At 45.3% G+C, this 143,730-nt stretch overlaps 2 protein-coding genes across 3 annotated transcripts; one reads left to right on the top strand and one right to left on the bottom strand.

Moving 5' to 3' along the window:
• Positions 1–28,769: 28,769 nt before the first annotated feature.
• On the bottom strand, positions 28,770–62,998 carry Zc3hc1 (zinc finger C3HC-type containing 1). The gene is made up of 10 exons (XM_028866181.2): positions 62,806–62,998; positions 60,216–60,327; positions 53,403–53,553; positions 52,798–52,881; positions 41,603–41,730; positions 40,137–40,291; positions 38,229–38,469; positions 37,573–37,785; positions 34,436–34,642; positions 28,770–29,177 (listed from the first exon to the last, which is right to left on the bottom strand). The coding sequence occupies exons 1-10, from the start codon at positions 62,949–62,951 to the stop codon at positions 29,109–29,111; spliced, it is 1,506 nt and encodes a 501-aa protein (XP_028722014.1). The 5' UTR covers positions 62,952–62,998; the 3' UTR covers positions 28,770–29,108.
• Positions 62,999–73,547: 10,549 nt separating this feature from the next.
• Klhdc10 (kelch domain containing 10) lies at positions 73,548–128,937 on the top strand. 2 transcript variants are annotated; one of them, XM_028866179.2, is made up of 10 exons: positions 73,548–73,847; positions 96,592–96,678; positions 111,215–111,436; positions 113,449–113,603; positions 116,117–116,265; positions 119,650–119,734; positions 120,696–120,762; positions 121,333–121,380; positions 123,108–123,247; positions 124,235–128,937. In XM_028866179.2, the coding sequence occupies exons 1-10, from the start codon at positions 73,676–73,678 to the stop codon at positions 124,442–124,444; spliced, it is 1,335 nt and encodes a 444-aa protein (XP_028722012.1). In that variant the 5' UTR covers positions 73,548–73,675; the 3' UTR covers positions 124,445–128,937. The 2 variants fall into 2 exon arrangements, with proteins under 2 accessions (XP_028722012.1, XP_028722013.1); XM_028866180.2 differs by lacking the exon at positions 96,592–96,678 and having other exon boundaries at positions 73,549–73,847.
• Positions 128,938–143,730: the final 14,793 nt, after the last annotated feature.

Genomic DNA, 143,730 nt, shown 5'->3' with positions numbered 1-143,730 from the left:
AGGAGAAAGAAGTGCCCCGTGTTAGGTGTTTTGTTTTAGCAGTAGAGTGGATGAGAACAATTCTCTGTGTATCTTCCGTCCTGAGAGAGAACACAATAGCAAAACTTTTTATTTTTGACTCAGGGCCTGGAACGCTAATGTAGAAGGCTGACCTTGTCCTCACAGAAATCTGTCTGCCTCTGCATTAAATGTGTGTACCGCTGCACCCAGCCTATACCAGTACCTTTTGACATTCCTGGGTGCTCCTGAATCGGGTGCATTCTTTTTTCCTCACCTTGTGACCCCGTGGGAATGTCTTCCCTCCACTTTCCCAACTTCCTTCTCTTTTTGTGAGAAAGGGCCTCACAAGTTACCTAAGACTGACTTCAAATTCGCGGCAGTCTCCACCCTCCCAAAGTGCTGGTCCTCAAGCACACACCACCACTCCTGACTCCCATACTTTCTTTATACTTCCTACGTACGCACGTATTTGGGTACGTTCCTATGTGTGATGTTGGAGATTGAATCTAGAACCTTGTGCTTGCTCAGTAAGTGCTCCACCACTGATCTACATCCCCAGCCACCTTTACATGTTTATTTAGTTCATTAGGTAATCTGAGCCAGGTTTTGTTTCACTACACAGCCCTGGATGTCCCACAACTCACTTAGGTAAGCCAGTGCTGGTACTGAGCCTCCTGTTTCAGTGTCCCAAGTAATGGAATGACGGGCATATGTCACTACTTCTGGTTCGAGACCACCCCACCCCCATAATCGTACTACAGAACGCAGCCTGGGATTCTCTTGCCTTGGCTTCCTGGGGGCTGGGATTACAGGCACACATCACTGTGCAAGGCTAAAGCTCTATTTTCCAATAAGAGAGAAAAACAGCACTGCTGATGGAAGCTTAGTGGTGATGTTTGGCGAGCATGAGGCCCTTGGAGCTCAATCCGAAGCAGTACTATCCACCCCTCAAAGAAAGAAAAGAAAGCAATGGGGGAGAGAAGGAAAGAATAGAAGGCTGGAGAGATGGCTCAGAGGTTAAGAGCACTGGCTGCTCTTCCAGAGGTCCTGAGTTCAATTCCCAGCAACCACATGGTGGCTCACAACTGTCCGTAATGCCAGTTTCAGGGGACCCAACACCCATGGCAAAAACACAAATATACACAAAATAAATAAATTAAAAAGAAGGAGGAGGAGCAGGAGGAGGGAGGAAGGAAGGAAGGAAGGAAGGAAGGAAGGAAGGAAGGAAGGAAGGAAGGAAGGAAGGAAGGAAGGAAGGAAGGAAGGAAGGAAGGGGACAGACAAACAACTGCAGCCAGCACAGGCAGCCTGGCATCCAGGGAGGCCAAAGTTCTTCTCTGATGCCCTCAGTTGTACCAAGAGACTGGTGTCAGCTTCTCCCGTCTCCCTCTCTCCCTGGCCCGGCAGAAGTGCTGTGAGTGAGGTGGAAGAAGATGTAGACATCTGGCATGCTCAGTGTCCCTTCCTAGAGGGCCCAGGCACATGTGTCTCCGTGTTCCTGAGATACGGGTCTCTGAAGCTGTTTCAGCACCAGATGAATGAGAAATAAATAAATAAATAAATAAATAAATAAATAAATAAATAAGGGCACGGCGGCTCATAAGGGGTTGAGGTTTTTATTATAGATATAAGGGAGAAAACAGGCAGAGGCAGAGACATCTGGGAGAGTCCAGAGTGAACGCGACCTTGAGCTGGGCCATGTGTGGTGCACGGAGACAGGATTGAGAGCATCCTGGAGCAGCGGCCAAGAGGCCAAAGGGACCAAAACAGGGCCAGTGTAGCCAAACTGTCCGGATTATATAGGGAAGAGCAGCTGGGGGCAGGGGAGCCCAGCTCCTGGGCTGGAGAGTTCAGTGGGGGGGGGTATGACAGCCAGGAGGACCCTGTGATAGGTAGGGACCGAGGGAAGCTGGCAGAACCTGGCAGCCAGCATCCACTTTGGCATGCTAATAGGCACCTCAGTTCGCCAGTTTGTCCTGGGTTTGAGACCTAAATTCTTCCTCGAGCTCTGCAGGTTGTCTTTCATTGGAAAGCCCGATCCTCTGTGGTACGTGCTCACCAGGATACCTAGATGGCTTCATCTGGGGTTTCCCCATCGTTCATCGAAGAGAATGCCTGCTCCTTTGTTCCAGAATTTTCTGGACTTGTTGGCATGCTTATGACAGGAGCCAGAGTGACACCTACTTTGTTGCTGACTCAGATACACCAGGGTGAGGTATAATTATCCTTCAGCCCCATTTTTCAGATGGGCAAACTGAGGCAGAGGAGCGGGGGGGGGGAGGGAAGGTGTTGGTTACAGAGAGCTCAGAGCTACTTCCTCTCTTCTGAGGCTGACATCCCTACACCTGTTCCTACTTCAGGGTCTCTGTTGTCTGGGACACCTTGCTCCTCAATTTTGCCTGCTGACTCTTCAACTTGACTTGGGTAGCAGCCCAAGCGTCGCTTTCCCACCTCTCTCGCAACGCTGGCCCCTTGCGTCTCCCCCCACCCCGCCCCCCATGCTGTCACATCCGCCTGCCTTGGTTCTTGGCAGGGCACTTCGTGGCAGACACTGCTGGCTGCCTTCCCAGCAGCCACTTCCTTCCTCCAGCCCATGCCACTCGGAGTTTGTTTGGGTTACTTCGCCAGTCAGCCCCACTCACCCCGGGAGTAAATCCCGTTGGTGCTTGGCGACCTCTTTGCTAGCGGTTGAGCGCATACAAGGGTCTTACTTTGAGTGACATGTGAGTGGAATCTATTGGAGGGCTTCTGGGGAGATTTTTGATTTTTCTGAAAAGGAGATACAGAGCAACAAGATGCCCTCCTTGCCTTTTTTTTTTGGGGGGGGGGGTGTTTCGAGACAGAGTTCCTCTGTGTAGCTTTGGTGCCTGTCCTGGATCTCGCTCTGTAGACCAGGCTGGCCTTGAACCTGCACATCCATCTTGTTGGAGGTAGGGTCTCTTTGATTGTTTGCCACTGCACTTCCAAGCCCAGGCTAGCCGGCCTAGGCTTTGCTGCGACTCTCCTGTTACTGTCCCTGTCTTGCTTAGAAATGCTAGGACTACAGACACAAGCCACTTCATCTGGCTTTTATATGGGCTCTGGGGCCCACATTCAGGTTGCAGGCCTATGTGTCAAGCGTTTTTACCTGCTGAACCATCTCCCCAGCCTGCCTCCCCTCCCCTCCCCTCCCCTCTCCTTCCCCACCCTTCCCCTTTCCTTCTGTGCTTATGTATGTAGTTAGAGTTTTCCTGCCTTGCCCACAGTCAGGACAAATCTCTGTCACCCACCAGTCCCACAGTCGCTCAGACCCAACCAAGTAAACACAGAGACTTATATTGCTTACAAACTGTACGGCCGTGGCAGGCTTCTTGCTAACTGTGCTTATAGCTTCAATTAGTCCATTTCCACAAATCTATACCTTCCCACATGGCTGGTGGCTTACCAGCGTCTTCACATGCTGCTTGTCATGGCAGCGGCTGGCAGTGTCTCCCTGACTCAGCCTTCCGCTTCCCAGAATTCTCTTCTCTGCTTGTCCTGCCTATACTTCCTGCCTGGCCACTGGCCAATCAGTGTTTTATTGATACAGAACGCTATCCACAGCATATGTGGCCCACAGTGACCTTACACTTAATGGGTAGCTGGGGATTAGGAACGACCTTGAATTCCTGATTCTCCTGCCTCTGACGTCCAAGGGCTGGGGTCACAGGTGGGTAGCACCACACTTGGTTCAGGCCACGCGGGGGGTGGCTGGAATTCAGAGCTTCATGTGTGTGAGGTAAGCACCCTGCTCCAAGTGTGGCTCTGCCTTCCATCCTAGGAGTTAGAATTTCACCGTATGAATAGTGAAGGGACACAGCCATCCCACAACCGGGCAGAAAGATTGCTTTTGTAACTGCAGGCAGTGCACCTGTGATCTTGCTACTGGTGGTGAGGAACATCATCAATTCATTGATTCCGCTCCTGTCCGAAATGAGTTTATTTACTTATATATTCGCTTATTAACGATCTCTTTCATCAAGACATCAACTCCACGAGGCCAGGAACAGTCCGGCCTATTCCTTGCTGTAACCCCAATGCCTAAAAATAGACACTTTATTTACTGCCTCTGCCCCTGTTACTCTTGCTGATATTGATCACAATTTACATTGAAAAAGCAGAATGGGAAAATACAAGAACTTCTAGTCCCCGGGTAAATGGGAAGCCAGTTCTTCATCTTGAAGATCTGGAGTGCAGTGTGTGTGTGTTTGTGTGTGTGTGTGTGTGTGTGTGTGTGTGTGTGTGTGTGTGTGTTCTAGAGGCTGCTTTATAGAGCGGCACGCACTGTTGGCCCCAGCCCGAGCCGCTGGGGTTTCCAGTTTCAAACAAAGAAGTGTGGATCAAAGAGAGCACCACTGATTAGGACAGGACTCTAGAGTTTGGAGTGAATCAGAATCGCCTAGAACCCTGTTTAAAAAGTGCAGACGTCTGGCTCCACCCCACAGACTCTGATGTAATGGGTTTAAAGTGGACCCAGGCACTTGTGCATTTAATGAGCCACCAGGTGATGTCGAAAGCCACCAGGGCCTGCTAGAGGAAGAGTCTGACCTGAGGAAGGATGAGGGAGAGTAGGGTTGTTGTTCCTGGGTCTGTGTGGGGAGGACCGTGATCCCCTCTGCGTGGGCAGAGCTTCACTGTGGGGCTGTTTGGACCAGACCACCAGATCATGCATGGGCAGGCTGTTAGTGCAGGATGGGATAAGAGCTGTTTTGGGGTGTGTGTGTGTGTGTGTGTGTGTGTGTGTGTGTGTGTGTGTGTGTAGTGTATGTAGTATATGTGTAGTGTCTGGTGTGTATGTACCATGTGTATGTATAGTGAGTGCGTAGTGTGTGTATCATATGTACCTGTCCCAGTGAGGGTGTGTGCATGTGAGTGTACACATGTAGAAGCTAGCAACAGATGCATGTCTTCCTCTGCTGTCCTCCATCTCATTTTTAGAGACAGGATGTTTTTCTATTCTGTTAGGTTGGCAGGACAAGAAGCTCCAGGGATCCACCTGCCTCTGTCCTTCCCCTCCCTCCACACACTGGGATTACAGTCTGTGCAGTCATGTCTGGTTTTTAATTTTCTTTTTTTATGTCTGCAGGTGTTTGGCCTGAATGTATGTCTATGCGCAAGGCCAGAAGAGGGCATTGGGTCACCTGGTGCTGGGGTTAAAGATGGTTCTGACCACCATGGGGTGCTGGGGATTGAACCCGGGTCCTCTGGAGGAGCAGCCAGTGCTCTTAACTGCTGAGCCATCTCTCCAGCCCTGTTTTTCTTGTTTGTTTGTTTTGTGTTTTTTGTTTTTTGTTTTTAGTTTTTTGTTTCTGAGACAGGGTTTCTGTGTGTAGTCCTGACTGTTCTGGAACTTCTCTGTAGACCAGGCTGGCCTCCAACTCAAAGAGATCTGCCTGTCCCTGCTTCCCAAGTGCTGGGGTTAAAGGTGTGTGCCACCACTGGCCAGCTTCCCCTAGGTTTTTTTAAAAATATATTTGTTTGTTTGTTTATATTTATTTATTTGTTCATATTTATTTATATTTTATTTATTCTTTGTGTCTTTCACATCATGCCTTCCTCACCCATTCCACCCCCTCCCCAAATAAAACAAAATAAAATTTAAGAGAAAGAAAAGGCCGGGCGGTGGTGGTGGTGGTGGTGGTGCACTCCTTTAATCCCAGCACTCGGGAGGCAGAAGCAGGCGGATCTCTGTGAGTTCGAGGCAGCCTGGGCTACACAGTGAATTCCAGGACAGGCTCCAAAGCTACACAGTGAAACCCTGTGGAGAGAGAAAGAGGAGAGAAAGAAAAGAAAAAAGGAAGAAGGGGACAATCTTGTCATGGAGGCTGCAGTGTGACACAGAGTCACGCAGTAAGCCTCTTTATCCATACATTTTTATATGCTGGCGTTGAGCTCAAAGACTCATTGGTCTGGTTGGAGGCCCCTGGTCTCTACAGCACCATCGACACTGGGCTCTCCCTGGGACTCTTCCTGGACATCCCGTTGTTGCCCTGTGTCATGGAGATCTACAGCCTTGGCTCCACAGGACTGACACACACATTCTCCCCACCCCCTCCCTACCACCCCAGCCCCGTGTGCCAGCAGATCACAGATGGAGTGGATGGTGGGGTGGGCTAACACATCACCCTGGCTCTGGTCCTGGGTAATTGCAGGGTTGGTCAGCCCGCCAGTTCCCCCTTGTCTTGGTCACCAGGTCTCCGGCACTGCCCTGGCTAGTTCACCCCTTGTAGCCATGAGCAAGGGACGGGGGCAGTTCTCCACCTCAGGGCTGGCTCTCCCACACCTGCACTTTCAGGGCCAGCTCTACTGCGTTGCCCAGATGAGGTGCAGGGGCCGCTCTCCCGAACGCTGCAGCTGATGAGGGACAGGGACAGCTCTCCCGCTCTTATGACCCCAGTGCCTGCTCTTCCACCTGCCTCAGGCATTAATGGCTGTGTGTGTGTGTGTGTGTGTGTGTGTGTGTGTGTGTGTGTGTGTGTGTTGTGCGCCAGTGCATCTCTCCCGCCCATGCCACCACATGCAGATGAGTCACGTTCCCCTGGCTTTTATGTAGATGTTAGAGAGCAGAACTCAAGTCCTCCTCTCAGCAGGTACTTTACCAACTGAACTGTCCGCCCGAGTCAAGCTCTGCTCCTTTGAGAAGCAGCTTGGCCTGGGCCCCTTAACCTTTCTTGTGGCTTGTTTTCTGCTCTTCCAGCAGTCCTGAGGAGGAAACAGATATGGCTGTAAAGTCTTGAAAGTCTTGCCGGCAACTTGGGAGTATGTTGAGAACAGAAACAACTCAACCTACCGCAGGGCCTAAAAATAGGCCGAGCCAGCAAAAGCTAGCTGCCCAGGGTGTTGAGGTTCTCTCCAGTGATGGAGAGACCTCTGAGGTACTGCCCCGCTCAGGGAACCACAGTCCTTCTGAACACCACCCCTGGGGCTCCTACACTCAGGCAGCCCTACTGGTGACCCCCACAGCAAGGCCCCTCAGGGCTGGGCGTCCAGGCCCCTTGGGTTCGCTAGCTTGCCCTGGTCACCAGAAGGGATCCATCTATTTTAAATCCCTAGAGTACAGTTTTAAAAGAACAGCTGAAGCCAGTGCTTAAAATAGAGAGCCCTCTGTTCCCTACACTCACCCCACCCGTCTCTTACCCTGCTGCCTGCCTGCCAGGGAGCAGAGAACTGAGTCCCTGAGCTGTGAAGAGCCAAGGCAAAAGGGCAGACATCACTACAGGGAATGTACCCATAGGAAGAACTGGTGTGTGTGTGAAGTGTGACTTCCAACACATGTACTTTACTCACACATTGTGTGTTTTTAAAAGACAGTCTTGCTATGTAGCCCAGACTGGCCTTGAACTCACTATGTAGTCCCCTGCCTCAGTCAGGAATATGGCTCAGTGGGTAAAGGTGCTTGTCATACAAGCCTGACACATGTGCCCCCCCCACACTAATAAAAACAATAATATTAACAATAATTATAAAATGAGATAGATAGTACCAGAAGAACAGCACCCAAGACTGACTTCTGGTCTTCAGACATAGGTGAACCCCACACACCTGCATGCACAGAAACTAACTCACTCGTGTTTGGTTGACTACTGAGGGACAGAACTTGGATCTGGGTCCAGACATGGGCACCCAAAGCTGGACTGACCGATACCTTGGCACTACACCATCCTTAAATGTGGTTTGAATCTGCAGCCAGGAATTTACAGCCAAGGGCCTGTTTCTCCTCCTGGGAGTTCCCAGCTCCGAAGGATGAGACTGTGTTGTAGACAAAAATAGGATGATGCGCTCTTGGGTTTAAAGAGGTCCCTGGCTGTGGACGGTGACCGGGCGGCTAGGCCTCACAAGCCCTCCACACTTCTGTCTGCAGCTCTGGAGGCCGGTGTGCCTCCAAGCTCTTGGCTCTCCAGAGCTGCAGTTGCCCTCAGAAACAGTTTTTGCCCAGGACAATAATCAATCCCCAGAGAGGAGCGCTTACGTATTATTCATTTGTCCACAGTGTTACCGTCGAGCTTTATCACGCGGATTGTCTACCGGACTTTCACTGGGAACGCCTTTCGGCTGTGTCTGCAAGCCAGAGCCGAAGACAGTCCGTCAGCTCTGCCACCTCCCAGGGTACTCAGAAGACTGCGCCAGAGGCTCTCGAAGCGATTTCAGGAGCTTGGGGAGGGCTAGAGAAACAAAACCTGGGCACAGGGAGTCTTGCTAGGGGGGCGGGACGGGTTTTATCTCACGTCACTTTTCCTGTGTGTGAATGTATGTGTATGCGTTCTGTGGGGAGGAACACGTATGTCTGCAGGTGCATGTCTGTGTAGGAGTATGAAGGTCAAAGGCCGACCCAGGTGTTAGTCCTCAGGATTTATCCATCTTGTTTTCTGAGACAGAATCTCTTTTCTGGCCTGGAGCTCGGCCAGTAGGCAAGGCCGGCCAGCCAGTGAGCCGCAGAGATCCCCGGCCTCCACCTCCCCGGTGGCGGGACTGTCAATGTGCGCCGCTATGCCCAGCATTTTTAACGTAGGTTCTAAAGACCAAACTCAGGTCTTAAGCATTTTGCTGACTATCTTCCAGGCCTCCTCTAATATCAGGAGGCAAGTACTCCCTTGTAAGATCCGCTTCTTTTCTTTTAAAGACAGATTCTCACGTGGCCAAGACTGGCCTCAAACTTGCTCTGTAGCTGAGAAGGAAGCTTCTGAGCCCCCTGCCTCCATCTTTCAGTTGCTGGGAGTACAGGCATGTGCCACACCTGTTTATGCTGCCCGGGGCTCTGGGCTCAGGGCTTTGTGCATACTGAATTAATAAAAAAAAAAGAAAGAAGTAGGACTGGAGAGATGATGGCTCAGGGGTTAGGAGCACTGGCTGCTCTTCCAGAGGACCTGGGTTCAATTCCCAGCACCACATGGCAGCTCATAACTATCCGTAACTCTAGTTCCAAGAGATCTGACACCTTCCCCCCAATGCACATAAAATAAAGTTAAATAAATTTTTTTTTTAAAAAAAAAAAGGAAATAGAAAGGAAAGGACTTGACGGCTCCTAGGTACTGTGGAGGAGAAAGTTTATTATAGATATGTGGGAGAGTCCAGAGTGGACGTGATCAGACTGAGCTGTGCTGAGAGGAAGGGGAAGAAAGGTGATGGTGTGATGGGGCAGGGGGTGGGGGGAAGAACCAAGGGCAGCAACCAGGAGGCCCAAAGAGAGTAGATGAAAAATCCAGTAACTAAAACGGTTTGATTTATACAGGGAAGGGCAGCTGGGGGAAGGACAGCTTAGCCCCTGGGCTGGAGAAGTTTAGGGCAGGGATCAGGGTGTGCCAGCCAGGAGGACCCTCTAACAAGTAGGGGCTGAGGGGTGAGGAGACCCTGGCAGCCAGATGAGCTTTGTTACGTGAAGTAGGCACCTCAGCTGTTTGTCTGGGCTTGGAAACCTGACACACACTAGGCAAGCCAGGACAGCTGCACCCCGGCAGCGGTTCAGTTCCCTCCAGTCAGCCTTGTCCTCGCAGTCACACGCTGCACTCTGAAGACAGAACATCTGTTCCGTTCTCCGCTGCGCTCTCAACGCATGACTAACCCAGAGTAGCTGCTGAAATAACGTTTGTTGAGTGAATGAAGGACAGGACACAATGAGCGGTGATAGCATCTGTCAGCAGTCACGGGACACTGTAGCCAGCACTGACCCATAGGCTGTCCTCACAACTTGGACATGTTGCCTTCCTAGAGAAAGAAAGTAAAAGCCTGTAGGCACAGATTTCCACCCTGAAATCAGCTGATCACTGTGCTGCCGAAGAAGACTTGGAAAACCTTGAGTTCCAAGGAGGAGAGCTAGATCTCTAGATCTAGAGAGGGTTTAGATCTAGAGAGGGTTTAGAAGTGAATAGTAGTTGTAGGATTTGGTAATGTCCTAGCAAAGCATGTTGGTGCATGTCTGTAGTCCTAGCACTCGGGAAGCTGAGGCAGGAAGATTCTGAGTTCTTGGCTAGCCTGGGCTACAATGAGACCCTGTCTCAAAAACAAAACAACAAAAATTCAGAACGAATGGATGAATGTCTTACAAGGATAAAGGCATATGGGAGTTGGAGACCGGGACTGGCAGAGCATTTGGCTAGCATATGGAAGTCCCAGGGTTTGATTCCTAGGACTGGAAAAGTTTAAATAAATGGATAAGGGTTTGGGAAGGTCTACCTGCCACGTGGAAAGCCAATGCTAGTCAGCACAGATTCCAGGGTTAGAGCCTCTGGGGGTGGGACCCTGAACAGTACATACTCCTGCAAAAGCCATTCTTATAGAGGGCAAGGGAAGCCGGAGTTACAGCCCAGGGCTGCCCGTGGTCAGAGCTCCCTCCCTCCTGCCCTCTGCCACTCGAGGCCATCTTTAGACCACAGTTGTTTTCCACGAAGCTTTCCAAGAACGCACACATCTGGAGAAGCGGCTGACTACCGGGAGGGAACTGGACAGCCACTGTCAATTGGAAGTGTGAGTCACTTCCCCTGGGGCTGGTCCCCCAAGCTGCTCACACAGGAGCATGCCTCTGAATCTTGAGGTCCAGGCCTTGGATCAAGGTGACTCCATGTGTCATCAGCTGAGCTTGGGCCACGGCAGCAGTGTGAGAGAGGACACGTGGTCCCCGCCAACTGGTCACCTCTCACGGTACTGAGCCAGTTCTTCCTCGGGGAAGGGACTGTTAAATTGTGGTAGAATATACACACATAAATCTTGCCACTTTAACATCTTTACTTGTAAAAGTAAGTAGTATCAAATGTATACACGGTGTTGTTCAGCCTCTGTCGTCATCGTCATGCGATTTCTAGAAGTTTCACATCACCAACAGAAACTCTTTGTTCATTTTCCTTACTTCCTCTTCCCTACATCCCCAAGAGTTTCTGTTCTCTCTCTCTCTCTCCTCTCTCCCCTCTTCTCTTTCCGCCTATTTCAAATCAATGGAGTCCTAGTCCTCCATATTAATATTTGTTGGGGGCTGCCCATGGTGTCTCATACTTGGGAGGCAGAGACAGGCAGATCTCTGTAAGTTCCGGTAATAGCCACAGTGAGAATGTATATGTGCGTGCATATATATGAATATATGTATATATATATGTATATATATATACATGAATTTATACACACACACACACACACACACATATTCACACACACGGCTTATTTCACATGGCATGTTTCCCAGGTCTGCATCAGACTCTCATTTTGTTTCTTTTCTTTCTGGGTGGTTTCCAGCAGGTTTTCTCATCATACAGAATAGCCTCCTACTTGCTGAATAGCTGAAGATGATCTTGAACTGGTCCTTCTGCTTCCACCTCCTGAGTCTGAGAGTTGGTGAGGTGTGCCACCATGCTTGGGTGTTCCTAAGAGACAAGGTCTCTCTCCCTCTCTGGTCCAGGCTGGCCTGGAACTCTCCATGTAAGTCAGGCTGTCCTCAAATGTCCTGCAATCATTCTGACTCAGCCTCCTAAGAACTAGGATCACAGGCATCTGCCACCACACCCAGTCCTGCATTCAATTCTTTTGGGCACATACTTGGAAACAGAATTTCTGGGTCATGTGCTAGTGTATGCTTATAAGTACCTTGGTTTTAAAATCCTTTAATCATCACATCAAACTCAAAAAGATGAACAATATTAATCCTCACCTTATGGATAAGAGAATTTTAGTAAGGTCACAAAGTAACAAATAGCAAAGCCAGAATTTGATGTCAGGGACTCTGACATCAGAGCCCACTTTTTTAATTTTTTTAAAGGAAAGGTCTTGGCCAGCCTGATACTGTGTATCTCAGGCTGGCCCCGAGCTCATGGCAATCCTCTTGACCCAGCCTCCCGAGTACTGGTATCACAGACTTACACTAGAACGCCCAGCCGCAGAGCCCACACTTTTGACCATTGTGGTAGAACTGAATTGTCTGATGATTATGAGAGTGGAAAAAAACAACTGTGCATGAATCATTGACAGTAAACCCTGCAGAGTGCACAGCAGCGAGCTGGTTTGAACTCGGCGGTGGAGCCAAGGTAGAGAGCGGGACACAGGGGGGCATTTGAAAGGCACTAGCTCTGCTGAATGTGGCTGGTGTGGGGAGAACAGATGTGGATCTGCCGATCCGTCACCTCACAAAAGCCGTTCAAACCAGACAGGCAATCCCAGTACTAGGGAATGCTGAGGCAGGAGGATTGAGATTCCTGCCCCCCCCCCCATGGTGAGATCCTGCTGGGAAAATGGAAAGAGGGCTGGAGAGAAGGCTCAGTGGGTCTAACAATCTGTCCCTGAGGCTGCCGGCCTTTGTGGCTGGCCTAACTATGACACACTGACAGAAAATGGGATGTGACTTCTGCTAAGCTTGAGGTGACAACAGCGTGTCCAGGTGGACACATGCAGGAATCTGTGAGAAAGGGTGGTGAGCTGGACAAGTCTGGACAAGAAAAGGGAAAATGGACAGACGTCTTAGGAGGAAAACAAAGAACAGCTTGTCAGAGGGTGGCAGGGTCCCCAGAATCCCCACCCACACTGGGAAGATCCAGTGTGCTCTGGTCCTGTCTGCCAGCAGGTCCTGGGCCCTCGGCCAGCAGAAACCAGCAGCTAGTGCTGCCATCCAGGTGGAGGGCCAAGGCCTACCAAGCCAGACTTGAGATGCAAAAACTTCCTTTTAGCTCTGCTTTAAAAGGGCCAGGCTGCATATTTTTCATACCAAACACTTTATAAGGCATGGTGGTGTGAGAGCTTTGGGCCACAGGTAACAGTGGCAACAAAGACCCAACTTAGTACAGATTGATCCAGGCCAGTGATGCTGTCTCAGGGATGGGACATGGGTGAGGGATGGCACACTCGTGTGCTCTCAATCTATCCTGCCACAAATGATTCATTAATCACAAATGGGAGAAGAGATTAGACATCTTTTTCTGTTATTGTTGTTTTGAAACAGGGTCTCTCTGTGTAGACCTGGCTGTCCTGGAACTCACTCTGTAGACCTCTCTGGCCTCGAACTCAGAGATCCATCTGCCTCTGCCTTCCCTCGTGCTGGGATTAAAGGTATGCGCCACTACTGCCTGGCCATTTTGTTATTGTTTTTTGTTTTGTTTTGTTTTCAGATAAAGTCTTGCTATGTTATCCAGACTGGCCTCAAACTCCACTTCCAGCTGAGGATATTCCTGTTTTGGGAAGTAAGTACATTCGAATAAAAATAGAAAAATACATGAAAAATTGAGGAGAGTACAAAGTATAAAGAGGCATGAGACATTGAAGCTAACTTGTAAAATGGTTCCCAAAAGTGTGTGTTTTTGTAAATTTCTAGAGGTAAAACTGTTTCCCTTTTGATATGATTCCCTCATAATAAAGTTCCATAAAGGGGGCGGCACAGATGCTTGTTGGTTAAGAGTGCTTGCTGGGCAAGCATGAAAACCCGAGTTCTGATCCCAGCACCCAGAGTGGATGGAGACAGGAGAACCCTGGGGCTTGCTGGCTACCAGCTTAACCAAAATACATTAACTCTAGGTTCAGGGAGAGCTCCCGTCTCAAAGAAACAAAGCAGAAATGACGGAGGGAACATCTGATCCCTCCGCTGCCCTGGGTCCATGCACTGCATCTGATCATGCATACCTACACATATGCACACCCTTCCATTCTCCCACACACACTCACAAAACTCCATCAAGTTTAGTTACCCTTATTTTAAAAAGGAACCAAAGGATTTGCGTGTAGTTCTCTCTCCTTTTCCTACCCATGTTGAGAATATCAAGTGAGATGGAAAGGAGGTACAGAAATTCTTGTAAAATATTTTCTGCTAATGGCTGGAGAGATGGCTCTTGTTGCTTTTACAGAGGACCTGGAATCGATTCCCAGCACCCACATGGTGGCTCGCAACCATCCATAATGCCAGTTCCAGGGATCCAATGCCCTCTTCTTTTCTCTGCAGGTGTCAGGCATGCATGTGGTGCACAGACATATATGCAGGCAAAAAATATACACATAAAATAAAATTAGTAAGTCTAGAAGAAAAAAAAAACATCCTGTTAGTAAAGCTGGGCCACACACTTGCTGGGCACACAGCCTTCAGCTTTCATCAGTTCTCTGCCTAAAGTTAGCTCCAGATTGTCCCTTTGCAATCTCCTGCTTTCCCATTTGGCTTAGATTCTTCTTATCTACAGAGGGACAGTCTTCCAGACTACTCCCCCGGTTTTCATCTCCTCTTTTCTTTCTGTTTTCCCCCCACCAAATGATCTTGAGTTTATAATCCTCCTGCCTCAAGCCTTGAAGTACCAAGGTTACAGGTGAGAGGTTACAGGTGAGAGACATGTACCACCCACCATCCCTGGCATCCAGGCCCCTTTCAAAGGAGTTTGCTGTTGTTGTTTTGGTTGGGTTTGTGGGGGGGGGGTCTGGGGGATCAAACCCAGTACCTCCCACCTTGCACATGGTCAGTACTCAGTGTTCCTCCGGTCCCTCAAAGTAGTTTCTTCAAAAGAGCAGAATGGGGCCCCTCACCCCATGCCAGGGTTGTATCACAACTCAGCCTTGCAGGGAACTGTAAACATATATTTGTTCACATGATCAGCACACACTTTCTGAGGTCCCTCTCTGGGCCAGGCATGTGCTGAATGCTGGGTACCATCACGGGTAAAGATGAAGAGGACGGCCTCCAGGCAGCTGAGTTCTGAGAGGTCAAAGGTTATCATGCTCAAGCATTCACCTCTTTCCTCACTCGATTTGTCTTATTATTCCTTGTACCCTGATGGGACATTGTACCCTAAAGAAACTCTGGGGGCTGGAGAGATGGCTCAGCTGGTTAAAGAACATTGACTGCTCTTCTAGAGGATCTGGGTTCAAATCCCAGCACCCACATGGTAGCTCACACCTATCTGTAATTCCAAGATCTGACATCCTCACACAAACATACATACATGCAGGCAAAACACCAATGCACATAAAATAATAATAAAAATTAAAATTAAAAAAGAAAGAAAGAAAGAAACTCTGTCCTCAGATTCTCAATGTGCCCCAAAGAAGTACATCAAAAAGAAATCATCAGAATCCTGTTCCAGTACAAACTATCATTTACCTATAGGAAACCAAGTTCTTCTGTTTCAAGGGAAAAGCACTAAAACCGATGTTGCTGAGAAGCGAACATGAAGGAACAGTTTATAGGGATGGAGGAGGCAGCAGATAATGCCTGTCCTGGCTCCACAGAATAAAAACTGCCTTCAGGTGTGGTGACGTATTGTTTGTAATAAAGCTTACCTGAAGATCAGAGGACAGAGCCAGCCACAGAGTTAGTTAGCCACAGAGGTCAGGCAGTGGAGGCACACACCTTTAATCCTAGCACTCCGGAGGCAGAGGCAGAGATCCGTCTGGATTTCTGTGAATTCAAGGGCACACTGGTCTACACAGGATTAATCCAGTCTAAAAGAACCAGCCAGGCAGTGGGGGCACACACCTTTATTTCCAGCACTTGGGATCACACACCTTTAATCCCAACACTAGGAAGGTTGAAACAGGATGATATGGCTGGGCAGAGAAAGGAATATCAGGCAGGAAGAGACAGGAATTCGCTCTCTTGCAGAGGCTCTGTCAGGCTGAGGTGATCTTGACTGTGGCTTGTTCTGTTTTTCCGATCTTTCAGCTTTCACCCTGCTATCTGGCTCCAGGTTTTTATTATAAGACCGTTTAGGATTCGTGCAACATTCAGGTGCCAAAGGAAAGGGGCAGAAGGACTTGGGCAGAAAGAAGGAAAGCTGACTGGGTAGGTGTCCCCTCCTCTCCAGATTCTTGGTCTCAGTTCAGTGGACAGGCATCCCAGTGTTTTGACATTGTGACATGACATTGCCATCTACAGAGTTCATGTTCATGAATCAGAAAATTGAGTTGCCAATTTTAAAAAAAATCTCTTATAATGTTTTAAGTAACTTTACGATTCTGTGTTGGGTCTCATTCATAGCTGTCCTGCGGTCCATGAGACCCTTGCCTGTAGGTTGGACATACCTTGTAGGGTAAGGATCAGAAGTTAGCCCAACTGCTCACAGTGGCTTTGAGGCAATGGATGAGCTTGGCACCAAATTGAGGAGGGAGTCATCCCCGGATAGACAGGGAGCACTGCTTCTTGGATCCTCTGGAAACACGGCCAAGTGGCTTAGGGGTGTGCAAGGTCAGCCAGTAGGAGCTAAAATAAGAACTAGGGAGGCTGATGTAAGCTCCCCCACCATGACCAGCCCTGACAGATGGATCTGTTCAAGAACACATGGAAAACATTCGGTATTCCTCACAATAGCCAACAGCCCAGGCTAGGTCGGCACGGTGGCTCTTCTCAGCGCCTTCTAATGCTGAGGAGGAGGATCAGGAGTTTGAAACCAACCTGGGCTACATAGTGAGACCCCGTCTCAGGAGACGATTGTAGGCCATCCCCGCCCTCACCTCTAATGGCACTGCCCAGATTTGGAGGGGCACCACTCAGATTTCTCAAAGGCTTGCCTTTCTTGCTAGAATTGATGACCTGTTCAGCAGAGTTAATGACAGTTCTGGCATTTGTGACAATCTGCAGTCTCTCCTGGTTGCTGCTGGCTCAGTGGTCCAAAAATGGGGCACAGTCCCAAGAGCCTGGAGTTCCTGACCCCAGTGAAAAGGACGTCTACCTGCATCACCTCCTGCCCATGGCTTGCTTCTCAGCCAAATTTCTGGGGGCTTTCTCCTCTCTCTCTCTCTCTCTCTCTCTCTCTCTCTCTCTCTCTTCTCTTTTTTTCAAGTTCTCTGGAACTCACTCTGGAGACCAGGCTGGACTCAAACTCACAGAGATCTACCTGCCTCTGCCTCCCGAGTGCTGGGATTAAAGGCTTCTCAGGGCTTTCTTCCCGGGGTTGTTTTCCATGCTCCCCGTCTTCTGCCCTTGACCTAGTCTTTCATTTAGCTTTTGGTTTTGTTGCGACAGTGTGGTGGCTAATCTTGCTTGTCAACTTGACACAGCTGAACTCTCAACTGAGGAAGTGACTCCATCAGACTTGCCTGTGGGCACAGCTGCGGAGCTATTTTCTTGATTGCTAATTGATGGAGGAGGGCCCAGCCCACTGTGAATGGTGCCATCCCTGGACAGGTGGGCTTAGGTTGTACAATAAGAACAGCTGAGCACGTCAGTCAGCGGTGTTTGTCCTCAGTCTCCTTTGCTTCAGTTCCTGCCTCAAGTTCCTGCCTGACTTCCCTCGTCAGATGGAGCTGTAAGACGAAATAAACCCTTTCCTCCCCAAGTTTCTTTCACCAGAATGGCTCATCACAGAAACATCAAAAGGAGCTAGACTAAGGCTGAATGCTCTGTGATCCTTACTGTTTCCAGGATTGAACTCAGGTCTCCAGGCTTGCAAAGAACTCTTGATCATGTTGCCCCTGAGTGCTGGGATTACTAGTGTGGACCACCACAGCCTCCCTGCCAGTCCCATTTTGTTGTTGTTGTTGTGTTTTGTTTGTTTTGTTTTTCGAGACAGGGTTTCTCTGTGTAGCTTTGGTGCTTGCCCTGGATCTCACTTGTCCTGTAGACCAGGCTGGCCTTGAACTCACAGAGACCTGCCTGGCTCTGCCTCCTGAGTGCTGGGATTAGAGGTGTGTGCCACCACCACCACCGCCCAGCACCAGTCCCATTTTTAAATTGTCATATTGTCTTCATGTACACAGTCAAACTTGGACTCAGTGACCTGATTTTTCCCTTCAGACTGTATAGTGATAAAGTCTTCTTGAGTCACAGGTTCCGAGTTCTGTCCTGGGGAGTTCCACCCGGATGGAGCCCTGTTTAATGGAGTACTACTGAGGCTGGCACTTCTGACAGACACCTGCTACGGGGGCCTGGCTTCTCTCTGCCAACCAACACAACATCCTGTGTGAAGCCATCTTAAAGGCCAGGGCTGGGAGGCACCCCAGGTTGGCAGCTCAGCCAGAAAGCCAGTCATTAGGACTCTGAGGTCATCGTTTTAGTCAGCAGGGCCAGAAGTAGGCCTTCCTCCACCCTCCCGCTGCTCCCTCCCCCAGGGACAGTCTGTGGTCAGGCTCACTTCATGACAAAGTGGAAAGCGGGAGGCTCTGTGGGGGGCAACAGGCCTGCTGGGGCGTGGATGGCAGGGGTGTCGCCACCCTTTCTGATGACGTGGGAGCTGCAGGGAGAGGGACACCAGGGAAGGCAGGGTCCCCTTGGGTGCTGGCCCCCGCCCCGGCCCTCCACTCTTCTGGAGAGCAGAGAGCTTCGTTCCTAGGCCTTGTAGCATGATGGCTCCCTTCCAACACTGCCTCTGACAGGCGTGATGGCACACACCTGTAGTCCCAGCACTTGCCAGGGAGAGGCAGGAGGATCAAGAGTTGGAAGCTAACCTGGGCTACAAGAGAACTTGTCTCAAAAATCAAAACGCGAAGCAGGGTGTGGTGGCACAGGCCTTTAACTCCAGCAGTCAGGAGGTATAGCAGGCGGAATCTCTGTGAGTTTGAGTCTAGCCTGGTCTACACAGCAAGTTGCAGGCCAGCCAGGATTACCCTGCCTCATCCCCCCAAAAAAAAAATCCAAAAAACACGGTTAATGAGATGGCTCTCGCTGTGAAAGCCTGCCAACCTGACTTGATTCCTGGGACCCACCTAAAGGTGGAAGGGCAGAGTCAACTCCAAAGCTGTCCTGTCTCCACACCTGTACCACGATAGACCCCTCTAATCACATACAATAATAGGATATAAAAGTGTTTTTTTTTTTTTAAATTAATAATCAGGGCTGGAAAGATGACTTAGCAGTCAAGAACAAGTATAACTCTTCCAGAGGACCTGAGTTCAATTCCCGGCACCCACGTCAGACTTCTGCCTGTGACTTCTGCTCCAGGAGGCCCATGGCATCTGGGCTCCTCAGTGTGTGTGGCGAGTGGTGTGCGCGTGCGTGCATGTCGTGTGTCGTGCTGCGTTGTGTGTGTGTGTGCGCGCGCGTGTGTGTGCGCGCGCGTGTGTGTGTGCGTGCGTGTGTGCGTGTGCGCGTGCGTGCATGTGCGTGCTCGCGTGTGTGTGCGCGCGCGTGTGTGTGTGCGTGTGCGTGTGCGTGTGTGTGTGTGTGTATTTTAAAATAAAAACAGGCGGTGGCGTGGGATGGGCGCACGCCTTTAATCCCAGCACTTGGGAGGCAGAGGCAAGTGGATCTCTGTCAGTTCGAGGCTAGCCTGGTCTACAGAGTGAGTTCCAGGACAACCTGGACTGTTTGACAGAAAAACCCTGTCTTGAAAAACAAGATTAAATAATTAAAATAAAAACAGAAGCCAAACAAAACAGCATCCACATTGTTGCCTATATTTCTTGTCCTGCTGCACTCATGGACTCCCTTTGACTTACTTTTTTAGCAGGATCTCATGCAGCCCAGGCTGCCCTTAAACTCACCATGTAGCCAAAGCTGACCTTGAACCCCTGACCCCCCTGCCTCTGCCTCTGAAGTCTGGGGTTACAGCTTCCCATTTTGGCTTTCCGAGGTTCCCCTTGCCAGCAGCGTACAGATGGGTCTGCCTGCCATGGAAATCCCCTCGGGGTGCGTTCTCCTTGCAGACTCAGAGGGGGCCCCATCTTTTCTCCTGTCTTAGCCTTGCTTCCCTACCGCACTAAGTCAGAAGGAGCTGAGGACTTGTTATTCAGTCTCATTTTTAATGCCTTTTGAAAAAGTATTTTCTAACCCTCTTGTGATTTTAAGACTGAGTTTTGAAACACAGCACCCGAATTTGTCCTCCTTTTACTTTGGAAAGCCCCTGGGCTAAGCTGATGGGAACTGAGCCCAGATCACAGCTGACCATACAGAGTTTGGCAAGAGAGCCTGGGCCCCTTGAGGGCCTGTGAGCTTCAGGGAGTGGATGGGTAGTGTGGCGGCTGTGGTAGAGGAAGGAGTATCTATCGCCTTGTTCACTCTCCGCCTTTCGTCTGATCTGCCTCTGATCTTCCAGAGACTCTCGGCCCTCAGCTCTGGGGTTCAGCTCCCGGTGGGCCCTAGCCAGGCTCTTTGCTCCGTTGAAAGCTCCATCTGCAATGCTAATCTTCCTCAGCTGACGTTCTGAGAGGAAAACAGGCCGGAAGTGCTGCCACCAGGCAGGCTGAGCACACCGCAGAAGATGCTCCCGACTCCCTGTGGCCTGCTAGGCCAGCTCGAGGCTCAGGTGACCACAGGATAAGATGACTCAGGTAAGCTGTGCTGGCCAAACAAGCAGCATCCACAGCTCTGCGGGGCGAGCCTATAATTAGGCCTCTTGTCATCGGACCATCTCCTGAGGGTGGCCTTGCTGGGCCCGAGCCAGCGCTGGCGGAGGCTGGCAAGAATGTGGTTATCTCAGTCTGGGTTTTGTTGCCCAAGGTGCTTCCTGATGCGTCTAAAGCTGGGCGTGGCGCTGAAGGCCCGGCACCTCTGCGGAGGACGGCCGAGAGCTGCTGGGCTGAAAGAACTCTACCCAGAGCAAGAATGGACAAGGAGGAAATCCCGGGTGTTTTTCCCGAGTCCAACACCCGTTCCTTTCCCCAGCAGAACCAAAAGCCTAGACGGACTGGAGACACTGGACTGGAGAGATGCCTGTCCTCAGCCAACAGGGTGGCCAGCAGTAGCTAAGGAGTGCTGAGCAACCCATACCACACATCCGCTCCTCTAGTTCTCCAGCACCTCCGTGACATAGCCACTGACTGCTATTGTCCTTTTACGTATAAAGGAAGCGGCTCCGAGGAGCTGGCGCAGAAGCACAGACTGATGACGAGCGCGTCCAGCATGGGAGTCCAGATGGCCAGATCTAGAATGACTCCAGGCTGCCTGGCCACAACCTCTGTGTGATCTGGGCTGTCACTTCCCACTCTGGCCTTCAGATTCCTCAGTGTGGAATGCAGGAAACTAGGCCACAGTCTCTGCCGCTCTCTCTACTTCTGTGGCTCTACAGGTATGGGAATGGCACTGACCGGAGGGCCTTCCCTTCTGCCCCCGACAGCCCTGTTTACTTCTGATTGTCAAGGGCAGTTTAATAGGCATCTGACAGGGTGTTAATGAACGCACGACCTGCTACCACTGACTAATGGGACAAAGCCGCTTCCCCACTCCATCCCTCAGTTTCCCCACTCGATCAAGGGGCAATAACGACCTCCTTGTGTTCAGTGCAGCTGTGAATCAGAGTTAATGAGCATTAATCACGTGTTTGGGAATGCTCACAAGCAAAGGGTCATCTGCCGGGCCGAGATGCACTGGGGTGGTGATGACCCACTGCTCAGGCCTGTGCCCTTGGGGACATGTCCTCCAGGTTTGAGGGTTGGCCTTGGGGTGACTCAGCCCAAGGGTTGGTAACACCTTGGGAGGACTGACTTCAGTGCTGCCCTGTGTGCCAAGGCGGCTGCCAATGGCTTATTCCCTCTTGGGTTTTCTTCTTCAGGCTTCCCAGTCCAACTGGTTTTCATCCTTCTCTTCATGGCCTAATGCAGGACACAAGGGATTAACCCTGAGTTTAAGTTAAGGATCCTCCCCTTCTCTGGCTCTTCATTAAGTTAATTCTCTCTCTCTCTCTGACTACCCACATCAATGCTTTCTGTTTTTCTATCAGCTTCCAGCAGTAAACACTGAACTAGAAAAGCAAAGCCAGAAAGATGCCAAGAGGCTAGTATGGTGGTGCCTGCCTTTAATGCCAGCACTGGGGAGGCATATGGAGTGGACCCCTGAGAGTCTGAGGCCAACCACGTCTACATGGAGTAGTAGTTCTCAACCTGTGGTAGAGACCCCTTTGGTGGGCGCAGAATGACCCTTTCACGGGGGGTCACCTAAAACCATCAGAAAACACAGATATTTACATTACAATTCATAACAGTAGCAAAATTAAAGTTATAAAGTAGCAACAACATAATTTTTTGGTTGGGGGGGCGCGTGTTACCAGAACATGGGGAACTATATTAAAGGGTCACAGCATTAGGAAGGTTAAAAACCACTGACACAGTTTCAGACCAGTCAAGATTACAGAGTAAGACCCTGTCTCAAAACAAAAACAAAAACAAAAACCAACAAAAGAATGATACAGAAACGAGGGTGAGCCATTTGGAAAAGGGAGTGTGGCCCAGGACCTATCTGCCAGTGACTGGTAGAAAGGTGTGTGTGTGTGTGTGTGTGTGTGTGTGTTTTGAAAGTCACGCTGAGGGAGTCCAATGTGAAGCATTGGGTGTGTGTGTGTGTGTGTGTGTGTGTGTGTGTGTGTGTGTGTGTGTGTGTGGTTTGAAAGTCACGCTGAGGGAGTCCAATGTGAAGCATTGGTGACACCTAGTGGCTCTACTAGGTACTGCTAGCATTACTGCCTGGTCTACAGAACAAGATCCAGGATGGGCACCAAAACTACACGGAGAAACCCTGTCTCGAAAAACCAAGACAAAAATAAATAAATAAATACAAAAACAAAAACAAAACAAAACAACAACAACAAAAGAAAATAGGACTAGTCAGTGCCTGAAAAAGTATAGGAACATCAGTTTTCAGAGTTCTGCCCATTTCCCTCACACTGCCCGAGAGAGCAGACTCCAGCCACAGCCTCTGCGTCGTCATCAATCAACATGGCTCTGCACATGCCTTGAAGGTGGGGCTACTTTGCATTCTTCCTTCCTATTGGCTCTCACTGGGCTGGACAGGACTGGCCTGGAAGTGGACACAGCCTCTGAAAAACACGATTTTGTCTCATGTCTTCGCTTCTTCCTGAGGGCAGGGAAGACCTTCCTTGGAGGTAAATTTTTTGGTTGTTGTTTTTTGTTTTGAGACAAGGTTTCTCTGTGTAACAGCTCTGGCTGTCCTGGAACTCACTTTGTAGACCAGGCTGGCCTCAAACTCACAGAGATCCACCTGCCTCTGCCTCCTGAGTGTTGGGATTAAAGGAGTGTGCCACCACCACCTGTCGAGATAAATCTTGAGCCCTTCCTAGGCATTCCATTTTGGGGTCCCACTTATCCCCTAGTTAGTGCTGACCCACCACAGCGGACAGTCCACTTTCCTCTATATTTACCCAGGGAAACGCTGGCTAGATGGCGCATGGCAGTGAGTACAGGGAAGGCATTAATGATGCTGGAACGCTAGGACTCTTCAGCTCAACGACCCACCTCTCTGACCTAGCTGCCTCCCCAGCGGCCTGCGACGTTCTCCCGTCCCCTCTCCTGACTTCAGCCACGTGGATCAATTCAGCCAGGCAGCCACTGAAAAGAGTGCACAGGCTAAAGATGGAAAGGAGTCTCAGTGAAGGGCTCAAGCGTGGCATTCTCTTCTGAGGGCATGGGTCGGCCAACCCAGATGACAGCTATATAAAGCCAAAGAAAACCCAGAATAGGAGCAGAACTAAAATTAGGCAGGAAAACTTGAGGAGGAGGAGGAAGTGCCTGGCTTTGTTGCCAAGATGGAACTGGGTGGGAAAGATTCAAGAGTTGGTTCAGAAGTGGTCACAACTGTCTATGGCAGCAATGAGCAATGGACGACCCCCTCAAAACAACATCCCACCTTGTGAGTCTATTAAAGCAGACTAAAATCTACAAAGGGCTAGGAAAATAGTATTTTATGAACGGCTGCAACATGATCTTCCTGTCTACCAAGGGAGGCAAAGCTCCGTTCAGGGCTTGGGAAAGGAAAATTACAGAATCACGAGGCCCCAAAGCTATTCCCAGCTGCTCTGAATGGAAAGAACAGAAGGCCGGAGGGCTGGATTGGAGTGTCACTCTGCCACGCTCCAGCAATGATGGAGCTAGTTATTAAATGTCTTCGAGCTTCGAGCTTCCTCCTGTAAAAGCAAGTCGACTCCCCTGAGAAATCCCGCCTCTGTCAGAGAACCCTAGAGGTCCTGGTGACAAGTCATGAAAGGGCAAGGGACAGGCTGGGAGGACTGAGCAAATGACAGGGTCTGGAGAACCCTGACCGCTAGGACTATGGACTCGGGAGGCCAAGAGGAGGGTGCCGAGGGCTGTTTCCACGGAGAAAACAAAACAGAGTCAGACAGCATCCCATGCGATTACCCAGTATAATTAAATTAAAGTGGGAAATCTTATAGTGCTCTTTCATTTCTATTTTTGGTTTTTCAAGACAGGGTTTCTCTGTGTAGCCCTGGCTGTTCTGGAACTCACTCTGTAGAGCTCAAATTGCCTCTGCCTCCCGAGGGCTGGGATTAAAGGCGTGTGCCGCCGCCGCCGCCCAGCTCACAGTGCTGTTTTGTGGGTAACTGTTTTAGTCTGCTTTGTGTTGCTGTAACAAAGCACCCAAGACTGGGTGCTTAATAAAGAGCAAGACTTTTTAGCTCATGGTTCTGGAGTTTCAAGAGCAGAGTCAGCATCGGTTTCTGGTGGAGGTAACAGCCTGTGATGTGAGAGGCAGCAAGGGCAAGCCCAAAACATAACATTTTTTGTTTGGCTTTTCTTTGTTAAACATGATTTTATTTTGTGTACATGTGTGTGGGTGCACATACCTCAGTGCATGTGTGGAAGACAGAGAACAACTTGAAGAAGTCAGTTCTCTCCTTCTACCGTGTGGGGCCTGAGGACCGATCACAGGTCATCAGATTTGATAGGCATTTTTACTCTATAAGCCATCTCTCCAGCCTTTGGAGCCTGTTCTGGAGCTCGCTCTGTAGCCCAGGCTGGCCTCGAACTCACAGAGATCCGCCTACCTCTGCCTCTCGGGTGCTGGGATTGAAGGTGTGCACCACCCACCACTGCCTGGCTTTGTTTTGTTCTGTTGAGACAGGGTTTCATGTAGCCCAGGCCTGTGTGGAATTCTCTATGTAGCTGAGGATGGCCCTGATCCTCCTGCTGCCACTCTCAAGTGCTGGACTGGAGTCCCAAACTCAGGGCTTCGAGACTACTAAGTACTCTTCAGCTGAGCTACATCACCAGCCTCCCAAACTGACCTCTAAACCATGTACTTATATGGTAACCAGGCAAGTCCCAGAAAAGCTAGAATCACTCCTAGAAGGAAGCATTAGTTTCTGCTATAGGCCCCAACATCCATCAGTGGACTGTCTCCTAGTCTCAACATGTTTGGATGGGGGGAAAACATATTCAAACCACGGCAGTAAATTAATAAAATGCTGATTTAATTAATGATCCCTCTCTCTCTCTTTTTTTCAAGACAAGGTTTCTGGTAGCCCTGGCTGTCCTGAAACCAGCTCTGTAGACTAGGCTGGCCTCAAACTCACAGAGATTGGCCTGCCTCTGCCAACCAAGTGCTGGGATTAAAGGTGTGTGCCACCACTACCTGGCAACTATCTTCTTTAAATGGGACATTTAAAAAATTATTCAAGTCAGGTATGGTGGCTTATGTCTGTAATCCCAGCACTCAGAGGCAAAAGGATCTAGAAGTTAAAGTTAGTCTAGGTTGTAAGAGCAAGAGCCTGTTATCAAGAAAAGTGTAAGGATCTGAGGAAACAGATCAGACAGCAAAGTGTGTGTGTGATAAGCATAAGGAATTTAACTGGATCCTTAAAACCCACTGCTGGGTGCAGGGTGTGTGTTTGTAATCCTAGTCCTGGGGAGATGGGGCAGAGGATCCCTGGAGCTGGCTAGCAGCTAGCCTAGCCTCACTGGAAAGAGCCAGGCTCAAAGGAAGTGGACTGAGTTCCTGAAGGTAACATCCAGGGTTGTCCTATGTCCTCTACACATAAATACATATATGTGCAGCCACACACATGAACATGTACACACAAACTATAAAGAATCAAAATAGCCAGGTGTGGTGGCACATGCCTATAATCCTAGCACTTGGGAAGCTGAACTAAAAGGATCAGAAGTTCAAGGTCATCCTCGGCTACACAGTGAAACAGGCTGGGCTACATGAGACCCAATTTCAAACAAACAGACAGATGGACAGAGGGACAGAGGAAGGGATGGCTCAGTGGTTCTAGCACTCACATGGCAGCTCACAGTTCCAGGGTCTCAGGCGCCCTCTTCTGACCTCCACAGGTACTGCATGCATGTGGTACCTAGACATACATGCAGACAAAACACCCAAACAATTGGTGAAAACCCAGAAAAAGCTGGCGAGCAAACAAAAAAACAGGGCCAGTGAGATAGATGTGTCAGGAATAAAGGGGCTGTGAACCTGAGGTTGATTCCCAGAAGTCGCCTAAAAGTTGGAGGAGACGCCTGACTTCCCTGGGTGGACCGCACGACTTCGGGGGACACAACACACACACACACACACACACACACACACACACACACACACACACACACGGCACGTGCACACAGGGGCATATGTTTCACCCAGCACAGCTTTCCAGATCTGAGTGTGCAGACCCAGGACCCGATTCTTGCCCAGCACTGCATCCTCCACCCTGCACTCCAGAACACCAGAGGACAGAAGTCACTAAGTGACAGAAGTCACTAAGTGACAAGGCAGCAGTGTTAGGGGCTCAGGTCTGTCATTCCAACTCTTGAGAGGTGCTCGTAGAATTCAAATTGCAGCTGACCTGGGATACAGGGAAACCAATCAATGATTGCCATTCCTCACCACCTGAATTATCTTGGTTAGGCCGTATCCTCAAGGTCACCGCCCCCCCCCCCATCTCTCTGTGTAGCTTTGGTGCCTGTCCTGGATCTTGCTTTGTAGACCAGGCTGGCCTCGAACTCGGAGATCAGCCTGGCTCTGCCTCCTGGGGCTCAAGGTCATTTTTGATTTACGATAGACTCAGACTCTTCGTCTGTGTGCATTTTGTGTGTGTGTCACATGTCCATTTTGTTTTTCTGAAACCAGGTCTCTCACTGAACTTGGAGATCAATGGTGCAACTACAGCCAGCCAGCCAGCCCACCCCTGGGACCTTATCTCCACACCCCCAGCACCAACGCCCACACTTTTATGTCGGTGTTGGGAATCCTAACTCAGGTCCTTACGTTTTTGTGACAAGTTCTTTAATGACTTTGCCATCTCCCCAGTTTCTCACCACCCCCCTTTTCACATCCAAATTGATGATGTGACATTTCTATCAAATCATGTCCCACAGCTATGGCCTGTCCTTACCTTCCCTGACTCTGCCTTGTCCCCCCTAACGCAGTGTTTGAAGGCTCCAACATTCATTTCCTGGGCATGAAGGGCATCCCTCTGCTCAAAACTTCTCCCACACTCTTCCTTTCCCCACAGAATCAAGACCCAACTCTCCCCTAAGTCACAGAAGGCTCCAATCTAGCCCAATTTTGTCTCTTTCCTATCTTGATGCAAGGCTAGCCCAGGACACCTGCCCTTTCTGGAATGTGCCCAACACTGAGGTCGTTTGCTCAGTGTTCCTCGGCTCCCAAATGTCCTCTGTTGGCTTTGAGGTACTGGGACCGAACCTTAGGACATCAAGTGTACCAGGCGAGCACTCCATCACTGAGGCACACCCAGCTGATGGGTGTTCTTAGCTACTGCTACAGTCTCTTCCTTTTCGCCTCCTCCTACCTCTGCCTCTGGAGTAGCTATAGGTGTGTGCCATTACACTTGGTTCAAATATCCCCATCCCCTCCCCAAGATAGGGTCTCTCTACATAGCCCCGACTGTCCTGGAACTCACTCTGTAGACCAGGCTAGCTTTGAACTCAGAGATCTCCTGCCTCTGCCTTCCAAGTGCTGGGATTAAAGGCATGTGCCACCACCACCTGGCTCAAATATCATTTTTAAGAATTGAGTACCCATCATGTGCTATGGATTTTACTGTATGGGGCTAAAATCAAGAAAGGCAAGCTCTCTTTTTTTGTTCTGGAGTCCCAGCTCCTGCCCCAGTCTGTCCTGTGGGGAATGGAGGAAGCCTTGAGTGAACATATGAAGTCCTGAGTGAATGCAGCCATGTCAACGAATCCGCCAATGCCTCAGACTCATGGGAGTGACAAAGGCCTCCTCTGGTCTGAGTGCGAATGTTGGCAGTATGTGCAAAGCCAGCACCCACAGCTTCCTTCTCCCGCTGACTCTAAGCTGAGGCCGCTCTGTACAGAGTCCTTCCGGGCTGGCCGCTCCTCCTGTGCTGCGCACGATAGACGCACTGGGCTTTAAGTTGTGCTGCGGTTGGCGATGCTCCATCAGAGCGGAGCAGCCCCTGGGCCCCAGCTTTTCTGTGCAAACGTCTGTGTTTGCTCTTTCTTCATTCTCTCACTGACCCAGGCAAGTTTCCAGGCCCAAGCCATGTAGGACACAGCACTTCCCTTGAAATTCTCCAATTCCATCTGTGAGCACTATCCTTTCCCCTTCTTCTTCCCTTTTTTTTAAAGACAGGATTTCACACTGTAGTCCAGGCTAGCTTTAAACTCCCAATAATCCTCCTGCCTCTGCCTCCAAGTAACTGGAGAATAGGTGTGAGTGACTATGTTGGCTTAACTTATTTTGTTTCCTAGAGTTTTGAGAGTAGACAATCATATACAAAAAAAAAAAACAAAAACAAAAACAAACAAACAAACAAACAAACAAACCCATGTTTGGAACTATTAGAAATCTGGGGTCAGGGCAGACTGGGAATTATACCCAGAACTTTTGTCCAGAGACATGTTTAACCATCAAGTCATACCTCCATTACTCCTAATTACAAAGTTCAATATAGACTAGTAAGTAATATTCAGGGATTAGTTTATGCTGGACATAATCGACAATAAAGAAGTCATATTTTTTTGAGATATCAATAAAGCAAAGCATGGATGGAATATTATTATTGCAAGAGTTTTCTCCCTGGGGTACAACTAAGCGATATCTCCGTTGGTTCTTTCCAAGGTCGCAATGACAAACCAAAGTTGAATTCTATGAAAGCTCCCCCTGGGGAGTCAGGGAGGGAGAAAAGATTCTCTAGTGGTAAGAATCTTAGCAAACACTTTATTAACACACACCGGTACACTCCTGGACTACACTCTCAGAACACCGTGCCTGCAGCAAAGCTACTGGATGGGTATTCTGATCCCGGGTCTTGTGGCTGGTTTCAAAGCTCTACAGTCCTCTGATAGAACCGGGCATTGCTGTGTCTTGCCCTGTCCTCATCCCCACTTGGCAATGGGTCTCCTCTTCATCATGCAGATGGCAAGTCTTTGCACTTGCAATTAAACCAGAACAAAGAAAAGCAGCATCAGCTGACCAAAAAGAGAATTCAGACTAATTTTTTTAAAAGTCACCCTCATCAGTTCTGTCTGGAGCATTTTCAGGACGAGCATAAAGACTCCCACTGCCGGAATATTCGGAACACTTTCCTTGATTTTTCAGAGAGACTCTGTAGATAGACAAAAAGCTTATTGTCAGAATTACATTCCTTCATGGAGACAAAAGATAGGGTTAGTGTTAGGGCTGCCTTGGTAAATTTCTTCTTAGATATGATCAACGCATATCTAAGATTGACTAAAAACTGATTTTATGTTACATTAGATACATAATGCAGCACAGCTAAAGGGAAACAAAATCAACAAGTCTGTGTTCTACTGTCTGACCACTGCTAACGCTGAGTCCCCACACCTAGCCCGTAATACGGTCCCTCTATTGTCCCTCTGCGGATCTCCATCTGTCCTCATCTGCTGGTGACAACAGCACTCCTGTGCCCCCTGAGTGCTGCACACGGTCTGCACTGGCCTTGACTCAGGATCTTTAACTGGACCTAGTTATTTCCTACGAACAATGATTTTTGTGGCACCAAGCTGGGGTTAACTGTATCATCAAAGTTTGAATAATAAAACTGAATGACTTGCTGTAGGCCGCAGGAATATATCATAAGAGCTCAGCTGGTTATGGCAAAGTCACTACCTGGAGGGATCAGGGAATTCCTCCAGGGGAAGCCAAATTCCAAGGAGCTCTTGGTGTTATTTGGCTTGTTGTATATCAGCTGTCTTCTGTTATGAAAATCATGTGTACCTTCATAGCTTTCCCAATTGACTTTTCCCTCAGAAGGGCTAACAGTGTGTACTGATCACTCTCTGAAAATACACATTCCAGGTATTTGGAGAACAGCCTCAGGAAAGGCTTCCTCGGAATCAGATATCTCCCTTAGCCACTCTCAAGGACTAACAGTAATAACAAGTCTCCTGATTTAAGATAAATTCCACAAGGAGACACCGCCTAGGTCAGGTGGACGTTAAGTAATAGCTTTACACAATTTAGCTTGGACCCTCCTTTCTTACAGCCTTACTAACTTTATAGACCACTAACTCCTTACCTAACCACTTCTAGGAATATTTAGATAACCTTCTGCGCTGACAGCTATGCTCAGCCAGAACCCCAGTTCAAGCCTCCCTGTAATTATCACCATTAGCAGCATCCAGCCAGGTCCATCCCCAGATGGAGTAAAGTACCTTATCAGAGATACTTCTGTACTCTCTAAGAACAGACTTAAGCATCCAGGCTACCTGTTTGAGAAGGCCTGGCAGATGTGCCAATTAAGCTTTATTTCCTCCTTTCCCAAACCTTACCTCTAGTTCCAGATCTCCCTTTAACTATCACCAGAGGCATCTAGCTGTACACAGGTTGCCTAGCAACTGAGCACACTTTCCCCCACACTGCAGAAAAAACGGCAGATAGCTTGGACAGATAGGAGCCACAGGAAAAAAGAAGGCAGTTTTATTTTCTCCCATTGACCTAGCAACTTACAGATTCTTAACATTTTCTACTAACCATGTTTAAGATTATAGTTGAGCCCATAAGAGCCCTCTTCTTAGATATTACCTAAATCTAGCCTTTAGTTAATTTATTTCCCCATTGGTCACTTCCCTTTGGGGTTGCAAATGATAATTAACGGTTATTGCCTCTCAATGTGGTTCTTATCACCCCTCCGTTTGACCCTGGAAGCCTGGCTTTACATATCAGGACTTCCAGGGCACTCGAAGGGAGAAGAGAAAAGAAAATGGAAGAACAGGTAAGAACTTGCGAGGAACAAACTGAGATGGGGAACTAGATTGAAGGGATAAAAGAGAGGACTAGAGGAATAGATGGAAGATGAGAAGAGCCAGATGGGGAAGTACTAGCTGGGTAAGAACACGATAAAAAGGACCTAGATGAGGCAAAATTAAGATGAGAGAATTAAGATAGAACTTAGATCTAGAAAGGAGCTAGGCACAAGAACAGAACTGAAACTGTGTATAAAGGATGTTATGCCAGAAGAATTAAAGCAAGTGGACGATAGAGCTTGGTGTGCTGAGATTCTTTTTCCCGAAAATAGTCCTTGCTGTTAGTAGTTCTCTCTCCTGAGCCCCTGGGATGTATGATATTAAGGCTGGTCCCGCTAATATTATACAAGAATACCCATCCCCAAAGAGTTTAAACACGGAATTGGCTTTCTCAGCTTCATGTTTTAGTTAACAGAATTAAAAATAGAAAGGCTCTCATTGCTTTTTTTTTTTAAAAAAAATAAGATTTTTTTTAAAGATTTATTTATTATGTACACCGTGTTCTGCCTGTATGTGTTCCTGCATGCCAGAAGAGGGCACCACAGCTTTCATTACAGGTGATTGAGAGCCACCATTTGGTCATGGGAATTGAACTCAGGACCTCTGGAAGAGCAGCCAGTGCTCTTAACCTCTGAGCCATCTCTCCAGCCTCTCATTGCCTCTTGATCATACTTACGAGATGTTCAGAGATTTTCTGAGAATCGGTTACAGGGAGACAATAAAAGTTCTCAGCCTTTGACAGTAAGAGCAGACACTCTATCCGACAAGCATCTCAGAGACACTACAAAGGATATGTAGCAAGATGTCCCTCAATTTATGAAATGTGCCATTTCCACTGTCTCCTTATCCTCCTTAAATGTATTTATTTATTTAGTGTCCCCCTACCCCACAAAAAAGGGCCTCAGTATGTAGCTTTGGCTGTCCTGGAATTTACTATGTAGACCAGGCTGGCCTTGAACTCATGGAGATTCACCAGCTTAAAGGTGAGCCACCATGCGTGGCTCCTTTTTACATTTTTTTAAAATTACATTTACTTATTTTGTGTGTGTAAGCATGTACATGCCATGACGTATGGAAGTCAGAGGACAACTTGTAGAAGTTGGTTCTCTCCTTCTACCCTATGGATACTGGGACCAAACTCTGGTCATCAGGTTTGGTGGTAAGTGCCTTTACCAGCCTTAAAAAACAAAGAAACTTTTTTCTTACCTTTTTCTAAAAAAAGTAAAACAAAACAGAGGCTGAAGAGATGACTCAGTAGTTATGAGACTTAACTGCTCTCCCAGGACCAAGTTTGCTTCCCAGCACATATACCAGGTGATGTGACAACTTCTGTTCCAGGACTCATGTGCACATACCCACATGCACAACACACACACACACACACATATACAGAGAGAGAGAGAGAGAGAGAGAGAGAGAGAGAGAGAGAAGAGAGAGAGAGAGAGAGAGCGCCCTATGTGTCGTTAAAAATAAACCTTTAAAACAAAACAAAAAATGGGGCTGGAGAACTGGCTCAGTGGTTAGAGCACTGGTTGCTCTTGCAAAGACCTGAGTTCAATTCCCAGCCCCCAATCACTGTAATTCCCAGGCATATGCTGCACATCCATACACAGAAATCTTTTTTTTTGGAGTGGGGGCAGGATTTCTCTGTGTATTCCTGGCTGTCTGGAAATTACTCCATAGACCTGACTGGCCTTGAATTCAGAGATCGGCTTGCCTCTGCCTCCAAGTTTTAGAATTACAGGTGTGCCCAGCTAAAATAAATCTTAAACAACAAAACCCCCACAAAAAAAGTGTCTTTTTTTTTGTCATTTCAATAAAGTAAAGTTCCAGAAAAGAAGCTCATACTGGGACTCAGAGGACTGAGGAATTTACTTACTTTTCTGGCAAAGTTGAAACTAAGCTGGAAAAACAGTGTAAGCTCTTTGTTCTTTCTATGGCCCCATTAAGGCCCTTCCAGTAAGAGCAGCAAGGCTAAGAGACAGACTGCCTAAGAGGAACTTAAAAGGCCCAAACCCAGGGCCAATTATGAGTTAACTCTATATACTGCACTCCACATGACAAAACTCGGGGTTTCTTTTTAGTATTTAACATGACAGTGACAGATGGGAATCTTTTGTTGTTTTCTGAGTCAGTTCTCACTACGTCACTCTAGTTTGGAACTCACTCTGTAGACCAGGCTGGCCTCTGACTCAGAGATCCGCCTGCCTCTGCCTCCTGAGTGCTGGGATTAAAGGTGTGCGCCACCATGGCTGGCAATAGAGAAGCATCTTTAAAACAAAACAAAAATCAGCTAAAACATTGTTTCCTGGATTTGTGGACAGAAACAGGTTAACATTTCCAGTTTGAGTGGTGGGTCTAGCAGCTGTCTACCTATACTTTATATTCCCAATGCCTGCTCTGCTGTAGCTTTTTGGAGATTAGGTCCCCTATATAGGTCAGGCTGGCCTCCAACTTATGATCTTTCTTCTAAGCCTACTAAGTGCTGGCATTACTGGTATGTACTGCCACGTCTGACCGAACATTAACAATTTTTACTCCATTTATGTATTTATGCATTTATTTATTTATTTAGTGTGTGCACACGCACGCATACCAAGGTAGGCCATGTGGAGCCAGTTCTCTCCTACTACAAGGTTTCTGAGTATTGAACTCAGGCCTTCAGGCTTAGCAGCAAGCTCCCTTACTGAGCCATCTTGCTGGGCCCCTGACCTAAATATTTTTAAATTAAAAAAACAAAACAAAAAACAGACAGACAGATTTTGGAAACCCTTCTTCTAGTTACTTGTTGCGGGCACTAATGATGTACTTTGTTGGGCTTTTGTATTAATTCTAGCTCCCTCTGGTGGAAATCCTATGACCTGACCACCATGAATCTGGGAACCATGGCAGGCAAGTATTTTTTCACTTGATCCATGGAAGGTACAGACGTCAGAAACGGTTACATTTACGCCAGGCTATGAGGCAAATGTGGAACTAAGCCTGGAAAGAAGACAAACCAGTCCCTGGATTTCTTTATGTCTACCCTGTCACTTTCATTCTGGTTTTCCAGATGTCTCTGATGGCTTTGCACTTACTCAGGTCTGTAATGGCAGCAGTCCTGATCGTGAGAGCTAACGCTGGTCCAGAGCACGTGCCTGGGCTGTGTAAGAGCAAAGTAACATGATGACACGGGACATAAAACTATGGTTTGGCATCAGGGCCCAGAGCTCCAAACAGTTAACTGGCCAGACTCCAAACGCAAGGGATGGAGACTGACAGAAAGCAGCTGTGCCGAGCACGAGGCTGAGGCAGCTGCCCACCGTCTATTTCTGTGGCTGTATTCCTTTCCTACTTGGAGTCATTTCAGCTGGAGGAACAAAGAATTTACCAGAAAGTCAGGGAATGCCATACGCTAAGCGGTTCAGAAGGACTGAACCACCTCTGTGCTTCTGAAAGCAGAATGAGCTGAAGCTGACTTAAGAGAGCAGAAGCAGGCAGGCACTAACTACAGGGCCAGCCTCTGCTGCTCTCTGTCTGTCTGTCTGTCTGTCTGTCTGTCTGTCTCTCTCTCTCTCACACACGCACACGCGTCAGCGCCGGGCAGTGGCCATCTCACCATGGAGTCCATCTCGGCTGGCTGGTTGGAACGCTTGTGGGCCAGCAAGGTGGTCAGCACTGCCTTCCAGCCCGGCTCTGCTGGGGTGCTGGTTTCCTCCTCCGTTGTCTCAGGCTCCCTGGGTTCTTTGGCAAGTGTGAGATTCACCCAAGGGCACCAATCTCTATGCTGAGAGGTGGGATCAAAGAAGCTTCGGGGAGAGGTGTCCTGAGGGACAAAGAGGAGGCACAGTCTTATTAGGACAGATGCTGGGCCTGGTCAGGTCAGGGAGGCACTGCAGCCACTCAAGGTCAGAGTCACACAACTGCCTGCACTCCTAGTTCGGCTTTATTATTATCTTACCTCTGTTGTTTTGAGATAAAAGTCATGCTGTGTAGCCCAGGCTGGTCATCGTACTGTCTCAGCCTCCCAAGTATGCTCTTTAAACTGTCCTTTCATTTCCCTCTCATTCTTTAGATATCTAACCCTGGCCCCTTTCTGTTGAGATAGGGTTGGTGCCAGTGTGCAGCTCAGGATGGCCTCGAACTCGCCTCTATCCTCAGCCTCTGGAGCACTGGGATTACAGGTGTGACCACACTAGGCTACTCAACCTTTTTTTGTTTTTGTTTTTCTTTTGTTTTGTTTCATTTTTGAGACAGGGTTTCTCTGTGTAACAGCCCTGGTTGTCCTCAAACTCACAGAGGTCCACCTGCCTCTGCCTCCTGAGTGCTGGGCTTAAAGGCATGCACCACCACCATTTGGCTTATTGAACCTTCTTAAGCTTGGGTAACAATGGTCTGAAAAGCACTGTGATAGCCCAGGAAATAATCCTGAGAATTGATAGAATGGAACTACATCGAATCAAAAGCTGCTGCAGAATAAAGCAAAATATCAGAGTGAAGAGAGCCTAAGAACGGGAGAAAGTCTGTCTCGGCTATACTTCAGACAGAGGGTATACCTAGAATACATAAAGACTTCAGACAGAGGGTATACCTAGAATACATAAAGACTTCAGACAGAGGGTATACCTAGAATACATAAAGACTTCAGACAGAGGGTATACCTAGAATACATAAAGACTTCAGACAGAGGGTATACCTAGAATACATAAAGACTTCAGACAGGGGTATACTAGAAAATAAAAAAAAAAATACTAGAATACATAAAGACTTCAGACAGAGGGTATACTAGAATACATAAAAAAAAAAAAAAAAAAGAACTTCAGACAGAGGGTATACCTAGAATACATAAAGACTTCAGACAGGGGTATACCTAGAATACATAAAGACTTCAGACAGAGGGTATACTAGAATACATAAAGACTTCAGACAGAGGGTATACTAGAATACATAAAGACTTCAGACAGAGGAAGTATAAACACTAAGAATACATAAAGACTTCAGACAGGGGTATACTAGAATACATAAAGACTTCAGACAGAGGGTATACTAGAATACATAAAGACTTCAGACAGAGGGTATACCTAGAATACATAAAGACTTCAGACAGAGGGTATACCTAGAATACATAAAGACTTCAGACAGAGGGTATACTAGAATACATAAAGACTTCACACAGAGGGTATACCTAGAATACATAAAGACTAACAAGACTTCAGACAGAGGGTATACTAGAATACATAAAGACCTTCAGACAGAGAGGTATACTAGAATACATAAAAGACTTCAGACAGACAGAGGGTATACTAGAATACATAAAGACTTCAGACAGGGGGTATACCTAGAATACATAAAGACTTCAGACAGAGGGTATACCTAGAATACATAAAGACTTCAGACAGAGGGTATACTAGAATACATAAAGACTTCAGACAGAGGGTATACTAGAATACATAAAGACTTCAGACAGAGGGTATACCTAGAATACATAAAGACTTCAGACAGAGGGTAAAAAAAAAAAAAAAATATACTAGAATACATAAAGACTTCAGACAGAGGGTATACTAGAATACATAAAGACTTCAGACAGAGGGTATACTAGAATACATAAAGACTTCAGACAGGGGGTATACCTAGAATACATAAAGACTTCAGACAGGGGGTATACCTAGAATACATAAAGACTTCAGACAGAGGGTATACTAGAATACATAAAGACTTCAGACAGAGGGTATACCTAGAATACATAAAGACTTCAGACAGAGGGTATACTAGAATACATAAAGACCAGACAGGGGGTATACTAGAATACATAAAGAACTGTAAAAAAGCTGAGGCAGTGGTGGCACATAACTTTCATCTCAGCACTCAGGAGGCAGAGGCAGATGGATCTCTGTGAGTTTGAGGCCAGCCTGGTCTAGACAGAGACCCTGTCTCAAAAAAATAAAAACAAGGGCTGGAGAGATGGCTCAGAGATTAAGAGCACGGTCTGGTCTCCCAGAGGTCCTGAGTTCAATTCCTAGCACCACATGGTGGCTCACAACCATCTACAATATGATCTGGTGCCCTCTTCTGGTCTGCAGGCAGAACACTGTATATATAATAAATAAATAAAATCTTAAGAAACAAAAAACAAAAGAACCCCAGCAAAACAAACTACCTGCCAGGTGTGATGGGTCAGGCTTATGATCTCAGCGCAGAGACAAAAGGATTGATCTAAGTCCAAGGCCAGCCTAGGTACACAGTGAGTTCCAGGGCAGCCTGAGTTACGGTATGAGACTGGGTAGGGAGGGGGAGAATCCAAAGTCTCCTTCATCAGACCTGTTGCCCTAGTGCACTGCTGTCTTGTTAGTCTAAGTGGTCATGATCTCTCTTGATCAACTGTTTGATCCCTCCTCCGCCTCCTCCTCCTTTTAACCATTATTTTGTGTGTGTCTGTGTGTGAGAATGCACATCAGGCCTGGCAGCAAGCACCTTTACCCACTGAGCTCTCTCCAGCCTGTTTTTGTTTGAGACAAGGTCTCATGTAGCACACACTGGTCTTGAACTCAGAAGCAGTGGAGGATGGCCTCTGCACTTGTGATCCTGTCTCCACCTCTCCAGTGCTGGGGTTACAAGTTATGAACTGTCCCATCTTTACACTCACGAAATGTACTTTTGGACAGAATCCAGGGAGGGCTGTGCCTGCTTCTCCAACATGCACAAAGAGGCACCTTCTGCTATTTATGCGATCATGGCTACCTACAAAGGCAGACTCACCGAGCTGCCAGAAGAGCAGAGGCGAGCTCGCTTGGCTTTCCGGAGGGGGCTGGAGGGGACTTCCAAGGCAGCAGAATCTCCAGTTCCCATGCTCCGGGTCACTGGTCGGCTCCTGGTGGTGGGGCTGGCTGCCTCTGGCTCAGGCCGGTCAACGGGACTGGAAGAGTCCCAGCTCCGGGTTCGGGAGACAATGAGACCTGGACTTTTTTCAGACTGTAGAAAAAGAAAGGCAATGGAAGAATTTGAATGATGTTAATAGTTTTAGCCTGAGTATTCCTAGAAGCATGTGAAACACAGTATTTTAGAATTTGTTATATAAATTTAGTATTTCAACTGCCTACATAACTAAATTCTTCAAAGACTATTGTATTTCTATACTTAGCTTCTCCATCTGTGAAGGGAAACGTGGTAGGACAGTCTTACTGATAGGGTTCTTTTTTTCCTGAGACAGGGTTTCTCTGTGTAGCTCTGGCTGTCCTGGATCTCACTCTGTAGCTCAGGCTGGCCTTGAACTCACAGAGATCGGCCTTCTCTGCCTCCCGAGTGCTGGGATTAAAGGTGTGCACCACCACCGCCCAGCTCTGACAGGGTTTAAAGTGAAGCCTCCCATCAATGTCCAACCTGCTGTTACGACAGCATGCTGAGGAAGCTGATACCTGCTCGGAGCCGGGAGAAACTGCGGCATCTTGGCTTCGGGTCATCATCCGCCTAGGAGATTCAGGCACCAGAGGGCAGTGCTCAGGCCGACCCTCCACTCCTGGAATGGGGGAGCTAGTCAAGCCACGGGAAGCCTCCAGATCCGTCAGGGAAGACTCAATCTGCTGAAAGCCCCAGAGACCGACCTTCCTCGTACACTGGGAACATGATATCAGGGGAAGCTGTGTAGGTTCCAAAGAACTAGGAAGGAACGGGAAAGAAAGTGGGTATTTCTAAAGATGACATTTCCATGTGACTAAGTGTAATGATTGCTGTTTTATTTCAGCAAACAGTCTCTACAGTGGGCCAGTGGACTGAGAACCATGAACTCTTAGAGCCCTGATCTTAGGACCTGACATTCACCAACTTCCACATTACCTTCTCAAAGAGATCTTAGGGTCTTGGTATGTTTAAAGACATTGTGAAGTATGTTTTATAAACTCCTGTTCCTCTTAAAACCCTTTCCTTAATCTACCAGAAAAAGCACATTTATTTACTTGTTTTGTTTGTTTGAGATAAGAGTCTCATTCTGTAGCCCAGGCTGGCCTCAAATTCATAATAAATCCTCCCAAGCGCTGTCATGACAGGCACCCTCCGCCCCACTCAGTGATAAGAAAGCTTGTTAAAGTCAACAGTGGCGGTGGTAGCAGAAGGCCTGGAGAGACAAAGGTTAAAATCACTTGATACTCTTTCAGAGGACACGTTTGGATCCCAGCAGCCGCACAGGGCGGCTGGCAACCCTGTAACGCTGAAGCCCTCCTCTGGTCTTTGAGGCACTTGCACACAGGTGGCATGCACTTCACAGACACAGACGCATAGACATAAATAAAAACATTCTTTTTTCTTTTTGTTTTTTTGGGACAGGGTTTCTCTGTGTAGCCCTGGTTGTCCCGGAACTAGCTCTGTAGACCAGGCTGGCCTCGAACTCACAGATCTGCCTGCCCCTGACTTTCAAGTGCTGGGATTATAAGTGAGCGCCATCACTGCCTGGCCCTCTGTTTTTTTTTTTTTAAGTCAATCAAAGGCCAGCAAGATGGCTCAGCAGGTAAAGCAGCTTACCACCACGCCTGATAACTGGAGTTCAATCTCCAGAACCCAATGGCAAAAACAGAGAACTGACTTCTCAAAGACTTCCTCTGACCTTCCACTCACGCCATGGCACTTGCACAGTATGGCCACTCCATACACGCACACAAGAAACGTAAAAAGCAAATGTTTAAAGTAAAGCAGACTGGTCCTGGCAGTCTTCTTCCTGGGAGAGTCAACGTCAAACTAAGCTGGAACGGGAATGGCGGGGTGGGGGTGGGTGGGGTAGGGGGGTAGGGGCTCCAGATGGTGTATCCTTGGCAATTTGTCAATTAAACTTAATTTTCTTCCTTTCTAAAAATAGGACACTATGTTCCTTTGCTTTTAGAAAGAGCTGCACTGTTTATGGGAACATAGGTTCCTAGCTAGGAGGAGGCTGTCCAAGGAAAAAAACTCAGGTATGAACACCATGAATACCTTAGCATTGATTCAGTTTTTGCTGCTGATTCTTACCCACTTCTCTATCCCTCCCCAACTCCAAATTCTCTCTCTTTCTCTTCTAAGATTTGTTTACTCAAGTATTTTATGTATATGAGTGCCCTGTCTTCAGGCACATCAGAAGAGGGAATCAAATAATCCCATTAGAGATGGTTGTGAGTCACCATGAAGTTGCTGGGAATTGAACTCAGAACCTCTGGAAGAGCACTCCAGTGCTCTTATCTGCTGAGCCTTCTCTCCAGCCCCCCAATTTCTCTTTTTGTTCTCTCATAGGAAACATGTGGTTTCTAAATAGTGATAGTGACTGCTGTCCTGATTCATGTTCCTAGGCAACACTCACTAACCTACATGCCCAGCCACACAGAGAGAGCGCACAGGCAGTGACATGGACTTGCATGTCCCAGCCCAGTTTGCTTGCAGTTTTCCTGTCCTCAGTTTGGTGATCAAGCTCGTCCTCCAGCAGGTGCAGCAGAACACTCATCTTGTCTTCTGTCAAGCACTGCAAAGGAACCAAGGTTAAAAAGCAACTCCACAGGAAGAACACGCACTCACAATAACGCACCTGGACTGGGGAACGCCATGACTTGGAGACAGCGTCTTCACGGGAGACATGCTCTAGGGCAGGTCTAAGGGGTCATACAGAATTTAGCTACCTAAATTGCCGACTGAAAAAGGTAGCAGCTTTCCTTTTAAGTATTAAATGGCTCTCAACTTATCAATCATAGATGTTATCTAAAACTTGTGAACTTCGAAGCCAAATAATAAAAACATTACTATTTATGTCTTGACCTACCACTGAATTTACTTTTGACAGAACAAACTTGACAGCCTTGATTTTTGGCCTGTGGATAATAAGGCACCATGATAGGGGGTCGTGGTGGGATGGGGCTGCCTTGGTGAAGGTCAGGCTGACTTTTCTAAGAACAAACAGAGGTCAACTGCTTGGTGACAGAAGCCCTAACAGAGAGTCAACTTGAGCAAATGATCAGTTTTTACTGCCTACAATACAGGATGTCTTCACAGAAGACAAGGGTTGGTGAAATGCAACAGAGAAGAGAGTGTAACTACATTTCTAGTCACCAGAAGAGAATTTCTTGTCCTGTAGTGCTGTGGGATATCCTTTGTACGTTATGAATGTGTGTTGTTCTTATTGTTAATAATAAAGCTGACTGGCTGGTAGTCAGGCAGGAAGTATGGGGCGGGACAACTAAACTAAGGAAGAGAAGAGGGCTGTGGAGTCAGGCAGACACCAGCTAGCCGCTGAGGAAGCAAGATGTATAGAAAATGAGGTAACAAGTATCAAAGCACAGATAAGAAATATGGGTTAATTTAAATGTAAGAGCTAGCTAGTAATAAGCCTGAGCCATCGGCCAAACATTTATAATTAATATAAGCCTCTGAGTGATCATTTGGAAATGGATGCTGGTTGGGGCAGTACAGAGAAGCCTCCAACTACACTGCAGCGCTGGGAAACGATATGCAATAAGCAGTTAAGTAACAAATCAAGACAAACTGAACTGGTAGGGATGGATGTGGGGGCACAGGCATTTAATCCCAGCACTTACCCAAAGTAGAGTGGAGGTAGGTGGATCCTGGTCTACACAAGTTCCAGGCCCACTAGAGCTGCACAGTGAGATTCTGTCTCCAGGGGGAAAAGGCACTTAAAGATCCCCATCTAACTGCTTAAACAGAAATCACTTACTGCTGCCTTTCTTCCCAACCCTGCATCCTCTTGTCAATCAAATGAGGACTTACAGATAAAAGCTGTTGGCAACGGGAGGCCACTGCAAACTAGCCAAGAAAAACTCACCATAGTTTTCAAGTCCTCTGGCCTCAGGGAAGGAAGCTGGAGGTCTAAATGACAAAGGCTTTGAAACCGGTCCAGGAACTCACTGACAAGGACAGCAGGCTCACCCAGTGGCAACATCCCAAATCTATCTGTAGGAAAAATAAACGGAGAGATTAGATGGGAGTGAAAAATAAAGACCATGAACAGAGCAATTAGAGAAATGTAAATGAATAGTTGATGATATTAAACTATTGTCTTACATATGAGCCCAGAGACCTGCACAGGTTCAAGCCAGACAAAAATCCCAGGACAAAGAAGTGGACACAAAGTGGTACCCTAACCAAAAAGCTATCTGCAATTGATACCTGCCTGGGAAGGAAATTGGGGAAGGGAGAAAGAAATATTCAAAGTCCTGTAAGTAGGACTGAGCTCCTTTTTAAAAAAATTTTTTTTAAATTTATTTTTATGTATATGAGTGTACAACTTTATGCCAAAAGAGGGTATCAGATTCCACTAAAGATGGCTGTGAGCCATCATGTTGTTGCTGGGAATTGAAGCAGCCAGTACTCTTAACCACTGAGCCATCTCTCCAGCCCCCAGGACTGAACTTCTAAACAATGCAGACAGTGTTGAGGTTGTGAGAAACACTGAAAAAACAAGATTGTCTAGAAGATGGGGTTTAGAGTGTAGCTCGGTGGCAGAGCACTGGCCTTGTATGGGCAAGGTCCTGGGTTCCATTCCCAGCACTACAGGGGTGAGGGGTGGGGAGGGAAAAGATGGGCTAAAATTTTTTAATTAATGAAGATGGTGACAGGTGGGAAGCATTTAATTATGAACTACTCTTTGTACTCCTCTTTACGTATAAAATTGTTACTTTTAGAAAAATCAGGGAAGAATCAAAACAATCCCTGAGGCAGAAGATTGGAATCACCAAGACAGAAATTAAAAAAATATTTTATAACAATTATCAAACTGCAGATACCTCACCGCGAGTTGAAGTAGAAGGTAAATTCCTATTGCTGAAGGCACTTCAGACACAGGACCCAGAGAACCAAGCTGGAGCTGACCTGAAAGCCTCCCCACTGAGGACCAGCTTTCATGGTTCCAGAAAGTGCCTTGCAAATTCCGAAGGAGAGAAGAAACCAACAGTCCTATTCAGCTATGATGCCTATGAACCACAACAATGACCAGTATGGCACCATAACCCCGGGGTACAGCAGTAACACCCATACGTTGTCCATGGTCAACAGCTCTCTAATTGTACAAAAAGGAAATCAGGCCCGGTACAGGAAACCTAGCCAAGTACCCAGGATTGGTGGACAGACCTCGGAGGGGAGCAACCATCACTTTACAAAGCCACCACAATCCCTAACTGTACTCTAGCTATTTGTCCTAATACCCGCAGATAGGTGGCGTTCCCTCTGCACCAGAGACCAAACCAGAAAACCATAATCCATCAAAATGCAGGGTGTGGAGCCCAGTCCCTACTGATACATCTACAACACCACTCCAAAGGCTTGGGGATTTCTTCTACAGAGGGACTAGAAAGACTGCAAGAGAGAGAACAGACATTTGCTGTGGGGTTGTGTCTCTTAGAAATATCAGAAAAGGGGGCTGGAGAGATGGCTCAGAGGTTAAGAGCACTGACTGCTCTTCCAGAGGTCCTGAGTTCAATTTCCAGCAATCACATGGTGGCTCACAACCACCTGTAATGAGATCTGGTGCCCTCTTCTGGCATGCAGGCAGAACGCTGTATACATAATAAATAATAAATTAAAAAAAAAAAAAAGAAATATCAGAGAAATACCCCCATAAGTCTCACCAACATGGCTGCCTAGATAAGATCTAAACAAAGATGACCCAATAGACATGCTAACAAGGAAGGGGAGGATCAGGAGGCCTCAACTCTAGACAAAGGACTACAGGCAACTGAGAGCAGGAGAAATCATCTTCCCCAGTTCCAAATGGCCAGACCTGAAACACACATAGAAGTAACATTACAGGGCTGGAGAGGGCCCAGCAGTTAAGGGCACTGGCTGCTCTTCCAGAGGACTGGGTTCAATCCCAGCACCCACATGGTGGCTCACACCTGTCTGCAACTCCAAAATCTGACATCCTTGCACAGACAGACATGCAGGCAAAACACCAATGCACATAAAATATATGTCTTTTTTTTTTAAAGTAACATTATACAGACTGAGCAGGTTTTATTTATTTATTTAGGAATACACACATACACACATGCACATACCAACAATTGGAGAAAGAGGTCATAAATTTGAGAGACAGCAAGAAGTGTACACAGGAGGGGTTAGAGGGAGAATGGGAAAGAGCAAATGTTATATGCTCTCAAAACATTATCATAAAAACCTGTGGCCTAAGAAGACGGCTCAAAGTCGGGCGGTGGTGGCGCACGCCTTTAATCCTAGCACTCGGGAGGCAGAGGCAGGCGGATCCCGCCTGGGCTACAGAGTGAGTTCCAGGAAAGGAGCAAAGCCACACAGAGAAACCCTGTCTCAAAAAAAAAAAAAAAAAAACCACCCTAAAAAATAAACAAATCAAAACAAAACAACAACAAAAAGAAGACTGCTCAAGCAGTCAAGTCCTGCTGTGAGAGCTGAGGGCCTGATGTGGATGTCTATCGCCCAGGCACGGGGCTGGAGAGATGGCGCGGGAGTTAAGTGCATTTGTTCTTGCAGGGGACCTGGGTTTGGTGACTCGTAACTGTCTGTAACTCCAGTTCCAGAGGATCCACCGACCTCTTTTCGCCTCTTCAGGCACCAGACACACACATGGTACACAGACATGTATGCAGGCAAAACACCCACACCCATACAATTTCAAAACTTGATATAAAAAATGTAAAAAGAAAAGAACGAAAATACAAGCCAGGCAGAGTGGTGCACACTTGTACTCTGAGTGCTCAAGCAACTGAGGCAGGAGGATTGGCTCACACCTAAAGACAGCCTGAGCTACGTAAGACTTTCTTTCTCTCAAAAAAAGAATGAAAACACAGCTGGGCAGAGGGGTGCGTGCCTGCTGCAGCCCCCAAACTTGCACTGTGGCAAATTCGGAAAGACAGCCTGGTCTACATAGTAAGTTCTAGAACAACCATCAGAACTACATGTCAAGATGGTCTCTCAAAGACCAAAAATGAGCAGGAAGCATTTTAGTTCCTGCCCAGAGCCCTGTTCCCTTCTAGGGGATTCAGTAAGTTATTCTTTAACAAAAACAAAACACAGAAAAACATTTGTGGGGCTGTGTTTTGAGGTAGGTTTTCACAGTGTAGCTCAGACTGGCCTCAAATGTTCAACAGTCCTTTTGTGCTTCTGAGTGCTGGGAAAATGCAGTTAGAGAGTGAGAGATTACACAGGAAAGATGAAGCGAGAAAAGGTTCTTCTAATCTGGCTAATTAAAAAGCAGGGTGCAACAGGCACTGGGGAGGCAGAGGCAGGTGGAGCTCCATGAGTTCGAGGCCAACCTGGTCTACAGAGCTAGTTCCAGGATAGCCAGAACTACACAGTGAGACAATGTCTCAAAAACCAAAACAAAACAAAAAAGCAAGGTGTCAACAAGTTTTATAATAAGCTTAAATATGCTTTATAGTTAATGCATTTGTATACAGTTTAAAGAATGCACATATATAAAAAATATTAAGTTCTAGTAAATTTGTAACTCATTTAAAATATTTAAAGGGATTTAATTTATTATTATTAATGAATATTAGAAAAATTACCATAAAAACTGAATTATTAGCCAGGTCCTGGTGGCACATGCCTACAGTCCCAGTACTCATAGACTAGAGGATCAGGAGTTCAAGGCCATCCTCAGCTGTCTGTTGAGTATAAGGCCTGCCTGGGTGATATGAGATCCTGGTTCAAAAACTAAAACAAATCCCAACAAATTATATATATTAGGAATGTCCAGTAAATTAGGCATTGGCATATAAGTAAGTATGGATAGTCTTTTCTCCACATAAAAGTTACCTAAATATTAAAAAGCCAAACTAACAGATGATATTATTGAAAGTTGTATCTGAGATCTTTGGAGGAAGAGTAAGGACAAGGTTGGTAATAAGGAAAAACATCTAAAGCTATGTATGGTGGCTCATTCCTGTAATCCCAGCACTTGGGAGGCTGTAGAAGAGATTACCAAGAAGTCAAGGCCATCCTGGCTACATAGTAAATTCTAGGCAGCCTACATAGTGAGTCCTAGGACAACCTGAGCTACAAACCAAAAAACCCAGCCAGGCATAGAGGTGCATACCTTTAATCCCAGCACTTGGGAGGCAGAAGGATCTCCATGAGTTTAAAGATCAGCCTGGTCTACATAGTGAGTTCCAGAATAGCCAGAGCTACATAATAAGACCTTATCTCAAAAACACCCCCCAAAACAAAACACCACAAACAAACAAATAAAGAGTGGGTATGCTAGAGAGATGGCAAGTAGTTAAGAATGCTGATTGATCTTGCAGAGGATCAGGGTTCAGTTCCCAGCACCCACACGATGGTCAAGTTGTCTGTAACTTCAGTTTCAGGTATCTGGTGCCTGTTGTGCCTTCCCAAGACTCCTGCACACCTCTAGTGTACCTACATACTTTTATGTATGCACACATACACATAAAGTAAATCTTTAGAGAACAAACAAAATAAACAACAACCAAAAGGCCAGAAAGGAAAGGAAGGAAAATAATGGCCAGGCGTGGTGACACATCATTTTTAAAAAGTCTGTCTTTAGTTTTATTTTTATGTGAGTATTCTGCCTGCATGTCCATTATGTTCTCCACATGCATGGCTGGTGCTTGTGGAAGTCAGAGAGGATAAAACATCTCCTGGAACTGGAGTTCAGATGGTTGTGAGCCACCATGTGGGTGCTAGGAGTCAACCCCAGGTCCTCCTTAAGAGTACCCAGTGCTCTTAACCACTGAGCCATCTCTCCAGCCCTGGCTGGCACACACCTTTAATTACAGCTCTTGGGAGGCAGAGGGAGAGGTAGTTGTAGGTAGATCACTGAGTTCAAGGCCAGCTTGGTCTATATATCGAGTTTCAGCCCAGCTAGGGTGACACCATGAGACCCTGTCTGAGATAAAACAAAACAAAAAAAAGGGGGCTGGAGAGATGGCTCAGTGGTTAGGAGCAATGGCTGCTTGATGTGGGATGTCCTTCTGTACGCTATCAATATGTGTTACTCCCACTGGTTAATAAATAAAGTTGCTTTGGCCTATGGCAAGGCAGGATAAGAGTCAGACAAGAAATCCAAGCAGAGATAGAGGGAGAAGAAGGGTGGAGTCAGGGACAGACATCATCCAGCTGCCCGGTAACACCATGGCCACGTGGCAATACATAGATAATAGAATTGGGTTACTCTAAGTTGTAGGAGCTAGTTAGTAATAAGCCTGATCAATAGGCCAAACGGTTTGTATCAAGCCTCTAAATGATTGTTTACAAGCAGCCGCAGGACAGGCGGGACAGAAAAAAGCCTGTTTACAGCTGCTCTTCCAGAGGACCCAAGTTTGATTGCTAGAACCCATATGGAACTGAACAACTATGTATAACTCCAGTCCCAGGGGTTCCAACACCCTTCTATGGCCTCTGAGGACACTAGTAGAAAGTGTATAAATATACATATAGGCAAAATACCCATACGTGTAAATAAATAATTTTTTTTTAAAAAAAGAAAAGCATAAAGATAATAAAATGGACTTCCAAATTTCTTGTAAAAATAACTGGATGGGAAGGTTAGGGGAAACTTTTAGGTATTGGATAGAGTTCAGCTTTGTACTGCTGAGTGCCAGGTACCTATAATATTAGCAGAAATGTTAAGGAGGTAGTTGAAATGAGTCATGATCAAAGAGCTCTAGATTAGAATTAGAAGTTCTTCAGGAGAGTCAAGTTGTGAGTGGATCTAGAAAATAGCATATAGTAACAGGAGCTGGGAACCACCATAGATGTCCAGGCAAAGCCTACAGAGAGCCTCGGTGGCTGACCAGAGATAACCTCACATCTGCACAGGCCTGAGCTGAGCCACACACACTACACAGGAAAAAGAAAACAGGCCAGAGATGGAAAATCCCTGTGCTAAAGTCACTTTCTTTTTAACTACGTCATCAGGAGAGAGAAATCTGGTCATTTCTGACTGGCTTTTCTGTTGGTGATCAGGGAATATTCCTAGCCACAGTGACCTTGGAATCAGCTTGAACCCTCCTTCTGAAAACAGAACAATATACCTAGATGTCACTGACAAGTAACCACAACACAGATAAATGATCAGCACTGAGGAAGCTTGTACCTGGACTTGGAGAGATCTTCCACCAGAGGGCTCTGCTGTTGAATCTGTTTACTTAGCAGAGATGTGTCAGCTGAACAAGAGAATACTTAAAAAATCTCAGCTGAGGGCCACTAAGAGTGTTCAGTGGGTAAAAGCACATACCACCAAGTCAAACTTGGATTTAATCCCTGGGCTTCATATGGGGGGAAGGAGAAAAAAAGTCTTCCATAAGTTAACCTCTGATCTCAATATGTGAATACACACATATACTATCAAATAATGTTTTATTAAAACTCCCAGTCGATAGTAAATTTTGGGCTCTCTTATTCAGCAGTATTCTGTATACATATCAGTAGTCTGATATAACAAAGACTGTCCTGCATGGTCCTTATTATAGGGAGGACACAGGACCTGGTTTCTCTTGACTCTTGCTGGGGCAGGCTTGGGTTTACCCTTACTTCAGGGTTGTTACACACTGCTTTACTGTAATAAAGCTATAGGTTGTATCACCTTCATTTGGTGTATGGTCAGTTGGAAGTCCTGGAGTTCTGTGGTTACCAAACCCTGTTAACTGCCACTGCTAGTGTCACTTATATACCTGCTGTGGAATATTCCTTTACACTGTGTGAATATATGTCACTGTGACTGATTTAATAAAGAAGCTGACTGGCCTACAGCTAGGCAGGATAAGGTTAGGCAGGATAACCAGATTAAGAGAATGCTGGGAAGAAGAAGGAGGAAGAACCCTAGAATTTCAAGGAGACATGGAGAGATAGATGAACTTCCTGTACTGAGAAAAGGTAACGAGCCACAGGGCAGAGCATAGATAAGAAATACGGGTTAATTTAAAATGTAAGAGTTAGCTAGTAAAAAGCTGAGCTATTGGCCGAACATCTATAATTTAGAATAAGTTTCTGTGTGGTTATTTGGGAACTGGCTGGGGGTGGGGGGAAGAAAAGTCCGCCTACATATGGCGTTCCAACATGGGGTCAGAATTTCCACATAAGATCTAACAAAGCCAGCCGGGCGGGGTGGGGGGGGGGGGGGGGGGGGGGGGGGGGGGGGGGGGGGGGCGGCGGCGCGGCGGGCGGCGGCGGCGGCGGCGCATGCCTTTAATCCCAGCACCCGGGAGGCAGAGGCAGGTGGATCTCTGTGAGTTCGAGGCCAGCCTGGGCTACCAAGTGAGTTCCAGGAAAAAGGCGCAAAGCTACACAGAGAAACCCTGTCTCGAAAAACAAAACAAAACAAAACCAAAAAAAGATCTAACAAAGCTTAAAAGAAGATTCTAAGTACACAAAAAACGGAGCCAAATGCAGCTTCCTGATAACCGCCTTTTCTTGGTAGGCCCAATACTAGCAACAAACAGCGGCATGACTCCTTTAAGAGGCCCTGCTAGGAACACTTAAATGGGGTTTATGAGCAGCAAGCAGTACACTACTCGGTGACAATGTGTACCCAACAACTTCCCAGAGCTGGGACAGTAAACATTGCTCCCACCAGCACCTCCATGGCTGAGCTCTCAGGGAACCACGGGGAGGAGCCAGCTGCCATACACTACGTTGAGTAGTGCCTGCAGCTGACAAGCAGTTTAAGATTCATCTCACCAGGCGGTGGTGGTGCATGCCTTTAATCCCAGCACTTGAGAGGCAGAGGCAGGCAGATCTCTTTGAGTTTGAGGCCAGCCTGGTCTCCAAAGCGAGTTCCAGAAAAGCACAAAGCTACACAGAGAAACCCTGTCTCGAAAAACCAAAAAAAAAAAAAAGATTCATCTCATGTGATCAAAGAACAATTACAGATGCTCGGTAAAGACAGATCCAGATGTAAGAGTTTAAACAGTGTGTTTAAAAATATACATAGGCTTGGTAGACAAAAGAGAAAAGGAATATACAGTAATAGATTAAAAAATAGTTTAGGGCTGGAGAGATGGCTCAGAGGTTAAGAGCACCGACTGCTCTTCCAGAGGTCCTGAGTTCAATTCCCAGCACCCACATGGTGGCTCACAACCATCTGTAATGAGATCTGGCACCCTCTTCTGTGTACATAATAAATAAATAAATCTTAAAAAAAAGTGAAATCCCGTGAAGTACCTCAACATAAAAAAAAATAAATAAAAATTAAAAATAAAAAATAGTTTAAAAATAATAAAGTCAAGTCCTTAAAAAAGGAGTAAAATAAAATAAACAATAATAATAAACCACATAAAGATGGGAAATACAGCCGGGCGGTGGTGGCACACCCCTTTAATCCCAGCACTCAGGAGGCAGAGTGTACCTTTAAAAAAAAAAAAAAAAAAAGATGGGAAATACAAAGAGAGCCTGGATTATGTATGTTATTTTGTTGTCTTTAGATTTTCTGATTGTTAATAAAGGAATAACAGCTGCTAAGATACACTGGATTAAACCAATCTATATATTTTAAAAATGTCTTGACTTCAAAATGGAACTCAATATGTTACTTTGGGGAAGAGGTTATGCTTTTATTTCCACATGAAATGAGAGGCTGTGGATTCATTCCAGACTGACATGGATCAGGTTTGATTGAGGAAGACCCCTTGAAAATCCTGACTACATTCATAAAGAAATAAATCTAAAAGAACTCCAAGACACATGATGTATATTTTACCTGCTCAAACATAAAACAAAAAATCATTTTTGGCTGACTTGTGTACAATGCACAGTCTATACTTATATTAATGCAGATAAGTATGCTACCTTTAAAAGTTTATATTTTCAGAGTAAGGGGACCAGATACCAATAAAAATGGATGGCCCAGGTGATCCAGCATCTAAAACAGCTTCAAGGCTGTTGGCTGAGATGATCCAGCCTCAGACAATACTCCAGTCAAGTCTTAACAATTTACCCTGATTTTCTCAAGGTTTCCCCAAAGATACCAGAGCCCACAAACAACAGGAAGTAGTCTAGATAACGACGACGACGACCACATTCCCAAGAGATGGAGCATGGATGAGTTTTGGTTATTCAATGGATTATGAATGTCTGTCATTGTTTGGGGGGTGGTTACAAGTTGCTATTGGTCATAGTAAAAAAAAAAAAAAAAAAAACAGAACTAGACAGAGGAGTTAAATTCAAAGTTCTTTCTAAAAGAAAAAAGGGGGGTATGATATAGGAATGATAGAAAAAAGGGTAGATTATTGAATCTACTTTAATCCAAAAAACAATCTCAAAATATTTTACACTGGTATGGATTTTGGTTTATTGATACAAATTTAAAGTTATTTTTGCTCTACTATATGTATGTTTCTACTCTTGTTTGGGGTATTGTGCTTATGCATCTCATTTAAAATGTAATATATAATTGGATATTACAAGTTTGTAGTTAGTCATCTATAATAGTCATGTTAGGCATGTTTTCAAGGTCATATAGAGATATATTTAGATAGGTCTTCAAACACTTCAAAGACATACAGAATATGGCATTTAATATGTTTAATAACCTAAGGCTTTTCATGACAGTGAGACATGTCTGCTCCTGACAGCACCAGTTTACTTCAAAAGAGGAGGATGGGCAATGAATAAACTCTGTATGGAGTTTGCTTTCTTTATGGCAGAAGCTAGCCATTTGGGCAAAAAAATTGCCCTTGCCCCAACTGCTGACAGTTTACTGTCCAAACTGGATCATCAGGACACAAAAGAAAGCAACAGCCAAACTTTGCCAAGACAAGGTAGGACAGTGCTTCAAAATCCCCTGCTTCTCAAAAATGTCTGTCAGATATCCTAGGCCTACAGACCAATGATGTATGCCCAACATTACAGAAGAACTTTGGGTAACTGTCCAGGAAGCCAGAAGTCCCTGTCATTAGGTAACATTATACCCTTCTGGGGTCTTTGATGGAGTTAAAGACTAAATAATTAGACTTAAAGTTTTCCTTAGTTATGATAAAAAGGTAAATTAGGTATTAAACTTTAGACTTACAAAGATAAGATAAATAATAGAATGTATTATCTAAATTTGCCAAATACAAATGGACTGGATATTGTAACTGTAATTCTTATTTGAATTTGTTTTTGTTATATGTTATTTTACTATGTTAAAGTTAAAACCTTCCTTTTTTATTTAGACAAAAAGAGGGAAAGGCTGTGGAATAACCCTTCTGTACACTGTAAAAATGTGTTGCTCTCACTGTTAATAAAAAGCTGACAGGCCAATAGCTAGGCAGAATTTTCTGGGCAGAGAGAACACTGGGAAGAAGAAGGGCAGAGTCTGGGGAGTTGTGAGCCAGATGCAGAAGAAGCAACTTGGGAAGTTCATAGATGAGGTCAACGAGCCTCAAGACAGCACACAGAATGAATAGAAATGGGTTAATTTAAGTTACAAGAGCTAGCTAAAAATGAGCCTAAGCTATCGGCCAAGCATTTATAATTAATAATAAGTCTCTGTGTGGTTACATGGGAGTGACTGCCAGTACAAAGAGAAACTCCACCTAAGTATACCTTCCAAAGGAAGCCAAGGCAGAACATGGGGCTGTTTAATACAGTGGAAAAGCAGAGTTTAGAATCAGGTAAATTATAGTTATGGCTTCTCTCTAATTCATGTTATGACCTCTGGAACTCACTGTGTAGACCAGGCTAGTCTCCAACTCACAGAAATCCACTTGCCTCTGTCTCCTGATCTAATTCTTAATTCCCTTGTCTAAAACAACTGAGTTTATATTACCTACCTTGAATGGCCCTTGTGAAGATTCAAAAGGCCACCTACAACTACACACACACACAAACACACACACACACACACACACACACACACACACACACACACACACACAGAGCTGGTAGAACAAACCTGGGAAAGTTTAGTGATAAATAAATGCAAGGTCTTGAAAGGCATAAACAGGAGAACAAAAGCAACTTCAAAGACTAGGTTTTCACGAGAAAACGGCACTATTAGAAATGTGATGACCCAGGAGAAATGGAAATCCTTGGAATGCGTACCTGGAGAAGGGCTGTCTGGCCAAAAACAGAACTTCTCATGGGCACTGCACAAGGACTTCTTGAGCTCAGCACATCGTTCCTTATCTGAAAGCCACAAGAGGAAGCAATTATTATACACTACACAGATTCAACATCTGAGGAGCCAAGAGTCTTTAAGAGAACAAAGCTAACCACACAAACATTTAAATAATTAAGATACCTTTAAAAAGATAGTAACTATGGCAATTCCATCATCTTAATACTTATCACAAAAAAAGTTTCAACTTAAGATCCTTTGTTGGTGCAAAGGAAGTATGTTGTGCAACCTGGAAGGTAGGGCTTTCCAAAGCACAGGCCTTCAGAGCATCTTCTCTTTGCTCTGAAAGTCCAAATTTGTGATTAAAAGGTAAACATACTGATGTCTATCTAGAAAGCACAATATCAAGGCCACTCCACAGCAGAACAACTGAGGCTGATAGGGAGGCTATCACAACTTCACCCTGTCATAGGTAATATGGCACACTCTTCACTCACACAGACGGCCTAAGCGAGTACTCGGCCACTGGCTATGTCACCGGTCCGTGTGTCTGAACGTGGAGAAAGATGTGATCTGTAACTATACTTACATCTGCCAAAGTCAAAAGCTGGTTGTAAACTGGCACAGAGGAAAGCCTGGCAGCTGGAGCACTTGAGCATATCACATTCAACTGTGACCCAGCCATATTTTGCGCAGATAAGCGGAGACAGCTCAGGGGGCTTCCCTGCCCATTTCAACGAGTATTCATGTTAAGAAAAACCATGTGTATGAAGACCACGCACAATTAAAACCTGAACTCATTTTAAACAAATCTACTTTTAATGAATACACTCATTAGAAGTAGACAGTAAAGACAATGGCCTATACAATACTCGGGAGGCAGAAGCGGGTGGATCTCTGAGTTCGAGGCCAGCCTAGTCTATAGAGTGAGTTCCAGGACAGCCAGGGCTACACAGAGAAACCCTGTCTCAAAAACCAAAAGAGAAAATGGCAAAGCCTTTTAATTTTGTATGTGTATATGTGTTTTGTGCACGCATATGTGTACTTATTTGCATGTGCAGGGGCACACGTATCCACTTTATATACAGAGGGCAGAAGGCTCTCTGAGCCTGTAGCTTGCCATTTCAGCTAGTCTGTCAGGGCTGGAGAGATGGCTCAGCAGCTAGGACTTGGGTTCAGTTTCCAATACTCACACAGTGGGTCAAAAACCATCTGTAACTCCAGTTCCAAGGGATCTTACATCCTCTGACCTCTGTGGACACCAGCCACATATGTGATACATACGGTGCATAAACATTCATGTTGGCAGCCAGCTAGCTCCAGGGATCCTGTCTCTGCTTCCCATACGCCAGGATTACCTGTGGGCTGCCCTGTCCACTCAGCTTTTATGTGGGTTCTGGGGTCCTAACTCCGGTCTTCATGCTTATGCAGCAACCATTCTGTCCACCGAGTCTTCTCACCAGCCTGTTTTTAGGGTAGAGTTCACTCTGTAGCCTAGGCTTGCCTCAAACGCCTGAAAATCCTGCTTTACCCTTCCAATGCCAAGATTACAGGTGTGAGCCATCACTCCAGCCACTAAAGATCACTCTTTTTATTTGAAAGTTTTTGGAGATTCATTTACTTTACATGTGTGTTTTGCCTCCATGTATGTCTGTGCATCATGTGCATGCAGTGTCCACACAGGCCAGAAGAGGGTGGTTTTACCCCTGTAACTGGTGTTAGAGGCAGTTGTGAACTGCACGTGGGTCCTGGGAATCAAAAGCAGATCCTCTGGAGGAGTGGTGTGGGCTCTTTACCGCTGACCATCTCTACAGCCTCGCGACCATTTTTAAAGCACAAGCATATGCTTTTCAGGACACTGGGCACAAGTAATAAGCAGGGGGGAACATTATGAACTTTTTCTCTAGAAAGACAAAATGTTTACTTTATAGCATGCCTATTGTTCTAGCTACTAAAAAGGTTGGACAGAAGGGCAATTTGGGCCCATGAGGACAGGACCATCCTGGACAACATAGTAAGAGCCTATCTTGAAAAAATTAACCTGTGCACTTTATAGCACTCGGAGCAGAGCAGGGGATGCGTGAGGAGGCAGCTGGCACAAGTGAGTCCAGAAAAGCAAAACACAGAAAACTGTTCGAAAAAAAAAAAAAAAAGAAAAAATTACATGTATTTAGGCTGGGCAGTGGTGGCGCACACCTTTAATCCCAGCACTCAGGAGGCAGAGGCAGGCGGATCTCTGAGCTTGAGGCCAGCCTGGTCTACAGAGGGAGTTCCAGGACAGCCAGGGCTACACAGAGAAACCCTGTCTCAAAAGATGTTTTTAAAAAAAGTGTGCATGTATCTTGTCTGTGTGTCTGTTAAAGCTAAGCATGGTGGTGCACACCCTTAATACCAGCATCTGGAAGGCAGAGGCAGGAAGGTCTCTGTGAGTCTGAGGCCAGCCTGGTCTACAAAAAGAGTTCCAGGCCGGGCGGCGGTGTGCACGCCTTTAATCTCAGCACTTGGGAGGCAGAGGCAGGCGGATCTCTGTGAGTTCAAGGCCAGCCTGGTCTACAGAGTGAGATCCAGGACAGGTACCAAAACTACAAAGAGAAACCCTGTCTCAACAGGCCCCCCCCCAAAAAAAAAGGAGTTCCAGGACAGACAGGGCTACCTAACAGAGAGAGACCCTATCTCAAACAAACAAGAAGATTCACTTTGTTGTTTTTAATTATGTTCGTGTGTGGGTTAGTACACGGTTGTGTGCACACATGTGAGTGGCAGTGCCTTGGAGCCAGAGGAAATGGGTTGGATTCCTGGAGCTGGAGTTACGAGCAACTGTGGGCTGTCTGAGCAGCAATACTCTGCCACTGAGAGCCAATCCTTCATCTCTCTGTATCTGTTCAGCCCCCGAGAATCCATCTTTAAAACACACAACACAAAGTTACTGGGAGGGGGGCAGGGAGGAGGACAGAATACAGACGCCACCTGTATCATTTAACCTGAAATATGAGGGCTTGAGAGTGCCCGTGAAAGCTCTAGCTCTGATGGACCTAAGACAAGGGACCATAAAGGCCCAAACAGCCCTTGTCTATGTCCCTAATGTACCACGTCCACCTTCCTTTCTAATACAGTGGGGAAATAGAAAAGAATCTTAGCTATTCTCTACCCCAAGTTTAATTATGATGGACTACATGTATAAATTAGTACTATAAATACATTATTTTTATGTAGGTGCCCACAGAGTCCAGAAAAGGGCATTGGATTCCCTGGAGCTGGAGTTATGGGCAGTTGTGAGCCTCCAGTGTGGGTGCTGGGAACTGAACTTGGGTCTTCCAAAAGAACAGTAAGCACTCATAACCACTTAGCCACCTCTCCAGCCCCACTTTTAATTTTCTTTTTTGACAGGGTCTTACTATATATCCCAGAATGGTCTCAAATGTGTGGCTTTCCTTCTCCAGTCTCCAAGAGCTGTACACCACCACACCCCATTTAGTACATGCAGTTTAAATAGCAGAAAGCCCCTCCCCCCTTCTCATTTTTTGAGACAGGGTTTCTCTTTGTTGCCCTGGCTGTCTTGGAACTTGCTGTATAGACCAGGCTGGCTTCAAATACAGAGATCTGTATGCCTCTGCCTCCTGAGTGCTGGGATTAAAGGCATGCACCACCACCACCACCACCACCACCATACAGCAGCAGATAACATCTTTAATTATGTATCTAGGAAAGTGTCCTTAAACATGTATTGATCCTGAATAGTAAAAATCTCGTTGCTTATATTTTACCTTAAGAGATTTTATTTTGCTGAGCATAGTGGTGCATACCACCACTCTGGAGACAGAGGCAGGTGAATCTCTGAGTTTAAAGCCAGCTTGGTCTACAGAGCAAGTTCCAGGACAGCCAGGGTTACACAGAGAAATGCTGTATTGAAAAACCAGGAAAAAAAAAAAAGAGGGGGGAGGTTTATTTTAGGAGCTAGAGAGAGAACTCAGCAGTTAAGAGAGTGCTCCTCTTACAGAGGACTAGAGTTTGATTTCCAACAATCACATGGCAGCTGACAACAGCCTGTAACTCTAGCTCCAGGGGATCTGATGTCATCTTCCGGCCCCTGTGAATACCCATACTCACATGCACATACCCAGACACATACACACACAGAGAGACACACAAAATTAAAAGAAGAAGAAGAAGAAGAAGAAGAAGAAGAAGAAGAAGAAGAAGAAGAAGAAGAAGAAGAAGAAGAAGCAGCAGCAGCAGCAGCAGCAGCAGCAGCTGCAGCTAGAGAATAATGAAAACTTCTGTAAGAGCAGAGTGGGCAACTTGAGGGTAGCTCTAGTCTCTGCTTTCTGGTACTCACACCTTTGGGTAATCCTGTCCTGAACATGAGCTGGTCTGGTACCTTGTCTTAATAATCAGAATATGGCCTTTCCGGCGGTGACGGCCTCCCTGCGAGAATATGCCTTTTATAAAGGATCTCCTTTATCCCTCTCCTCTCCAGAAGAGGAGAAAAGGAAACACAAGAAAAAGTGCCTGGTGCAGAGCCCCAATTCCTACTTAATGGATGTGAAATGCCCAGGATGCTGTAAAATCACCACGGTCTTTTGCCATGCACAAACAGTATGTGTTAGCTGCTCCACTGTCCTGTCAGCCCACAGGCGGAAAAGCAAGGCTGACAGAGGATGCTCCTTCAGGAGGAAGCAGCACTGAAGAGCACCTGATTCAAGATGAGTGGGAACCATCCCAATAAACACATTTTGGATATTAAAAAAAAAAAAAAAAAAAAAAAAATCAGACTATGGTAAAAGGGATGGGCTGCCTTCTGAGATGAAGTCACAAAAATGAGTGTGGGCCAGTGAGATGGCTCAGAGGGAAAAGTGCTTGGTGAAAACCTAATCATCTGAGCTTTATCTCTGGGACTCACAGGATGGAGGGGAAGATACCCCCACAAGTTGTCCTCTAACCTCCAAATGTACACCATGGCACACAGACATTTATATACACATGTCTCTACACACTAAATAAGTACACATAATAAAAAGTTAATTTTAAAAAGAAAATTTAATGCCAGGCCTGACGGCCTACACTTTTTTTTGGTTTTTCGAGACAGGGTTTCTCTGTGTAGCTTTGCACCTTTCCTGGAACTCACTTGGTAGCCCAGGCTGGCCTCGAACTCACAGAGATCCGCCTGCCTCTGCCTCCCGAGTGCTGGGATTAAAGGCGTGCGCCACCACCGCCCGGCTACGGCCTACACTTTTAATCCTAGTACTTGGGAGGCGGAGGCAGAGCCAGGAAGATCTCTGTGAGTTCAAGCCAGCCTGGTCTATAAAGTAAGTTCTAGGACAGCCAGAGCCACATAGTGAGACCCTATCTCAAAAACAAAACAAAACATTTAATAAGAAAATAATCTGGCTTTCATCTTGTTGTTTCACTTGTTCACTGTGATGGAAGCCAGCTGCGAAGTTGTGAACTGTTTCAATAGAGGCCCACATAATAAGGCACCAAGGGAGGGTTCTACCCATTGGACAGCACAGGCCTGCAGCCCCCAGTGGGATAGTAACAAGAAAGTGAACCTGCTAATTATCATAAGAGAACTTGGACCTGGGGCCTCTCCTATCTCTCTTGCATTGGATGCCCTTCATTGACGCCTCTAAGGAAACCTGAACCTCTGCTACACTGCTGAGCACAGTGGTACACATTTGTAATTTTCACATCAGAGAGGCAAAGGCAGGAAGATCATGAGTTCAAAGACAGCCAGGGCTATGTAACGAGTCCCATGTCCACCTGGGTCATATAGGAAAAAACCTGCCTGGAAAAAAACCAAATTGGGCTAGAGAGCTAACTCAGTAGCTAAGAATACCTGCAGCTGTTCTTCCAGGGACCCAAGTTTGGTTCCTAGCACATACAGCAGGTGCTCACAACTGCCTGTAACTCCTACTCTAGATCTGACACCTTCTTCTGGCAGCCTTGGGATTCTCCACGCCCACGGCATACACACGAGTAGATACATAAACTTAAAAACAAAACAAAACAAAAAAAGAAAAACAAAATGAAACTAAAACTAGTCTGTGCCTGGATTCAGAGTCCACAGAGTTTATGTGATAATAGTTGTTTAAAGCCACTAAATGTTAGAGCAATTTGTCATGCAACAGTGACTAATATACACCAGGGATCTAGAAATCGTCAAGACAGTAGTGCGCTTTCCATCAGATCACAGCCCTGGCTCCTCCACTTGCTAGCAGGATGACGGGCTGTCGTGTAACTCCTCTCATGACTGCTCTTCTGGCTTTGTTGTGTGTGTTTGTTCTTTTCTGTCATCTATAAATTGAGTGTAACAAGGCTGGGACTACAGCTCAGTGGAGTGTTTGCCTGGCATACATGAGGCCCTAGGTTCGATTCCCAGCACTGCCATCCACTCAAAACCAGTATGGCAGGAAAAGCACTTATGTCCACAGGACCGAGTAAGATCATGGGTGAGAACACACGTGAAAACATACTACACAGACGCGTCAGTAGCTATCCTTCTCTCAGGATTTTGTTTTGTTTTGTTCTTCTGTAGAGAGTCAGCTGGGTACAGTGGCTCCCATTTATCATCCCAGCATTTGGGACCAGGCAGAAGAACTATGAAGCTGATCTTGGGAGGCAAGTTCCAGACCCTGTCTCAAAAACAAAACAAACAAACCAAAAGATTTGATTTATCCCTCAACTGATCATTTGAGCAATAACATATTGCTGTGGAATATCTTTCTGTATGCTGTGAATATGTGTTGCTCTGATTGGTTGATAAATAAAGCTGTTTGGCCAATGGTGAGGCAGCTTAGAGGCAGGCAGGAAATCCAAACAGATATATGGAGAGGAGAAAGGAAAGGGTGAGACTTGAGCCAGCCGCCCAAGAAGCAACATGTAATGGGATACAGGTAAAGCCAGGGAACATGTGGCCATGTATGGATTAATATTGATGGGTTAATTTAAGATATAAGAGCTAGCTAGCAAGAGGCCTGTCATAGACCATACAGTTCATAATTAATATAAGCCTCTGTGTGTTTACTTGGGTCTGAGCAGCTGTGGGACCAGGCAGGACACAGGAAAACTTCCAGCTACTTTCATAGAAAAGTTCTTACCAACACTGATTCTTTGGTTTAAAAGATCAGAATAAGGGCTGGAGAGATGGCTCAGCAGTTAAGAGCACTGGCTGCTCTTCCAGAGGGTTCCAGTTCAATTCCCAGCATGTGGTGGGTAACAACCATCTGTAACTCCATTCCAGGGGATCTGATGCCCTCTTATGGACTCTGTGGGCACTGCAAACATGTGAGTCACAGGCAAAACACTCAAACATATAAAGGACAAAAGATCAGAGTAAGCAGAATAGGACTCCAGAGTAACAATTCTGCAGCAGGTTTCCCCTTACATGAACTGAAAAGGATATGGAAAAGGTTTCCACTCTGTGAAAAAAGGCCTCTTTGCTTGTAGATTCCAATGGGGGCTGTTCTGCTTGAGGTGATCCATTGACTGACTGGAATGTGGCAGATGTGTCCTTTCTGAAACCAAATAGTAGGAGTGTTAGTGACCTTCTCTGTATTACTCTGCTTAAATCTACACATATCACAGATTAAACCCAAACTAGATTTTAAGTTTCTAAATATCATTTCAACTGTCTGTCACCCTTTCAGTCAGTCCATTCCTCTGCTTAATATACCCTGTTTCTCCATAATACTTATTAAATAGACTCTAAAGTCTTCAATCCGGCAGTCACAACTCTTTACAGTTTAGCCAGACTCTCCTAGCTCATTCACAGTTCTCAAGTAATATTTTGAATAACCCTAGTAAATATAAAATAAGGCTTTCAAGGATTCAGGTATTGAATAATAATATAATTTCAACCACCTAAGAAAAAAATTTCTTTTCTTTTTTTTTTTTTTTTTTTTTTTGTTTTTTTGAGACAGGGTTTCTCTGTGTAACAGGCCTAGCTGTCCTGGAACTCACTTTGTAGACCTGGCTGGCCTTGAACTCACAGAGATCTGCCTGCCTCTGCCTCCTGAGTGCTGGAATTTAAGATAAACACCACCACACCCAGCTCTTTTTCTTTTTTTGAGACAGAGTTCACTCTATAACCCAGGCTGGCCCGGAATTCATAGCAATCCTCCTGCTTCAGCCTATCAAGTGTTGGGATTAATACTGTGTATACACATGTGTGATATATACGTGAATGAATGTTCCCAGGCACATGTATGGGGGTCAAAGAACAACTTTGTGGGCTCAGAACTTTTCTTCCACTTTTATGTGGGTTCAGGGCTTGAATTCGGGTCACCAGGCTTATATGGTAAGCACCTTTATCTAATGAGCCATTCTGCTGGCCCAGAAATTTAACTCTCCATACGCGAAAGAATAACTTAGATATTGCTATCTATATGGACCCTTGTTCTCCCTATCTTGATTAGGATATTCAAGTCAAAGACAAGATCTATTTTAAGAAAAAAACTTCAGAAAAATACAATTTAAATAAAACCAAACAGAGACCAGGCAGTGGTGGCACACGCCTTTGATCCTTTGCTCAGGAAGCAGAGATTGGGAGATCTCTGTGAGTTCAAGGCCAGCCTGGTCTACAGAAAGTCAGGGCTATACAAAGAAACCCTGCCTTGAAAAGCAAAAAAAAAAAAAAAAGCTGGGAAAAAAAAGCAAAAAGCAAACCAAACATTTTCAGTGAAAGGCATGCCAACAGCCTCCAGTGTCCTTCCTGGGGTTAGCAGGGAGGTAGAACTGCTAAGACAAGAACCATTTGTTTGTTTGCCTATTTGTTTTATTTTTTATGCATGCGTGGGGTGTTTGAGAGAGACTTTGGGGAATCAGTTTTTTCCTTCCACCTTTAAGGGGGTTCTAGGGAGAGGTTTTCACAGCAGGTGCTTTGTCTACTGAGCCATCTTGACTAGCTCTGGTCTTGTTTTTTAGAGACAGGGTCTCGTTTTGTAACAGGCTGGCCATGGAACTCACTATATAACAAGCTGGCCCAGAACTGACAACCATCTTGCTTCAGGCTTTCAAGTGCTGGTATTCAAGTGTAAGCCACCATGCTTAGCTAAAAAGCTTTTTTGCAATAAGATAACGCCAATAACTGTGACTCGAAAGAAATAAAATTATTCCATGAATCTTCCTCGGAGATTTACAAAGAGCCTCAAGAAGATAGGGTTCTGGGGAAACCGGGATCAAAAGATCCCTAAACCTAGATGGGAATTAAATAACATTTATTTCATAGATCTCTGAGAAATATCGCATGGCTTCAAGTTCAAGGTTAAGAAAAGCCAAACCCACTGTAGTCTAAGCAGTATCCGTGACTTTGTCACCAAGAGAAAAACTTGACTCACTTTAACTCTTTCCCTCTCCCTCCTCACCACACCTTTCTCTGACAGGGCCTCAAGTTGGCCTGAAACTTCAGAACCACCTCTCACCGGCTCAGAGCTGTGTGCCACCACTACCTGTTTAATGTGGTGCTAGGGATCACACCCTGGGCTTAGTGCACACCAGGCTAGCTATATTCCCGGCCCAGCATTAACTATTTAATTAAGGAAGGAAGACGGGAGAGGGAAATGGCATGTCACCACATAATTTCCCTTTACTATCTTGATAACTACTTTAACCGTGTAATTGGCTTCATTTTTGATTCTGTGTAAATTTGCTCTATGCACTTAAGACTGTTCTTCGGAAAAGGGGTTCCTAAGCTTCCCCCAGACTCTGAGAATCCACTGCATGAACCCTAATTAGTATTCAGGTTTGTTTATTTGACTAACAGTCTTCTCCCTCAAAAAAGACTTCTAACAAAATTTCGCTAGTGATGCGGCATGAGGTACATCCGGAGGCTATCAAAGCCAAGAAATCAGGGAAGCCCAACCTCTTTCAGATTCCATGAAGAATTCAACCCCAGCCACCATGCCACGGATTGAAGTTACCGTACGCAGCGCCCCCGCCCCTGCTCCAGGGCCCCGCCACTCCTCCAGCGCCCAACCACAGCTTGGGGAACTCACGCTTCTGTGCCTCCCTCTTCCGGGACAATTCCCTCATCGATGAGCTGCCGAACTTTCTGGGGTGTCCCTTCAGGGGAACGAACAACTGCACCCCAAGTCTTTTCAATACCGGCGGCAAAGAGCTGCCCCTCACTGGGAGTCGCCATCTTGGTCCGTTCCTGAGTTGTGTCCCCACGCGTCGGGAGGCTCAGGAACTTCCGTTCTGGGCTAAGACCCGCCCCTCTGGCCTCTCAAAAGTACTGACCTCAGGTCCCACCCCTTCCTGGTTATCTAGAATGATTTAAGAGTGGCTATAATGTTCAAGACTGAACCTAGGTTGTTTCTCTGATGAGTTATCATATTTAGGTTAATAATTTTTTTGTGCGTTTTGTTTTTTTTTGTTTTCGAGGCAGGGTCTCATTGTGCAGCCTTGGCTGGCCTAGAACTCGCTTCTGTAGATCAGGGCGGCCTCGAACTTACAGAACTCCACCCCTCCGAATTTACAGAGATCCTGCCTCCCGAGTGCTGGGATTAAAGGTGTATGCCACTACAATAAAGGATTTTGAAAGCGATGTCTCTTCAGGTTTAGCACAGATGAAGGACTCAATTGCAGCCTGCAAATAAAAGTCATACCAACTCTCCTAAATTTCATTGTTTTCTAGGTAAGGAAACGGCAATCCTTAGCTGAGAACAAATAACTCGAAACCCTTTTTTTTTTTTTTTTTTTTTTTTTTTTTTTAGCTCAAGTTCTTTTAATCTTTTTTTTTTTACATTGGTGTAAAATATGTTATTTTACAATACCATTCAGTTCTACATATCAGCCATGGGTTCCCCTATTCTCCCCCTCCCACCCCCTCCCCTTACCCCCAGCCTGCCCTCCATTCCCACCTCTTCTAGGACAAGTCCTCCCCCGAGGACTGCGATCAACATGGTAGACTCAGTCCAGGCAGGTCCAGTCCCTTCCTCCCAGCCTGAGCCAAGTGTCCCTGCATAAGCTCCAGTTTTTTTTTTTTTTTTTTTTTTTTTTTTTTGTGTTTCTCGTAGCTTGCGCTTTCTAGCTCACTGACCAGCTGCCAACTCACAGAGATCCCTGCCTGCCCGAGTGAAACTGCCCCCCCCCCCAACTCCAGTCAAACGCCATCATGAGCACAGGACTTGGTCCCACTGCCTAGTTGCCTCCCAAACTGATCAAGCCAATCAACTGTCTCACCTATTCAGAGGGCCTGATCCAGTTGGGGGCCCCTCAGCCTTTGGTTCATAGTTCATGTGTTTCCATTCATTTGGCTATTTTTTTTTCAATAATTGAGTAAAACTGAAATTTATTATAAGCCACAGTCGTCCTAGGGACCTCCATGCTATATATATAGACTCTATGGTTCTATGGGTTGTGGTCTGATTGTTCTTTATTTTATATCTAGAATCCACCTATGAGTGAGTACATACCATGACTGTCTTTCTGGGTTTGGAAACCCTTCTTTTTTTTTTTTTTTTTTTTTTCTTTTTCTTTTTCTGTTTTTCGAGACAGGGCTTCTCTGTGTAGTTTTGCACCGCCTTTCCTGGAACTCACTCTGTAGCCCAAGTTGGCCTCGAACTCACAGAGATCCACCTGCCTCTGCTGGGATTAAAAGCATGCGCCACCACCGTGGGGCTCTTGAAACCCTTCTTAGGATTGTTATGAGTGGAAGAAGCCTGTGGTTTCGACACCATCCTCTTTTGTTCAGCAAACAATTATTAACTATTGCCTTGATATACTAGGAACTGTTGATAAAATAGTGAACAAAAAGAGATTTACACAGTTTTTGCTTTTGTTGGCAGTGATGGAGGATCAAGCCCACAGCTTCACACAAGCTAGGCGAGCACTCTTTCACTGAGCTACACCCACAGCTAGATACAAGTGGTTGTGAATAGAGTTTGACATCAAGCAAGTTGTTTTCCTGTCTTATCGTTCATTTTCCTCTGCCACTTAGCAAACTCAACCAAGCCCTTGACTCCATTACTCTACCACTGAGCTTAAGTCCCAGGCCCTTCCTGTAGTTTTGTTTTGTTTTTGGAGACAGGGTTTCTCTGTGTAGTTTTGGAGCCTGTTCTGGATCTCACTCTGTAGACCAGGCTGGCCTCGAATTCACAGAGATCTGCCTGCCTCTGCCTCCTGAGTGCTGGGATTAAAGGCATGTGTCACCACTGCCTGCCAAATTTTAAAATTATAATTAAGATTATGCATGCTCCAAAGAAGGCCCATTGAGGACCTAATTCAGTTGCAGAGTCTTGAGAAACCCAGATCTTTGATGCCTCTGCCACTTAGGAGGTAGAGGCAGGCATTTTAGAAACTCCAGGACAGGGGCTGGAGAGATGGCTCAGCTGTTAAGAGCACTGGCTACTCTTCCAGAGGACCTGGGTTTAACTCCTGACACCTGAATGGCAGCTCACAACTGTCTGTAACTCCAGTTCTAGGGGATCTGAACCTTCACATCAGTGCACATAAAATAAATAAATTAAAACAAAAACAAACAAACAAACAAAAAAAACCTCCAGGCCAGTCATACCTACAAAGTGCAGGGCCAGTTTAGGCTACATTTGAAAGAGAATGGGCTTGGAGAGAAGACTCAGCAGTTAAGAGCATTTGTTGTTCTGGTAGAGGACCTAGATTCTGTTTCTAGCATCTATATGGTGGTTCATAACCTCCCTTCTCCAGTTCCAGGAGATCCGGGGTTTTCTTTCAATCTCCAAGGGCACATGGTGCACACACATACAGGCAGGCAAAACACTCGGACACGTTAATAAATAAACCTTAAAAAAAGTTTCTTTCAAAGGGAAGGTGGGGAGCTGGGGGTTGGCTCAGTGGTTCAGAGCACTGTCTGCTTGTCTGCTCTTGCAGAGGACCTAGGTTTGGTTCCTGGCACCCATACTGGTAGGCTCACAACCTGTAATACCAGACCAGGGAATCTGATGCCCGCTTTTGGCTTCCCTATGCACCTGCATGACCATGGTGTACATACATATGCTCAGGTCCACATATATACATACATGCAACATAAACAAATCTTTTTTTAAAGAACACCTTTTTTTATAGAGCAATAGACAGAGAGGTGGGAATGAACTCTAGTCTTAGTACTGAGGTAGATGAGGTTGTTGGGAAGAAATCTGCACAAGGTCTTCGAAACCCTCCAGCTGGAAGACTGATGAATAAGAACAGCAAAGAAAGAGGCCAGTGGGATGAACTCTCTTCTTTCAGCTTACTTCCCATGGGCTCCTGACTCCAGCACTGTTCTCAGACACTGGAGCCTGAAACCTACGGATCTAGCACTTGGGAAGCCGAAGCAGACAGATCTCTGCACCCAGTCTGGTTGGAGGCCTCAGGGTCTACATAGTTCCAGGCCAGCCAGAACCCCATAATGAGGCCCTGCCTCCAAAAAAGGAGAGGACAAAGAAATTCTTACTCAAGAATTTGATTATATGCCCTGCGGACCGAGAGCCAGAAATTTCAGCAAAACTGGAAATAGCTTTTAGAGATAATGCTTGTTTTCCTCAAACAAGAATATTTTCATGTTTTTGTTTTGTTTTCTTTTGTTTTTGAGATACGTTTTCTCTGTGTAACAGAGCCATGGCTGTCCTGGAACTTACCTTGTAGACCAGGCTGGGCTCGAATTCACAGAGATCTACTTAACCTCAGCCTCTCAAGTGCTGGATTTAAAGGTATGCACTGCCACAATGGGCTACAAGAATGCTTTAATAAGCCTGGCAGGTGGATCTCTGAGTTCTAGGCCAGCCTGGTCTACAGAGCAAGTTCAAGGACATCCAGGGCTACACAGAGAAACCCTCTCTTGAAAACCTGAAACATAAAAAAGAAAAGAAAAACAGAAAAAAAGGAAAGGAATATTTTAGTAAATAAACTACTTAAATAGAGCTGGAATACCTGCTGCCTTGAGCTGGAGCTTTGCTGCATCAAATGTGTGAGCACTCTTCTCTCGTCCCGAAACATAAACAGTGCAGCTCATTAACCCACCTTCAAGTACCATTTATTGGGGCAGTGCTGTGAGAGGATCTCTATGAGTTCGAGGCCAGTCTGCTGTACAGAGCTAGTTCCAGAACAGCCAGAGCCATACAGAGAAACCCTATCTCAAAAAAACAAAACCAAAAGAAAGAAAAAGAAAAAAATGCCATTCACAACAGGAAATCCTTTGGGAGGAATAAGAAAACTGTGTTGTTGTTGTTGTTGTTGTTTTTAACTTAATTTTAAATCTTTAATATCTAAACTTAGTTTAATCTTTATTTTTTACCCCCTCCCGTCTCTCTCTCTTTCCTTTTTTCTTTCCAGACAGGGTCTTACTATGTAGCCATGACTGTCCTGGAACTCCCTTTGTAGATCAATTTGGCCTTGAATTCATGGAGATCTACCTGCCTCAGCCTCCCAACGGCTAGGATTAAATGTGTGCACCACCACTGTCTAGCTGAATCTTTTTTTTTTTGCTACATATCTATTACTATTTTTCTTTTATGTATGTGATGTATGTTCATGTACATGTTATTGTATATATGTGTATGCACTCATGTGTGTGGGCAGAGTTTGATGTCAGCTGTCTTCCTCACTCTCCACCTTATTTGTTTGAGGCAAGGTCTCTCACTTCACTGATTTGGCCTCCAAACAACACACACACACACACACACACACACACACACACACACACACACACACACACACACGAGCGTGCGAATGCATGCATGCACATAAGAACAATGGGGCTAGGGAATGTTTCTCAGTGAGTAAGAGCAGCCAATTCTGACAACTTGAGTTCAATTCCTGGAATACACATGACTCATATCTAGAAGTTTTAAGTGTGTATACATGTATATGCATGTGTGTGAAGGCCAGAGGTCAACCTTGGATATCTACCTTGGTTTTTTTTGTTTAGCTTGCTTTTTGAGACAAGGTTTTTCGTGTAGCCCTGGATGTCCTGGAACTCATTCTGTAGACCAGGCTGGCCTTGAACTCACAGAGATCCACCTGCCTCTGCTTCCTGAGTGCTGGAATAAAAGGCGTGCCACACTGACCGACTATGGCTAGTGGTTAAGAGTAGCACTTGTGGGGTTGAGGATTTAGCTCAGTGGTAGAGAGCTTGCCTAGCAAGCGCAAGGCCCTGGGTTCGGTTCTCTGCTCTGGGAGAAAAAAAAAAAGAGTACACTTGCTCCTCTTGCAGAGGCCCTGGGTTTGGTCCCTAGCACCCACATGAGGAGGTTCCTAGCACCTGTAGTAACTCCAGTTCTAGGGAAATCTGAGGTCCTCTTCTTACCTCCATGGTCACTATGCACATGGTGCCTCTGCCTCTTGAGTATTGGGATTGAAGGAGTTCACCACCAGAGCCCAGCTAAAAACGTTGTTAAAATCAAAATTATAAATAACCAAGCAAACAAGTAAACCAATTCTAGGTCTGTATCTTAGACACAACTCAAGTTACTGGGCTTCTGGAAATCTAGTTTTGCTAAACACAATCCTTTTGTACTCTAATAGTGATTGAATGCCCAACTGAGCCTGAGAGGGTGTTTAAAGGCTCTGAGGGAGGGGATGTAGCTCAGTAGGGATTGTGCCTGCCTGGCATACACCATATAAATCAGGCATAATGGCACTCGGGAAGTAGAGGCAGGAGGAGAAGAAGTTCAAGATTTTCTATCCTTTGCTACATAGGACATCCTTTGCTCAAGGTTAGCCTGAGCTACATAAAACTCTCTCTTAAACAAAAGGTTCTATAGTTCATCCTATCCTCCACAGTAGAGTTCTCTGTTTGACTATCTCCAGGGAAGAGTTTTCTAGCTTTTCCTAGTTTCTGGGCAGGGTTTCCCACAAATCCCACTTTTAATCAACCCCCCCCTTTTTTTTTCCCAGAGTGATTTTCAGTTCACGGCAAATTAAATAGAAAGCACAGAGAGTTCACAGCCATCCTGGCCCTGCTGTGTCGTCTCGCCATCCATCAACACACTGCGCCCGCGTGTGGCTCGTTTGTTAAAATCGATGAACCAGTGTTGACACATCATTATCAGCCAAAGTTCATAGTCTCACTAGTGTAATCTAGAAGTGTTCCTTCAGGAACTATTTTTAAAAACCTTTCTACGAGAGGGAGAAAAATCAAATCTGCTTTTTAAAAACTAAAGCGAGAATACAGTGAACTCTGAGGCCCCATCACCCAGCATAGTTAACATCAATTCTTAGCAATCCTAATCTGAATTATCACCTTTCTCCAGTATCCTCCATCCCACGATACCACATTCCTGTCCCACCCCCATCTCTCATTGTTCTAAAACACATACTAAGTATTAACAGCATAATAATATGATGTTTTAAGTTTATTTATTTTTATGTGTATAGGTGTTCTTCTGCCTGCATGCTTGTCAGTGTGCCTGGGGAGCCCAGAAGAGGGTATCGGATCCCCTGGAACTGGAATTACAAATGGTTGTGAACCACCATTGTGTTCTGAGAATTAAACTTGAGTCTTCTGAAAGAACAGCCAGTACTCTTAACCACTGAGCCATTTTTCTAGCTCTGTCATAGGGGTTTAGCTATAAATATTTCCACCTAATTTTCTTTATTAAAGTTCGTTTATTTATTTATTTATTTATTTACTTACTTACTTATTGTTCCGTTTTTTTTTCAGTCAGAGTTTCTCTATGTAACAGTCCTGGTTGTCCTGGAACTTACTTCATAGATCAGGCTGGCCTCAAACTCACAGAGATCCACCTGCCTCTGTCTCCCAAGTACTTAGATTAAAGGCGTGCGCCGCCGCCGCCGCCGCCGCCGCCGCCGCCACCACCACCACCCAGTCCAACACTTGTTTTTTTTTAATGTATATGTGTCAGTGTTCACATGTATGAACGTGTATCACGTTCTTGTCTGTTGGCCACAGAGGCCAGAAGAGGGTGTTATGCTTCCTGGAACTGGAGTTACAGAAGGTTGTGAGCCACCATGTGGGCGCTGGGAATAGAATACAGGTCCTCTGGAAGAGTAGCCCGTGCTCTTAACTGCTGAGCCATCTCTCCAGCTAACCCTGCTCCTTTGGAGATCATATCTCACTATGTAGCTCTGGCTGGCCTGGAACTATGCAGACCACACTAGTCTCCAATTCATAGAGATCCATCTGCCTCCAGCTCTTGAGTGGCTGGAATTAAAGGTGTGTACCACCATGTCCAGCAACTTTTTTAAAGGTTTATTTATCTTTATATATGTGTACGTGTGTATGCTTGCATGAAGTTATGTTTACCACATGTGCACAGTTATGAACTGTCTGATGTGGGTGCTGGGACTGAAGCCGGGGTCCTCTAGAAGACCAATCTCTTTTTTGTTTTTTTTTGAGACAGGGTTTCTCTGTGTAGCTTTGTGCCTTTCCTGGAACTCACTTGGTAGCCCAGGCTGGCCTCGAACTCACAGAGATCCACCTGCCTCTGCCTCCCAAGTGCTGGGATTAAAGGCGTGCACCACCACCGCCCGGCTCCAATAAACACTCTTAACTCATGAACCATAGCTCTAGAAAAAAAAATTTTTTTTAATAACCACGAGTCCAGTTGGTGTTCCTTACATGGTATGGGTGTGGGTCCCCACACTGGAGCAGTAGCCACACCTTTAAAGAAAAATGACCGGCCCCCAGCAGCCATCAAATGTCCCCAGTTCCTCATGACTGCTGCCCACCCCTACACACCCACTGTGGAATGTGGTCAGCTTGATCGTGTGCAGGCAGCCGTAGCCATCCTTAGTTCAAATGCAGTGAACAGCTTCCCAGCGTTTCTTCCTGGCTCCTACATCCTCTCTGCCTTTACCCACTGAGCCATTTACCTGCACTCGCCGGTTCTCATTGTTTGTTTTTTCCCTTCCCTTAAGCCCACTGCATAATCATGCTATGTTCTGAAGGTACATATATTGTCATGTAATATTAGTGCTGGCTGGCATTCGAGTGGAAAGGATCTCTTAATTATTAAAGGTGACAAAGTGGTGGTATTCCACCATATCTTGCTTATATAGAATACTCCTATAAAGAGAAAATTCCCTTACAGTAGTATTGGATTATTCAGTTGGCCAAATTCTTTAAAAAAAAAAAAAAAGTATGTGTATGGGTGTTTTGTATGCATGTATGTCTGTGCACCTTATGTGTGCATGGTGCTATGGAGGCCAGAAGAGGGAATTAGATTCTCTGGGACTGGAGTTATAGATGGTCATAAACTGCCGTGTAGATACTGAAAATCAAATTCAAGTCCTCTGGAGGAGCGACCAGTGCTCCTAACTGCAGAGTTGTCTCTCCAGTGAGGTTGTCCAGTTCTTTAGAAAATTAACACGGGGGCTAGAAACATGCATTATAGGGGGCTGAAGGGATGGCTGAGAGGTTAAGAGCACTGGTTGTTCTTCCAGTGGTCCTGAGTTCAGTTCCTAGCAACCACATGAGGGCTCACAACCATCTGTAATGAGATCTAGTGCCCTCTTCTGGCAGTCAGAGATACATGCAGACAGAACACTGTATACATAATAAATAAATAAATCTTAAAAAAAAAGGAAAGATTGGGAGGCAGAGGCAGGCAGAACTCTGTGAGTTTGAGGCCAGCCTGGCTACAGAGTGAGTTCCAGGACAGGCTCCAAAGCTACATAGAGAAACTCTGTCTCGAAAACACACACACACACACACACACACACACACACACACACACACACACACACACGCTCTCAGCTATTGCTCCAGTGCCGTGCTTGTCTGTTCCCCACCATGATGATAAGGGACTGACCCTCCAAGACTGTAAGCAAGCCCCCAATTAAATGCTTCCTTAAAAAAAGGGGCTCCTTAATTTTGTTTTTCATAGTTTAGAACCACAGAGTTTGCTTTTTGGGGGTGATTGAGGGAGCCTCATGTATCACAGACTGGCTTTAAGCTCACCACACATCTAAGGAACTTGAATTTATGGAGCCTCCTGCTTCGACCAGTGAAGTGCTAGGCTGGGATTGCAGGCAATCCTATCACACTATCACACTGGAATTCTACTGTTCTGTTTGGTCCTGTCCTTTAAATTAATTACATTTTATGTTGTGACTGGGTGTTTTTCTTCCTGTCTGTTTGTGCATTGTAAGAGAGTGTTTAGTCCTGGATTTGGAATTACAAATGGTTGTGAACTGCTATGTGGGTGCTAGGAATCGAACCTATGTCCTCTGGAAAACCAGCCAGTGCTCTGTACTCATCCTTCTAGCCCCTGTTCTGTTTTTTGTTTGTTTTGTTTTGTTTTTTTGAGACAGGAGATAATGCAGCTAAGATTGGCCTGAGGTTGGACTTGAATGCCTGATCTTCCTGTCACCATCTCTTCAGTGCTGGGATTGCAAGGGTGCCGCCATGCTGTTTTAGACAGTGTGGGGACTGCACCCAGAGCTTGGTATGCGCTAGACAAGCACTTTAAGCGACTCAGCTACCTACATTCCCTAGCACCACAGGCTCCCCCCCCCAGATGTCAAACGTTTATAAACTGCTTTATAATGCATAATGAATAAAATACTTCTTTTCCTACAGAAACTGGGTGTGGGGATACAATAGCACAAGGCTGGTGGTGACATGAAATTCGCTCACTGGGATCAAAGGATACTCTCATCCAGCACTTTCTCCTCCCCACTCCCAATCCTTAAAAAAAAAAAAAAAAAAAATCCAACGTGTAAGGTTCTCCTATGTGAAATATCAAGGGGGCCAGCAGTCCATCAGAACAGATCTCAGAACCTTGAAAAGTTTTGTTTTCCCCTGAGAAATTTATATCCTTCTTCCTTATTTGGAAACAGCAGTGTGCATCTGCATTTTCTCATTTTGCACTGCGCCCCACCAAGTTCAAAGCCAAATTTTCTGTTCAATTTTGGAACAACGGGAATTTCTGATACATACATTTGATTTTTAAATCATATCGTCCGTTCTGTTTGCTGTCATTTACTTAATTTTACATGTCTTTCATTGTGTATATTGTAAAAGGATTGAGGTTGGTTTGTGTCTCCCACCTACGCCATCCCCCCAGATAAAACATTTACATGGCCATCGGTCATCTATGAAAGTATGTTTTGGTGGCACGGCACACACAAGCCGTGTGTTATTTAAAGATCTTCACTGATGTATGTATGTGAGGAGCCTGAAAGGTTTTCTCGTAGGAGTTTTCATTTGTGTTTCTATGATTACTCTTAAGATTGAACGGCTTCTCGGTATTTGCTAATTAGGTTTAAAGCTGTTTGCTTGGGACGTGGCTTATACCGGAGAAGGGTCCTGCCAACGCCACTAAGAGACAAAACAAATGATGAAACCCAGGAATAACTCGTTTTTTAGATTTCATCTCTGACTCCGCCCCCCTACCCCCCACGAGCCCTTTGTGTGTGCCAACAGTCCGCGGACAGGTTCTCAATCTGCAGAGCTGCAGACAGACGTACCGACACCAAATACATGCGTTGTGTACATATGATATTTCTGAACACAGTGCTAATGGGACAGAGTACTGGAGTACCGACCAGCCCCGGGTAGCCGCCCTGTCTGGGAGTCTCTTCAGGCGTAGCCTCCCCGCTCGGCTTTCGACTGGCTGGTCTGAGGACCCCGCATCCCGGAGAAGCGGGCTTGCTCGGGGAGGTTGATGCGCTCTACGAGCGACTGCTTTTGCCTCTTCTCCCTCCGCCCTTTTTTAGCTATAGCTATGGTTACCACGTCTCTCCCCGCCTCCCTCCACCTGCCAAGAAAGAGACTGCTCATTGGTTCTCTGTCACCAAGGCGGCCAGCCATTGGTTGCTGGTGAGCCCGGCGCTCCCCCGGCTCCTGTCTCCCTGGTCTCTTGAGGAGCCCGGGAAGGAGGCTCAGGCTCGCGCTGCCGGGGCAGGGGCTTGCCGGGACCGGGCTGCGGCAATCGTTAGCGGGCCATGTCGGCTGCCCAGGGCTGGGATCGAAACCGCCGGCGGGGAGGAGGCGGAGGCGCGGCCGGCGGGGCTGGCGGGGCCGGCGGGGGTAGCGGGGTCGGCATGGCCGGCGGGGGTCGGGGCACCGGCCTGCTCAACCGATTCGTGCAGCTCTCCGGAAGGCCGCACCTGCCAGGTGAGTGGTGGGGCTGCTGCCGGCGAGAAGGTGGCGGTCGCCGGGCTCTCGCTGCTCCTCGGACACACAGCCGAGGACAGGGAGGCAGAGCACCGGGAAGGTGGCGTTGAGGTCAGGAGGGGGACCAGAGCACGCCTGAAGAAAAGTCTCGCTGTGTCGACTGCTCGGTGATGAGAGTTGTGTTTTCCCCTCGGAGGAGAGGCCACTGTCTCTTTGACATTCCCAAATGTTTTCCTTGCCTGGTTCCTAATCTTTTCCCCTTCCGCACTTTGGTGTTGTGAAAGAAAGGCATGGGTGTCTAGCTGTGGAAAATTATTTGGAAAAGAGTGCCACATTGAGAGGAGACGAGCAATACAAGAGTGGTTTTGTTTAAAAGAAAAAAAAAGCCACCTAACTGTGTAAGAGTTAAGTATTTTGAAACGGAATGAGCATGTGAAAGTGTGTGTGTGTGTGTGTGTGTGTGTGTGTGTGTGTGTGTGTGTGAATGAATGTGTGTGTATGTGTGGGTGTGAGTGTGTGTGGGTGTGAATGTTGGCTGGGGAGTATATGGGAAAGAAAACCAAAAAGATTAAGGAAAACGGTTGAATCATTAATATTTGGGGATGTCCAGAGACAGAATGGATAATGGTGTCTAGATTTTAAAAGGGGAAAATGAAGATCACGAATATAAAGAAACAAATGATGCTGTGACCCTGGATCAAAACTGAATATTGGAAAAAAATATACCTATTGCTCTAATTTCATGTTCTGGTCTTTGAGTTCACATGCCTCAGGAAAAAAAAAAAAAGCCAAAAGACAAAATGATATGTGTGTAAGCAGTTTTCAAAGAATACATTTATAAAATAATTTTCAGTTTGTTAAAAGAAAGGTAGAGAATTAAACATGCACAGAATGCCAATCATTATATTGGGCAATCGTGTGTTCTTACCGTGAAGAGAACTGTCAGGAATGATGTATTAGACCTTCGCCATGTTTTTTTGTGTATGTGTGACTAGTGTTAAGTTGATTGTATCAGTGATATATTTGTTTAGATCAGTTTTGAGAACCTGATGGTTTCTGAATTGTGTTTATTACTGTGACTTGTGTTCTTTTAGGTAGTGAAAAATCAGTTGATTAATTTGAAGATAACAAAGGGAATTTTACTTACTCAATGAGACAATTACTAATATTTGTGATATGGTTTTAATGTGTGCCAGAAATTTTCATTAATCCATTTGTATGTGCCACTAAAATAAGATTGAGACATTTGTAGATAGCCAAATGTACCATGAATTGGATTTGAAATGACAGTATCAAACTGGGTATCCTGGAATTACTAAATACGTGGTTTTTAACATGAAAAAAGAAAAAAGGAGACATCTTTTTTGTTATCTCCAGTTAACAACAAAACCATAAATTTTTGTGTGTTGCTAGCCTAGAAGATAAATCCCTTGGTAAGCACTATTCCCAGGTTGCCCTCTGCCACCGCAATCTTTAAGTCTTTGGTCATGGATTAATTATTACACCATGAACTTCATGTGGGCTTTCTCAGGGTCCTGTAACATGTTGGTGCGGTTCCTCACTGCTACCACATGAGGGCGGTGGAAGCCATGATTTCAAATAAGGGCCTGAAATATGGCGCTATTTCTGCATTCCCCTAGCACACCAAGAACAGCCATTTGTCCAGAGGTGAAGATAAAACGTGCTTAAACTGTGAAAATTCGAGAAGTGGAGTCATCAGTCTTGGTTCTGCTTCTTTTCTTCCAGGCTGGCACTCAGTTCCTCCTTTTCCACACATCTTTACCTCATTGTCAAATTTGGAAAATTTCTGATATCTCAGTAATATACTTTAGAAATTATTTCATACTAATCTTTTGTTTTCACAGGTATTACATATTAAATCTCTTAGCTCTATTTTGAGATAATTTAAAAGGTTTTAAATGGTATGGAGGAATAAGAATGTGTAGGTCTGTTTCATGGCTGACCCTGCAGGCCTGTCTACCCCCCCTCATTTGGTGTATTAATTTTCCATCTCTTTTGACCTCTGGTACTAGCTCCCACATACTGGAAGAACCTTTTTTTCTTCCCTTTTACATTTTTACCTTGTTCCCAGTCCCTGTGAAACAAAGCAGTACAACCTGGTGATCTTCCTAGAATGCTCACTGTCTTTCAGGGATAGCATCTTTTGAAAAAAAATTAAAGACAAGGTCTCTCTAGCCCTGGCTGTTCTAGAGCTTCCTTTGTAGACCAGGGTGGCCTTGGACTCACAGAGCTCCTCCAGCCTCTACCTCCTAGTGCTGGGAGTAAAGGCTTGTGCTACTGTGCTGGCTTGCTGGGAGCATCTTTACCCATCTGCTTATGGGGACCTGAAATCGGGGTGACCTCCTCAAGCTCCCCACCAGCTTCGGTTGTAATTAGCTACCTAGTCTTGTTTATTTGCTCCTGCTGTGACTAGTTCTTGTGGTATTGTCCTGCAGTTTACCACAGTAGCTCCTGAGCACTCTTCCAGTCCACCAGTACCTTCTTCGTTCATATGGTACTGGTCTCGGACAGTACAGACTCTTTCCTCTCTCTGCTTACAGCCCTTTTCTGGCTCTTTTGTTTTTAAGATAGGGTCTCACCCCTGTCTGTCCTCCTGCTTCAGCTTCTAGAGTAGTGGGATGCAGCCATGTGCCGTCGCACCAGTCTTTCTTGCTAGTTCATTGCTCTCAGGGTCTGTTTCCTCCCTTTGGGTAGTCTTCCATTTTGTCATCTGCTCTCGATCTTTCTCTCAGCACAGGAAGCCACTGTGTTTCCTCTGTCCTGCAGGAGCCTCCATCGCTCCCTTCCCTAGTGTAACTTGTTGTGTTGACTCTCAGTTGTCTTTTTCCCTTACCTTCCGGACATGGTCCGTTCTCCCGGTACCCTCTCCTAGTATTATTTGTATCTCCTTAGGCACATGTAGCATTTGTGTGTGAATATTCTTGGGAAAGACATACCATGTCTCTAAGTGTACACATACACACACACACACACACACACACACACACTTATATACATATACCACAATGTAATGTCTTAAAATTTTTTAACTAGGAGCTGTAGAGAGAGCTCAGAGGTTAAGATTATTGGCTGCTCTTTCAGAGATGCAGGGTTTGATTCCCAGCATCCACATAGTGACTTATAACCAACCATTTATAACTCCAGTTCCAGGGGATCTGATATCCTCTTTGCCTCCACAGGCACCAGGCACGCGTGTGGTACACAGACATACATGCAGGCAAAACACCTGTACACATAAAATTAAAATATTTATTTTATTAAAAAATAAAAACAAATTCATTGGCATTACGTATAAGATACTAATGTGCAATGATTTGATTATTGTAGTTCAATCCTCCATAGCCCCACTGGCTCCGGACAAACAGATAATATCGAGTTCTTAAAAGTATCTGGTAGTGTATCAGACATAGTCTCAGTACAGTGTTTTGAAATTTTGAATATTGTCTTGCCTTTCTGCTATCTTTTTAAAATATTTTTTCTTTAAAAACAGAATCACTTATTGTATGTGTGTGCACTCACTCACTCACGAGCGTGTCACAGTGTGCATATGGAAGTCAAAGGACTTTAGGAGTCAGTTTTCTCTGTCTACCATGTGGGTCCTGGGACTAGAACTCAGGTTGTCAGACTTGGCAGCAAGCTCCTTTACCTCTGAGCCATCTTGCTGGCCCCTTTCTACTATTTTCCAAGATACAGACAGCAGTGATGATGTATTTACCCCACAGGCCAAGACATTCACAGGTTTTTAGTCCTTAGTAATTAATAATCTTTATATACCTAGGGAAAAAGTAGGAAATGAGGCTGCTGTTTTGTAGATTAAGCATTTAGAGGTAGAACTCAGAGAGCAAGGAATTTGTGGAACAAAATACAAGTTTTAATATATGAATTTAATTAAGGGAATGTGTTAGTAGGGAAAAACAGTTAAATATCGTTGCTAACATAGAAACAGACAAAGAGAAAAAAATACTGAACAGTTGGTAATGCTGGGTGAAAAATAGTCCTGGAATCTTAATTTAAAAGTCTTAAGTAAGGCTGGGAGAGGATGACACACACCTTTGATCCCAACACTCGGGAGGCAGAGCCAGGCTGATCTCTGTGAGTTCGAGGCCAGCCTGGCCTACAGAGTGAGTTCCAGGAAAGGCGCAAAGCTACACAGAGAAACCCTGTCTCTAAAAACCAAAACAGCCCCCCCCCCAAAAAAAAAAAAAGTCTTAAATAAGAAATGTGGCTGAATGGTGGCACATGCCTTTAATCCCAGGATTTGGGAGGCAGACACAGTCTGATTTCTGAGTTGTAGGCTAGCTCTCTGTGAGAGCAAGTTCCAGGACAGGCAAGCCTACACAGAGAAACCCTGTCTCAAACAAACAAATAGAAATGTATAAATTTAAATGGTAGAAAGAGCATGTGATAGCCACACATGATAGTACATGTCTGTGATCCCAGCCACAGGAGGAAGAGGCAGGAAGTCCAGGTCTTCTCCACTACAGAGCCTCATTTGAGTTGGAGGCCATTTTGAGCAACATGAAACCTTGTCTCAAAAGCAAAAAAGCAAAACAAAACAACATATGGCAGAAAGCAAGTTTTCTTTCTATCTTTGACTGCCTATTGGCTTCTCTCCCTGGTAACAAACAACGATATATTTTCTTGAGGTGTGTGCCATTTGCTTGGTCTGGGGGTGCTGTATGTTTAGATATGCTAGATGGGGCTTGCAAGTGCAGTCTCCTCCTACAGTGACACAGTGAATCGCCCTGTGTATGAGGGATTTTACACTTAGGATCTTTGTCTCGCAGGAAAATTCTAGAAGCACTGTTTAAACCTCGATGAACTGTCAAATTGCCCTTGGTAGAGGTGGTGCCAGTTCCTGTCTGATGGCAGTGTTAGAGTGCTGGGGACTGCTTGGCTCCTTGGCAATGGAGTGGGCTACCCCCCCCCCATCCTTCTAAGTACTAGGGACGGAGTCCGGCTTTGTTCGTGATTGGAAAGCCTGCTACCCTGAAGCTATTCCCCCAGGCCAGAGATTGACGTTTGGTTGGTTTGTGCTGGGATTAAAGGCGTGTACCAGCACCGCCCAGCACCCCTTGATTTGTGAAAAAGGGTCTTTCTATGTAGCCCAGACTGGCCTGGAATGTGTAGAAATTGTCTTGCTTCTGCCTCTCAAGTGCTGGGATTACAGTCATCTACCATTATGCCTGGCTAAACTTTTATTATTATTATTATTATTATTTTTCAGCATGTATGAATGTTTTGCTTGCATGTATATCTGTGCACCATGTGTGTTCCGGGTGCCTTCAGAGGTCAGAAGAAGGCATCAGATACCACATCCATATGGGTGTTGGAAATTGAACCTGGGTCCTCTGGAAGAACAATGGATGCTCTTAACTACTGAGCCATCTCTCTGAAGCCCTAAACAACTTCTTAAATTGCCAGTTTAATAGGAATATTTTCTTAAGCATCTTTTCAGCAAGTGAAAGAGCCATATTTGTTTCATTTCCTTATAGTCTCTGTTTATAGATTTTATTCAGTTTTCTATTGAAATATATTATTTATAGGAACTCATGTTCTAAGGAAACTTGTACTTACTATTCTTTGACATATGTTGCAGATATTTTCCAAGGTTCTTTAATTTATCTTTGACCTTGTTTATAGATAGATTTTTCCAGTAGGAATTAAACGATGTTTATTAGTTTATTAGTCTTTTTGAGTAAAGCTTTTAAAAAATTAATTTAAAAATTTTTAATTATGTGATGTGTGTGTGTGTGTGTGTGTGTGTGTGTGTGTGTGTGTGTTCATGCGTGAGTGCCAGTACCCTTGGAGTCCAAAAAAGGTCATTGGATTCCCCTGAAGCAGGAGTTACAGGCATTTGTGAGCTGCAGGATATGTATGCTGAGACCCAAACTCAAGTCCTCTGTAATAAGCCATCTTTGAGCAACTTTAGTATAATATTTTGTGTTTAAGAAAGATCATCCTAGCCCGAGCGGTGGTAGCGCACGCCTTTAATCCCAGCACTTGGGAGGCAGAGGCAGGTGGATCTTTGTGAGTTCAAGGCCAGCCTGGTCTACAGTGCGAGATCCAGGACAGCCAGGGCTACACAGAGAAACCCTGTCTCGGGGAAAAAAAAAAAGAAAAAAAAAAAAAAGAAAGAAAAGTCATCCTGTACTAATACTACTTTTAGCTAAAATTGAAATGGATAGTGTTGTGGTTTTTGGTACTTTCATATTATTATTATTATTATTATTATTGTGGGTTTTTTGTGTTTTTTTTTTTTTTTTTTTTTTTGGACTCAGGTTTCCTCTGTGTACCCTTGGCTGTCCTGGAACTAGTTCTGTAGACCAGGCTGGCCTTGAACTCAGAGATCTGCCTGCCTCTGCCTCTGGGATTAAGGGCGTGCCCCATCACAGCCTGGCTACAAATGTAGTTTGAGGGAGCACTGAGGCAGACCTAGGAGTCCACCTTTCCTCTGGATGCCTGCCCTCTACTGAGTATCTTCACTAAGGAGTCCCACTTTTGTTTTGCATTTGAAATCTGTCTATGGAGTGCTTAGTATGGGATTACTGTTTGCTTTATCGATCAGTCCATTCTTGATTATAGAATATAATCAATACATTGCCCCTTGTTCTATTCCTGGGTATTTTTCCTTATTTTTCCATAAAATATGGAGTTAGCTAATTAGTGCCCCCCCCCATTTTATTTTATTTTGTTTTCTTGTTGAGTCAGGGTCTCATGTATACTCGGTTGACTTTAAATTTACTACGAAGCCGAGGCTGGCTTTGAACTGATCTTTCTGCCCTATCTCCTGAGTGCTAGAATTACAGATGTGCACTACCATACCTGGCTTTTTTTCTTTTTCTTTTTTTTTGGGGGGGGTATGAGTGCCTACTATGTAGCCTAAGGTGATCTTGTTGCAAATTCTTAGGCTCAAGTGACCTTTTTGCTCAGCCTTTTGAGTCCTTGATATTGGGGTGGGCTGGAGAGCTGGCTTTTTATTTAAGAGTGTGCATTACTTTTGCAGAGGACTGGTGTTCAGTTCCCAGCACCCACATAGTGGTGCACAGCTGCCTATAACTCCAGCTCCATGGGATCTGGCAGAGGTGTGTGCCCTCACACACATGTCACACATATAAATCGAGCCCATCCTTAAAAAAGAAATATAAGGCTGGAGAGATGACTCAGCAGTTAAGAGCACCGGCTGCTCCTCCAGAGTCCTGGATTCAGTTCCCAGCACCCACATGTCAGCTCACAACTGTCTATAACTGTAGACCCATGGGATCTGATGCCCTCTTCTGGTATGCAGATAAAACACCTATATACATAAAGTAAATAAATTAAAAAAATAGATAAAAAAGAAATGGCTATTATCTTTTAAAGGTACACCTTCACTTCTTTTTTCCTTTCCTTTTTTCCTTTCCTTTCCTTTCCTTTCCCTTTTTCCTTTCCTTTCCTTTCCTTTCCTTTTCTCTTTTCTTTCCTCTTTCCTTTCCTTTCCCTTTCTTTTCTTTTTCCAAGACAGAGTTTCTCGGTAACACCCCTGGCTATCCTGGAACTCACTTTGTAGACCAGGCTGGCCTCAAACTCACGGAGATCCACCTGCCTCTGTCTCCCAAGTGCTGGGATTAAAGGCATGTGCCGTCCTCCACTGCCTGGCCTCATTTCTTTCTTTTCTTTTCTTTTTTTTTTTTTTTTTGAGACAAGGTTTCTTTGCTCTCCTGGAACTCACTCTGTAGCCCAGGCTGGCCTATGCCTCCCAAGTGCTGGGATTAAAGGGATGCTACATTCATTTCTTGATGTTCATATTTTCTACAACACTCCACCACTTTTCACATTTGCTTATTTTTGTATGTAGGTGAGCACAAGTGTGCCATGTGTATATATGTGAGCATGAATGTGCCTTGGCACAGATGCTGAGGTCAGAAGACAGCTTTCAGAGTTGGTACTTTCCTTCCACCGTTTTAACTTGGATATAGCTACAGGAGAATACATGTCTTATTTGAGCAATTGCTTAACCCCTTTATTCCTTTTTTAATTTTTTTTACTTATTTATGTATCTATATTTTTTAATGTACAAGTGTTCTGTCTGCATGTATGCCTGGAGGCCAGAAGAGGGCATCAGAACTCAATATAGATGGTCATGAGCCACCTGTGGTTGCTGGAATTGAACTCAGGACTTCTGGAAGAACAGTCATCTCTCCAGCCCCTATTCCTTATTTTTAAAAGATATACTTACTGCATTTTTGTGGTACACATACATACATGAAGACAAAACACCCATATACATAATGTAGATTTTTACTTATCTGAGTCTAGTCTATTTTGCTTAACACGATCTCGGTTCTGTAATGTGATCTCAGTTCTGTTGATTTTCTTGGTAATGACACAATTTTATTCTTTAGGGCTAAATAATATTCCAGTGTGTGTATGTGAGTGTGAGTGTGCGGGGGCATATGTATCTGGAGGACAATCTTGGTGTCATCCTCAGGAACACTGTCCACCCTCTTTGATTGAGTTTTTTGTTGACCTGGAGCTCAGTTAGGCTACACTGATTTGCCATGGAGTCCCAGGGTAGTTTCTGTCTTTGCCTCCCCAGCTCTAGGATTCCAAGCACACCCCCACACCTGACCCTTTTACATGGATTCTGGGTCGAATGCAGGTCCTGTGCTTGCCTTGCAAACATTACCAACTTAGCTGTCTCCTCAGCTCCTTCAGTCCTGGTTTGGTTTTTGTTCGTTTTTACTTTTTTTTTTTTGAGACAGGGTCTTGATGTGTAGCTCTGGCTGCTCTGGAAACTGCTATGTAGACCAGGCTGGCCTCAAATTCATAGAGATATATCTGCTTCTGTCCCCTGAATGTTTTAAAGACATGCACTTTAAAGAGTCTTACTGTATAGGCCTGGCTAGCCTGAAATTCTCTGCAGAGACCAAATTGGCCTAAAGGCATGTACCACCACATCCAGTCATGTTTTTTGTCTCCCCTTTACCCCTCCAAGACATGGTTTCTCCTGTAACCCTAGACCAGGTTAGCCTGGAACTCACAGAGATCTGCCTGGGATTAAAGGAATGCACCGCCTCCTTCCCCCCAGGCTTGGTCTTCATGATTATGGAGCAAGTCATCTCTGTGACTCTGGCTTCATTCATTCATTCATTCACATTTATTTGTGTGTATGTATAAGCATGTGTGTGGGCACACAAGGGCCGAGATGCACATGTAGAATTCAAAGGACAACTCTTTTGTGAGTTAGTTCTCTCTTTCCGCTACTGGAGTTCCAGAGATCAAACTCAGCTTGTCAGGTTAGGAGCAGACAAGCATCTTTACCAGCTGAGCCATCTCACCCCCATGTTTTCATCTTTTCCCATATCAATTTACCAAACCGTCTGTTGATAGGTTTTTAGGTTGTTTGTAGATTTTCACTGTTAAGCATAATGCTGCAGTATCTGTGCGCAGATGTCTGGACGTGCCTTTCCCTTAGGTAAATGCCTGGAGTACAATTGTTGAATTGGGTAGTAACTCAGTGAAATATGTTTAGCCGTTTGAGGAATTGCCAGACAGTTTTCCAGAGCAACTGGAATTTTACATTCCCACCAACGCTGTGCGCATCTTCCCGAACACTCGTCGTCTCCTTTTCTGACTCTGTAACAACTATTTACATACGTGTGAAGGAGACTCTCAGGCTCCTGGGTTTTAGACAAGGTCTTGGTGTTGTTTGGCTTGTCTCAGACTCCTGAGCTCCAGCAGCCTCGCTCAGTAGCTGGGCTGTAGGCGGTGTACCTGCGTACCTTCATGTGGTTTCTGATATGTCTTCCCTTGATGCCCAACAATGCCAAGCACCTTTGATGTGCTCGATGACCATTGTGTCTGTTTCCTCTGTAGAGAGCTATGCATCACATGCTTCATCCTGTTTTTAATTGGATTGTCTTTTTATTGTTGTTTTAAGAGTTCTTTATATATTCTAAATATAAGTCCTTTGTTATTTATCTGATTTAACATTTATTTGTGCATTTCCTCCCATTTTATGGTTTCTTTTTCTTTTTTTTCTTTTTTTTTTTTTCCTGAGACAGGGTTTTTCTGTGTAGCTTTGCGCCTTTCCTGGAGCTCACTTGGTAGCCCAGGCTGGCCTCGAACTCACAGAGATCCGCCTGGCTCTGCCTCCCGAGTGCTGGGATTAAAGGCGTGCGCCACCAACGCCCGGCTCTTTTTCTTAGTTGTGTTACTTGAGGCACAGTGATTTTTTTTTTTTTTAATAAAGTCTAACTAATTACCTTTTTTTCCCCTTTTGTTGTTTGTGGTTTTGGTGTGATACGCAAGGATCCTGTGCTGTCCTAGTGTTTCACAGTTCTCCCTTTGTCCCAGGACTTGGTGTCAGGGTCTTCCGAGCTCCTCTCCAGCCATCCCAGTGCCATTTGTTTCCAGCACTTTTCTTTCCCTTTTGAATGTCTTGTCACTGTGTCAACAATCAGCTGATGGTAAAGCGGCTCGTTCTGATCTCTCCATCCCGCTCCATTGATCTGCATGTCTGTTCATGTGCCAGTACCATACCACTTCATTTCCTGGTGCTTTGAAATAAAGAAGTATGAGTCTTCCTATTTTATTCTTCTTTCAAAGGTTCATTTTGGCTCTTCTGGGTCCCTTACAATTCCATATAGATTTGGGAATCAGTTTGTTCACTAGCACAAAGCAATCAATCAGATGGGTTAGTGGTTAAGAGTACTTGCTTTGCAATCATGAAGACCAGAGTTCAGATCCCAACACCCACATACTGAACCATGCCCTCTGCACACACCGCACCTCTTCTCTGAGGGAGAGAAAGGAGGATCACTGTGGCTTGCCAATTAAAAAAAAATTTTTTTTTAAAGATACTTATTTATTGTGTATACAGTGTTCTGCAGGCCAGAAGAGGGCACCAGATTGAATTACAGATGGTTGTGAGCCACCATGTCATTGCTGGGAATTGAACTCTGGAAGAGCAGCCAGTGCTCTTAACCTCTGAGCCATCTCTGCAGCCCTGGCTTGCCAAATTTTTTTAGCCCACTGAGGAAATGGGAGCCCCAGGTTGTTCCTCTGACCTGCACATGTTCATCATGACACACACAAATGTACAGGCACATACAGACATAAAATAAATGTAATCTTAAAAAAGTTTTATTCTCTGTTGTTTTCTACAGAGACCCAAATACTTCACAGTTCATAATAGGTTCTCTTGTAACTCAGGCTAAAATCTCCCTACGTAGCAGGATGATTTTGAACTTCTGACCTTGCCTCAGCCTCACAAGTGATGGAATTACAAGCAAATTCCACCATGCCTGGCTTATAGTAACCTTTATGAAATGTGTGTTGATTGTCATAGCTACTTTTGCAAGAGTATGGAACTCAAGGTTATTTTGCATTGAATAAATTATTATTATTTTATTTTTGAGACAGGGTTTCTTCTTGCAGCCCTGGCTGTCCGGGAACTCATTCTGTAGACCAGGTTGGCCTCAAACTCAAAAAAATATTTGCCTACCTCTGCCTCCTGAGTGCTGGGATTAAAGGCATGTTCCACTACCACCTGGCAAATTTAATTTTTTTTAAACCTAGGAATCTAGCAAATGTGGATTTTGAGTAGATTTTCTGGTTTTGGTTTTTTTTGAGACACGGTCAGACAGGCTTTAAACTCGCTATGTATCATTGGTTGCTTTGCTGTGTCAATCTTCTTACCTTAGCCTCCTAAGAGATGAGTACATGCATGAGCCACCATGTTTAACGAACTCATTTTCTTTACTTTTTTAAAAATAATTTATTTTATTTTATGTGCATTGGAGTGAGGGTGCTGGATCTCCGGAACTGGAGTAACAGACAGTTGTGAGCTGCCATGTGGGTGTTGGGAATTGAATCCAGGTCCTCTGGAAGAACCATTGAGCCATCTCTCCAGCCTGTCCTTTTTTACCTTTTCACTCTTTTATTTTTGTGGTACTAGGGATAGAATCTAAGACCTCACACATGCTAGACATGTGTTATGCTTATCATGTGTAACCCAGGCTAAATCTCCTTTAAAAAAATACAGAATGCAATTTAAAAAAGGTATAAAAAATACAGAATACACTCTTATCTGAGTATCATCAGAAGTGATTGTAGCATCCTTCATAAGTGCTATGATTCCAGCTCTTGCCTGTCTCTGCACAGAATCCTTTCCATACTCTGTGAAGGCGTTTATATCTTCTGTCTTCTCTTACATTCACATTCATGAAGGCTCTGTCTTCGGTCATCACACTTGCCCATCACTTTCCCAAAACAGCTCTTGGTAAAATCACGAATGGCTTACATATACCAGATCAAGTGAATGTTTCCAACCTCCATCTGATGTAATCTCTCTTCATAATGAGGCATCATTTCCCTTTGCTTCTGTGTATTTGTTTGCTTGTCTTTGTGTTGGCCCCAGTGTTCTTGGTTAGCTCTGCACCCCATGCCCCCCCCCCCAAATAGCACCCAAAACCTTTCCCTTTCCTTCTCCTGTGGTCTTTTGAGGTAGGGTCTTGAGATGTAACCCCGATGAACTGGAATTCACTATGTAGAACAAGTTAGCCTCAAACTTGTGCCATTTCTGCCTCTGCTCATGAGTGGTAGAATTATAGGACTATACCACTATGAGCACTTGCTTTTCCTTTGTGGTATTTTTTGTTTGTTCATTTGTTTTGTTTTTTGTTGTCATTTTTTTTTTTTTTTTTGAGACAGGGCCTCATTATGTAGCTCTGCCTATCCTGAAACTCAGGCTGGCTTTGAACTCATAGAATCTGCCTGGCTCTGCCTTGAAAGTGCTGAGGTTGAAGGTATGCATCACTATGCCTGCCTTAACTCTTGCTTTTTTTTTTTTTTTAACCAAACTATTTTTGTTTGTTTTGAAACAGGGTTTCATGCAGACCAGGCTGGCCTCAAACTTGTTATATTAATTGAGAATGGCCTTGATCTGATTTTCTTGCCTTCAACTCTGGAGTGCTGGGACTATGGATGTGGGCCACTATGTCTGGTTTATATGGTACTAGCCAGATGTTGAATCCAAGGGCTTTGAGCTGCTAGGTAGGACTTTCCCAACTGAACAACAATCCAAGGGCGCTAGCCGGGTGCTTCCATAATAACATTTACTCATAACCCTATGAATAAATAGGTAAATTGGGTACTACTTTTTGTCCCCCTTTTTATAGGGAAGAACACTGAGGCACAGAGGGTAAGTAAGACCTTGTAAGCTGGGAAGGTACAGAGTTAGGCTTTGGGTCCAGACAGTGTGGTTCTAAAAGTCCTCCATCTTGACTGCTCTCCTGTGCTCTGCAGCTTGTTCCTCCCAGTTCATCCTATCACTAGCACAACTGAGGTTTTGACTGCCTTCCACTGCAGTACAGAAATAGATATAGTTCATCTCAGTCTTCTTTCCCAATCTACTCCATGTATCAAAGCAGGATTAATCTTGCTAGAGCACAACTATATCTGTATTGCTTCCTAGATCATAATTCTTCGTTGGCTTCCTGCCACATTTAGAATCCATCCTGGACTTATGCTGTCTAAGATGTGATCATTGAATGAAAGCCTGGGTAGTGAAATGACAAGTATGATAACTGATAAGAAAATGAGATGATAAAATATTGGAGTTGAATGATGTCTTTTCTTTGAGTTGTTTCCCTTCTAATCCTTCCCAAACATTTCCACTCACTGGGGACCAAACATTCAAATATATGTACTTTTGGGGCCATTCTCATTCAAACCAACACCTGGAGGTTTTGTTTTTGTTTTTGTTTTTCCCCCAGGTATCTCGATGTAGTCTTGGCTGGCTGTCCTGGAGCTCCCATACAGATCAGGCTGGCCTTGAACTCACAGAGATACTCTTGCCTCTGTCTCCCTAGTGCTGGAGTTAAGGGTATACACTACCATTCCTGGCCACACCTTGTTTTTGAGACCAAACTCCCTATATAGCCCAGACTGGCCTCTGACTCCTGGCAGTCCCCTTGCTTCACTTCCCTGAGTACTGTGATCACGAAGTCTGCACTCGTAGGCCTGGCTAAAACTACCTTTGGGGAGTGGGATGGAGTTGATACTGGGATTGAACCTAGGGCCTCATGCATGCTCGCCAAGTAGTGTGCTACCATTGAGCTATGTCCCCAGTCATATCCGACACATTTAAATAATTTTTTTGTTGTTGTTTTTAAGACAAGGTCATACCCTGTAGCCTGGGGTGGCCTGAAACTCACCTCGTAGCACAGTCTCAGCCTCTCAAATCCTGGGGTTACAGATATTAGCCACCATACTTGGTCTCCTTATTAAATATTTTAAAATTACATTTTAATTACATGTGTTTGTGTGTGTGTGTGTGTGTGTGTGTGTGTGTGTGTGTGTGTACACTCCACAGTGCATGTATGGAGCTCAGAGGACTTTTCAAGAGTCCTCTCCTTCCACCATGTGAGTCCTAGAGATCAAATTGTCAGCCTTTATGCACAGAGCCATCTCTCTAGTCCATCCTTTTGTTTTGAGATAGGATCCCACTATGTGGCCCTGGTTGACCCTCTCTCAAGAGAGGCTTGCCTAAAATTCACTGGGATCTACGTGCTTCTGCCTCTAGGGAGTGCTGGGATTAAAGGCATGCACCACCACCGCCTAGCTAAGAAATATTTATTTTTATTTTATATATGTGAGTGTTTATCTGCCTGCATGTCTGTGCACCATGTGTATGCAGTGCCCACACAAGCCAGAATGGGGTGATGGACCCCCTGGAGCTGGAATTACAGCCACTATGTGGGTGCTGGGGATTGAATCCAGGTCCTCTGCAAGAGCAGCCAGTGCTCTAACTGCTGAGCTGTCCTTCCAGCCTGCGTTTAATTTTCAGCCTTACTGAGGAAGGCTAGCTATCTGCTTTGCTGTTTTTGTTTTTCTAGTCTAATGTCTTGGTAACTGTTGAAATGGGTGGGTATAAAGATCTTTAAATATTTGTAATTCTTTTGAGAATTGTATGATTTTGAAGTGTCAGAGACTGTCCAGTATGCATGTTATATGAAGTATTTAGAGTTTGTTCTTTCTATCAAAATATTAAACTGGGCCCAAAGGATGGAGTTTTTTTTTTTTTTAAATAAAGATTTATGTGCTTTTTTTTATATGTATGTTTTGCTTTTTTTTTTTTTTTTTTTTTTTCGAACAGGTTTCTCTGTGTAGTTTTGCCCTTTCTGGAGCTCACTTGTACCAGCTGCTCGAACTCACAGAGATCCGCCTGCCTCTGCCTCCCGAGTGCTGGAATTGCTTTTTTATATATATGTATGTGCACCACTTGGTGCTAGAGGAGGCCGGAAGAGGGCCTCAGATTCCCTAGAACTGGAGTTAAAACAGGACCCAGGTCTTCTGGAAGAGCAGCAAGTGGTCTTAATCACTGAGCCATGTCTCCAGCCCTGGGTAGAGTTTTTATGTTGAAGTCTTAAACATTAAGAATATGATGATATTATTTCAAGCCAGAGTGTTCCCAGGAATTTTATGTTTATTAGATTCAGTTATAATACTTCAATCTAACAGTTTTATGAATGATGATACTTTTTGATTAATATATGTAAATTTTAGCTTATTTCCCAAGGATAGTCTAGCTAAGAATCAGTCATTTATGTAGATGAGGGGTTTCAGTGTCATCACATCTGTTTGTGCCCTTCCTTTCTTCCCCCCCAAAGACAAACTCCTCACCTAATGAGCTGACTTTTTTCAGAAAAGGGACACTTGAATAACAAAACCAATGACAAAGACCAGCTCAGATTAGAAGCTGTTCTTCAGTATGCTGTGATTACTTCATGTTTATAGAAGAAAGTTCTGTGATAACCTCCTTGTTCTATGAAAACTGAGAGGAGTGTTGGAGGAATAAGAAAATCCAGAAAACCACTGCAGGATGGCAAGAGAAAGGGTGTCAGTCAGAAAGGACCACAGCCTGTGGAGAACGAACAGGAGTACCAAGAACTTCCGGAAAGGCGGGAACTAGCCATTTCTGTCCACTTACCACCGTAGTTTGTTCTTCTCCCAGTCCCGAGAGCTGAGGTGGTTTATAAATGAACACATATGAAGATACAGTGCTTAGTATAAATGTAGAGGTACAGTTAAACTTGGAAGAGATAGCCTGTCTGATGTTTCAGGGCACAGAGTTGCTTTGCCTCACACTATTCCTTAAGATCTGTTTGCTGTTGGTATTATGGAAGTACAATAGAGGAGAAGTAGTCAGCAGCTCTTCACAGCCTAGCTACAAAGTTTATAAGGGCAGCATCAGCGTGCATGTGCAGGCTAGCAACGGTTTGTTTGCTTGTTTGTTTGTTTTGAACAAGGTCTTGTGTAGCCTAGGTGGGCCTCAAACTCATATTGTATTGGGGACTGTCTTTCAACTCTCATCTCACAGTTATTCTTTTTGTTTTTCGAGACAGGGTTTCTCTGTGTAGTTTTGGTGCCTGTCCTGGATCTCACTCTGTAGACCAGGCTGGCCTCGAACTCACAGAAATCCGCCTGCCTCTGCCTCCCGAGTGCTGGGATTAAAGGCGTGCGCCACCACTGCCTGGCTCTTGCAGTTATTTTTAATTAATAGTTTTTGTTTTAACTCCTGAAACTTCGGTGTGATATAAAACATTACCATATTCTTCTTCTTCTTCTTCTTCTTCTTCTTCTTCTTCTTCTTCTTCTTCTTCTTCTTCTTCTTCTTCTTCTTCTTCTTCTTCTTTTTTGTTTTGGTTTTGGTTTTAATTTTGGTTTTTCAAGACAGGGTTTTTCTGTGTAGCCCTGGATGTCCTGGAATTCGCTCTGTAGACCAGGCTCGCCTTGAACTCAGAGATTCCCCTGCCTCTGCCTCCCAGTGCTGGGATTAAAGGCGTGTGCCACCACTACCTGGCTGATCAAAGACTCTTTACTGGCTATTATATTTTACAAATACACTGGAGAACCATGCAGTTGTGCTGCACTGGGAGAAACCCTGGGCCACAAGTCTGCATACTCTTGTGATTGAGCTGTGATGGTGGGGGAACCGTTCATCATTAATTGAGATGTAATTGCCTTGTTTTATAGTAAACATCTATTTAGCCTTGTAGAAACTGCCATGTCCCTATAGAGTGGCTATGTAGTTATGTAGTATGTTATATTTCTTGTGTGTGTGTGTGTGTGTGTGTGTGTGTGTGTGTGTGTGTGTGTGTTTAGACAATTTTACTGTGTAGCTCTGGCTGTCCTGGAACTCACTATGTAGACCATGCTGGCCTCAAACTCATAGAGACCTTCTGCCTCTGCTCCAACTGCTGGGATTAAAGGTGTGCATTACCACACCTGGCAGTGTTTAAACGTCCTAGTTTCTATGCATGTTCACCTGTATTCAGTGCTATCACTTTTTAAATTGTCTCTGTTCTAATAGATGTATGATACAGTTTTGTTTTGTTTTTTTGAGACAGGGTTTCTCTCTTTAGTCCTAGCTGTCCTGGAATTTGCTCTGTAGACTGGGCTGGCCTTGAACTCAGAGATTTCCCCTGCCTCTGTCTTCCAAATGCTGGATTAAAGGCATGTGCCACTACCACCACCCAGAGATACATCGTTCATAAAAATGTATTTTTTAAAGATTTATTTATTTTTATGTGTATGGTTATTTACCTGGTGTGTTCATTAGGGTTTATGTTGCTGTGATGAAACTCTGACTAAAAGCAACTTGGGGAGGAAGGGGTTTGTTTCACAATTGCACAGTACAGTCCATCATTGAATGTAGTCAGGGCAGGAACTCAAACAGAGAAGGAACCTGGGTAGGAGCTGATGGAGAGCTTGCTCAGTCTGCTTTCTCGTTTGATTTTTTTTTTTTTTTTTTTTTTTTTTTTGAACTTTCTTGTTGTTTGCGCTTTCTGGAGCTAACTTGGTAGCCAGGCTGCTCGAACTCACGATCATGCTCTGCTCGAGTGCTGGGATTAAAGGCGTGCGCCACTCGTTTGATTTTTTTTTGTTTTGTTTTTTGCTTGTTTGTTTTGAGATGGGGTCCTGGAACTCACTTTGTAGACCAGGTTGGCCTCAAACTCACTGAGATCGGCTGGCCTCTGCCTCCCGAGTGCTGGGATTAGAGGTGTGTCATCCCCACACCCCTACAAACCCGTATAATGGACCACGAGCCACATCAATAACTAAGAAAATATAGGCATGTACACCACACCCACTCTGAGTTCTCACTGGCAATCATTTATTTATGAGTGTTCTTCCTTACACCGGTGCCTACTACTTTGAGTGCTATACCATTGTAGTAAGTTTGGGAGTAGAAAGTGTTAGTTTTAGTAGGGGCAGCAGTGGGCACGCCTTTAATCCCAGCACTCGGGAGGCAGAGGCAGGCGGAGCTCTATGAGTTTGAGGCCAGGCTGGTCTAGAGAGTGAGTTCCAGGACAGCCAGGGCTATACAGAAAAATCCTGTCTCAAAAAACAGAAAAAAAGAAAAAAGAAAGAAAATGTTAGTCTTGTAGTTTCTTTTTCAGATTGTAGTGGTGTTCTGGGTTCCTTCCATTTCCATATGAAGCTTAAGAGTCATTTGTTCATTTCTGTAAACAACCACAAAAAACAGTGCTTCGAATTTTGGTAGAGTTGACTCCTCTTCAGTATCTTAACTTTTTAAATCCTTCTGGCTTTTTTCCTGTTTGAGTCTTGGTTTTATTCTGGTTCATCCTGCTTTGAGAGTCATTGCTAGCCTTCCTGTGGCCTTCTCTCAGTGTACGGGTGCAGGTCCCCATTGACTGTGGTAGGGATGAGAGAGTACTGAGTGATGTACCTGATCCCCCATCCTCTAGTACAGCTGCTTCTTATCTGCAGAATGCTGCTGTCCACACAAGGCTCTTCTTCTCTGATCCAACTGCTCCTTTTGTTCCTCCAGGGGAGCATATTCTTGGTCATCGCCACCATTCCTATCTGGGAAGAAATGCCTCTTCTTAAGAGAGAACTAGATGGGAGGGGTTGACCCTTCACTTCACTTCTGCAGCACCAACCAGCTATCTTAACCAGCTGTGTGGGTAGTGCTACAGACGACGTCAGCTCTTTGTGCTGTTGCCCTCTGCGGCTCAGTTCACCTGTTTACACCAGCAAAGCCACCACCCATCCCCTCCTTGCCTGGCTCTGTGGGACTGAGTTCTTAGTCTGTTCTCTCAGCTTTGTCTTCTCTCTTTTCCATCTCTCACTGATTCCTCATAGTTTCAGTCTATTAGGGCATTTACTTTTGTTTTCTTCCTATTGTAGATTTTTTGTTTGTTTGTTTTGTTTTGTTTTTCAAGACCCCTGTCTCCATATAGTCCTGGCTGTCCTGGATCTTGCTCTGTAGACCGGGCTGGCCTCAAACTCAGAGATCCGCCTGCCTCTCCCTCCTGAGTGCTGGGATTAAAGGCGTGCGTGTGCCACCATGTCTAGTTTCTATAGTAGGTTTATAAAAAGATATTATTTATGATTTGGGGAGAAGATGAGTTAGCTTGTGTCTTTCTAAGCCTTTATTTTTAGTTAGTGTCTATGGTGAAGTAAATTTTGTAAAAAAAATAAAATAAAAAATAAGCTAGCAGGTAAAATATTGATTAAATCATTGGGGACATTATGTTTTTCTTTGTGAAGATTCCTTTTAAAATAAGTACTATACACAAGCAGCTTAATGTTTGTGTAAAATTTAACAAATAGATGTTTAGGTCAGGAATACATTTATATGAATTTTAAAAGGTGCATGTTTCTTTAGAAACACTAGAGTGCATGTGCACGCTACTGCTATGCTGCTATTGTTATGCTACTGTGCCCTCCTCTCCTTCCCTTCTTTATTCTTTATCCTCCCACCCCTGCTTTGGGTGAATATGAACACATGAGTTCTGAATCAGCACCCACTTTGACTGAATCACTTCCATGGAGTCAGCATTAGCTTCTTCTGAGACAGAAGTAATATATTGGTTGCTGTGGGAGAAACATGCCAAAGATGTTTAACAGAAGTTCTAATAAAACAAAATGGGGTAGGGCTTAGGATCAAGCCCAGGGTCTTGTGCAAGCTGGTCAAATGTGCTCTGTACTGCGCTACACACTCAGCCCTCCAAAACATCTTTGGTTATAGCTTTGAGTCACTAATTTTTAGTGTTATTTCAATATTCTAAAGTAGTTTTATATTTCACATGGCAGCCGGGTGTGGAGGAGCACACCTTTAATCCAAGTAAGAAAGAGGCAAGTGGATCTCTGTGAGTTCAAGGCCAGCCAAGGCTATACAGTGAGACCCTGTTTCAAAAAACCAAAAAGAATTTTTATGTGACTATATTATTTTATATAAATAATATGCCATATAATTTTTGGCTAACATAGGAGGAGTAATTATCCCAGCCTCCATCATAACTACACTGTTAACAGTTTGGTGTGTTTCTTTACAATATTTTTTAAATTATATTTTCGAAAATTAAAATAATATGGCATTTTTTTCAAGTCCAAAAGTAATGTGTACTCAATGAGAAAGCATGGAAAATAAAGACAAAATCATTTATAAAATCTACCCAAAGATAATCACAATTAAATTTTGTTGTATATCTTTTTTATATTTTTCATGAACATATACTTTTTTAAACTAAAATTATATACTATAATACTACTTTATAAATGGATCGTTTGCAATATATTGTGAATGTTTGTTAATGGTAATATTTATATAAACTTTTAAGTGGTATGTAGCATATGAACATATTTAAGTATGTTTAACATACTTAATCATCTCCCTATCATTGGACATTGAAAGTGTTTCTAATTTTTTTACCATTATAAATATTATCATAGTTAATATCTTTGTCCATACATCTTTCCATGCATCTATGATTGTTTCTTTAGGAATAGATTCCTAGAAGTGGAATAGCTGGGTCAAAGGGTATGTACACTTTAATGCTTTTGATACGTGAAAATGTCAACTTTAAGCTAACCACTTGTTCTATTCTGTCTTGTATTGCTATTCAATTGTTTTGTGTGTCTGTCTTGTCTTTACAATTGGAACACAAGTGAAAGGAAGGAAGTTTCTTCTATGTGCTAGTACTCTTTGGCAGTGTGGCTTCCTGTGATGGGCTCATGAGTCATCAATGTATATCAGATTGATTCAAAGCAGTGGTTTTCCAGGGTTTTGGATGTCATAGTTTGTATATTTAAAAGTGTGTGTGTGTGTGTGTGTGTGTGTGTGTGTAATTTTAGAGTAAATTTAGGTTTGCAAATTTTCTATTTTTCTAGGCAAAAATATTTAGAAATAAAACCAAATAAACTTTTCTATCACCATTCTCTTAGGAAATAAAGAAAATTTAACAATAAAAAAGGATAGAGCTCTGAAGAGAACATTTTAGCTTTTTGTCCATATTTTTATCATTTTATATTAGGCTGGGAATTTTCACCTTAACTTAGAAGTGAGCTAGAGGCTAACATTTGGGAAGCACAGACTTAAAAGATTTCAGAGCATTAAAAACAGAAACCCTGTTGCAGGAGTATAATTTCCCCATGTCTGTCTCCACAGTATCGTGAAGGTCATGCTGCCGCATTAAACAGGATTTGTGTTTCTCCATGTCAGTGTTTGAATAAACAAGCTAGACCTGCTGATGAGCATCTGAATATATTTCTAATCACTTAAAACAATGCCCATTTTCTTTCTAGGGAATTGGAGCCAGGGTAGGTGTGATGTAGTGGAAAGAAGGTATGTTTAGGCCAGCTCCTTTCCTTCCATAGTCAGTTCTCCTTGTTTCCTTACTAACATGGTGACTATGATAAGATCTGTGAGTGGTTTTATAGCTCTTGTTACACTTACTTCACTGTAATGTGATTATTTGTTTATACAAATCCTTTGCTTACCTGTGCAAAAGTTCTTCCAGGTAGGATAAGTCATATCCTTCTTTTGCAGCTCTAGGTCCTAACACAGGGATCCAGGCATAGCAGGTGCCTAATAAAATGAGTGCTGAGCCATTTCTGGATTGTTGAGGGAATTAATTATGTGATATAATGTATATGGAAGAGCTTCATAAACTTTATGTGCTATGCAAACAATGGTAATTTTTGTTTTTGACAAGAGCTATTTTAATGGGGAGTCTCAAAACGTTGGGAAGGGAGAAAATTGCTCCTTTGAACAGTTCTGTAAGTGCATTACATTTTTCTTCTATTTTGTAAGACAACAAATTTTAATTGGGGTTAGTATGGAGCTAATTTGCTTCTTAGGAAGGCATATGTACTCCTCTTCCCTATGCTACATGGAGGTGCCCAGACAGCAAATGTTTGTTTGACTTGGTCATCATCTAATTTTAATTTTAATAAGACCAGTGGCTTTCTTATTATTAAAAGCCAGTATCCATTGCTTCATAACTAGTGTAGAAGGGTGCCACACCTTGAGCAGAGGAGCCTGTGTTGTGCCTGATGCTTCTGGGTAGAGCTCCTTTTGGCTTAATTGGCTTTAAAAGACTGTTCTTTCTAATCGCTTCTAACTCCTGGTAAATTTTTGCCACAAGATGGCATTGGTAATTATTTGAGTGTACATGTTATTGACACAGCTCAAAAAAGGTGCACATGATTGTATTGTTGGGGGGGGGGATAAGAATTAAAGACTTTCATCACTGCTTATGTATTACTTCATTTTAACTTCCAGAGTTAAATGATACTTTATATCACTTTCCTTCTGTATTCAAGTATTGTTTTGTTTCCTGTTTTTCTGTCTTTATAATACAGTAACTATGTATTATTTGCCATGTGTTGTATGTGTCTGACTTACTGCTGATAATTGTGGTGACAGGTAAGAAGAAAATACGATGGGACCCAGTTAGGAGACGCTTCATTCAGTCCTGTCCCATCATAAGGATCCCTAACAGGTTCTTGAGAGGTGGGTGATCACTAGCAAGAGTCTGTGCTTCCTGTGGGTTAAAGGGAATTTTGAATGGATTTTCTAAATTCAAAACTGTTTTTCTTTAAGTTGTCTAACAGCCAACATTGAAATAAAAGAGTATAGGCCTCAGTTATAAATTTATGTTTTATATTGACCACTGTTGGAATTGTAATGACAAATTTGGGGGAAATTAGACTCTTAATGTATTCTAGATGGTAGCATAGATTACCTCATCAGTACCACTGGCAGTCCATATAACCTTCAAGTTAAGATGGGATTCTAAGGAAGAAATAAGACAGCGTGATAGTCTAAACTAAAAAGCCTTTATATTAAATACCATAAATCAAAAGCCAGGGAAAGCATTTGTAATGGGTCATTAATATGAATATAAAGAGCGCCTAGAAACTAGTCATCTATACCTACTAGAAAAATAACTGCATAGGAATAGTCAATACATAAAGAAATTCTAGTTGGGGAGCGCAAAATGGCTCAGGATAAAAGTGCTTGCTGTCAAGCCGGGCGGTGGTGGTGCACGCCTTTAATCCCAGCACTCGGGAGGCAGAGCCAGGCAGATCTCTGTGAGTTCGAGGCCAGCCTGGGCTACCAAGTGAGTTCCAGGAAAGGCGCAAAGCTACACAGAGAAACCCTGTCTCAAAAAAACAAACAAAAAACAAAAGGAAAGTGCTTGCTGTCAAGCCTGGTGACCTGAGTTTGGTCTCTGGAACCCACATGGTAGAGACAAAAAATGACTCCCGTAAGTTATTCTCTGACTTCCACACATGTGCTGTGGTACAAGCACATGCATGCACACACAACACATACAGCTTATAAAATAAACAATACATAAATGTAATAAAATGTTGAAAAATAAATGCCAGTAAATATAACCCTCACTTAGTTCACTACTGTGAAATAAATATAAGAATTAAAATAATATACCCATGTTGACAAGGATGGTGAAAAGAAAGCTTAAGTACTGGGCTTTTTTGCAGACATTTTGGACCTAACTGGCAAAATGTAAAACTGCTGATGCTTTTGGCTGGGCAGCTCTTCCTTTTAGAAAGGCCATGTTGTTTCTGCTTAACCACTTTTCTGTCAGCTGTAGACTGTGCTGAGTGAAAAATTGCTCAGAAGAGGATTGAAAACTCTAGCTCATTTTTGTTTTAGCTATAGCAAATTATTAGGCAGGCATGCTTGATGTTGCACTTTAGATCTTATGAAATTACTTACAGATCATTTTGTCTAATTTTAACTGGAGAGATTCAATTAAAAACCTAAGCTGTGTGTGCTGCAATACACCTTTAAGGCAGACAGGTCAGTGAGTTCCAAGCCAGTTTGGTCTCCATAGCAAATTCCAGAGCAGCCAGGGTTACACAGAGAGATCCTTTCTCAAAAAACAAACAACAAAAAGTTACCTATGGTGGAATTCTACAGCTGCTATAGATGTTTCTCTGTCTAGTGTCTAACATCTTTTTAGCAGCCAAACCCAAGAACATGGAAAAAACTAAAATCAGGATCAGAAATCCAGTGATAGTGAGCCACCTTTCACCATCCCAAAAGAAAATAATTAGGCGATAGAGTTTAATGAAAAAAATGATTGTGTGAGGCTGGAGAGGTGGGCGGGTGAGAGGCTAAGAGCGCTTGTGCTCTTGCAGAAGACCCATCAGTTGCCAGCAGCCTCATGGCGGCTCCCAAGCATTTATTCCAGTTCCAGAGGACCCCATGCCCTCCTTTGGCTTCTGGCGGCATCAGGTGTGCATGTAGTGCACATACTTGCAGGCGAACACTCAAACACATTTTAAGAAAATCTTTAAAAATTGTGTAAAATCCTATAAAAATATAAAATGACAAAAGAAATAGTCAAAACAAAACAAATTTGGTTATATCAGCATGGTAGGTTTTTTGTTTTTGCATAGTCTCTATTTAAAAAATTTTTGATCATGGGGAAAAATACTGCACAGGTAAGTTTTATACCATTGGATGTTTGTAAGTCCTAAATTCAAAATGGCTGAGAAAGTTGGTGACAGATAATTCTGAAAAGAGTGAGGTGGGAGCAGGCGTAGCACTAAGATGGAAAGATCACCACAAACCTCCTTTGAAGCAGTGGCCTTGTGTGTCTTCTCACCTTTGACTAGTTTGAGTGTTGGATGCTGTTGGCCACCTGCATTTTCTCTTCCTTTGGGTCAAAACACTGTATGATCCTAGGTGTTTTCTTCTTCCTCTTTGTCCATTTTGTTCCCTTCTCTAGTTTTTTATTTCCACCCTTTAAAGGTGGGAATTCAGTGTTCTGTCTTTTCTCCATGATCTCTGATTGTCCCATCAGCTTTCTTAGGTTTAACTCTGTTCATCATTCATTCCTTCATTTGGTATTTCTTCCTATGTAGCATTTACTGTACTTGTTAGATTGATGATGCAGATCTTAGAAAATCAGGTAAACAGACAATTGCAGAGAATTGGGATGAAATTATTTGTGATATTGTGTCCTGATAAGGTGGTATGGCATGGGGCACACCAAAGAGGTTTCTCATCAGCAAATGGAGAAGAGGATGACAGAATAATGTCATTTGATGTTTTAGAAACGTGCTTAAATCTGAATGGGTTTTTGCAAGGGAAGGTAGATCTGGTGCAGGTAGCTTGGATATGGTGTTTATGCAGACCCAGGCATGGGGCTTTCAAAGATTTAGAGCAAGTTTAGCATAGTGGCAGCTAGAAGCTGGAAAGGGCCAGATAGAAGGAGCACCACTGAAGGATAATTTTCAGGATCAGACTTGGTTTTGTAGCTAGTAAAGAGATATTAATTCCAGTTACCAAGGTGAGGAGAGCTGCAGCCTGAAATAAAGGCGGCTGTAAGTAGGAATTGGGGGGTGGTTAGGTAATTTGAACTATGCATATGCTAAATTAGATAAGACGTTATCACTAATTGAAAAGTAGGAGGGAAAAACAAGCAGTGACTTCCAGGGGCTGGAGACGTGGCTCAGTGGTTAAGAGGGCTCACCTTTGGACACCTCTTTGGACACCAGGCACACACCCAGGGCACATGCATACTGAAGGCAAAATACTCATACACAGAATAAAAATAATTTTTTTTTTCAAAATGGCTTCCAAATTTCCTGTGTGACTTGTACTGCTCTTCTCTAGGTATGGCATAGATAATCTTAGGACAAGTTTTAGGAATAGGTGATACACTCCCATTAATCTGCAAACCAGTAGTTGATTATCCCTTCACTAAGAAGTATTTCCAGAAAAACATCTATTCTTTCTTAATTTTTTGGTTTTTTTTTTTTGAGGCAGAGTTTATATCTGTGTAGCACTGGCTGTCCTGGAACTAGCTTTGTAGACCAGGCTGGCCTTGAACTCTGGTTGATATGCCTGCCTCTGCTGGGGATTAAAGGCATGGACCACCACCACCCGACTAAGCCTCTGATTCTTTAACACTAAATTTAACGGTTATTTCCTGGGAAACTGGGAAGGCCTGTCCCCTCTCTGTTCTGATGTCCCCTTCCATGGGCTACCTGTATCACACTGATCACATGGGAGTCTGTTCCCGTGTGTGCCTCCCTGCGCTCAGGCTGTAAGCTCTGCAAGAACAGGGCAGCAGGACAGCTGCTCTGACTTTTTCATCTCCATTTGGTAGCACAGTTTATGTGAGAGGGTAGATTGAGTTAGAGCTAATTATAAAACGGTTGTCAGGGAAGAGCATGGGTATAGATTCTAGTATGTTCTCAGTTGTAGTGGTAAGTTAATGAATTGTTGAGAACATGAACACACTTGTTCAGTGTTCATTAGGTGTTTTCTTAAAAAACAACCTTATTTATACTTTAGAAATAACCTTTCAAAATACTTTCAAGCCCTTCATTTTGGAAACCCTTTACCTTGATTGAAAACCATTTCATAGGTCTGTTTTCTGTAACTAGATCCTACATCTTCTCAAAAGAGATTTCTGCCAATTAGCAGTGTGCTGTGGTAAAAATAGTTCTGATATATTAAAACGCTGGGTTTCCACCATGAAGTAGTAAACTGAAAACATCCACTTAGTGTCCTCAGTTCTCTAATACCATTGAAAAAGGGAAAAATTGATAAATGATGATGTTACATCACAATTGTATTGAAAACAAAAGACAACGGAAGTTTGGAGCCAGATTACCTGCATCTGAATCCAGGCTCTGCCATTGGCCAACTGTATGATCTTGGGCAAGTGCTGGCTTATTTTTTTTTCTTTCTTTGCCTCAGTTTTCTTATTTGTAAAGTTAGAATGGTGATAATAGTACCTACTTACACAGAGAAATACCAAGAGAGAATGTTTGAAAAGTTTTTAATTACATTTAGGAACATTTAGTTAATGTTAGCTGCTAGTTTTTATTGTTGTAAAAATGCCAGGAATTGGGGCTGGAGAGATGGCTCAGAGGTTAAGAGCACTGACTGTTCTTCCAGAGGTCCTGAGTTCAATTCCCAGCAACCACATGGTGGCTCACAACCATCTGTAATGAGATCTGGTACCCTCTTCTGGCCTGTAGTCATACATGCTGCATACATAATAAATAAATAAATCTTTAAAAAAAAATGCCAGGAATTTTGAGGACTTGCAGGGTAATTAAAAACAAGCAGATGGTAGGGGGTGGAGCCTAATGGTAGAGCACTTACCTACATGAATTCAGTTCTCAGTGCTGCAAAGCTAACTGAAAACTAAGCCTGGTGTCACCCGCTTGTATCCTAGAACGTGGAAGGTAGAGGCAGGAGGATTAAGAGTTCAGGTTAACATTAGTTATATAGTAAGTTCTAGAACAGCCTGGGCTACGTGAGGCTGCCTTAAAAAATGGTACATCGAATGAGAAACACTGCATATAATGTAGTTCAAAAGCAGGTATTCTTGGTACATGATAGAAACTTTATTTATTTTAATTAGCTAGCTTTTTTTTTTTTTTTTTTTTTTTTTTTGAGACAAGGTCTCACTATGTAGTCCTAGCTGGCCTGTAATTTACTATCTAGACCAGGTTGGCTTTGAAGTCACAGAGATCTGTCTATCTCTGCCTCTTGAGTGCTGGGATTAAAGATGTGCATCCTCATAACTGGCCTCATGGTGTTTTGTTATTGTTGTGGTTGTTGTTTTTAAAGACTCAGACTCAGTCTCAATATAAATATACATAAATATATATGTATATATGTGTGTGTATGTATGTGTGTGTGCACATACATATACACATATCCCTTGCTGGCTAGCCTTGAATGCATAGATCATCTGTCTCTTCCTCCTGAGTGCTGGAAATAAAGGTGTGCATCACTATGCCTGGTTTGCTTTTTTTTTTTTAACTAGTATTTTTTATTTTTATTTTATATTTAAGACAGGGTTCTCACTAAGTAGCTCTGGCTTGATTGAAGCTTGCTGGCATCAACTCACAAAGATTGCTAGATTGAAAGTTTGTACAGTTATGCCTGGTTTTGAGGAAACACTCTGGAACATTAGGAAGCTCTTATCACAAGTGTACCCTCACAGAGTGATAGTGAGTTGTTTACTCAGCAAGACTCAAGACTGACCCCAAGTTTCTAACATGTATCACAGACTGCTAAAAATGATTGCATTCAGTGTTCTCAGGGGAAATTATAAATAAATTGTAATAGATTCTGTAGATAAATTCTGTTTGGTGGGGAGAGGAGCGGTCAAAATAAATAAGAGATCTGAAATTTTATGCTGTCCACTCATTTTGGGAAAATAGTTGTAGAGGTACTGCTGATAATGTGAAAAATCCAAAACGAGGAAGGTTTGAATATATGAAGTTGTATGTGGAGACTCTAGTAAATTTACCTGTGAAGCTAAGTCTAATTGCAGAGATTTCTAATAATAAGAGAAATTGTGTAATATGCGTGTATACATAGGAAGTACACTCCATACCTAACATTGAGCACGTTGGAAGTAGTGCTAAGGTCTCACAGTTTTGGGTTTTAAAATAGACAAGTCTTATTGAGGGGACTAGGACGATGGCTTCATGAGAAAAGTGCTTGCTGTGCGTGCCTGAGGGCCCGTTTGGATTCCTCAGAGTCCATGTCAGTTCCAGGGGGCATAGCACCTGCCTGTAATTTCAGTCCTGGGGAGCTGAGACAGGGCTTCCTAGGAGCAAGCTGGCTAGCTAGACTAGCTGTATCAGAGCTAAATTGAGAGACCTTAGTCGGGCGGTGGTGGCGCACACCTTCAGTCCCAGCATCCGGGAGGCAGAGGCAGGCAGATCTCTGTGAGTTTGAGGCCAACCTGGGCTACAGAGTGAGATCCAGGACAGGCACCAAAGCTAAACAGAGAAACCCTGTCTTGAAAAGCCAGAGAGAGAGAGAGAGAGAGAGAGAGAAAAAAAAAAGAGAGAGAGAGAGACCGAGAAACCTTTCCTCAGTCAACAGGATGAAGAGTGATGAAGACTCCAGGTCAGCCTTGGGCCTCCACGCACATGCCTATACTCACATACACATGTACACATACACAGATGCATACACACCACACACTGTAGCTAGAGTTTTCCTGCCTTGCCCACAGTCAGGACAAATCTCTGTCACCCGCCAGTCCCACAGCCGCTCAGACCCAACCACGTAAACACAGAGACTTATATTGCTTACAAACTGTATGGCTGTGGCAGGCTTCTTGCTAACTGTTCTTACAGCTTAAATTAATCCATTTCCATAAATCTATACCTTGCCATGTGGCTGGTGGCTTACTGGCGTCTTCACATGCTGCTGGTCATGGCTGCGGCTGGCAGTGTCTCTCTGCCTCAGCCTTCCACTTCCCAGAATTCTCCGCTCTCCTTGTCCCACCTACTTCCTGCCTGGCCACTGGCCAATCAGTGTTTTATTTATTGACCAATCAAAACAATTTGACATACAAACCATCCACAGCACTTCCCTTTTCTTTTTTTAAAAAGGAAGGTTTTAACTTTTACACATCTCCAAAGCCAGCTTGGTATATTTGGGATTTGGCGTAGCTTCTCTATACTTCTGCTGAGGGGGCGCTGTATCTTATGGGACACAAAGAAAATTTAAGGATCATGGAGTAGTACGTGAGGCTGTATTGTCTGAGCCAGTTGCCTTGAAACGATTCTGGATGTTGAATCATCTGGGCCATGGTGTCATCAGAGACCTTTCAGGTGGTCTTGGCTGGTCAAACCTGATGTATCTTAATCTGGAACAAATCCATAGGCTCTGGCTTTCTGTAGAAACAAAAGCAGAGCCTCTTTTCCAAAGCAACATATCCTTATAGTCAAATTTTGAAGTCAAGGTACCTTTAAAATACACATTTTGGCATAACTCAACAGCTTTTGCAATCAAATGTTTTTCTTCAGTTACAAATATCAAAGAGAACATAATCCAGATTCTCTGTGTGGTAGCCATCTTTATGTGGCTTATTTTTTATATTACCTTGAGCCTATTGCTTAAACTGCAGCCTTTTAAGCCTGAAATGGTGCTGCGGCTGCTGGCTCCGCCCACTTCAGCTTCCCAACATGGCGGTGGTACGTTTTCCACCAGCTTTGGGAGCCACCCTGGGTCTATGCTTTTATCCAAGCAGTGTGTAGCCCAGAAACCTCTTTTTGTTTGTACTAGCAAAGGCTAAATCCACCATGCAGCTTAATGTGCACTTGCAGAGTCATTCCGCCATACTGCAGGTCAAGCACACACGCCAGAACCCGCCAGTAACTCAAACCGACAGCTGCCACTCATTTGAGAGAGACAATTAGGAAGCTGTTTTTAGTTCTGTTTTAGAATCTTTTCTCAGGTTTTAGGTGAAACTCTTGCAATCAAAACAATTTGACATACAAACCATCCACAGCAACACACATATACACAAGCAAAAAGAAATCTTATTAAAATATAAAGTTTTGCCGGGCGGTGGTGGTGCACGCCTTTAATCCCAGCACTCGGGAGCAGAGCCAGGCGGATCTCTGTGAGTTCGAGGCAGCCTGGGCTACAAGTGAGTTCCAGAAAAGGCGCAAAGCTACACAGAGAAACCCTGTCTCAAAAAAACCAAATATATATATATATATATATATATATATATATATAGTTTTAATATTGAAATATATAGGTGAAGAGTAAGCATCCTTGTTGCAAAGCTTATGCAATGAATAAATAAATAAATAAATCAGTTTTTTAAAAAGGCATTTCAGTTGGGTGAAGGTGGCACATGCCTTTAATTCTAGCACCTGGGAGTCAGAGGCAGGTAGATCTCTGTGAGTGTGAGGTCTACATAAATGAGTTTCAGGACAGCAAGGACAGGGAAACCCTGTCATTAAAAAAAAAAAAAAAAAAAAAAAAAAAAGACATCTCATTAGAAGAATATATAAAAGTCTGGAATAGGCATTTACTGAAAGGAAAATTCTAATTGGCCAGTTAACATAAAAAGCGCTCAACTTGGTTGGGCATGGTTGTCCATGCCTTTAATCTCAGCACTCTGGGAAGCAGAGGCAGGAGGATCTCTCTGTGAGTTCAAGGTCAGCCTGTCTACATAGTGAGTTCCAGGACAGCTAGAGCTAAATAGAGAAAGCCTGTCTTCAAAAACAAAAAACAAAAGAAAAGTGCTCCACTTCCTAAGCAATGAGAGAACTGTGTGTCCTAGCATGAGATAGGTTTGTAGACTAAAAGGAAAATGACAGTGTGACTGTGCCAAGAATTGGTATGCATGTGGGGCTGAGAGATTCATATGCTGCTGGTGACTGTGAAAACTGCTGGAACCCTTATCTAATAAAGACTTCCTTTAAGACTCAGAAATTCCATTTCTGGATTTATAGCCAACAGCAGTATGGCCCCCTGTGCACCTGAAAACATGTATGGAAATGTTAACAACATTGTGAGCCACAGATTGAAATTATCCAAGTGTCTATTCACAGAACTAGACTGAATAAGTAAGTTGTGCTGTATACTCACACAGAGAAATGCTGCTGCCTAACAATGGGAATGAGCAGACTGTGTACACCATCTTCAACAGTATAACACAAAGGAAGCCACAGAACAATCGGAAAAAAGAACCTAAAAGAATGTACTGTAGCATTTTGTTATACACTTTCAATATTATTTAGGGATGCCTACTTAGGTATGATAACATATAATATAGCTATAAAGAGAGTGCTAGCTTTATGATTGACAGAAAAATTAACAGGGTTGGAGAGATGACTTAGAGGTTAAAAGCATTTGTGACTCTCAGGTTTTGATTCCCAGCACCCACGTGGCAGTTCACAACCATCTATAACTCCAGTTCCTTCTGACCTCCATGGGCACCAGGTTTGCACAGGACACCTATGCACGCATACACATCAAATCAATCTAAAAAGAAAATTAGTTCCAGAAGGGAAGGAGTGAGTTGGAGGGTGCTATGGTCAAGAAGAGAAAGCTTCTGGGAGTTGGCCGTACTTACACTTACAGGTTCAAAGAAAAAGTATGACTTTTTTCCCCTGCTATAAAAATGTAACAAAAATTCATTTTGTTACAATTACTCACACTGTGGCTTTATATGTGTACTTTCTATAAGTAACATTTTAGTGCAAATTTTATTTTAAAAACATACACTCTTTGCTGATAGGGAATAACCTTTTTTGAGACAGTTTCTCTGTGTAACAGCTCTGGCTGTCTTGGAACTTTCTCTGTAGACCAGGCAGACCTCTAACTCACAGATCTTCCTGCCTCTGCCTCCTGAGTGCTGGGATCACCACCACTGCTCTGCTAGGGACAAAATTCTTAACATCTAGAGATTATTTTATTGGCAGACCGTTAACAAGAAACCAAGAGGAAATGTCATATTTAGTGGTAAAATCTGACTGGCATCCTCATTGAATTAAATTTAAAAAGACGATTGTTCAGTATCATCTCTGCTATTGTCTATTCAGTTTCAGCTAAAAACTTGAGTAGGATAAACAAAAACAAAAACAAGTACTTGCTGAGGGACTGGAGAGATGGCTCAGCTCTTGATAAAAACCCTATTTGGGTTCCCAGCACCCACATGGCAGCTCCCAACTGTCTGTAACTCTAGTTCCAGAGGATCCGATGCCCTTTTCTGACCTCCTTAGGCACTAGGCATGCACATTGTATGTATATTTACATTCAGGCACTCATACACATAGAAAATCTTAAAAAAAAAATGTTTTGCTGGGCTGTACTCTTGTGAGGCAGAGGGAGAAGATCAATAGTTCCAGACTTGTCTGGATGTGGTGGTGCATGCCTTTAATCCTTGCACTGAAGAGGCATAGACAGATAGTTTTCTATGAGTTCAAGGCCAGCTTGGTCTACATAGGGAATTTCAGGCCAGCCAATACCATGTAGTGAGATCCTGTCTCGACAAACGGAGTTCAAGGCTGGCCTAGACTACACACCCAGACCCTGTCTCAATAGAAGAAGCGAGAAAGACAGCAGTGTTGGGAGGGGTGTAGCTCAGTTGGTGGCACACTTGCCTGTCATGAATGAAGTCCTGAGTTTCACCCCAGCACTGCAAACATCAGGCACGGTCACCCATGCCTGTCGTCCCAGCATTCTGGAAGTAGAAGTAGAAGGATCAGGAGCGCAAATCCTCCTTGGTGATTTAGAGAACTTGAGGTAATCCTGGGCTACCTAAGACCCTTGTCTCAAAGAAAGAACAAAATATACACGTTCATACACATATTTAAGAGTATAAATTGGTCCAGTTCAGCTATTGGAGAAACAGTATGGCTCTACAATAGTTTTATCTGTAAACATTTGAAACATGTGTTCCTTTGACCCAAAAGCTCTGTTTCCAGATATAGTCATACATTTTTATGACTATGTAAAAGAAACTTTATGCCAATATTATTTGTAATAATGAGAACATTGGGAATGACCTAATCATCTGTTGTATAATCTCAGACAGTTAGTTGGTTTCTGTTAAAATTCAAGCCCATTTCCCTAGTCACTATCTTCCTGTTTATCCCGAGTTAGAGTAAATGCTTGACCCAGGAAAGCCAGGTCCATGGTCTCACAGCTACATGTGTCTACTGGTTGTTGTTAGATCACCTCAGCCTATAGGTTTGTTTTCCATTTTTCACTTCTACATTTGACTTTTTATTTAAAGTTTTTACATTTTATGTATATTTTATGCATGTGTGCATGCGAGTGTGTGTGTGTGTGTGTGTGTGTGTGTGTGTGGTGTGTGTGTGTGTGTGTGTGTGTGTTCGGAGGACAGCTTTCAGGAGTGAGTTCTCTCCTGCCATGTACATTCTGGGAGTTGGATGCTGGTCTTCAGGCCTGGGAGCGAACACCTTTACTGCTGAGCTCTCTGTGAACCCCTGATCCTATGTTTTCTAGTGAGAATTCTGGACCCAGGTAACCCAAACCTGGGGATGATTTTATTAGCCAAAGCCTTGAGAAGATTCAGAGACTTTAGAATAAAACCCAATCTCATTTTGTCAAGATTGAGGAGCCTGTGCTATATGCCATATGATGAAAACTCATGCTTGACTCCTGTGGCATTGCCTTGATAAATTGCTGTGATTTATTAAAAATGAAATGGGTTCTGATATGTGAGTGAAATCTGTGGGAAGGAGTAAGTACTCAGTGCAGCTGCAAAGGTTCCTTGGCAGGATGGTTAGCATTTGTCAAGCACTGGTCAGATGCCCTTGATCCAGTCATTTCATTTGAACAGACCCCGAGAGCAACAAAAGTGAGCTGTAGATTAGCCCAGCACTGTCTGATAGACATGTGAGCTGTGAACTTACTACAAGGCATGATGTTAATATTTTTATTTAATCCATGCCATCTTAACACATCAGGAACATAGAACTGGTAATTTGACATTCTTTTAGGGATGCTAAATCTTTGAACACAAATCCCAGTTTTGCCCAGCCCCATTTCCAGTGTGGCCAGGAACAACTGTGGTGTGCAGGGCAGAGCTAGACTGTAAGCCCCACAGACAGTGTCACTGGCCCACACCTGTCACCGTAACAGTTCACAGCTGTTGCCCAGTAATATTTGGGCTGAGAGTGAATGAATGGATACATTTTATGTCAAATCATCTTTTCATTTTGCCTCAGTATTTGATCCACATGAATTCTGTTCATCACAATGATAGTTTGTGGTAAACTTGGAACACGTTCTCTGCTGTGTGTCCACTGAGAGGAAGTCCTAGAATGTTACTGTATTCTTTTCACATTTGCCCAAATGCGAAAACCTCAAAGTTATCTAATGGCTCCTGGAAATGAAAAAATAATAACATTCTAGAGATTCTTAGTTCCTGTCTATTGAGCGTAGCAACTGCTTTAAGTTTGTCTTGCTAATTCCTAGATGTCTTTAACTTGCAAAGATCATTCCACAGTCTAACACCTGTCCCTAGATCACACTCTCCCCCTCTTCCCCTTCTCCCTTTGCTGATGGGGATTGAAGCCAGGGCCTCGCACATTCTAAGCACCTGCTCTATCCTAGAGCTCCATGCCATGTATATTGGGAAAACCATGTCAGAGTACACAGAGATGGACATTGTTTTGAGCATTCCTGTCACTGGTTACTTTGGCCAAAAGTTAAACTCAGGGAAATTTTAGGATGTGTTGTGTTTTTCCAGCAGTGCCATCCAGGTGTTGTGGGTGATGCAGGCCAAGTGTACATGCTGATTGCCTTTGAGGAATGTTTACTGTTTGCATTAGAAAGACAAACAGATGAAATGAGTAGAGAAGAATCAGTTACTAACTAGTTCATTCTCAACATTGTTCAGTGTTTTCTGTGAGCCTGTAAGTTAGAGAAAAGTGAATGCACATTCATTTCTCTTCCCTCCCATAGCTCCTGCGACCTGAAAAGATACACACATAAGCCAGTGAACATTTAAAAACAACAGATCTGGGGGGACAGTGATACTATCCCCAGCACAGGTGAGATTTAGGGAAGGTCAGTGGCTTGCCCAAGGTACTGGTTGAAAGAACCTGGATTCAACCTAGATGTCATGGGATCCCGTGCTCATCTTGCACATACAGTCTCTGTGTTTCCAGTGTGCCAGAAGGAAACAATTCTTCACTTACATTAAATCACAGCTCATTTGTAAATTTGCCAGCTGCTTGTAGTTGCCTGGTATTACACTCATATTTACAAAGTTGCACTGCTCCCGTCTGATGACTGTTCAGGTCTGCCCTAACATTTGAGCAGGAGGCTGCTGAACTAGAAGAGCCCTAAAAGGGCCGCACAGTGTAGACTTGGGAGCATTTCTACACTGGAGACTTGAAGGGCAGGTGGGCTAGGCCAAGGTCAAAGGAAGGACTCTAGGATTGCTGAGCAGTGAGGCTGACTCAGCCCTAGTGAGTAAGTAGAGGGAGTAGTTTAGCATCAGAGGTCTCTGAGATGCTTGACCCAGGCCATTAAAGGAACCATCAGTGATTTGTACACAAAACTGACATGGACCAGAGAAACTAAGAGATTCATTGTTGTTTTTGTTTTTTGGTTGCTCTAGTTCTATGCATATTTTTCAAGTCTTGTTCTAAAGTGTACCCTAGAAAGTGGGATTTTTGCTTAAAAAGACATGAAAGGCCTTATTAGGTTGGTAATAGGTACTTATTAGTAAAGCATATTTATTGAGTGTCAGCAGTGTACTAAGTATTAATGAACATTATACTAGTATCAGCACATGAAAACAGAGATGTTTTTAGGGCTATAGCAAATATAGTATCATCGTAGTCCGTATTGTATTTTATCTTATTTGGTTCTCTATTCAAGGGTTCATGTAGACTGGTATAAGAAGTTGTAAGGATAATAGAAATATAAATAGTGGGTTTTTTTGCCCTTTAAAATGACCTCACAATAATTTTGAATGAAGTAATACACGTGTATATAATTTACTCACTTACTTACTGTGTACTGGGGAGTAAGCCTAGGGCCTTGACTATGCTAGGCAAGTACTCTTCCCGCTTGAGCTGTATCCCTAGTCTTTTTTTCTTTTTTTAACTTTGAGACAGGCTGTCCTTAAATTGCCTAGGTCTTGAACTTAGGCTCTGAGCCCAGGCAGGCATTGAAATTATGGTTCTCCTGACTCAGCCCCCCGAGTAGCTTAGATTACAGGCTTGTGCCACAGGCCTGGCTAGTAAATGTAACGGAAACTTTAGAAAGATTCTGTGTCTGTAGCTCAGTGGTGAAGTGCTTGCCAACCATGCACAAGGCAGGTTTCATTTCTGTATCATAAAGAAAAAAATCTGTCCATTCTAGAACTTGCCTCCTTCCTGTTTGCCAAGCTTTGCTTTTGTCTGTGGTCCTGGGGTCCTATACAGGATCTTTACTAGGCCTCTCTTCTTCCTTTTCTTGAATTCCACATTGTCAGCCATTTCCTTGAGTTTACCATGCTGTGTCACCTCTCCTGGGAAAACTCTCTCCTAGTCTTTGAAATTTAGAAATCATGAAATAAAAATGGAGACTAGCTTCTTAAAATCTGAAGTAGTGTGTGAGTGTATAAAATAACCTAGTAAATGACATATGTTGTGTTAGGAATCCTTGCTGACTCCCTTTAAGGTTCAAATGGTTGTTACTAATTATGTGTGTGCTCTTCATCTGTGGGCCACTTTGGGAAAACCGTCCTCTTCTTCCTTAGGCCACAGACCTCCCCCAGCCCGTAGTGGACATCGCTGTGTGGCAGATAATACCAATCTCTATGTGTTTGGAGGGTATAACCCAGACTATGATGAATCAGGAGGGCCGGATAATGAAGACTATCCTCTCTTCAGGGAGCTTTGGAGGTATCATTTTGCAACAGGCACGTGGCACCAGATGGGGACAGATGGCTACATGCCCCGGGAATTGGCATCTATGTCACGTAAGTGCCAGCAGTTCTCAAAATTTGACTTTGTGAACCAACTGAAATGTCAGGTTCAGTGTCACTTGTTCCTTGTTAGTAGTGTATACTATTGTAACATGATCAAGTGTTGTCAATGTGATAACAGAGTGTGGTGACCTGGAATCCCTGAGTTCCTGGGTTTGAATCTAACTGTATAATATTGGATTGCCAGGTCAGTTTAAAGTATTATATATATACATACATACACACACACACACACACACACACACACACACACACACACACACATATATATATATATATGTTAGGAAAAATGTTATCAAAATGAAAAACTGGAGTTGCAACTATGGTAATTGATAGCTATTAAGGTAAGGACTTCACTTCCTTACAGCATCACTCTAAGTTTCTACAGTGATTGCCATTGTATAAATGAAGAACTCAAGGTTCCATAGAGGCTCTGACAATAATAGCTAAGAGTGCATGCTCTGAAGCCAAACTGCCTGGGATTGAATCCCAGCTCTTTTTAAGAAACCCTCAGCAAGTTATTTAAATTGTTCTTACCAGGCATGGTGGTGCATGCCTGTAAATGCAGCACTTGAGAGGCTGATAAAGACCTTTGCAATGAGTTCAAGGCTAGCCTGGGCTACATATCAAGACCTTATCTCCTGAAAACAAATAAACAGAGGAATTAAAACACAAACATTTGCTCTGTTTCAGTTTACTAGGCCTCTCTTCTTCCTCTAAAAATGGAGGTTGGGCTCATTGCTTAGTGGTAGAGTGTACCAAGCCCTGGATGCAAACAACACAGAATGGGAGGTAGAGGAGAGAGAGGAAAATAACATTTACAGTTACATTTACATTTCTACCTCATAGAGTTGTTGTGAAAATTAAGTTAGGGAGGTTAACTAGTTTTCCTGAAGTCACACTAAAATTAAATCCAACTCTTGACAGCACTACAGTATAGACTGTTGACCTCTTCAGGGATGACTGTTGACTGCTGTGGGATCAGACTGTTGACCTCTAACAGCTACAGGGCAGACTGTTGACCGCTAACCACTAGGGCTAACTGCTATGGGGGCAGACTGTTGACCTCCAACCGCTATGGGGCAGACTGTTGACCGTTAACCGCTGTAGGGCTGACTATTGACTGTTAACCGCTATGGGGCAGACTGTTGACTGTTAACCACTGTAGGGCCGACTGTTGACTGTTAACTGCCATGGGGCAGACTGTTGTCCGTTAACTACTGCAGGGCAGATGGTTGACTGTTAACCGCTATGGGGCAGACTGTTGACCGTTAACCACTGTAGGGCCGACTATTGACTGTTAACCGCTATGGGGAAGACTGTTGACTGTTAACCGCTATGGGGCAGACTGTTGACCGCTAACTACTGCAGGGCAGATGGTTGACCGCTACAGTGTTGTTAACCACTATGGAGTATGAGTTAACACATTATGGGCTAAGTTGGGGAGCTACTGAAATGAGAGAGGCAGATAAAGAAGGGAAGAAAGAAAAAGAGAGGATTGTGTAAGATAAAGATAGAATAGATAAGATAAAGATAGAATACCAAACTTGTCTGCAGGATATTGATGTTTCTTTAGATCTGGTGGAGGATTAAACTGACAAAAACCATAGTATAAAATATAAAGATCATTCCTCCGACTGAGTCCTACAGGTTCTTTTCCAAGGCAAAGATGATAAATCATTTTCCTCCGGCTTGTTGTGTATTTGAGCTGTCTTGAACAGCAATGGTATTCTGTAGTTTATAGACTTGACATTGCTATGCACAGTTTTATTTAATGAATTCTATAAGTGCATTTGGCTGTGTATCATACATGTAACAGTAAACCATGTGAGATAATTGATACAATACAAATAAAGCCATTTTCTGAAGAATCCTATAGTTCAGTGAGTGGTCTTAATAAGATCATTAAAGTAGACATGTTTGAGCTTTTCAGATGGTCTGGGTTCATGGTCAGCACACTGCAGGAAGCAATTGCATAAGTGGAGTGTGTGCTTCTTCCTCCCCAGTTGTGCTACATGGAAACAACCTGCTAGTGTTTGGAGGTACAGGCATCCCGTTTGGTGAGAGCAACGGCAATGACGTCCATGTCTGTAACGTGAAGTACAAGAGATGGGCTTTACTCAGCTGTCGGGGGAAGAGACCCAGTCGTATATATGGACAGGTACTAATCTGTGGCTAATGAATGGTGACTGACTGTGCTTCTTTCATATTTTTCTAGTCTAGCAGCAGTGTCAGAATACAGTGCTACCATTATTTTAATAGAGATTGAAAGTAAATTCATATATCTTACCACTCCCCTCTCTTGTTTTCACCATTCTTTGCTGGGGGGGAGGAGAGAGGGCACTTTTTGTGTGCAGGCCAGGGGACAGCCTCAGGTATTGTTCTTAGGAGCTGTGTCCACCTTCTGTCTCTCCTTTGAGACAGTCTCTCTCTGAGGTCTGGGCCTTGCTGATGAGGCCTCCCCAGCATTGCTTTTACAAGTGGCTCTGACCACTCCTGTTTTGTTTGTTTTGTTGTTTTACATGAGTGTAGGGCTTGAACTCTGGTCCTGTGCTTGCACACCAGCATTTTACCCCCAAGCCATCTTCCCAGGGCCACTGTTTGCTTCTGATCCAGTTTTAAGGTTAGGAGCTAGATCTACGTAGAAATTTCTTTGCATAACCCCTAGTGCAAGACTGAGCTTTAGCATGGTCTGAGTCTGCTCTGATGATGGCATCTAGGAAGAACTTTATTTCCTAAGAAGTGTAGCTCATCAAGAGACTCAACACACAGCTGAACTAAAGCATGTAGAGACTGTTCGTAGGTCAGTTTAACCTTTGGTCTTGGTTTTATGTTTGTTTGTTTGGTTTGGTTTTTCAAGACAGGGTTTCTCTTTGTAGCCCTGGCTCTCCTAGAACTCACTCTATAGACCAGGCTGGCCTTGAACTCAGAGATCCACCTGCCTCTGCCTCCTGAGTGCTAGGACAAAAGGTGTGTGCTACTACCACTTGGCTTAATCTTTGGTTTGTAAAGTTATATCTGAAAGATAGTGGGCTACCCACCCTAACCAGACTTTTGAGACCAGTGCTTGAACTTGGAATAACCACCATTTGGTATTGGGCTCAGTTGTCTTGCACACAGGAGTGATTAAACCCTTCTGAGTTCTAACTACGAAAGGGTTCTTCTAGACCACTCTCTCTCACTGCAGAGGCCACACAAGCTCTAAGAAGTAGCTGTGGCAGTGACTGGTGGAAATGTCAGCTCTGGGCTCCACACTTCTAGGACAGTGCTAGCCTCGTTCCCATCTGTTGCTGATGCCTAGGAGTGTGAGAGGCGGCTTTTAGGGGAAGTGCTCCTATCCACTGGCCCTACATTCTTGACTCTTAAGATAATCACCGAACATACCTTTCTGGGTAGAACTAGCAAAGCTTTACTTTGTAAAGGCAAACAAAGGTAAAACAGCCCCCAGGTCCTAGAAAAAGATTTAGTCATTCATTCATGAACAAGGTTTCACATGTTGCACAGACTGGTCTCAGCCTCATGAATAGTTGGGATTATAGGCGAATGTCAGACACCTGGCTTTAGGGTCTGATTTATTTTTAACCTTTCAGAATTTTTGTTTGTTATCACTAGTGAGTGTCTGTGTGTGTGCATGTGCGCATGCACACAGCTCAAAGAGAACAACCTTTGTGGTTGGTTGTCTCCCTTTGCTGCGGGTTCTGGGGATGAACTCAAAGCTAGGCTGGCACGGCTGGCACTTTTGCCCACTGGCTCATCTTGACAGCCCTTTAGCTTTTAATTTTTGAGATTCTTGGTAGGGTCTTTTGGTTTGGGGGTTTCTTGTTTTGTTTCTAAGGTCTCACTTTGTAGCTCAGATTGGCCAGGAACTCAACTATGGAGCCTTTAACCTAGCCTCAGACTTTTTCCTGATCTTCTTGCCTCAGCCTCGTGAGTCCTAGAATTATAAGCAAGCACCATCATACCCGAGTCAAAGTCTGATACTTTATTTTATTTTTAGATTTTTGTTTGTGTGTATGTGTATTTTGCCACCATGTGTGTGTGCTGTGTCTATGCTCATGAAGATCAGAAGAGGGTGTTGGGTCTCCTGGAACTGGAATTAAGGGATGGTTGTAAACTACCACGTAGGTACTGGGAACTGAACTCAAGCGCTCTTAACTCCTGAGCAGTTGATCAGCTCTGATATTTTATTTTTATATGATGTGAAATGTGTGCACAGATGCCTAAGGAGCTGAAGTTGCAGGTGGTTGTGAGCTACCCAACATGAGTGCAGGGAACTGATTCCAGTTCTCTGGGAGAGAAGAGAGCACTCCAGCTGCTGAGCCATGTCTCTAGCCAAGATTCTCATATTTTAAAGGGTTAAAAAGAAGAGAAACCGGGCGGTGGTGGTAGCGCATGCCTTTAATCTCAGCACTGGAGGCAGAGGCAGGCGGATCTCTGTGAGTTCGAGGCCAGCCTGGTCTACAGAGTGAGTTCCAGGACAGCCAGGGTTACATAGAAACACCACACACACACACACACACACACACACACACACACACACACACACACACAGAATAAAACAAAACAAAAAGAAGAGAATTTGTTACAACATGATTTGGGGGCATTGCTAAGTTTATGTTCTGTAATAAAGTGTTAAGGATTAAGGAGTCATTCTTATTATTCACCTTTCTACAGGCCATGGCCCTCATCAATGGTTGCCTTTATGTCTTTGGGGGAACAACTGGCTACATCTACAGCACAGATCTGCACAAGTTAGATCTCAATACCATGGTGTGGACACAACTCAAACCAAACAACCTGTCCTGTGACCTGCCGGAGGAGAGGTGAGGTGCTGGGCCTGAGCACTGTGGTCTTTCTTGCTGAGTTTCGAGCTCTTCTAGAACCTTGGCACCAGGAAGAAAAAACTCCCTTGATAAAGTCGTTAACTGGCACATGGGTCCAGATCAGTGGTAAAGAAAAGGGCTGTTGGTGAAAATACAGTGTTTTCCTCTAAGTGTAGAATTTTTAAAGTATTATTTCTCTTGTATGTTTTAGTCTTTTAGTAGCAAGAAGCTTGTAGTTTGGAAAGGAACCAATGGTAGCAGTTGCCAATAAAAGTCATAATGAGGTCAGTGAGTGTTGACTGGAAGGAGGGACAGATGGGAAGATAGATGATGGATGGAGGGTAGCTGTGATAGTCGTTCATCTCACTGTTTCTGAAACATCCCAACATCCTGTTGCTTCCAGTTTTTTTGTTTTTGTTTTTGTAGACCAGGCTGGCCTCAAACTCACAGAGATCCGCCCACCTCTGCCTCCCGAGTGCTGGGATTAAAGGTGTGCGCCACCACCGCCCATCCTCTCCTGTTGCTTTCTACTAATGGCCTTAGATCTTTCACCTTTCTTTCCATAGAAATAGTTACCTCCTAGAATTAAACTTAATGACAAACTTAGTATTATTTTCCTGAGTTTAAAAACAAAGTAAATATTTTTTAATTTCCTCTCTTCAGACTAATTGGGTGTCTTTTGTTGCCTTTAAGCAAAATGTGTGTATTTGCTGTACAGTCGGGTGTTGGTGGGCTGGCTATTGCAGGGTTACTGGGAGGGAATGGGAGGTGGCTGTTAATGCAGTTATTTGGATATAATTTATGCTGAGAGCACCAGGGGCTTTCAGGGAAAAAGTGACAAAGTTTTCACATAGTGGTCTTCTGTAAGTTTTTTTATGGACATTGTTGCCACTAGAAGACTTAAGGCAGGAGGATTAGGAATTTCAATTCTAAGGGGCTGAAAGACTGGCTCAATGGTTAAGATGGCTGCTCTTCTAAAGGTCTTGAGTTCAATTCCCAGCACCTGTATGGTGGCTCACAACCATCTATAACTAGTCCCATGGGATTCTATAGTTGCTTTTTAAAACTCTTACTCTTTTGGCACTTTTTTTGGGGGGGCCTATCACCCAGCTCCCAAATTCTTTTTTCCCCCCCAAGACAAGGTTTCTCTGTGTAGCTTTGCACCTTTCCTGGAACTCGCTCTGTAGACCAGGCTGGCCTCAAACTCACAAAGATCCGCCTGCCTCTGCCTCCCGAGTGCTGGGATTAAAGGCGTCCGCCGCCGCCGCCACCATCACCACCACCACCCGGCAGCTCCCAAATTCTTATGAATGCCTGGCCTTAGCTTGTCTTATTTCTAGCCAGCTTTTCTTTTCTTTTCTTTTCTTTTTTTAGCTGAGGATTGAACCCAGGGCCTTGCCCTTGCTGGCACTGAGCTAAATCCCCAACCCAGGCTTTTCTTAACTTAAAATTATCCTATCTTTTGCCTCTGGGCTTTTTTTTTTTTTCTTTTTTTTTCCAAGACAGGGTTTCTCCATGTAGTTTTTGGTGCCTGTCCTGGATCTCGCTCTGTAGCCCAGGCTGGCCTTGAACTTACAGAGATCCGCCTGGCTCTGCCTCCCGAGTGCTGGGATTAAAGGTGTGTGCCAGCCTGGCCTATGTTTCTTGATTATCCTAAGTAGTTTATAAATAATAGCTTTCAAAAACTAGAAGTTTGCCTTAACATTTTTAAATGAACTGCATAGGTACAATACCTTAAACAAGAGTAGAAACATATATACAGTGTGACAAAAATAACGTGAAGACATCTTTAGGGATCCCTGAGAAAATTGAGATAATGATCACATCCTGGGAAGACCAGCAGTAACCTTTGTTGATAGTTATTACCTGTCAAGGTTCAGGAGGTCTCCCTTGATCAAACCTGACCCATATTAACCTGGAGTGAATCCACAGCCTCTTGTTTCCTGTGGAAACAAAGCATTTTTAACTTACATTTTACAAATATACTTTTTAACTTTTGTCTTGAAGTGAAGGCATCCCTAAAATGTCTAGGCTGGTGTGTGTGTTCAGTCCCTCTTCGTCCCATGCCTCTCGGCAGCTGTTGTTTGCTTGTCAGCAGTCAAAACATTCAGAATCAACACAGTAACACCCAAGATCCAGACTCCCTCTGTTCTCTCTTCTCTACATGGCTTATCCTTTTGTATATTACTTTACTTCTCTCTTTAAAGACTTTATTTTTTTTTTTTTTTTTTTTTGAGACATTTCTGCGTAGTTTTGCCTTTCTAGCTCACTTTACCAACTGCTCGAACTCACAAATCCCTGCTCTCTCCATCTTTAGCGCCCCCCCCGCTTAAGACTTTATTTTTAAACTATTCATTTTTTTTCCTATGGCTATACCCTTTTTCTTAAGCCTACACATGTTGTTAAACACACGATAGTCTGTTTAGGGTTTTTCCATCTGTACCTCTTGTACTGTGTGTCTTTTATTCTGTAAGGCCAGTGAAAGAATGGACTTTCCAAAGAGAGAAAGCAGGCAAAGAGAGATCAAGCTTCCTTCTTCCAGGCCTTTTATATAGGCTGCCAACAGAAGGTGTGGCCCGGATTAAAGGTGGATCTTCCCACTTTTAATTAACAACAACAACAACAAAAAAAAAAAAAAAAAAAAAAAAAAAACCCTTGCTGGGAGGTGGTGGCACACCTTTAATCCCAGTACTTGGGAGACAGAGGCAGGCGGATCTCCGTGAGTTTGAGGCCAGCCTGGTCCTTTGAAAGGAGTTCCAAGACAAGCTCCAAAGCTACACAGAGAAACCCTGTCTCGAAAAAAAAAAAAAACAAAACGAACAAACAAAAAACAAAGAAAGAAAATACAAGTCAGCAAATTGAAGAAAAGAAAAATAAAACTAAACTTAGAGGTAGCTAAGGTTGCCATCTAAGATGGGAACACCCTTACATTCCTGTGTGTTTGCACACTGAAAGTTTTAAGGCTGGCTGCAGTCTATTTAACATGGAGCTCATTTCCTTTCCAGTTAATGGTATGAACAAAACTTTGGGATGGATTAGCCATCCTTGTATACTAATTGTATACTAATGCATTTTATGCATATTCTATAGTTCATTTAACTAGTTCACTATTAGTTAATACTTAGGTCATTTCTAATAATTTATCATCATAAATAATGGCAATATTTAGCTAATAAAAACCTCACAGTGGGCTGGAGAGATGGCTCAGAGGTTAAGAGTACCAACTGCTCTTCCAGAGGTCCTGAGTTCAATTCCCAGCACCCACATGGTGGCTCACAGCCATCTGTAATGAGATCTGGTGCCCTCTTCTGTATACATAATAAATAAATAAATCAAACCTTAGGGAGGTCATTTTCACCCAGTTATATTTTTCGATATTTTCAGGTACAGACATGAAATTGCTCATGATGGGCAGAGGATTTACATCTTGGGAGGAGGGACTTCCTGGACAGCCTATTCCTTAAACAAGGTACTTTTTTTTTTTCCTTAAAGAAGTAAAGGTAGTGGGAAACAATAGACAGAGGAATATATCTTAGTAATCAAGATGACTCTGTACAGTATTTGAATTTTTGAGCAGCTTCCTTGACACTTGTTTGTTGGGTTTTTGTTTTGTTTTGTTTTGTTTTTCGAGACGGTTTCTCACAGAGAAACAGTCATTTTGGAGCCTGTCCTGGAAGTCACTCTGTAGCCCAGGCTGGCCTCAAACTCACAGAGATCCGCCTGCCTCTGCCTCCCAAGTGCTGGGATTAAAGGCATGCATCACCAATGCCTGGCGACACTTGTTTTGACAGAAGGTTAAACTCAGTGCTCCTGATGGGCTTTGCAGCTGACAGTCACATTTATCACATGCTGACAAGTCTGTATGAACATTGTGGTGGATGAGGACGATAACTAGAGAATGTGTAATAATTAGAGTTGGAGTCAGTCTTCACAGAATGTCACATCCCTCTCGTTGGTGCAGTGCATTAAAAGGACAGACAGGCTTAGGGCTGTACATCACTGATTCCAGAGAGCCCAGCTCCTTAGGGCTTTTAGTCCTCCATCCCCATGGCATTTAGAAAATGTCACAGTTAGAAATCCCAGAGGAGATCTTGGTCAGGTGACAGAGCTCCTGGCCTGCCTTGGACCTTTAAGGGGTTTGTTGATTTGTCCCATTCTCTTACCAATGCTGCTCTTTCCCGTCACAAGAATGTTTCTCGCTTACTGTGGAGATGTCAGAGGAGTAGCCCAGCACAACAGAGCGCTGAGAGGCACGCACGCACGCACGCACGCACGCACGCACGCACGCACACTTCTCTCCTCGAGGATTCGAGCCTTTTCATTTTTTCCAGAACTGCTCCAAAAATGTTCATTTTCAAAATCTGCTTTTACAGTAATAAGATTATAGCTATTTACTTGTACATATGTGCTTTTTTTTTTTCCCTTCCAAGATCCATGCATACAACCTTGAAACAAATGTATGGGAGGAGATCGCAACAAAACCTCATGAAAAAATAGGTAAATTAAAAGTATTGATTCATGTCTTTAGCAAGTGTATTTTATAGTTGTTGGGGGGGTAAGGGTAATTTTCTTAAGTGATATGGCACATAAAATAGTTTTTAAAATGATGTGAGAAGTTACTTTTCTTCAACTTGGTTGTTATTCTCTCTTAGCTACTGAGCAGAGAGATTTTAATAGGGATCACTGAGTCATGTGTCACAAGTGGAAGAACATGGGAGATAAGAAATGGCCTTAGGGACTGGAGATACTTAGTGTTAAGAGCTCACACTGCTCTTCTGCAGACCTGAGTGCAGTTCCCAGCATCAGGACCGTACACCCTCCTGTAGCCTTAGCTTGAGGCACTGTGAGTTCCTCGGGGGTCTTGAGGCATACACAGGTGTTATATACACATGCTCACACAAGAATGAAAAAAAGAAAAGAGAATGGGAACTTAAAATCTGCCCATCTGTGCCACTGTCACCCCATCCCTCCCTTTTTCCATTTCCCTGACACTCCATCAGGAAGGACCGGAATGACTAGCTGCTGTTTTCTTGAATAATTCAATTCCTGTATTTATGTGTTTGACAGGTTTTCCTGCAGCCCGAAGATGTCACAGCTGTGTTCAAATAAAAAATGGTATGGAGTCTAACTAAAATTTTGATTCATTTCTGTAATCTTACCTGCTGAGAATGACTGATTTCCTGATTAGCTCCTCTAAGGGGTGCATAATTTTGTAATTTAAACTTAAAGGGAACTCGAGGCAGTTTTCAGAATGTAAACTAGTTTTGTGTCTGGGCTCTCTCTGTTAAAAGAACTCTGAAGTTGATGACAAATAAGCTTTTATTGGATCTTCTAGCATGATTTATGGTTCTAGCCCTGTGAGTGCTTGCACAGATAGACCTCGGTGCACATTGCACTAAAATTGTAATAACTTCTCCAGAATACTATAGCATAAAGTTTATTCTGTTCTCTATCTGATGTCAGAACTCTGAGTTCATCCCTTGGTTCTCCTGTAGCAAAGGCCTTGTATGATTTCAGAAAGTAGCAGCTACTTGAAGCATGATAACAAGTCTTCTTTGGCTAATATTTCTGGCTTTTGACATTTTATAGTTTGACATACCTCCTTGAGCATCCCTTACTTTCCCCCCACCTCTGGGAAGGGGTATATGCAGGAACCTGATAGCCTGTATCCTTTTAGCATCCCACTTCAGATTTAAGTAGTATTTATCTGCCATTTTATGTATACACGGGGACTTTTTAAAAATTATGCTTCTGCTTGTTGGATAAGATTTATAGGTTGTGACACTGTTCTGCTTTGCCTCTGAGAATAGAGCTATTCTTTAAAGTTTTTCTTGAGTCCCAGCCAAAACTAAAGTTCCTGGTATATTTTATAGTTTAATTAAGTATTGGCTTAAACTTGGTCCAGACTTGAATTAGCCATTTATTCATTTGCTTCCTGAGAGCCATGCATCATTCAGTTGGAACTTCTGGACCTTTAAAAGGTCACATGGTGTTTGCTACGAGTTGATCAATAGTTAAAACTAACCCACCCAGAGCTATACAGATCAAATGAGCTTTGGCTATATTTATTTACTTACTATTTGTTTGTTTGTTTGTTTGTTTATGGTGGTTTTTCTGAGACAGAGTTTCTCTGTGTAACAGCCCTGGCTGTCCTGGAACTCACAGAGATCCACCTGCCTCTGCCTCCCCAATACTGGGATTAAAGGCGTGCGCCACTGCATCCAGCTCATCTTTTTTTCTTTTTTTTTTTTTTGTGAGGAAGGACCCACCCATTTTGTGGTCCAGATTGCATATATTTTGTGGTCCATTTGTACATATGCAGAAATGCAGTGAGCATTTCTCCTAGGTGAAATGTCCATGGGGAGGATATTTGTTGATAGGAATAAAAAAAAAATGCATGCTTTTTCCAAGATGTTACTCAAAAGAAGAGTTTGAAAGACTGGTTTGTAGCTGCATTTTGTTTTTGATTAGTGTTTTCTTGTCTGGTGGGATTTTAAGCTTCTCTTGGAAATGGAGAGGCAATGGCTAACCTGCTCCTTCCAGGGCATCTCCCTTGGGCTGCACAGCTGACCTCCTTCAGAGCATGGGCTTTCCCCAGACCTCAGTTTCTTTATTTCCAGCTTCCTGTTCCTTCGCTTTCAGTGCCTGGAACTGAGAAATGTTTAAATCTGAGAAGCTGACATGAAGCCTCCCTAGAGTCTGGCATCCTGAGTCCCAGGGAAATGTCCCGGTTCTGTTGAGGAATGGCCCACCTGTCAGCTAACCATATGTTCTCCCGGAAGACGTGCTGTAGCTGCAGCTCACTGCCTTTGTGTGCTATTGGCTTTCTCCTTTCTTGGCAGATGTTTTCATTTGTGGGGGCTATAATGGAGAAGTGATCCTGGGAGACATCTGGAAGCTGAATCTGCAGACTTTTCAGTGGGTGAAGCTCCCTGCCATCATGCCAGAGCCTGTTTACTTCCACTGTGCAGCTGTTACCCCCGTGAGTTTGTTTTCATATCGCTCTTACATAGTGGGTCGGAAGGAGAACTAGCAAGGAGAGAAGATGCTGCTGTTGACAAACTGTGGCCTAAGAAAAGGAGAGGAAAACACTACTCCATCCAAGTTGAAAAGAGCACTCTAAATGTGAAGGAAATTCAGTGTGACAGTCCATTCTACGCTGTTTCCTAAGAGGGCAGAATAATGGTATTCTTTGGTACCAAATTATTAAAGATACTGTTTTTCATCTTTGTATTACCAGCTTTTGATATTTTAGATACTCAATATACTATAAACTTAGTTGTTAATAAAAATTTGTTTGCAGTTTAAGTTAAAACAACACACACACACACACACACACGCACGCACGCACGCACGCACGCACGCAAAGCCAGGCAGTAGTGGTGGCACATGCCTTTAATCCCAGCACTCAGGAGGCAGAGGCAGGCAGATAGATCTCTGAGTTCAAGGTTAGCCTGATCTACAGAACAGGTTCCAGGACAGCCAGCCAGGACTACAGAGAGAGAAACCCTATCTCCAAAAAAAAAAAAAAAAAAAGAACAAAACCAAAACACAATATAAGCAAATTAAAAAAGAAAAAAACAAAACTATAGAACTAGACATGGTAATTCTACCATGCAGGAAGCAGATCAGTTGAGCTTAAGAGTTTGATTCCAGCTAAGCAATGTATGAAACCTTATATCAAAAACAAAACAAAAATCTCACCAAATCCTATTTCTTTCTTTACTAACCCACTCATTGTATAAGCACTCTCGGTTTCTGCATAGGCTCAGAGGAGTGTGGAAATTCTGTGTCTGTGGAACTGGGTGTTGAACCCGGGGTTGGCGGTTATATATACAAGTGCTGTCTGGACCTGATTGCAATTCCAGCCTGAGGGTTGTTTTAATTCCAACTGTGCTGCTCCCTTTCCTTTGGTAGCTATTGCTCTTCCATTTGAATTTGTCTTCTTTTAACTGCCATTTGTTCATAGGCTGGTTGCATGTACATTCACGGAGGAGTTGTGAACATCCACGAAAACAAACGGACTGGGTCATTGTTTAAGATCTGGCTGGTGGTACCTAGCTTGCTGGAACTGGCATGGGAGAAGCTGCTCGCGGCCTTCCCCAACCTAGCAAACCTCTCCCGAACACAGCTTCTGCACCTTGGACTAACACAGGACCTCATCGAACGCTTGAAATGAGGATTCTGGACTGTTCATTGATACTGGAAATGTTAATTTAAAGAGACTCCTTTATTTATGGGCAGTGTAGAGTGTGCTACAAAGAGAATTGGTTACCCTGATCAAGGCCTTATTCAGAAAATACATCAGATGCCTTTCGTGAATGGGTTTAAGTTTATGGACATCTCACTCTCTCATGTGCTATCTTCTTTGCTTCCCTCCCTCCTGCCCCAGTCTGCACCCCATATATGCAGTCCCTCTTTCCTGATGGAGCTGAGGGAACATCTGAAAGTACCTTCCTGATGTTAGGAATCAAGAGAGATAAATTGTGTGTGTGTGTGTGTTGTTTTTTCCTTATTTTAAAGAAATTCTAAACATATTGACCATGTCAGCTAATACCACCTATTAAAGCATTATCATCCACAAACACCAAGTTTAAAAAGCCAGCAGCAAGTGGTCTGGGAGATAGATTGAGAAGACTGACCTGGATAATCTTGCAGGTTGTTCTTAAATTTGGATGTTGAGTTAGTGTTTCTGAGATGTGTCTGAGTGGCTGGACTCAGACAGCAGTGGTTGACTTGGTGCAAAGATACCTAATCTTGACGAAAGGAGAGAGTTGAGCAACGTTTGATTAGTGAGCCCTCACCTGTTGATGCCCCCGTGGTTAGCATTGGCCTGCTGAGACTTAGCCTTGTGTGTCAGCGTCACGTGGTTGTTGTCTTTCAAATTAAATGTATGGCGTCAAGTTCTTTCTAGGCAGTTGTGAACTTCCCCTGCGCTTATTAATGGCTTTAACTATGTCTTTAACCTCTCCACGGGGAACTGTAGATTCTAAGTGCGTGGTGTCCATGTCAGAGGACAGTAGAGTAGAGCATAGCACCTGCACCCTTCAGACTTGTAGCTTAGCTTCTGCTTGGGGCGATGGCCTTTGACTCCCAGAGCAGCCGTTTCCTTTTTAATCTCTGGACCACGTTCTTGCATTTTCTCAAGCAGTGGGTCCCAGAGTCCCTCCTGAGCTTCTTACCCCTTTGCTGTCTGCTTCAGTGTACACGGTGCTGTAATTGCCTAGTAATTAGATAAAAGGTCTTAGGGAAGAGGCACAGCTTATCCTCCTCAAGAAAGAAGCAAGTGTCATTTGAAAACCAGCAGGAGGAAGAAGGAGTGAGACAGGATCGTTTGCCTTTTTTGTGAGAGATTTTAGTTCTGGTCTGTTTCGTTTGGAAGAAAAGTGACCTAAGTTTTCACTCGTTTTGTCTTCAGACTGCTAGAAGAGTTGAGGGAGTTGCTAGTGTAAGCCTGTGGGTATCCATAGGTGTAGTCAAAATACTGGAGGCCTGCAGGAGGGCAAGGCAGACCCTCCTGCAGGCCTGTTATGGAGGAGACATATGCAGGAGATTTGAAACACTATTTTTCCTTTAAGTGCCTCTTTTTCACCTAGCTTTAACATTATTCTTTTTCTTTTCAACCAGAAGAGATCTCTTTAGTTTGTGTGGATTTAGAGTCACCTTTGAGTTACAGTTGAAAAGTCCCTGCATCGTGTGCAGTCCTAGGGAGGTCTTTGACTTCTCCTCACAGCAGGCCTTCTGCTCCATCTGTGTGGGCTGTCGTCAGTGGAGCCTCTGCTCGCAGCCTGGAAGAAGCACTTATCTGTGAGTTTGGGTCATTTCTGAGGAAATGGAGCTGCTCCTCTAGGGGTCCCATCCCCCAAATCTCGCCATTTCTTGTTGGTGTGGCTTTGACTTCTTACCATCAGAGGAACCCTCTCCAGAGTAAGTCAGCCTGAGCCACTTTGTGAGTTCAAAACTTTGTGACTCCAGGCCAGGTCTCTGGGCCGTGGCAGAACTACATCCCAAACTAATAAGCCATGTTTTCCAGGGTGACAGATGGATTTTTGTCATTGGTTTATATAGGGACCAAAGACTGTTCTGTTCAGCCTCTGTGCTTTGACTGCCACGGTCCTTGGAATACAAGAAGGCCTCTGGTTCTGTTACACCAGAAAGTTGTCAAGAGAGGACTGATTCAAGCCACACTGGCTGGCATCCTTTTGAAGCCTTTTGAAGGCACTCTTCTTTGAGATAGATGCTGGAGGCCTGACATCAGTGACCATATGTGTCTTTGAAGTCCATGTTTGGTCTAAGTGTCTTTGACTGGGACACTGGTGAAGACGGGGCAGGGAGCAGCTGCGATGCTGTAAGCGCCCTGTGCACGTGTTCTGGATGCCAAATGACTGTAGGTGAGGACTTAGGAAGGTGACTGGCTTCCCCAAGGGTCGCCAGCATTGTAGTTTCTCTAGAACCAGCACTTGGACTCCTCACCTGGAGCGGGAAAGGTGATGGCACCTGCTGCTCCTCTGCCTCTTTGAGGTAGGCCCCGCCATCTTCCTGTGCCCTGGAAAGTGAAGTGCAATACGTAGACACGAGTGGTCTGGACAGATTATGTAGAAGCATTGACCGTAGAGCAGCTCCACTACCGTTTGACTGTCTTGGGCAAGTCAGCTTATTGCTTTAGAGGAAAAGTATGCCAAGGATTTTCAGTGTGATCAGAAGCCAACTTCTGGTAAAGCTGGATTTTTTTCAAGTCCATGTTTTCCTATTCTAGTTCATAAAAAATTGCTGTTTCTTGGTTTGTTAGAGTTGAGATTTTTTTTTTTTCCATTCCTGTTTGTACTATCTTCTGTTTGCATGTCTTGCCCAGGAATAAGGAAGTCCACTTGAAAGTGTTGCCCAAGTGGAGAATTAAAACCTAATATTAATACAGTTCTCCTACATGTACACTAATTTATCTGGGAATGTAATACCTTATTAAATGATGCCTCCATCACGATAAGGTATTTCCCACTTCACAGAAAAACTGCAAACCAGTATATAATAGATTGAAGCTCTGCCTGCTTCTCAAGGCAAACCAAACCTTTTCACTGGCAGGAATCTTCTTCCAGGGCCTAATGACTTGAGAGAAAAGCTTCTTGATAGCATTCGTGTCCAGCACAGAGCTAGATTTAAAAACTATATATATATATAATGAAAATATTAACATTTCTAGATTAAAAGTACGAGACAGTGACCTTTGGGTCTCCACAGTAGCACGATGAAAGCACAGACAGTTGAAATCCACAGATAATCAGTGTTTCAACTTTTGTTATACCATTTCTTTACTTATCTCCCCCTTTCTAGTCCTCTCCCACAAACTAGTGGGACTAGTAGTTAGGGAAGGAAGAGAAGCTCAGAGAGGGCCTGGAGCCCGCCACCACGCCAATGCAGAGCTGTTGAATGCTGCTGAGAAGCCATAGGGTCTCCCTGAGCTGAGGTGGTGCCCTGAGTATGATCTGCTGCTGCTGAGCTCTCTGCTGCCTCCTGACCAGAGAACTCTTAGTTCCTGTGGGGAGAAAAGGCGGTGTCTCACAGAAACGGGAAACGCCATCATCTGAACACATTTCTTTGGCTTTTGACAAAGCTTGCTCTTCTGGTTCTTCCTTTGGAGTCACCTTCTCCAGTCTGATAGACTGGTGTTCAGGAAGGGTGCACTGTCCTCGTGGACTGTGTTGGTTTGGTCCCCTCTAAAACCAGTTTGGTGGTCTGTGGTCTTATGTGACACTTACACTCTGATGTCGCACAGAAAGCCATTCCCCTTTTCTTCTTGCTTGTGTTCTGGGGCTGGGCTTCAGGGTGAAGGAGGGTTTATTGTTAGAGCCATGCATTTCAGTGACTGCTTAGCATAGGTGTAAATTCCATTGGTCCCCGGGTACCTTAGAACTCTGGGAGCATAGGCAGGGCCTGAAGTGGGCTCGGTGGGGGTCTGGAACCTCCATGCGTAGTCTCCCTTCTAAGTCTGTGAGATTTGGAAGAAAAAATCTCCCCTTGTCCAGTGTCCTCAACAGAAGTTCTGAGTTGTGCTTCAAAGGTAGTGCCATCTTCTTGGTGTACTTCCCACGTTGTGAATTCTTTTAAACTTTTGAGAAGTTTTTTGAAGGCCCCGCTTAGTCTGCACAGGCCGAGTCAGAGGCAGTTTCCAGAGACAAGGCCACTATCACTAAGAAGTAGTGATCGCTGTTGTGCTAGTTCCCCGGCGGCGGCGGCAGCAGCGGGAAGAGAAGGAGGCAGCGGAGAGCACACTGACGGAGTCAGTAGGGACGGGCGGAGTCTGTAGGGAGAGTGCAGGCATCTCCCTGGAGAGACTGGAGGATAGGCTAGAAAGGAAGGAAGGAAGGAAGGAAGGCCTCTCTGGAGCTGCTCTGAGGCTGGGCCAGGCTGGCTCTTCCGTCCTGCAGTCGCGAGGCCGTACCCAGCGCTTGCCTTACTTTAAGCTATTGCCACCGTCCTGTGAAATAGTGTGGATGTCCTTTTGCAGTCTGGTGTGCATGCCATGTGATCAGGACCGCTTTTCCACCTCCCCTGGTTTCCTACAAGCAAGTAAATCTACCCTGAAATGTCCAGTCTGTACTTACGTACCTTGTCAGTGTTCGCTGTTGGTTTTCTAAAACAATCTGATCAATAAATCTCTAAACATACTTGGTCCAAGTCGCCATGATTGTCTGCAGTAATTTGTGCACATCTGAGTTCCCCTTTTGACCTCTATCGCAGACTCACCCCTTCACTCTTCACCCCCAGTTCCCACCAGCGTCAGCTTTGCTCTGTCACACCTGTGCGCCCTCCCTGCCACCCCACCCCTGTGATGACTTCTGTCTGCTCACTTTCCAGAGCTCCTGGACACACAGTGACTCTCAGGAGAACCTGGCTCTCTGCAAGGGAGCAGCTGTGCCCCCCCCCCCCCCCCCCCCCCCGCGCCATTTCATATACCCTGAACCACTGCTGAGCAGGTCTGGGGTCAGGAGGCTTCCCTGAAGGTTGGAGGAGATACAGGAGGTCTGAGGGAAATGTGAACCTATGAACAGTCATAGGACCTCGCAATCCAAAGGAAAGGCCGGAGTTGGAGCAGAGCCCTGTTCTGGGGTCCTCTGGGGATGGAACCACAATTCTTACCCTGCTTCACCTTCTGACCTTCTCTGTTAAATCCAGAGTAGACAAGGACACTCCATCCACATTGGGTCACTTTAGGGCCTGCCTCCTAGCAGTGGACACACTCATTCTGTTCCCATTGGCTTTCTCTAAGGACAGGTTTCTTGGCTGTTACAATGTAAATCTACAAAGAGGGGAAAGGTTTGTGCTCATTCATACACCATACCGACAGTCCAGTCATCCCTCCACCATACATACATACATACAAAAAAAATACATACATACATACACCATACAGACAGTCCAGTCATCCCTCCACCATACATACATACACCATACAGACAGTCCAGTCATCCCTCCACCATACATACATACATACATCACATCACATACATACATACATACGACAGTCCAGTCATCCCTCCACCATACATACACATACACATACCGACAGTCCAGTCATCCCTCCACCATACATACACCATACAGACAGTCCAGTCATCCCTCCACCATACATACACCATACAGACAGTCCAGTCATCCCTCCACCATACATACATACATACACCATACCGACAGTCCAGTCATCCCTCCACCATACATACACCACACAGACAGTCCAGTCATCCCTCCACCATACATACATACACCATACAGACAGTACAGTCATCCCTCCACCATACATACACCATACAGACAGTACAGTCATCCCTCCACCATACATACATACACCATACCGACAGTCCTGTGGGGATTAGCCTGCCCTCCTCCGGCTTATTCTCCTCCTAATTCTCCTCCTAAAATGTGTTCCCCTAGACCTACCAAGAATAAGAAGTGGGTCCCTTTAACTCCATACTTTTGATCTGCCAGAGCTTTGAAATAGACTCCTGGTTAAAAAAAGAAAAAGAGCCGGGTGGTGGTGGCGCATGCCTTTGATCCCAGCACTCGGGAGGCAGAGGCAGGCGGATCTCTGTGAGTTCGAGGCCAGCCTGGGCTACCAAGTGAGTTCCAGGAAAGGCGCAAAGCTACACAGAGAAACCCTGTCTCGAAAAACCAAAAAAAAAAAAAAAAAAAAAAAAAAAAAAGAAAAAGAAAAAGAGGTATGGTAGTACACATCCCAGCACTCCAGCAAGCCGATTTCTGTGAGTTTGAAGCCAGTCTGGTCTACATAGTGACTCCAAGTCGGCTAGGATGACATACAGATCCTGTCTCAAAACAACACAAAACAAAGACCAGTGCCCAGAGCTGGCGTCCCAGGGGGCTGTGAGCCACCTGGCGTGGGTGCTGAGAACCGAACTCCTCAAGACTGCCAAGCCCCTCTTCAGCCCTGAAAGAGCCTCTTGTCTGCACTTGACTGGGTTTCTAAGCAAGGCTTCTAGCCCCATTTTTGGCCAGGGAGAGGGGCTGCAGTATCTCAGTTGGTTTGCATGATTTTGTTTTTCTGGTTACATGTATAAAATCCTAGTTTGTCAGAAACAGTGACAGAGCCCTAGTGCCATCACAGTCCCGTGTGGCTAATCTGTGGCACTGCGGTCTCCGCATACTGCCCTCAGCGTGTGTAACCCATAGAGCCCTCTGTAGTGAAGGACGTGGTCTCCGTCTGCACTGTCCACTAGGGTGACAGCTACTAGCCATGTGTGGCTCTTGAGCACTCCAGCAGTGCCTACTGTGACAGAAACTGAATTTCGAACTTGACTTAAAGGCATTTAAATATAAGTAGCCACACATGGCTCCAACCACAGATTGGCAGTTTTAGAAAGAGATGAGGGGTTGGGACGGGGGCTCTCTGCCCCTGCCTCTGTCGGTAACATACTTCCTCCATGGAACTCACTTTTTTCTCAGGCCTTGGTTTATTCATCAGTCAGAGGAAATGGAGTAAGAGATTCCCTAGGTCCCTTGTAGGTAAGCCGCCCTGTGAGGAGGATGCTGGCCGAAGGCTGTACAACTTTATAACTGGCCAGGGTAGCCACCGCTCCTTGATCTGGTACTCCAGTTGCTGGTCCCCGTGTTTGGGGTCAACTCTGGAGACCAGGCAGTGCCACATTTGCGGCATGCTCACTTGCGTGCTACAGGTTTGGCTAGAAGAGGCTGTAAACAGGGTGGGAAGTCCAGAGGCAGCCGCACAGCTAACCTAACCTATAAGCACTGGTTTCTAAAGCATGCAGGCCTGGCCAGTGACTCAGCAGGGACGACTCAGGTGGCCACCTGAGTTTGAACTATAAAGCCCACATGAAGGTAGAAGGAGAGAGCCTCTGAGGCTGTCTTCTGTACACAGCAGTCATTCTAAAGGTGATAGGTAGTCACTAAATGAGGTCTAAATCCCAAATTCAGTTCTGCTAGATACTCTAACTTCAGTTCTGATTCAGCTGGTTTAAGAGGTTTGGGGAACCTGTTCTACAGCTGTGCACTGCCTCCCTTGTTCCTGTTGTAACTGTCCGACAGAGAACTGGACAACCACGGCCAGAAGGAGTGAACATTGCTTGTCTTTGCCTGGTTACCCTGACGTTAGGCTGACAGTCTGATTACACAGGCTTGTCTCTTCCTCTCTCTCAAACCACTGAAATAATAGTAAAATGCTTTCATGTCATTTCCCCGAAAGTGGGGTTAGTATTATCTCCTGATGCCACTGTGAGGCTGAAATGCCTGTGTAAAGTGCTTAGCCTGCTGCCTAATGATAATATTGTGTAGTTGCTAGTCACTGCTGCTCTCTAGAGCAGGGGGGGTCTCAAACCGAGACCGCCATTTAGGTGACATTTTAATTAGAGATGAAAAGGATAGTACCTAAAACAAATAACAATAAATAAGCCATCACAGCCTAAACTGCTTAGCACTGTGGCCCTGAGACTAGAGTAAGGGCTGGGGGTACAGCAAGGTTATGGGGACTGCCTAGCACAGGACATGTGACCCCTGGGCTGGATCCCCATCATCTCCCTCTCCTTCAAACAAACATCGTGGTTTTCTGGATATTGGGAATGTATCTTTTCTTGGCTAAGTCTGTGGTTTAAGTGACTCCAAGGGTGTGGCTGTTAAGTCCTCACTCGTTCAGATACAGCCTGGTGTTTGGAACCTTAATTTTAAGAACCAGTCTTGGGAAAAAATGAAGGGGAAGGAGGTATATTTAAACAAAACAAAAAACAAACACACACACACAAAATCGAGTGTGCTAAGTGTGTGTGGTTTTAGTGTCTTGCCCAAAGCTTCTTCCTCACTATCATAATCTCAAGCAAGAACATTACTGTACCACATCTTTTTCTCCTCAGCCAGATGAAAGCAAGTGGAGGGAGGAGGGCCTTACCTGGTGAAGAGGACATCAGCAGATCCACCGTCCTGCTCCACCAAGGCTGACTGACACCCTGGCCTCAGATACAGAAGCGAGACTTCTCAGCTCACGGAGCTGCCGGGCAGGAAGGCCACCGGCTCAGTATGGCTCCTCGGCACAGCTCTAGGGTTAGTGGAGAGGACAGAGACAGCTGTACACTTGGGCCGCTTACAATTTTGGTACCCTACATCAAGCCAGGATCCTTACAGCAATTGCATGTGTGAAATAAAGCAGGCGTCAGGGTATGTCACCTTAGAAGGGACAGGCAAATCAGTTTATCTTTCTTGAATCTTCTAAGCAAAGCTGCCAGGAGTCTAGAGCTGAGAAGGCTGTGGTGTGTACTGCAAATATCCAAAATTTCTCCCATCGGCTTGTAAGAGAGCAAGTCTGTTTACAGCCAGGTGGCTGAGGCTCTTATTTACTACAGAAACTCCATCCTCCAACAAGCAAACGCAGATTCGGGATTAAGGTGTCAGCAACTGTTCCTTGCCCACCCTGCGCTGCCTGCCACTCAGAACCCTTAGGAATGGTGAACGCGGCGGCTGCGCACAGCGGCCAGCACATCACAGGCCCAAGACTCCGAGGGCAACTTCCTTTCCCTCCTTGGTGGCAGAGCCGGATCGGCTGTCAGTCCAGCGTTTCTCCGTACACTTTCTGCATAGCTAATTGGTGTGGAAAGGGCGTGCGGTGAGTACGTGCTTTTCATTCCAGCATTTCAGAGGCCCAGGCAGGTGGATCTCTGAGTTTGAGGCCAGCCTGGTCTACATAGTGAGTTCTAGGCCAGCCAGGGCTTCTTCAAACCAAACCAAACCAGAAACCAACCAAACAAAAACATCGTATTGGAGCATAAGCTTGGGCTTAGCCATATGTCACAGGATAGGCCAAGGTCAACCAAAGTGTGGTTGCCAAGGGAGTTACCAGCTCTCCTGAAGCCAGACCTTTCCTGCGTCGTGCCCCCAGGGCCACCGCGAGCACAAGAGCTCAAAGGAGGGGACCCTTCCCCAGATGGGCGTGGCTCCGCCGAGCCGCAGTGCAACCTGGCGAAGCCTGGGGCAGGGCCAGGTAGCCGTGCCAGAGGCGGACACCGGGTCCCCCGGTGCCACCGCCAGTCGCTTGTCCCGGCCAAGCTCCCAGTGTCCACACTGCGGGGGAGCCGGGTCGGGGTTTTCGGAAGGTAAGATGGCCTCCCGTTTCGCCGAGAAGCCGCCCAGGGTGGTTTCTCTGCCGCCCCCTGGCGGGCAGCGAGGCGGGCAGCTCAGGGCCAGGACGTGGCCTCCGCGGCTTGCAGCGACCTGTGCCCACGCTAACTGTGCATCTAGTGTCCACGCAACCGGCCGGGAAGCCACGGGGGCACAGCCCCGTATTCAGGCAGATTGCACCGGAGGCAGGGGTTCTATCCAGCAACGAGTCAGCGGGGAGTAACCAGGTACCGAGGACGGAGGAGCTTGGTAGGAATCTCAGAGGAGCACGGAGAGCTAGTTCTCCAGGGACAGCCCCCACCTTCTGGAGCCTTCTGGAAGGGAAAGAAGCCTGACACAGAAGCCAGCAGAAACGTGCAAAGTGAGGGAGAGGCGAGGCAGTGCTCGGGGAGCTCCGATATATAATCGGGGTTCTCGCTCGAAGGCAGTTGGTTGGGGAATTTTAAGTTCGAGGCCATGCCAAGGACCCTGCTTGGTACACAGGGTGAGGCCTCTTGGGCCAGGGCACTCAGAGTACGTAGAGCAAGGGCTGGATCTCAGCTCCCAGCTCTTTATCACGGGGTAGACACTTGCGCAATGACAACCTGAGGAACATGGCAGCCACCCCAGGGCAGCACCCCCAGAGACACAGGGAGGTCCACGTGGAACTCAGACGGGTACTGTGGGTCTAGGACCTTCTCCACTCAAGCTTTGCGGGTGCGGCCCCTCCCTCCCTCCCTCCCTCCCTGCACAGCCCCCGGGTCGCGCTGCAGTGCCGTACTGCAGAGGGGCCCAGGCTGCGGGGGAGAGCCACTCGGAACCGGAATGATCTGGTTTAAGGCGAGCTGATTCTCCCTCCCGCTCCCAACCCCCCTCCCGCTCCCACTCCCTCCCTCTCCTCCCGCCCTCCCTTCTCCTCCAGCGACAGGCTGCTTTCTGCCGCAGTCCCCTGACCAAGGTAAACAGGAGGGAGGAAAGAAAAAGCTCCGTTTCCATGGCAACCTGCAGGGGCGGTCGATATGGCTCTCTCGGAAGTGCTTGTGAGACTTGAGGGAGAAAAGAGGCCCCACTGGAAAAGCAACAGGGAGGGAGGATCCTAGCTGTGTTCATAATGGGGTCGTTCTGGAAGGTGATGTGGGCCTGGATGGAGCAGGGGCGGTCAGGAGCCTGACCCCCTCAGTGAGGTGGCAGATGGGGTAGGGACCTGGAGGCCCAGCTGCACCCCAGGGGCTGGATTCACACCAGAAATGCCACCATCAACTCAGGAAGTATCCAACAGGTACCAAGAGCTGTCAGGGCCTGCCTAGACCCTCCCGCCTCCCTGGCCAGTTTAGAAAACCTTCCGTGGCAGCTCAGGCCCAGGCTGAGACCCAGACCCAAAGACAGGTTCTGTCTGAAAGAGGCCCCCACCCAGTTCCTTCTCCTCCCCTGAGAGGAAGGCTCCAGCATGGTTTCTCCAGACTGGCCCAGCTCCTCGGTGTGGCATCAGATGAGAACAGAACATCTCCCGCATGGGATGACGGGGGTGGGTCCCCCTCCTGAAGGACGAGGACTATCCTGTCACTCTCCAGAGGACAATTGACGTCCTCGCTGCCCAAATAATTACCACACATTGAAACTTCTCTGAGGAGCAAGCTGAGAGGATCAGAAGCCTCCAGGCTTCAGGGTGCCTTGTCAGCCTCCTCAGAAAGGCCTTCCATGGGGGCTAGGAGAGGGAAGCAGCTTTTCTTGTCTCTAGCCGCCATCTGAGTGGCTGGACTAGGAGAAAGGCAGAAAGAGGAGCTGGGGCTGGTCCTCTTCCCACCGCAGAGAGGCGGCTGTGAGAGATGCCTGTGGAGTCCCTGTGAGGGGCCATCCTTTCCCCAGGCCACACAGTGAATCCTGGCGGTGGGGCTTCCAAGCTTGGAAAGTCCAGCCCTGGGCCTTCACTTTTACCACGAGCCCCTCCCCCCGCCCAAGCATGTGATGGGCCTGGATGGCACCTTCCAGACTAGAGCAAGGCCACAGACCAATGCTTTCCTTGCTAACACTCAGAAAGACCCCATCTCAGCTCTTTCCTTGGCTTGCGGGTTCCAGAGCTGCCTGACCTTAGTGTCTCCCCACTGTGGCCCTTCAGTCCGACTCCAGAGCCCTCCCCGCTGCCCCTTGTAATTAGGCATGCTCCTTGTCAGGGTCTGGCCCCAGTGGCTCACTCCATCTGTAGTCTTGTGGCTCTGTCCTCCATCTCCAGTTCTCTGTTCAAATATCATCTCAGTGAGGCAGAGCCAAAGCTAGGGTGCTGCTGGGGAGACTCCAGGCCTTTGTCCTGACCCCTCGATTCCCAGTTCTATAGCCTCCCCTCCACGGGCCTGCCTGCTCCCCATCTCCCTTCCTGGTCATACTGCTTACTGCCTAACTACTCGTTCCACGGTCTCGAGGACTGACGTGCTCTGCCGTGTTCTTGCGCCTTCTGTGTCCTCGGAGCCTGGAGCACAGTAGACAGTCAATAAACACTTTGAGCTGGCTGGATGGTGGGGGGCCAGGTTCGGAAGGTGGTGTCTTCCATCTCCTGGGCAGTCTGCAGTCTCTCGAGGCCTCCTGTGAGCTGCAGAACCGTGTCACGCACACCCAGTACGGCTCACAGAGGGATTCCATGTGTCACTGCTGAACAGAAAAGAAGCAAAGGCTCTAACAGTCAAAGGGAACACTGCGCTGTTATAGGCTGGGTCACCACATCCAGGCTGTGGGGATCCTGGGCAACATCTAAAGCTTGACTAGAGTGATTCAAGTCAACCTGAGGTCCAGGGTCCAGCCCACTGGGTCTCCCCACTGTGGTCCTTTAGTCCGGCTCCGGCGCCCTCCCCGCTGCTCCTTGGATAATTAGGCAACTGGCCGAGCATACTCCCTGCCTCTGGGGGCACCTGGGGGCCTGTGCAGGGTCTGGGGCAATCATTCTGTCCTCTAGGCTTTGAGCTCAGGTCGTGGGCTAAGTGCGACCCAGCCCTGTGCTGGGAGATGATGGGTGGGGTCAAGAAGAGAAGGCTGTAAGATCAACGTTCTCTCAGACAGGGAGCCCTGGCAGTTGTGACAGGGCTCTGTATACCCCTCTGCCTCTTGAGGCTGCTAACAGCCTTGGCTGCATGTGACCACAGTGGCAAGTTCCAGCAGTTTCCTCAGCCAACCCTCCCCCCCCCCACACACACACACGTGCACGCTTGCAGTGTGAGTCACCTTCAATTTCCTGCCTGCCTCTTCCCCGATTGACCTGATAAATCCAGGACAGCTTTTATTGCTTTTGGCAAAACACCGCCATTAAGATTTACAGAGCCGAAAGCCGTACAATGTAATCTTCGGAGTAATTTACACAGTGAGTTTCAAAAGATGAAAAGTTAGCATTTCAGAGGTAATTTCATAAAAAGGATTATCAGATTAATCACTGTGTCGATTTAATAGTGGTGTCTAAAATAATTAATTAGCTTGCTTGGAGTCAGCAATGCAAAAAGGGCTCCAGAAGGGATACAAATGGCCATGTCAGACGTGAGTGTGTTTGGGGCACTAGATCTGCAGAGGATTCTCGCTCAAATTACCCCGGAAGACTGTCTGGTGTGGGCGCGCCGGCTTAGAGATAAGAAAATGAAGTATGGTTCGGTGGCACATGCTTATCATCCTAGCACTTGGGAGGTGCGAACAGGAGGAATAGGGGTTGTAAGGCAGCTTGGGCTTCACAGTGAGTTCAAGGCTAGCCTGGGCTACACAGCGAGACCGTTTCCAACCAACCAAACAAACTGAAAGCAGATAAAATGAGTTCCAAGTCTTGAGGACAGCCTTCGGATATGACTGCTGGATGCTTGTCCTCACCCACAGAGCAACGGCTGATCTGCCATGTGTTGAATTGCCTTGTGACACCTGGAAAATGTGTCCAAGCAAGCCACATCTGACTGCTGACAGGTCGCGGTGATGGAAGATCCAGGTGTGAATTGCAGCCCGCTCCTGAAATTACCTGTGAGCGTTCCAAGATGGAATGGAGTCTGCAGCAGCTGGGCGAGTCATACACAGTCCTTATGGCGCCCACACCAACACAGCTCGGACGCATCTGCGCCTGTCATGGCAATGCTATGTATGGTCTTAGTATTATTATCAGCCGAATAGTGTCATCCCCATCTTCCCTGACACCCCACAAAAAAAAAAAAAAAAAAAAAAAAAAGAATATTCGAGTCCTAACCTGCAACACCACTGAATGTGACCAGGCCTGGGCACCAGGCACCTTGAACTCTAGCTGACCTCGAGAGCAGTCCTTCAGGGAAAATGCTCTCCTCTCAGGATGTCTTTTTCACACCTCAGCTAGGTCTCCCCAACCAGGGCAGCTTGCAGTTCCTTCAGAAAGGGCACTGAGTGCGCACCCGGCCAACAGCAGGGTGCACGTCCCCAGCCTGAGGAGCCTGAGGAGGCAGCAGGCGGGGGTGGTCAGTCAAGGAGCTCAAAGCCACAGAGAACCCTTCAGTGGGGAGGCTGAGTTCAGATGTCTTCCTCCACAGCCTCCTGAGGAGGAGGAGTTCAAGCCATTACCTCACAGTATTTCTGAGAGCAGAGCTGAGCGAGCCGACCCCCCTCCCCCAGGCCTCCCTGCTCACATTTCTTCGCTCCTTTTTCCTAAGGACACATATGTATGTATGTATGTATGTATGTACCAAGTAGGGCAGGGCCTAGTCCATCCCAGCATGTGGGGAGCTGCCTGTCCCCAGAAGAGCTGCTCTGCCAGGTCTGGGCACTTGGACTCCCTTTCCATAACTCTTAGAAAAAGTAAAGATCTCTGTGTACCACCAAAGCTCTCCCCGTGCCCCACAGGGTGGTACCTGCTGGGTGGGTTACCTCTTCTCCATCTTCCCTTCATGGGCTGAGGTTCGGAGTCTTCCTCTGGAGAGCAATTGGATCCAGGGAAGAATCAGTGCTAGGTTGTATGGGAATAGAAGACAAGCTTCCTGTCTACCAATGTGCTTCCTGCTTTTGGACCTCCACACGTCTCCCAGGGAGCCTGCCGAGGAGCCCTTCTTGAAGAGGCAATGCTGGACTTTTGGACCTAGGACAGGACAAGAGGGGAGCTGGACCAGGGGTAGAATGTAGGATGCAGGAAGTTAGTTATTGTTATTGCTCCTCCTCCTTGTTTTTGAGACAGAATCTTGCTTTGTTGCCCAAGGCAGCCTTGACTACCTGATCTTCCCCTCAGCCTCCCTGGTGCTGGGATTACAGACATGTACTACCATGCCTGGCATCCAGTGATACTTTAGATATAATTTGTTTTAGGGTTTAATTTTTATGCCCATGGGAAGTGATTTTTGGTAACCTTCATTCCCAAAGTGGGTTGTGGCTCCCACTTCCCTTGGCAGCCCAGGTGGGGCCATCCATTTCCTTTCCACTCTGGCAAGGCTGTGGAGGAGAGAGCTGGTGAGTTCCTCTTGGTGTTAAGTTACTGGATTCTTCAGAAGTTTACTGATTAAAGTCTGTACATTTCAAAGGCCAGCTGGAGCCAAACAGTATGTCCCTTTCCTGTCTGTGAACTGATATGGAACGTATGGCCTTTTGCATGCTAGGCAAATACTGTAACACTGAGCCACACCCCTAGTCCCAGGATGGCTCTTCTGGATTTCATTCATTCATTAGTCAATTGTGCTGGGATAAACCCCAGGGCCAGGCCCGTGCTGAACAAATACTCTACTACGGAGCTCCAGACACCGAGCCAGACTTCCCTTTAGTGAGGTCGGGGTTGGGAGAGACTGGAGGGTGAGGCTGTCTGCTTGGTGCTGAGACTGTGGCTGAGATGGCCTGTCCAGCCACGCGTTACTGTGGTTCTCCTACAGAGCACAGAGAGTGTTTTCAGTCCCTAGACAGAAGATTCTGGTGATAGTTTCTGTAAGACTGTGTAGCTCAAGGGTAAGGGGAGGTTAAGAGCCATGAAGACAGATACTTGGTACTGGGCAAACCATCCTGGAGGATTCCTCCCTGATGCAGGAGATGTCAGTCTACTTATTAAAACCTGAAAGTCGAGCCAGGTGGTGGTGGTGCACGCCTTTAATCCCGGCACTTGGGAGGCAGAGACAGGCGGATCTCTGTGAGTTCAAGGTCAGCCTGGGCTACAGAGCGAGATCCAGGACAGGCTCCAAAACTACACAGAGAAACCCAGTCTTGAAACAAACAAACAAACAAAAAACCCTGAAAGCCCCTCCCATCCCCCCAAAGTTACCCAGGGCCTGTTTGGCTTTGAAGATTTGTGGTTCCTTCCAAACTCCTGCTGCATAGGACTACAGATGACATGCAGCACCAAGGTCTTTTCTTATAGAATGTGGTACCTTCGCTTCTGTTGGGCTGGAAGAAGCGGGGGTTGGGGAGGGCTGTGACTGAGCCTAGGTAAGAGGATCGGGTTCACTAGTGAGTGCCGTATGCACGCCTTGAAGATGTCTGGCTGGGTGTTCTACCCACCACAGCCAGCTGCAGCTGACCAGCTTCTCTCTCTCCTGCTCTGCTCTGCCAGGAGGTACCTGGTGCCAACTTCATGTTTATTGAACAAAGGCAGTTGGTGCCAGGCTGGTCACCCCTTTCATGGGTGGTGCCAAGCTGTCAGCTGCAGGTGAGGGGGCCATGGACGAGAGACCCCACCCTAACTCCATCAATGCCCACTAGGCTCTAGGCGTTTCTCCAGGACCTCTGTGATGTCACCATTTTCTTTCAGCAAGTGGGTGAGCACAGGCTGCAATAGAGAACCCCACATTAGGGGCTGGGGTGTGCCTCAGTGGGTACAGTGGGTTCTCAGCCTGCACGAGGTCCTGGTGTTGACCTCTGGCACCAGAACAAGCAAACGACAACTAAAGAACCACACGGGACACTGGAGAGCAAAGGAAAGAAAAGCAGCAGCCCAGTGTTTACTCTTGCGGATCTTGTTAAGGTGGTTGGAAAGAGATCTGCCCACAAACAGCCAAGAATAAAGAAACGCAGTGAAGGATTTATGCCCAAGACCACAAGGCTTTGAAGGGCGCACAACAGTGGGGGCCGGTCAGAAGAGACATTAAAGATTCGCGAGGGTTAGCCTGTGAGGACGAGGAGACTTGCCGCTGTGGAGGTGGCCTCACCCCTGCAAATGCATTCCAGCCAGCAGAGACCCCAGACAGGTGCTGCGGGTCTCGGAATTCCGCTGGCTGTGGCCAGGCAGCGTAGGCTGAGGAATGACCTGGGGCTCCTGTGATGAAGGCCGCAGGGGAGACCCTCACGCCAGAGGCGCCCCACTAACCTCTCGGTGGGCACAAACCCGCACGGCCGTAAGGTCTGCAGCTGGCGCTGCTGTACATGGGGTTGCCATGTGCCCTTGAGAACTGTAACCAGAGCTCCAGCCACAGGGGCAGCGCCTCCACACCAGATACCACACTAAACCCCTCATGACACATGCACCACAACTCCTAAACCACCCACCTCCACAAACCACATGCAACAGACCGCACCCTTTACACACTGCACATATACCACATGCCCCCACACTACCCCACAAACCACACGTATTTCATACTACCCCCCTACAAACCACACACCTCATACCACCCCTTACAGACTCCTTATATTACTCTCCCAGCCACCCACCCACACCCACACACACACTACCCACCCAAAGCCCCCCCTCCTGTGGAAACACATTACATATACCACATACAGCCCCACACCACACATGCAAATTCACTACACCCTCATACCCAAAATGTACCAGGACCTATTAACCTTGGCCTGGGCATGAATCTGACAGGGATTTAGAATCTGTGACTTGAGACAGCCGTGTTTGCCATGCATTCCGTGAGTTATCGAGCAGGCAAGGGGTCGTGAGTGGGGTTCCCTGCATGTTATTGCCATTAGAGGCAGAGTGCGTCATTGCCTCGCTTGGGCCATGGCTGTGCACAAGAGCAGAGACCCCGGGCTGTTTGGTCACCAACAGGGCTGTTACCGGCCCTCCTACCTCGGTGCTGAGATTTATTGATCTCATTTTCAGATGGAGAAAATGGCTACAGGGAACCAGAGCGATGAGCCAGAGGTGAAGCAGTCGAGGCCCCGGGCAGCTTACGTGTTCAATAAATCCGCTGACTGAATCACAGGCCAGGAAGGACACAGAAATGTGGGTGGCCATATTCCTCCTCCAACGCTGGTCAGGCAGCGGGACAGGGCCTGAGCAAGACTGCGGTGGCTGGCTTTCCCCTTGGCTGGGGCCAGCCAGGATGGAGGTCCTCCCACCCCCATTTCCTGAGTTCCCGACTCCTCCACTCCCCACCCAGCTGCTCCGGTAGGAGAGGAGCGAACTTCATGGTCACGGCAGGGCAGTCAATTCTCTGGCCCCTCGGAGCTGCGTGTGTAGCCCCAAAGGTTACATCTAGATTGTGAGACCAGAGTAACCGCCTGCATCCAAGGGGCAGCCCAGGGCCAGGGAGATGGCTCAGTAAGGTGCATACAAGAACCTCAGTTTGATTCCCAGGACCCATATAAAAACAAACACCACCACCACCTCTGGTTTGTGTGGATCCCTGAGGTTCGCTGGCCCACCAACCGAGCCTACATGGAGAGTTCCAGGGCGGTGAGAGACCCTGTCTCCCTCTCACAGGTATAAGCCTCTCTACTGCTGTCTCACCCTGTCTCACCCCACTTCCTCCAGGGCTCTCCGGAATGCCTACCCAGGTTCCTCGTGGGGGAGGAAGACAGAAGTGCCAGCCCCGACAAACATGGTCAGGGGGTCACAGCGAGTTGTCTCCTGGGCCATCTCACTCTGACTCCTGACACCACTCTATTAGGTTTCTTCTGTCGGTGACTCCCTGTGTCATGAGAAACTAGTGGCCATCAGCCAGGGACAGCCATATCGCTGTGGTCACAGCTGCCTCCAAGCCACCCTGGCCAGAGCCTCTCCAGAACAGTTGAGTCAGAATGCCTCAGTGCCAGTCAGGAAGGAGGACCTTTCCCATTTCAAGGGAAGGGGCTGCCTGGTGTCTGTCTTGCTCCAGTCTCCACAAGGTGGTAGCTGCATCCGGGCTTTGTCCTCCTCAGGGGCCCCCAGCAAAGGCAGTGCTGGTGGGGAGCCAGGCCCTGTCAACTGCTTTTCTCACAGTCCAGGGTCTTCAGAAACCAGAAGTCCCAAGGTGTGGGGTGAAAAGTGGGAGGCAGCAGGGCAGGAGCGTGGAGGGGCACCGGGGAGAAGCATAGCTCTCTAAGTTGGGGCCTGCTCAGAAGCCATGGGAGCAAACCGTACCCAGACGCAGAAAGAGTAGGCAGTTCTGGACCCAAGCCAGGAGCAGGTGGCCATTAGAAGCCAGGCTCCTAGCCCATCCTCAAGAGGCCCCGCAGGAGCTCTGGCCCCTTCCCTCTGCCAGCTGTGCAGCCTGGCATGGCGTCGTACCCAGGAGGGCCTGCTGTGCATGCAGCTGCCCAAGGGACTGGATGCATGACTCATTCTCCTGCTTGCTAATCATTCCCCTGTCCTCTGCCTGGCTTCTCGCACAGCCTGCCCACCCCTGGAGAAAGCGTGCCCATCTGACACCTTCCCCATATGTCCTCAGTGCTCCGGGTACATTCTTCTGCCCTTGTGGCTGTATCTACTCTGTGCAGCCTCCATGCCCAGCCTGTCACCTGATGCTCTTGTCTTTCCCAGGATATATAGTCTGCCTGGTTCCATCCAGTTCCCTCAGGGTGAGTCTTGTGCCCAGCAAGCAGGCTGTGTTAAACCAAGAAACCTTCAAGTGGCCTTTCCAACCACCCCAGTATACAGGACAGGATGCCTAGCCTGGAAACATCTTTGAGAGTGACTCTCAGAGCGTAGTGGAAAGCACCTACCTTCTCGGGGCACTATGAGTCCTTTCCATGACT

The sequence above is a fragment of the Peromyscus leucopus genome, chromosome 3, assembly GCF_004664715.2.
Source record: "Peromyscus leucopus breed LL Stock chromosome 3, UCI_PerLeu_2.1, whole genome shotgun sequence".
NCBI lineage: Eukaryota > Metazoa > Chordata > Mammalia > Rodentia > Cricetidae > Peromyscus > Peromyscus leucopus.
This window is presented reverse-complemented; position numbering and strand designations above follow the sequence as displayed.

What these genes read in the sequence shown, in the direction of transcription:
- Zc3hc1 (XM_028866181.2), bottom strand. Translation starts at nt 62,951, where the DNA reads ATGGCGACTCCCAGTGAGGGGCAGCTCTTTGCCGCCGGTATTGAAAAG. An exon ending in TTTCTCCCGGCTCCGAGCAG is followed by an intron (nt 37,786 to 38,228) that starts GTATCAGCTTCC and finishes CTTTTTCTACAG; the next exon opens with TCTGAAAAAAGTCCAGGTCT. An exon ending in TCTGCTCTTCTGGCAGCTCG is followed by an intron (nt 34,643 to 37,572) that starts GTGAGTCTGCCT and finishes TTTGTCCCTCAG; the next exon opens with GACACCTCTCCCCGAAGCTT.
- Klhdc10 (XM_028866179.2), top strand. Translation starts at nt 73,676, where the DNA reads ATGTCGGCTGCCCAGGGCTGGGATCGAAACCGCCGGCGGGGAGGAGGC. An exon ending in CGGAAGGCCGCACCTGCCAG is followed by an intron (nt 73,848 to 96,591) that starts GTGAGTGGTGGG and finishes TTGTGGTGACAG; the next exon opens with GTAAGAAGAAAATACGATGG. An exon ending in ACTGTGCAGCTGTTACCCCC is followed by an intron (nt 123,248 to 124,234) that starts GTGAGTTTGTTT and finishes ATTTGTTCATAG; the next exon opens with GCTGGTTGCATGTACATTCA.